Source organism: Oryx dammah, unplaced genomic scaffold, assembly GCF_014754425.2.
Source record: "Oryx dammah isolate SB20612 unplaced genomic scaffold, SCBI_Odam_1.1 HiC_scaffold_2, whole genome shotgun sequence".
In the NCBI taxonomy this organism is placed as follows: Eukaryota; Metazoa; Chordata; class Mammalia; order Artiodactyla; family Bovidae; genus Oryx; species Oryx dammah.
The window spans coordinates 176,901,176-177,032,522 of record NW_024070186.1 but is presented as its reverse complement, the minus strand read 5'-3'; the positions used below and the strand labels follow the sequence as shown (position 1 = coordinate 177,032,522).

At 46.9% G+C, this 131,347-nt stretch overlaps 3 protein-coding genes and 1 non-coding gene across 14 annotated transcripts in view; 1 reads left to right on the top strand and 3 right to left on the bottom strand.

The window, feature by feature from the left end:
* Positions 1-9,802: 9,802 nt before the first annotated feature.
* EEF2K (eukaryotic elongation factor 2 kinase) lies at positions 9,803-76,410 on the bottom strand. Of its 3 annotated transcripts, none has more exons than XM_040257680.1 (18): positions 76,087-76,410; positions 59,119-59,434; positions 44,138-44,238; positions 41,226-41,286; positions 40,295-40,332; positions 39,804-39,975; positions 35,289-35,438; positions 34,930-35,062; positions 34,577-34,704; positions 33,683-33,884; positions 31,647-31,714; positions 26,800-26,877; positions 25,909-25,971; positions 24,420-24,554; positions 24,120-24,308; positions 18,436-18,560; positions 14,353-14,531; positions 9,803-13,122 (listed from the first exon to the last, which is right to left on the bottom strand). In XM_040257680.1, exons 2-18 carry the CDS (start codon positions 59,356-59,358, stop codon positions 13,013-13,015), a joined length of 2,172 nt encoding a protein of 723 aa, XP_040113614.1. In that variant the 5' UTR covers positions 59,359-59,434; positions 76,087-76,410; the 3' UTR covers positions 9,803-13,012. The 3 variants fall into 3 exon arrangements, with proteins under 3 accessions (XP_040113614.1, XP_040113623.1, XP_040113619.1); XM_040257689.1 differs by having other exon boundaries at positions 33,683-33,881; XM_040257685.1 differs by lacking the exon at positions 76,087-76,410 and having other exon boundaries at positions 59,119-60,015.
* A 13,113-nt stretch (positions 76,411-89,523) lies between these two features.
* Positions 89,524-89,605, top strand: TRNAL-UAG. The gene has a single exon. It is a non-coding gene; the product is annotated as a tRNA-Leu (tRNA).
* A 4,319-nt stretch (positions 89,606-93,924) lies between these two features.
* Positions 93,925-114,362, bottom strand: SDR42E2 (short chain dehydrogenase/reductase family 42E, member 2). The gene is made up of 11 exons (XM_040257673.1): positions 113,697-114,362; positions 113,120-113,215; positions 111,855-111,912; positions 111,069-111,187; positions 110,325-110,400; positions 106,579-106,661; positions 104,644-104,781; positions 104,039-104,104; positions 102,395-102,458; positions 99,924-99,997; positions 93,925-95,428 (listed from the first exon to the last, which is right to left on the bottom strand). The coding sequence occupies exons 1-11, from the start codon at positions 114,360-114,362 to the stop codon at positions 95,189-95,191; spliced, it is 1,680 nt and encodes a 559-aa protein (XP_040113607.1). The 3' UTR covers positions 93,925-95,188.
* A 6,744-nt stretch (positions 114,363-121,106) lies between these two features.
* The window catches only part of VWA3A (von Willebrand factor A domain containing 3A), a 57,097-nt gene continuing 46,856 nt past the window's right edge, over positions 121,107-131,347 (bottom strand). For 5 of the 9 annotated variants that reach the window (XM_040257625.1, XM_040257661.1, XM_040257666.1 and 2 more), the window contains 9 exons: positions 131,288-131,347; positions 130,364-130,501; positions 129,327-129,435; positions 126,405-126,549; positions 125,306-125,450; positions 124,754-124,905; positions 123,881-124,004; positions 122,535-122,632; positions 121,107-122,382 (listed from right to left, as the gene is read on the bottom strand). The exon at positions 131,288-131,347 is cut by the window's right edge and continues 38 nt beyond it. In XM_040257625.1, coding sequence (XP_040113559.1) covers positions 122,331-122,382; positions 122,535-122,632; positions 123,881-124,004; positions 124,754-124,905; positions 125,306-125,450; positions 126,405-126,549; positions 129,327-129,435; positions 130,364-130,501; positions 131,288-131,347 — 1,023 coding nt within the window. In that variant the 3' untranslated portion in view covers positions 121,107-122,330. The remainder of the gene's footprint in view (positions 122,383-122,534; positions 122,633-123,880; positions 124,005-124,753; positions 124,906-125,305; positions 125,451-126,404; positions 126,550-129,326; positions 129,436-130,363; positions 130,502-131,287) is intronic. The other 4 variants (XM_040257630.1, XM_040257642.1, XM_040257649.1 and 1 more) reach the window with 4 other exon arrangements.

Sequence of the window (131,347 nt, the reverse complement as noted above, 5' to 3'; positions counted from 1 at the left end):
AGGGCAAGCACCACAGACGAAACATTGCCTCTGGCCCCCACCCCCAGTCTAGAAACTGTCAAGTAAAGGGTGCCTGTGTCTAGATCATAGCCACTTCGGCTGGGGGCAGCGGGGATGGACATGAGGGCTTAGTCCTGGATCTCCTGCAGTCTTCACTCCCTTGCCCCTGCAAAAGGAAATTCATCCTAAACCCGGTCTGAGACCAAACCGTACTCCATGAACCTCCTTCTGGAAAGAAATTAACATTCCCAATAAAATACTTAACCATTTTTTAAATGAAATTTACTAGCATTAAAATTTGTACTGGGTAACTAGTTTTCTACCCATCCACCAGTTGACTGTTTGCCAGTCAAGACAGTAGTGAACTTGAATAAAACATCCCTGCCCCGTCCTCCGGAATCTGACAATGATTATGTAACCATTCTCTTGTCCTATAAAATGTCTCTAACCAGAATAGAAGTCAGAAGAATGGTCACCCTTGTGTGAGTTGGGGTGGGATGTAATGCCAGGGGGGGGGGGGGGCGTGTCTCTGAGGGAGCTTTCTAGAGTGCTGCAAATGTTCTAAAATTCACCGAGCTCTACACTTAAGATTGTACATTTTACTCTGTGTAGGTGGTACTGTAATAAAAGGTAAATTTTAAAAAAATGTTCCTACCAAATATGGATCTTTGAACTAGCCTCCTGGAGGATTTACAGTCTTCCAGGAAGATCGTAATAAAATTTTAGCATAGGCTTGCAACAGAACCATCTGAAAAGGTTTTTGTTTTTTTGTTTTTTTTTAACATTTCCCCCTACTCTTCAGGGCCCCTTTCTTCTTCCTCCCTGAAGGGAATATCTCTGGGTGGAAATGTGTTGTTTTTGCCTTCCCAGAATCCTTCCCCCTCTCTTCTGTTTCCAATAGTGATTTTCCTTTGAGGAAACACTCCTCCCTGTGGCCTTTTTTTCCAGTTAATTTTTACTGGAGTATAGTTGATTTACAATGTTGTGTTACTTTCTGCTGTACAGCACAGTGAATCAGTGATACATATATTCACTCCTTTTTAGATTCTTTTCCCTTATAGGTCATTACAGAGTGTTGAGTAGGGTTCCCTGTGCCATACAATAGGTTCTTATTAGTTACCTATTTTATATATGGTAGTGTGTATATGTCAGTCTTGAGCTCCCAATGTATCCCTCCCCAGCACCTCCCTGTGGTCTTGAAGGAACTGTCAATCAAAGCACCAGGATCCAAATTAGGCCAATCAGACGCTTCATCCTGGAAATCTGAATCTGGATACTAGAGCCAATTTAGCTCACTAGTGGCCCAGAGAAGGAAACTTTTTGACTGTTTCCTTCTGCTAGATCCCCACACTTGCCCTGGGACCTCCTTTCTGAGGCCTGATTAATTCCCTTTTACCTTCCAAAGTGTAAGTTACCTCCTTCTCAAAAAAAAAAAAAGCTTTGCTAATGTTGGTTGGTGTTAACTTCTATCACCTGCAACTAAGGATCCCCCAGTCACCTAGGCCTCCCCAAGAGGAACCCTGTTTTTGCAGAGGAGACACTTTAGTTGCGTGCAGGGTGATCAGAGCATTTCTGTCTAGAACAAATGCTTAATTAGAAGGAAAACTGGGACACAGGCATGAACTAGGACTCTCCTTGGCAGACTGGGACAGGCAGTCATCTTACACCCTGACCACTGAAATGTCCACCCAAACTGAGAGACCTGGGGGAGGTTTCCTGTATTGAGTCAAGTTAAGCTGAGGACTCCACTACTGCTGACACCCTCCTTCCAATACCTTTAAATTTCAGCTTTACAAACGCACTCCTGTGTCCCATGCTGGAGGTCATAGGAATAAGGCGGCGGCAGCAGCTGCAGGTGACATCATTTCTGCTGGAACTATGATGATATTTGAGCTTCAAACCTCCAGCTTTCCTTCCTGATGAATGGAAACATTCTTATCAAATGTTTTTGCTGTCATACCTTTAAGCCTCATTTTTCTCATCTGTAAAATGTTCACAGTAATACTGAAGTTGGTTGCAGGGTTAGAGGTGACTGTGTATGTCCAGCCCAATGTCTGACAGGCCATGTATCATTATTTCTAAGACATGTTTTTATTTCACATTTTAATATCTCTAAAATTGGCCTGCATCTTATGATCCATGGCATACAGTTTATTTTCAGTGTTATTTTTTTCTTATTAATACAGAAAATAATGGTGGGTCTTAAGATCAATGGTGTCTTAAGATTCAGCAAAACATAGTAGTGGATGTTCAATACATAACTTATCATGATGAATTTTTAACTTAGAAAATTTAATTTAGCATTTTTAGCTTAGTTAGTAAACATTTTAAATTCTTACTTTGAACTCTGCATGCCATCAGTCTCCAGAGAGGAAACAGGGCTAATGCCTCCTGCAAATTTCTCTTGTGGTTTCTCTTCACTGACATGGTGGGAAGGGAGTTTTGGAAAGTGCAGTTTAGTTTAGCCCAGTTGACATCTAGTAACCACCATAGGCCATTACTGAAAGCCTATTGAATGCTGGCTCTGTGTGTCTGTGTGTTAGTTGCTTAGTCGTGTCCAACTCTTTGCAACCCCATAGACTGTAGTCCACCAGGCCCCTCTGTCCATGAGATTCTCCAGGCAGGAACACTGGAGTGGGTTGCCATTTCCTTCTCCAAAAGGAACTACAGAAAAAAAGAAAGTGAAGTCGCTCAGTTGTGTCCGACTCTTTGCGACCCCATGGACTGTAGCCTACCAGGCTCCTCCATCCGTGGAATTTTCCAGGCAAGAGTATTGGAGTGGGTTGCCATTTCCTTCTCCGTGGGGGCTCTAACCTATGTGATCAGGTATTAGAGATGGAAGTCAACATAACTGATAGATTGTATCAATTTTCTAACAGCCTAGGAAGAAGAAGAGACATAAAATGCAACAGGAAGCTGTGTCACTCTATAAATATCACAGCATCAGAACACCTGAAAACCTTCATGGAATTTTAGACTATACACCATTCACATCTGGACAAGCTGCAATGAAGCATACATCAAATTTACTAAAGGAAAGATAGCTTGCTTGATGCTATGTAAGACTCAAGGTAGTATAAAACATGGCCTTTCTCATGACTGATCTTACCATTTCATTGAGGAGCTAAGACACATGCTAGTGAAAATTAAATGCCAAAAAATAAATTTAAAGAAATTTTAAATTCTTCAGTTCAGTTCAGTTCAGTCACTCAGTTGTGTCCAACTCTTTGCGACCCCATGAATCTCAGCACACCAGGCCTCCCTGTCCATCAGCAACTCCTGGAGTTTACTCAAACTCATGGCCATTGAGTCAGTGATGCCATCCAACCATCTCATCCTCTGTCGTCCCCTTCTCCTCCTGCCCTCAATCTTTCCCAGCATCAGGGTCTTTTCAAATGAGTCAAAACTTTGCATCAGGTGGCCAAAGTATTGGAATTTCAGGTTCAACATCAGTCCTTCCAATGAACACTCAGGACTGATCTCCTTTAGGATGGACTGGTTGGATCTCCTTGAAGTCCAAGGGACTCTCAAGAGTCTTCTCCAACACCACAGTTCAAAAGCATCAATTCTTCGGCGCTCAGCTTTCATTATAGTCCAACTTTCACACCCATACATGACTACTGGAAAAACCATAGCTTTGACTAGACGGACCTTTGTTGGCAAAGTAATGTCTCTCCTTTTTAATATGCTGTCTAAGTTGGTCATAACTTTCCTTCCAAGGAGCAAGTGTCTTTTAATTTCATGGCGTAAATTCTTACTTTGATTATTTTATCACTTTGATGATTTTATCAAAGTTGTACTTGTATATGATATTAATTCTATAAAGCATGTTATCAAAATGAATAGTATGCCTACCCCTTCCACTCCAGGCCACCACTTTCAACTTTTAGCTGATTCTTGTGGTGTTTATCTCCATATGTCTAAATGACGTACTTGTATTGCTGCTTTCTTTAGACATTTCCTATTGACTTCCTACTAAGGAAGATAAGAATTTAACCTTAATCACCCGACTTCTGCCATCACAAACACCTCAACCCTCCTGAAAGAATCATACTACACTTTCATTTGAACAATAATCAGCACATGCTATTCACTAAGCTTAAGCTTAACTATGTTCTCAACTATGATTATTTTTCCTCTTCTGGAAAATATTGTTTATCTTATTCTTTACTTAATAACTGCCTTTCAAAAAATTTACCTTTCTATGAATTCATTCATAACTCAACTTCAAACTGTCCATCCTTGACACACAGAATCAAGAGGTGCTCTATTGCTTCAAATTTTTGAAGACATTTCTCCCACAGCCCCCTGACAGATGCCCTAAACTCTGGCTCTTCACCCTCATGTAGGGACTGACTTTGCCTCATTCTTAGTCTGGAACCCATGCCTTCCTCATTTCCCCCACAGTGGCTCTCTTTTGATAGAACAACTCTTTCAGTGTCTTCTGGAGAAAGAGTACTCAAGAGATTACTTTTTTGCGGATTTACACATCTGAAATATCTTTATTTGACCTTTATCCTTGCTTAATAGTTTGGGCGTATGATTCTCCATTAAAGAATATTTTCCCCACAATTTAAAAGGCATCAGCTTCCAACTTCCAGTGTTACTATTGCATTGTCTGATATTATTCTGATTCTCAGTCATTTGTATGAAACTTTTTCTTTCCCTTTGGAAATTTCCAGTGTCTTTTCCTTGCCCTCAGTGTTCTGAAATTTCAGGAAGATGAATCTTGGCATAGGTCTAATTTTATCCATTGTGTTAGATGCTTAACGGGGCCTCTTGTTCTGGAGACACATCCTTCAGTCCCAAGGCATGTTCTCAACATTTAAAAAAGGTTCTCTCAGGGATTTAATTCCCTGGTGGTCCTGTGGTTAAGACTCTGCACTTCCACTGCAGAGGCAAGGGTTTGCTCTCTGGTCCGGGAACTAAGAGCCCACAGGCTGTGTGGCTGAACTGTGGTGCTGGAGAAGACTCTTGAGAGTCCCTTGGACTGCAAGGAGATCAAACCAGTCAATCCTAAAGGAAATCAGTCCTGAATATTCTTTGGAAAGACTGATGCTGAAGCTGAAGTCCAATACTTTGGCCATCTGGTGTGAAGAACTGACTCATTAGAAAAGACCTTGATGCTGGGAAAGACTGAAGGCAGGAGGAGAAGGGGATGACAGAGGATGAGATGGTTGGCTGGCATCACCAACTCAATGGACATGAGTTTGAGTAAACTCCAGGAGTTGGTGATGGACAGGGAGGCCTGGCGTGCTGCAGTGCAGAGGTCAGACACGACTGAGCCACTGACCTGAACTGAACTTGTCACGCGAGTGTATGTTCCTCGATTCTTTGTCTCATCACAACAAAGATTTGGAGTGACGGACATTAAAGCCCCGTTCGGTGAGTCACAGCTCTCAGGTCTTGGATAGACCATGTTATAGCTCTCAGGTCTCGAATGGACCGTGTTATAGCGCTTAGACAAATCAGTGTTACACCTCAGTGTTACAGCTCTATTTTATTTAGAAGATAGCAGGGAAATCCAACTTTGAGGCATGAGGGTACGCGCAGGAGAGCGCGAGAGAGCTGGCTCTGGCTCCTCTATTTATATGTTTATCTCTCCCTGGGCCTGTCCTATGTAAATTGGGCCAGCCTGGAGTGTTGTTTGTTTTACCTGAGGTCCTCACTCCGGTCCTCGGTCCTCGGACCTTCTTTTGTTTCATTTTCACAGGCTTTTCCCTTCCTTGTCTGTAGCCACCGCCATTTTGGACTCCTTTTCCCTATTCTACCTACCTAACAAACTGATGCTACATGGTGTAGCCCAGAAAGATTCCTCTCTACTGTCTCTGCTCTAACTTGGGCTCCTAAAATATCTTCTTTTTTTTTTTTTTTTTTTTAAGCCAGGCCACGTGGGAGCTTAATTCCCTGACCAGGGATCAAACCTCTGTCCCCTGCTTTAGAAGCTCAGAGTCTTAAACACTGGATTGCCAGGGAACTCCTATATTTTGTTTTATTTTAATTAAGACTACATTTATTTTTCCCAATAGATACTACTAGTATTACTCTTTAGAATTAATTTCATTTATAACTGAGAAAACTAAAATTGTGATGAAGTCAGAAAGAAAGACAAGTATATAGGGAGAAAAAGAGATGGATTCCTCAGATGACTCATAAAAGCGTGGCGGGGAGAGACACACCCGGTCATAACCAGACTTTTGAGTTCCTTTCAGTGATACTTTCTTTTTTTGGTGATCTTAAATATTAACAAGTATGTCTGTTGCTGAGTCCAAGCTCGCCAATGAGTTGGAGATGAGGTGTTGAGGCAAGGAACACAACTTTATTCAGGAAGCCAGCAGACTGAGAAGATGGCAAACTATTGTCTCAAAATAACCATCTTGTTGGGGTCTGGATGCCAGGTGATTTTATAGAACAGAGATGGGGGAGGTGAGGAAGAAAAGTAAAAGGCCATTAATCTTGCAAATATCTCCTGGAATAGCAAGCCTTGGGGAGGAAATGTGTTCATTTCTTCCTTCTTGTAGCCATCCACAGATGGACAGTGTCCTGAACAGAGGCACTTTGGTTCAATATTCAGGCAGAGGAGCAGGGGTCCCAGAGGCAGGCTATTTCATAAAAACAGCATCCTTTTAGTGAACAAAAGCAATGGGAAGCAAAGGTTAAAGTAAAAGAAACAAATCCAACATGGAGTCAGTTCTTTCCAGTAACATGTCAAGATAGAAGAGAAACCAAATCTTTTTGGAAACTTCATTGTATTACAGTGAAAGCAATTTCTCACTTCTAAATGATTTGCATATTGGTAGGACCGAGTTAAACTTCTTTACATTTTAATCTACATGCTGAACATAATTCAGTAAAAATGATATTTATATCTACACGTATGCTTAATTTCTATTAAAAGCTATATGAAATTTTTAGCTATGAAACTAGGATCCTAGAATCTTGTCCCCAGATTTTAAAAAGCCAAGGAGAAATCCTTAAAAGGTTACACATACATAATCTCAGGCTGTTCTCAGCTGATTTATCCACAAAGCAAAAATGGTTAACAATTATAACTGTTTCACTGAGGAATAGTTGTGCAGCCCAGCATGCCTGTTCCTCTGGCTTCTAGAATTTCCTCTCCTATTCTTCAGCATTTTTATTCTTTTGTTTCACTTCCTGGGAAATTTCCTCTACTTCATTTTCCAGACCTTCTATTAAGTTATTCATTTCTGTACGTTATATTCAGTTTACAAGAACTCTTTTACTGTGTGAGTTCTTAGAATCCCATCTTGTTCTTTTTGCATGGATGCAACATTTTATCTAAGGATATTGATAGTTTTTTATTAAAGTTTTCTTCTCTAGGCATATTGTTTCCTCAGAGATGCTGTTTTCTGTTGGTTCTGTTTGTTGTATGAAATACCTTCTGTATATATGGATCTTTGGGTGGCTGTTCAAGTTTAAGAATGGGGTTCTAATATGTTGTCTGGGAATTTCTGTCTGTCTGGTTGTGGGTGGGACTTGATGAGTGAGACTTTTTTTGTGAGGTGCTCTGGCCAGCCTGTTTTGTTAGAGGGAAGTACTTTAAGTCTTTTATCTTAGGCTGCTAAGATTTACAGGAAATTTTTCCAGTTGTCTGCCCTCCAAGAGGAGGGACAGGGTCAGCTGGCAGTGTGCCTGGGAGCACAGGGGCAAAGAAGGCTGATGGACACTCTACAACAATACAGAAACTTCCACAACCCTCCTTTCAGGACAGCAGCGTTGATAGGGCCAGAGTAAATGGACAAAGTAGGTAATTAAATAGTTAATCCCACTAGAAAATTGTACGTAAAGAAAAAGTATGGGGAGACCCCTGTAAGTTGATGATTACTCAAGAAAGGTGTGCTTAACCACAAAACCAAGCAGGCTTGCTTAGCAACAGAATCATGCAGAAGTATGAGACACGCCCCAAAACAATGAAACAATGGGTGCATGGGACCAACATCCTGCCCACTGGAGCTCGGACATGCTCTCTACACACATAAAAAATGTTTGGGCCTTCCCTCGTGGTCTAGTGGTTGAGAGTGCCTGCCAGTGCAGGGTACACAGGTTTGATCCCTGGTCAGGGAAGATACCATATGCCATGGAGCAACCAAGCCCAAACACCACAACTACTGAGCCAACGGTCTAGAGCCCATAAGCCGAGCCCATATGCCCCAACTACTGAAGGCTGCGTACCTATGCTCTGCAACAAAAGAAGTCAGGACAATGAGAAGCCGGCGTACCACAAAGAAGAGTAGCTCCTGCTCATTACAACTAGAGAAAGCCCGTGTGAAGCAACAAAAACCCAGCATAGTTAAAAAGAAATAAATCTTTTTTTTTAAAAAAGCCAATAATTTATGGAAAGGTGACATTTCAAAGTAAAGACCCTCATTGTGCTAAGAACTGAAATAACTTTTCCATAATGCTATGATAGTGAGTCTGAGTGAACTCCGGGAGTTGGTGATGGACAGGGAGGCCTGGTGTGCTGCGATTCATGGGGTCGCAAAGTTGGACATGACTGAGCGACTGAACTGAACTGAACTGAACTGAACTGAATGATAGTCCCAGCTTGACCTCGTAGGGATAAGAAAACTCCTCTGCCCAACCTGGGAGGGGCTGATGATGGAAGAATGAGGAAGAAGGTGGACTTTTTCCCTTCCCCGCTTTTTCTTTTGATTATAAACTGTAGCCCACTAAGTTCTCAGGGTGGCACTCTCTTGCCTGCCTGCTTATCAGCCTCACAGGCATCCTATTTTAATGTCACTTTCTATCACTTTGCCTCTCACTGAATTCTTTCTGTGCTGAGACACAAAGGACTGGAGCTCCTTGGAGCCCCCTCAAAGTGCCACCTAGCAGTTCAGCCTCACTCTCTACTCTAGCTGGTGTCCTAGGCTTCTGCAGGGTGATGAAGGAGCAGCTGACTGGCCACATAGGGGAGATGAGAGGGTCTAGAGTTCTGATGCTTTAAGTCTTTCAACTGAACCTACATTTTTAGCACCATTTCCCTCCCACCTTCCAGAGGCTCCTGGTGCCTATTGCTTATCGTTTTAGGGGTGTCTTCAGTGATGAAAATGTAGTTCTCAGATTTCTCTACAGCTGACCTAGGATCCAGCTTTCTTGGGTCTGCAAATTCACAGTCCATCTCCCTTCCAGCATCCAGTATTTTGTTTGTTGACATCTCCTCTTCATCCTCATGGGCTTACGCCATTAAGAAAATTTCTTTCCTGTCATTTTAGTTGGGACTTAAGACCAAATGGACCAAAACATGTGTGCTCAATATACCATGTAGAGTTATGCTAATGTTCAAATTTCTTAATATTCTTAAAATTTTTAAAGAAATTCTCATTGAATTTCTTAAAAAGCAATTAGCTTGAAACCAAATGATCATGCAAATAAGCAACATTTTTTTTTCAAGTTTTAGATCACAAAACATCTATCACATGCATTTTCTTTGAAACTGATGACAACTCTATTGGTAAAAATTATTGTTTTCTAAGTCAGAAAAATAAAAAGAAGAGAGGGGTACATCCTTTATATTAAGCAAATGGAAAACATATGTGCCAAATCTGGAAGGTTTTTGGTAAGAATTTATTAGAAGTATTAAAAATTGAGAAAACTTGCATTTAAAAATCCAATTATCAGCAACTTGAAAACCTGGAAAACGGGCCAACATTGAGCCCACAATCCCCATGGAGACAACCATCCGGAGCTGAATCTGAGCTGCTTCTTTCAGGTGGGACTAAGGCCTCCAATCCACTGTCTCCACTCAGCTCCTTCACTCACCTGTTACCAGAAGACACTTGAATTTGAGACCAGAAAGAAATCACTTTATTTGGAACAGCAAAATTGAACTTAATACATATGCAAAAATAGATCTATAATACAAGCCACTTCTCTGGGTCCCACCCAGTGTCCGCCTTGTCTAGGTTAAATGGTTACCTCAGAGATTAGAAAAAATGAGTAACAGGCACAATTGCAGAGAATATGCATATTTTGTCTCCTTCCCCCTGCCCCAAGCTGCACATACTTGTGTAAACATTTTGTTGATTTGTAAAACATGTCTAGTACTGCAGACAAATGTGCTGGGTTGAAAGGAAAGGAAGTCATTAAAATAGCAACAGCAGGAAGTTACCTGGCTTGATTCATCGAGGTTGCATTTGATGATAAATTCCCACAGGGCCTCAGGTGAGGAGGGAATAAGCACATCCAGCTGCACTGGGGCTTAGGGATTTTTTTTTTTTCCTACTGCCATCCATAAAGCCTGCTTTTTTTTTCTTTTTAAACCTATAGCAAAACTGAGAGACATTACACTCCAGTTCATTCCAGTTTAATTTTAAATTTTATTCCCAGGATCCTCTAACTAAGAGTAGCTCTCAGATCCTGGCTTCAGCTTAGCCTCTACCCAGCAGGATATTTGGAAAGAGTCTACCTTTCAGAACCTTGGATTTTCCATCTGTGATTGAAGATAGTGATTATATCCTTGACTCTCCTAATCTCCTGGACCTCCACCTGCTTCTTGTACTTGAAGATAGTTTCTGATGTCTTCCCAGTTGGGCTGGAATGTCCTGAGGTTTTTTTTTGCTTTTTGGATGCCCAGCATTTGTGGAAAAAGAAGATGCCCTAGCCAATTTTAGAAGGCACAGAACTATCTTTTGAAGGTGGAGTAAGTTCTGTTGGTTCAGAAGAATTTGTGTCTTGCAGATCACTTCGCTCTCACTAGTCCTTAAAGAAGCATTTGATTAGCTGTAGTACTTCCAGGCCACTCCAGTCTCCTACAGGAGAAGGGGACCACCTGCTGACATTGAAGCCATATGGATGGGTGGGACTGCACAGGTGACCAAGCCATTCCAGACAGGCTGGAGGAACCAGAGCCACAAACACTCCATTTCTTATGAATTTACTAAGTGCTTACTTGGTGCCAAGGCACTGTGTTTTTAAGCATTAGAGACGGAAGAAAAACTGAGGTGAAGCTCAGCTTCAGGGTTTAATATAGTAACTTAGTCAGGATTAGAGCAGGGACTGGCAAACTATAGCCCAGGCAGGCTGTTTTTGTCCATAAAGTTTTATCGGAACACCAGCTGCACTCATTCCTTTAGGTATCATTCACCAATGTTTCTGCACTACAACGGCAAGGCTGCGTAGTTGCAACAGAGACCATAAGGCCCACAAAGCCTAAAATATTTACTATCTGGCCCTTTAGAAAAAAGTTGCCAATCCCTGTGTTACAGAAAAGCACTGACATGTAACTAAGAAATGAGACAGGTGGTCAGGGAACATTAGTGATTTGCATAATAAAATCTCAGAGAGCGAGGAGACTGGTGGAACTAACAACAGCAACAACAAAAGCATCAGTTAATGAGGTTTGATAACTTTGAAAAGTCAAAATAAAGTTGCTTCTAGCTTACATTTAACAAATGCAAATTAACTATATGCACTGGTTTAAAACACACAAACAACTTAAGGCAAGCCAACTACTTGATTTGTGCAAACGGCAAAAGGGTAATTAGTTCCAGCTTTTGGAGGAAACTGGTTATGGTGAGTCCAAATACAAAAACAGGGGTACCCGTCATTTATAGGTGATCCAAAGGGCTTTTCAAGGGTAATTTTGACTCTGCTTGATTTTTCCTGTAGGGCACACTCTTAACTTTGGAACCAAATACATGGAGAGGGTCATGACTCCACAGTACTTAACACTAACATGCTGAAGGACCTGTCTTAATGAACTAGTTTGTACGTTTCGCTCTGTTTTTTTTTTTTTTATGTTTTGATTTTTAAACAAAGAGATGTTGCTTTAGCACTTGGAGTTGATCAAAGCAGTCTGTTTTCTTTGCTATTTGAAACATCAGTTGAAATCACACTGACGTTAAATCTGCAATCCTTCTAAAGAGAACACTCATTAAATACAGATAGCCATAGCCTGGCCCTGGGGAAACCACTGGAATTAATGAGTGTTTATAGTTCTTGCCCTCTCATTCTCCAACAGCTTAAACAAATCTCAAGGGACTGCTGCTGAAAGCATCCTACTGCAAATGACAGGAAAATCAGCCAAGCTTCGAGCAGAAAATGCCGAGGATGGGGGTTGGGAGTAGATTCTTCGTAAGAACGTCAGATGCTAAGAAAATACAGAGGAACACTGTACAAGGGGTACTTCAGTCATATTGTGGATGCTGCCACTGAGATGCAGAGTACATGTCTGCTTGGAGGAAAGGCTTCAACCTTCCAAGCCGCAGCCCTTACACGTAAAAGCTTTGAGGTGCACCCACTTCCACAAGAGCTGAGGCAGGAATTAAGAGGTAGTAAAAGTGTGCATATAGAAATCAAACCTGTTTTGTAAAGCCCATTGTGGAAAACACACTTCAGAATGTAATTTGGCTGTATTCCACAAAATCAGTTGCATTTCAGGAAGGAAATTAAAAGACAAGAGGACAGTGTGTGGGCCCTCCCCCATGGCAGGAGGGGGCCTGGGAGATGTACAGTCTCACACACACCAAAAAATGCCACACACATTCTTCCAAATGCTCTCAGAAAGACGGCTTTGCTCTAAGACATGACAATACACACCTCATGGAAAGTTAACACACAGCTCTGCTCTTTCCTACCTCATCCTGACTCAGGAAACACAGGCTCTGTGGGCCTGAGATTTCAGCCCAGCCTGAAAAGGCTTGACGAGCAAAGCTTTAATATTTTCCATCCCGGGCAGAAAAGATACATTTTCTTACATCTCATGACAAACAACAACAACAATAACCACAACAAAACACAGAAAAAGAACCTCAGAAAGATACATTGGTTCATTAGGCTGCTTTTTCAATCCCCAGTGCCCTAGGGGACAGCTGCAGTGTCTCCACTGGTAGCAAAGACATTTTCAAGAGTTAAAAAACAACATACAAAAGTTGATTTACTAAAAACATCTGCCCGCTCCAGCCCCCAAACAACCCTAAATAGAAATCTTTCTCTTTCCCCCTCTCCTAGCCCTGTAACTTGGGGCTGGCTGGCAGTGGCTTTTTCCAGCAAGTTATTCTTCCATCTGGGCCCAGGCCTCCTCCGCTTTCTCGTAGTACTGGTTGGCCAGCCGGCCCTTCATGGCTTCCATCGCTGCCTCGGCTGCCTGGGTGTACAAGTCACCTGAAAGAAAGCAAAGGAGAGCACAGAGAGGTGAAGAGCCTGTTGTTTTTGCTGCCCGGTATCCCCGACCCCTCTCCAGGAAGATCACACTGAGGTTACTCCTTCTGGCCTATCCCTGCACATAACTTGGGTGGGGCTCTCAGTGTGCACGTGATCCAAGCCGGGTCAATCAAAGTACCTTCCCTGTTCTTCACCAGGCCACAGGGATTGGTCGGGACTTAGGCACAGCCACCTAGAGAGAGCCACCCAGTAAGCACAGTGATTGGTGTGATTCCAACTGAGTCACTGAGAATCAGGCTGAGGACTTCTATTGGACAAACTGGGGCTATATGAAAGTGGAAGGGATAAAGTATCTAGATGGGTTTGGCCATCAAATGAATTTGTGGAGAACATATAAAAACACTTGGTTTTCAGTGCTTTTGGATTTAGAAGTTTCAAATAAAAGATTATAGAATTACAGTATTAGTTGCTTGATTTTGTTATACTACTTTAAAAAAAACTTTTAAACCTAGCCTCATCCCTATACCTGCGAAACCAGGAGTTCAGTATGTCTATCATGTTATTTAATATATGTAATGTGCATTAACTGATGAGTGAATGGACAAAATGTAGTATCTACAAAATGGAATATTATTCAGCAATAACAAGGGATGAAGTACTGACGCATGCTACAACATGAACGAACCCTGAAAGAAGGAAGACACAAAAGGCCACATACTGTGATCCCAGTTATATGAAATGACCAGAACAAGTAAATCAATACTTTAGGTTAGTGGTCGCCAGGGACAGCAGGAAGGGGAAGTAGGGAGTCACTGCTAATAGGTACCAGGTTTCTTTCTGGCATGATGGAAATGTTCTGGAATTAGGTAGTGGTGATGATGGCTTAACACTGTGAACATACTAAAAACCACAGAACTATACACTTTAAAATGGTGAATTTTATGAAAATGTCAGCTCAACTTTTGCATTGCAAACAAACCTCCCAAACTTCTAACATGTGACTATCAAAAAGGTTCATCTGCATACCAACTTCATAAAGAAACCCTTTCTAAGCATCATATGGGTATCCAGCCTTGCACAATACAGGACCAGTATGAATCTTTCTCCCAACCAGAATGGAAAGAAGAGACTCAGTCTTGCATCTTGTTGTGATTCCCAGTGAGAGAGGAATTATGTCTCTTTCAGTATCCAGCCCTGTCCCACCCCAGGGGCAGGTCTGCCAGGCCCTACCTGATCTCTGTGGGTCCTTCTCCAGCCCGCAGCCACCTGTGAACAGCATCTCCGCCTCCCTGGCCAGCAGCATGTACCGGGGTTCGTCTTGCATCCCATCATACTCGCCACCCTCATCACAGTCAGTTGTCTCCAGGGCAGTGTTGTACCAGTGGAGAGCCTCTGGCCAGCTCTGGGACCTTGCCAGGAGATACAGAGGAAAAGAGGACGTTACCATGGCAACAGGGCAGGAAGGAGGAGGCCCATCAGCAGGAGAGGCAAGTCAGGTATCACAGTGCCGCCACCACCTATGCTTCAGGACCCATAGTATCCAACGCCACCACATCTAAGGGCTGTCATTCACACTGTAGATCTGTATATTTATTACAACAGCAGTCAAGTAGTTTTCCCTAACAAAAGTGGTATAGTACAATAAGTTTCCAACAGATGGAAGTCGAGCATCTTGAGGAAGGGGAACATTTTTCTAGTCTGCATAAAATCACCCTGCAGGAATTCCCTGGCAGTCCCAGTTAGGACTTGGTGCTTTCACTGCCATGGCCTAGGTTCAGTCCCTGATTGGGGAACTAAGATCCCACAAGCTGCACAGGGTGGCCAAAAAACCCCCCAAAAAACCCCCCCAAAACAAAAAAACTACCCTATGGGTTTGCATTAGCAGTGGGTGGTATCCCAACCAATTTGCCCTATAACTCATGCAGGAGAAGATGTGGGTGGGGTACCCTTCACCAAAGCCCCCAGAACCTTCTGACAGCAGTCATTCAGCTCTTTCTCTGCCTCTGTTGGCCAGCTCTGGCTTTCCTCCAGAAAATGGAGGGCTTATTCCAGAACAGCTGACTTCCCCCATCTGACTCTGCCCTTCACCCTCAATTATTTCTCCTACAGTACAGCCGCACAGTGGCCTAACCCCCAAGGGCAGACACAAGTTTGAACCCAATCTGAGCAAAACAAAATAAAGAGTAAACAGGGCAGTAGGCTCTTCTCCTTGGGGTGTACTAATGCATATTGCCAAACACGTGAGTAACTATAGGACATCAGGAAAGAGCAAAGAGACACAGATAAGGTCTATATACCCCATGAAATTCCTGGAGCTACAGCTGTATATATATACACATATACACGGACCCGGCTTCACCCTCCAGTCTTAGCTCCTGTTAGCCATGCCAGAATCGCTGGGTCACTTTTCCCTTCCCGAACGTGCCAGCTCCTGTCCGCCCTTTGGCTTTTGTACCTGCCGCTCCCTTTGCTTAGAACATCCTTCCTTTAACTCTTCCCATACCTGGCTCCTCATCTCTCCAACCCAGCTGAGCTTCTTCAGAGACGCTGGCCCCAAATACTCGATTTCTTACCATTACCTCAAACTGTAATTCTCCTGTTTACTTATTCACTTGTTTATTATGTTTTCAGGTAGAATATAAGCTCCAGGAAGGCAGGGACCATATCTGTTTTATTCACTGCTGCATTCCCAGGGCCTGGCAAATAGCACAGACTCTATAATGTCTGCTGAAGTGGCTGGCTGGGATGGTATCAGGAGATAATCTTGACTCCATTTTATTTTATAAAGAAAGGAAGTTATTTGAAAATTATTTGTGGCACATCCAGAAGACTGGGGTTTGAACAGTGGATTGGAAACCACTAAACTAGTTGATCTCAGTTCTTTCAGCTTTGGCCCTCTCTGGTCTTGAAAGGCAAGGCAGAACTGCTCCCAACACATTAAATGTAAAAGAAGGGAAAGGGCCTACTCTCTCCCCACGCCCCCACCCAACTCCACACCCAGTGGTTAGTATGTCCATCCTGCCTTGAAATTTCCAATGACTTTTCCTTCTGCTATGAGATAGTAACTTCTAAGGGGGTCAAAACCCCTAAAATGCAAATAGCTGACTCTCATTTACGCTCCCTGAATGGAAGAGGCTGGGATTGCTTGGAACAAGGAAGAAGAGTAAGAGAATGACTTTGGAAGATGTTACGGAAGAAAATCTTGATTGATTTAACTACACAGATATTAAAAACCAGCAAGTCCCCAGACCCTATAGTCAGTGGGCACTGTGTGGCACCCGTTCTCGCTGCTGCCCCAAATCTATGGAAGCCATCTCTGAAAAAAGGTTTTAAGTCAACTCATTTACCAAAGAGCTAATAGCCTTAAAAAATTTTTTTTTTTTTTACAGGGAATTCCCTGATGGTTCAATGGGTAGGACTTTATGCTTCCACTGCAAAGGGCATGGGTTCAATCCCTGATTGGGGAACTAAGATCCCACATTCCACAAGGCCAAAATATATCTATGTGCTGTGCTTAGTCCTCAGTTGTGTCCAACTCTTTGTGACCCTATGGACTGTAGCCCTGAAGGGTTCCTCTTTCCCTGGGGATTCTCCAGGCAAGAATACTAGAGTGGGTTGCCATGCCCTTCTCCAGAGGATATTCCAGACCCAGGAACTGAACCCTGGTCTCTTGCATTGCAGGCAGATTCCTGACCATCTGAGCTACAGGGAAGTCTCAGTGGGCATCACAGATGTTGGCATTTGATTCTGGACAAAATCATTTCATGTTTGTTTTGTTAACCTCCCCTCCATGCCAGTGACTCTGAGCCCCGAAGAAGCAGGCTAATGTACAGTCCACTGGAGAAGAGACAAGAAGACCTAAGTTTTGGCCCTGCTACTTACTGGCTACTTAACTGCAGACAAGGCCCTTCACTTCTTAGAACCACACACCCATAAAATAAGCCCCTAAATGCTGCCCAGTCTGTGTCAAAGAGATGTGTTGATTCTTTCATTCAAACAACTACTGAGCCAGGCCCTGTGCTAAGCACTGGCACTGAAGAGATGCAGGAAACCCAATTCTAGTTCTCAGTGAAATAAAATCACAGATATGAAAGTGCACCCAAATATAAGGAGTATTACAGTTACGCAGCAGGTAGCTGACACACGTTTGCAGGATATGTAATTCAGACATTTTAGACCCTGAGAGCTTGACATGACAGAGCCACAGTCTTGACTTTGCTTCTAAACTCAATGAGGGAGATGAAAACAAGACCCACATAGGAGGCAAGTGCCACGCTGCCCCAATCCTGGAGGTTTGGACACTGTCCCTTCCAGAAAGCCACAGGTGCCTGAGAAGAAATGGGGAAGCTGAGATCCACTGGGAGCCAGTGAGCAACAGGTCCCACTAAAGAGTTGAATTCCTTCAACCTTTCTCTGCTTCTGGACTTCTGGGACCTCCCACCAGCCAAGCCGAAGACCCAAGATGAAGCTGCCACTCTCCTCTCTTGCCACCAGAGAATCCAATCCTGGCATCTCTGCCAGAAGCATAAGGGAAAAGCTGTTAACACCTGTAGGGTTGTAGCTGTCAGAGATTTCAAAAAAGTGAGAAAAAAAAAAAAGAGTGAAAGTGTTAGTTGCCCAGTCTTGTCTGACTCTTTGCGACCCCATGGACTGCAGTCTGCCAGGCTTCTCTGTCCATGGAATTCTCCAGGCAAGGATACTGGAGTGGGTAGCCATTCCCTTCTCCAGGGGATTTTCCTGACCCAGGGACCGAACCTGGGTCTCCTGCATTGCAGGCAGATTCTTTACCATCTGAGCCACCAGGGAAGCCCAAATCACTCTGGAAAACTCACACCAGGACTGAACTCCCTTGGAGCTCATTTCCTTCCCTCCACTCCCTCTTAGAAGTGAAAACAGTAAAAACAAAAATAGGAGGAGTCAATTAAAATCACCCCTAATCCCATCATCTAGAGACTACTGGCTCTGGACCTGATGCTACATATCCCTTCAGACTCTTTCTCAGACAAATCTTTACATAAAATGGCTAAGATGCCATTTCTCTCTCTCTTTAGGTGCCAGTGAAATTACAGGCATCATCTCATTTAACCCTGACACAACCACACACTACCGCCCTAGGGTGCAGGTTCTATGGGTATTCTGGTTTGACACGATGAAGAAACTGAGGTCAGGGAGGTAGACCTACTTGCCCAGGGTCACAGGGCTGGTACTCGGGGGAGGCACACCTGGAACCCGGGTCTGTTCTGATTCCAGAGGGGAGGCTCCCACCTGCACCCCAGGTTCCCACCAGCTGCACCTGAGCCACGGCCACAGTACCTGTCAGGGCTGAGGTTCTGGCCAGTGTCAAAGGCTCGCGCCACCAGAATCATGCACTGTCTGTCACCGGCTTCGGCTGCCTTCAGTAAGTAATCAAATCCTTTGGTTTTGTTCGCTTCTGTCTCCTGGTAATACAAACCAAAGAGGGGGAGAGAGAAAAGTGAGCTGTGAGGGGCTGCCAGAATCTCGTATGTCAGTCTTTTCTCTGTTTCTTGAATTGAGAGCTTCAGGTTGGGGCTGCTGTAGAACTGCACATTGTGAGAAAGAGAACAGGGCTTATCCTGCTGCAAAGAGCTCTCTGGGGGTTCCCATCAGGCAGGGAGAAATGGAAGCTTACTCCACTCCCACCTCTATCTGATGTGATTCTGCCAGAGACCACATCATCTATCCACTTCCAACAGGGGCTCCCGGCTTCCAATTCTTTTAAATTTTTTAGCAATTTTATCGAGATATAATTCATATAACAACTCATTCATTTAAAGTGTACAACCCTTGTAGCTCAGACGGTAAAGCATCTGCCTACAATGCAGAAGACCCGGGTTCAATCCCTGGGTCGGGAAGATCCTCTGGAGAAGGAAATGGCAACCCACTCCAGTACTCTTGCCTGGAAAATCCCATGGACGGAGGAGCGTGGTAGGCTACAGTCCATGGGGTCGCGAAGAGTGAAACATGACTGAGCAACTCAGCACACACACCAAGGAGTGGGGAAGCCCAGGTGGCACAGAAGTAAAGAATCTGCCTGCCAATGTAGGAGGCACAAGGGATGCAGGTTTGATTCAGAGATCGGGAAGATCCCCTGGGGTAGGAAATGGCATCTGACTCCAGTATTCTTGCCTAGAAAATGCCATTAAACAGAGAAGCCTGGCAGGCTACAGACCAGAGGGTTGCAAAGAGTTGGACACAACTGAGCAAGTGAGCATGCATACACAAACCTAGGGGCAGAACTTCCGGGTCACATGTGACTCTATGCTCAGCCTTTTGAGGAGCTGACCGTTTCTCACAGTGGCTACACCAGTGTATATTCCCATCTGCTTTTATTATGCATCTCCAAGATCTATCAGAGAGAGATTTTAAGCTCAAGTCAGTCATATTACGCTATCAAAGCTGCTCTAGGACTTGAGACAAATACAAAGCTCTCGTATCAGTCTATGAGGCCCTTCTCAACCTTCAGGCTTCACGAAGTGTGGCAGGGACTACCAGTTGTCCTCCATATCCATTAGCCCCTGCCATATTTTTGCTGGCACATGGCTGACCAGCTAAAAACTACATTTCCCAGCCTCCTTTGCACCTGGAATCAGTCTCTTAATAACAAGAGGCCTATCCATAGGGACTTCCCTGGCAGTCTGGTGGTTAATACTCTGCGCTTTCACTGCAGGTGGGACAGGTTCAATCAGGGAGTCAGTCAGTTCAGTTGCTCAGTCGTGTCCCCATGGACTTCAGCATGTCAGGCTTTCCTGTCCATCACCAGCTCCCAGAGCTTGCTCAAACTCATGTCCATAGAGTCAGTGATGCCAGGATGTTCAGTCAGGGAACTAACATCCAAGAAAGGAGGCCTATCCACTTACTCATTCCCTGTCATATTATCCCATCTCTCACTTAAGAACAATGCTTGGCACAGGAAGTACTCAATAAAGGTCAGTTATTTTTACTTCTGTTGGAAATATTTTCATTTGTTAATTATGACCTGTATTTACATTCTTTTCCATCTGAAAGGTTGGCTGTTGTCAAAAATAACCTAGGACATTGCCCAGAGTGTAGGAGCGCTCAAAAGTATGTGCTGGATGAGCGGGCTTTCCAGGTGGTGCTAGTGGTAAAGAACCCTCCCGCCACCACAGGTAGACATAAGAGTCGAGGGTTCGATCACTGGGTCGGGAAGATCCCCTGGAGGAGGGAATGGTAACCCACTCCGGTATTCTTGCCTGGAGAATCCTATGGACAGAGGAGCCTGGCAGGCTGCAGTACATAAAGTCACACAGAGACGGACATGACTGAAGCAACTTAGCATGGATGAGTGAATGTCTTAGCGAGATAATATGAAAAGGTCCAACAGGGGCTGTGGGGAAAGTGGGAGATGGGCCAGCAGCTTTTCAGGGCACTTGCACTTGCTGCCAGAGCCGGTCGTAGAGAGAAAGGCCTTTGAGATGACTTCAGATAAGAAAACTGAAATAGCTTCTACATCCCTTTACAAAGGGGCTTGGGTGTGACTGGTGTAAATAGCTTGAGATCATAAGAGTTACCAGGGAGTCTTAGAGAGAAGGTCTCCCCAGTCTTGGCCCCTCACCACTCATTCTGGGCCTCGGCAATCCTTTCTTTAGGCCTCAGACACTTCTAAGTGTCCTCTCTGTGCCAGATGCTGGGAGAACAAGTGACTGGAGCTGGCTCTAAAAGCTCGTGAAAAATGATGTGAAAGCAAACCAGTCATAAAACACAGGGGTTTCTGCTGCTGCTAAGTCGCTTCAGTCATGTCCGACTCTGTGCAACCCCATAGAAGGCAGCTCACCAGGCTCCGCCGCCCCTTGGATTCTCCAGGCAAGAACATTGGAGTGGGTTGCCATTTCCTTCTCCAATGCATGAAAGTGAAAAGTGAAAGTGAAGTCACTCAGTCGTGTCCGACTCTTTGCGACCCTATGGACTGCAGCCCACCAGGCTCCTCTGTCCATGGGATTTTCCAGGCAAGGGTACTGGAGTGGGTTCATAAAACACAGACTTTATTAAAAATTAAATTATGTTAACTTACAGTTAAATGAAAGGTAACAAACACCCAAAGCTCATCACTTCCTAATTATTTTACTCTGCTTTACTGTTACCTATGCTCTTGAGGTTATTAATATCCACTGCAGGGCTTCCCAAACTCAGCACTAACGACATTTTAGACGGGATAATTCTGTTGTGTGAGGACTGGCCTGTGTGCTGTAGATATTTGGTGGCATCCCTGGTCTCCGTCCACTAGAAGCCAGCTGAACTTCCAGAGCTGTGATGACCAAAGGTATCTCCTGAAACTGCTAAGCATTCTATGGAAAAGCAGGAAGCAAAGATGCCTGATTGACAGCCACTGGCCTATGGAATCTGCATAGTGGAAACACTATATAATGGTGTGCTGCTATGCATTCCTTCCAACTCTGTGCTCAGTAATGTCATGTTAGTACCTGGACATTGGCCACAGTGGGAGCATTTACACCAAGAGATGGCAAAAATATTAATAGTGCAATTCATTTAAAAGTATGCTGGGTCTGTAGCCATTACATTGTGATGAGCACAAGAAACTGGAGTCTCTTCGGTATTTAAACTATCATCTGATTCAGCAAAGGAGTCTTGCTCATGCCAGCAGCAAATAAATGAAACTCCCACTCTGAACTTGCTTATTTCACTTCCATTTTACTCACTAAAGTAAGTGAAATTATCAACCAGTATCCACGTCACAACTTTACTCCTTCATCAACTACAACCAGAGGGAGGCTACAGATATGAGCACCACAAAAATTAGCGAAAGAATTCCGTGAGGATAAATTGACCATATGGAATTCACAATAGAATATTTTTATTATTGTTTGTAAACTGTATGCTCCACTTTCTTTTATCACTAACTGTCTAATAAGCTTACATACATATATGAACAAACATTCCCTCCCCACCTGCAAGAACCAGTCATTAAGCATTTGCCAGCATACCACTGGCTAAATGAGATGTTCAATCCAGCCCTCAGGGAGCATGGAGACTAGAGAATGAGGGACAGTTCATCTACCTGTCAAAACCTCCTCCCCTCAACCAAACTTGCTCTTTCACCATCTAAAACAGGAAATAAAAATGGGTGTAGGGGCTTCCCTGGTGGTCCAGTAGTTAAGAATCTGCCTTGCAATGGAAGGGACACTCGTTCGATCTCTGGTCAAGGAAGATTCCACATGCCGCAGAGCAACTAAGCCTGCAGCCCACAAGTACTGAGCCCGTGTGCCGTAACTACTGCAGCCTGCACGCCCTAGAGCCTGTGCTCCACAACAAGAGAAGCCACCACAATGAGAAGCCTGCACACCCCAAAGAAGAGTAGCCCCTGCTCACCGCAGGTAGAGAAAGCCTGTGTGCAGCAACGAAGACCCACCACAGCCAGAAAATAAAACAAATAAATAAATAAATGTATCTTTTAAAAAGGCTTTGAGTTATCCCTGTGCATGCATGCTCAGTTGCTTAGTTGTGACCAACTCTTTGCAACTCTCTGGACTGCAGCATGCAGGGTCTTTCCAAATAGACAGATTTAATTAGTTAAGATGAGGTCATACTGGAGGAGGGTGGGCCCTAAACTCCACAGGACTGTCGTCTTCCTAAGAAAAGAGACACAGACACACAGACACACAGACAAAAGGCCATGTGAAGATGGAAACAGACTGCAGTGATGCGCCCACAGACCAAGGAAGACCCCAGATCGCCTCTCCCCACCAGAAGCTAGAAAATCATGGGTCTCTTGACACCTGATTTTGGACTTTGGCATCTAGAACCGTGAGAGAATGAATTTTTGCTATTTTAGGCCACCCAGTCGGTGGTTATCCCTTATGAGAGTTCTAGGAAATGAATACCGTCTTGGAATTACATGTGAGGATGAGAAGATGGAGGAAAAGGTAGGAGGGGGCTTTTTCACTGTAAACTTTTCTATATTAAAAACCAATCTTAGCCACAGGGCTGTCTTCCCATACCCTCTTCCAGTTTGAGACCCACGACCCTCTGGGCCATGGCCAGGCCCACAGAGAGAGCCTGGTACCCTGTGCCCATGACAAACCCAGCCTCATCCAGCCACAAGCCTGCCCTACAAGACCGAGAGGACGGGGACAGATAGCTGGGAGCACACGTACACCGAGGGCCTCTCACCTTCTCCAAGGACAGAATCACACTCCCTAGGCCTGGTCAGGCCCTGTCCACTGTGCTCACAGAGCAGGGGGGCCAAGAGGGAGAAGACGCCCTCTCGATTCCTATGACACCTGTCCTGTTTGGGCCCCCTCTCCGGGCTCATCTCCTCACCTCCTCCTCACACCCCATGCTCCAGCTACACTGACGGGCTCCCGTCCTCCACACCCCACCCTGGCTGTCTCCCCAGGACCTAGACCCACGCTGCTCCCTCTGCACACTCTGCTCCTGCTGCCCTGTGCCTGGCTGACTCCACTGGGTCTTCAGGTCTGCCTTAGGGGTCACTTCTTTCATTCGTTCCACAAATGATGCTGAATGTGCAGTCTGTGCCAGGTCTGTTCTAGCCACTAGGGAATGACAGTCAGGAAACCCCAGCTAAGGCCCTTCCCTCATTTGTCTGCAGCAGCATCTTCTGCTTCTCCCGTCGCACCAGGCTGTAACTGCCTGGAACATGTCTGTCATCTGTACTCAGTCCCCAAGGCCAGAGACCAATTCTATTGGTGTCAGCTAACTTGGAAGTGCCCGGCCCCAGAGTGATGCTCAGTAAATTTCCTGGGCATAAACCCAGGGAGGGAAGCGTGATGGGTTGACTTGAGCTCCTCTGTCCATGGGATTCTCCAGGGAAGAATACTGGAGTGGGTTGCCATTTCCTTCTCCAGTGGATCTTCCTGACTCGGGGATCGAACCTGGATCTCCTGCACTGCAGGCAGATTCTTTATCAGCTGAGCCACCAGGGAAGCTCACAAACCCAGAGAAGGAAGGGTGATGGGTTGACTGAGCCCCCACCCGCTCACCTTCAGAGAGACATCTGCCAGGATGTGGTGGGGCAGCTGTGAGTACATGAGTCCCAGGCCCACGATGGCCTCCAGCTCGCCCAGGTCGGCTGCATGCTCCAGGTGGAAGACTGCCGACTCCCGGTCCCACTCCTCATCCTTCTCGCAGAAGCGGCCGGCCTCGTGGTAGCGCACCATGGCCAGATGGACCTGCCATACAGATGGCGGGTGGGCCTGGCTGCCTCCAGGTCGCAGCCACAGTCCAGGGCCCCCTGCCAGCTGGGGAAGCTCCGGGTTAGTGCAGAGAGAGCATCACCATACCTTCCCCAAAATGGACTTCCCGATTTTCTTCTCGAGGTCCAGAGCGTTGAGTCTCTGCACTTCCAGGGCCACAGCCGAAGGTCTCGGCAGGTGGAGGCGGGAGGAGTTGAAGAGATTCCACTTCTCCACACAGACCTGGGGAGGACCGGGCACTTATAGGCCAGAGAAGTGAGGGGCTGGGGATGGACGCACCCTCCCAGCGATGAAAGCCGGCCTGGCAAGTTAGGGGGCGTGGACCCATGTGGTATCAAGTTTTCTTGGACAAACGGGGCTTATTTCCACTCTCCTGAATGATGCCAGCTCGCGGGCACAGAGGCAAAGCTGAAGCAATAGGACGCAGAGGCTAGCACCACACACTGGCAGTTTGGAGAAGGGTCCCCTCACTTAACCATCTGAGTCGGTCGGGGAGGTTCGACCCCGAGCTGCTCCCCACACAAGGCTCCAGAAGAGCCTGACTACAGAGCCGGCAGCAAATCCACTGTGCTTTCTCTGCACAAGCCCAGGGTGCCTCTGCTGTTGGGCTGAGAAAACACGCCATGTCTCCCAGCTAAAGACACCCTTGTCCCAAGTTCTCACAGGACAGAGCCAGGCTGCCTGATATGTGCATACATGAGTGTGTGTGCACGCATGTGCTAAATATCATACAGTGCCCAGGGCAGCCCCTACAACAAAGAATTACCTAGCCCAGAGTTATCAGTGGTGCTGTGGTTGAACAACCCTGACTCCACACCATGCTGTGGCCTTGACCTGATTGACAGGTACCTCGTGGTAAGTAAATATTGCATGTACTGCATGGTAAGTAAATGCTGCGTGATAAACAATCTGTGTTCTGGAAGCAGCAAGAGTCAAGCCTGCCCCAGTTATCAGGGAAGGCTTCTAGGGGAGGTGCCACGAGGGTCCAGCCTGGGAGAGCAGACAGGCTTTGAGGAGATATAACCACAGAGGAGGAAGGACCTTGCAGGCGGAAGAGACTTGCCTTAGCAAAGGCTGGAGGGCCAGAGGTTCAAAGTGTGGCGCAGAGTCAGCTAGAGAAGAGGGTTCCCAAAGCTGGTCTTTCCCACACTTGCCTGACGATAATCTCCTGAGCTGCTGCTTAGAACTATTAGCCGGGTAACCTGGGGAGAGTTGCTTAAGACCCTCGTTTTCTCATATGTCAAAAGGGGATGAATAGGGTTAGCCTGTCTCACTGGGTGGCTGCAAGAAGTGTTCATAAATTAATGTACACTGGAAGGAGCGGAGGGGCGTGGCCTCCAGGACGGGCCATCCTAATCTCCTTTAATCCTCCCTGCAGATCCCTCCGCCCCCCACCCAGGGCAGGAGCTCGAAAAGTATTTGCCAAAGGGATTGGCTCCTTTGCAAAATCTTCTTTTAGGAGATGTATGAATTGCCCGGGCAGGCAGAAATGATGCGACATGAAGGGGGAGAAACAGAAAGAGAGCCTAGAAAAGATAAGCAGCAGCCATGACGAGGATTCCTGGGTGTGCATTACCCGTCCGGAGCTGCCCAGGCTGTCTTCATCCGACTCGTACCTCCGGTTACCGTTTGAGTGGCCCTGATGGAGAGAGAGATTAGAGTGATCCAAAGAGGGGCCCTTCCTTCGAAGAGCTGCTTCCTGGGGAACTGGCCCAGCCCTCCCAGGGGGCCCTCCTCAAGGAACTGGCTCGGCTTCCCCCCAAGGAAGCTGGCACATTTGCCAAGCAGACAGGATGCTGGGAGACAGGCGGGACTGATGCGCTGGTCTCACCTGTGCATAGATGGAATGGATTCAAAGGCACAGGATCCTGGTAGGCAGGCACTGAAAAAACTGGGCCAAGTGCTTCCTCCCTTAGCCAAAGCTCCCATCACCAGTCTATATTCACAGTATCAAAGCTGAGACCAGAGGCTCCCAGCAAGGCTGCCTTGATGCCCATGTTCCATTCTGGCACTGGGCAAAACCTAAGCAGCTGATACTACCTAAAATTGCCCTCACCTGAATGCTGCTGGAAAGACAGTTTAGGGCAATCTCCATTCTCCATTCTCCCGAGCCCTTCAGAGGGACTGCCGGGATCCTGTGCCTTTGAGCTGGGCCTGCCCACCTATACCAGCACCATTCTGGCCCACTGCCCAGCATCCTCTCTGCTTAGCAACCAGAGGTCCCAGCTTCACCGTGCGATGTGTCCACCATTTTCAACCTTGTGTCTAATCCCCCATGCCTATTCCCTTACTAAACTTACTAGTTCCCATTACCTGTTTTATCTTCTGCCCTGCATTTATCTGAAATGATTTATATATTAATTTACTTTATGGTCTTAAGACCCACTCACATTCCCCCCTAGTTCTCTATCCTTCTAGACAACTAGGCAACAGGGGACTCTGTTCTTATTTCCTGGGAGTTCCTTACATGTTCTCTGGGCTCTGGGTCATCCAGGTCACCCCGCTTCTCACTGGGATATCCACTGTCCCCACTGTTCTCAGAGTCCTGTGGAGAGAAGATGGTCCTATGGTCTCAGAGGTCCTCTGAATATCTGGTGTTGATACCTGGAATCTCATCCATTTGCTCCCTCTCCTTTGCCCCATCTCCTCACTTAACATTCTCTTCCTCCTACTTGTGTTGGCTGGTAACAAGGGAGCAGTAAGAAATAGTGGCGAAGAATGTGGGCTCGAGACGCAGACTGCCTAGGCTCAAATCCAAGCTTTGTCACTTGCCAGTTGTGACCCTGGACAGTTGCTCAGCCTCTCTTGAGCTTGGTTTCCTGAGCTGTGGGAATTCATGATAGCACCTATATCAAGGGGCTCTGAGGATGAAATGAGGTGTCACACTCACAGTGTGGATCATATTAAGTGCTATTATTAAGTGACTCACCTATTTCACAGGCAGAAAAACAAAGGCTGGTTTAAAGGATAAGATTTATCCAAGGATAAATCCAAAGAATGCTCAAACTACCACACAATTGTACTCATCTCACACGCTAGTAAAGTAATGCTTAAAATTCTCCAAGCCAGGCTTCAGCAATATGTGAACCGTGAACTTCCAGATGTTCAAGCTGGTTTTAGAAAAGGCAGAGGAACCAGAGATCAAATTGCCAACATCCGCTGGATCGTCGAAAAAGCAAGGGAGTTCCAGAAAAACATCTATTTCTGCTTTATTGACTATGCCAAAGCCTTTGACTGTGTGGTTCACAATAAACTGTGGAAAATTCTGAAAGAGATGAGAATATCAGACAACCTGACCTGCCTCTTGAGAAACCTATATGCAGGTCAGGAGCAACAGTTAGAACTGGACATGGAACAACAGACTGGTTCCAAATAGGAAAAGGAGTACGTCAAGGCTGTATATTGTCACCCTGCTTATTTAACTTATATGCAGAGTACATCATGAGAAACGCTGGGCTGGAGGAAGCACAAGTTGGAATCAAGATCACCAGGAGAAATATCAATAACCTCAGCTATGCAGATGACACCATCCTTATGGCAGAAAGTGAAGAAGAACTAAAGAGCCTCTTGATGAAAGTGAAAGAGGAGAGTGAAAAAGTTGGCTTAAAGCTCAATATTCAGAAAACGAAGATCATGGCATCTGGTCCCATCACTTTATGGCAAATAGATGGGGAAACAGTGGAAAACAGTGGCTGACTTTGTTTTCAGGGGCTCCAAAATCACTGCTGGAGAAGGAAACAGTAACCCACTCCAGTACTCTTGCCTAGAAAATCCCATGGATGTAGGAGCTTGGTGCAGGCTACTGTCCATGGGGTGGCAAAGAGTCGGGCACAACTGAGCGACTTCACTTCACTAAAATCACTGCAGATGGTGATTACAGCTATGAAATTAAAAGACGCTTACTCCTTGGAAGGGAAGTTGTGACCAACCTAGACAGCATATTAAAAAGCAGAGACATTACTTTGTCAACAAAGGTCCATCTTGTCAAGGATATGGTTTTTCCAGTGGTCATGTATGGATGTGAGAGTTGGACTATAAAGAAAGCTGAGTGCTGAAGAATTGATGCTTTTGAACTGTGGTGCTGGAGAAGACTCTTGAGAGTCCCTTGGACAGTAAGGAGATCCAACCAGTTCATCCTAAAGGAGATCAGTCCTGGGTGTTCATTGGAAGGACTGATGTTGAGGCTGAAACTCCAATACTTTGGCCACCTGATGTGAAGAGCTGACTCATCTGAAAAGACCCTAATGCTGGGAAAGATTGAGGGCAGAAGGAGAAGCAGGTGACAGAGGATGAGATGGTTGGATGGCATCACCGACTCAATGGACATGGGTTTGGGTGGACTCCGGGAGTTGGTGGACAGGGAGGCCTGGCGTGCTGCAGTTCATGGGTTCATAAAGAGTCAGACACGACCGAGCAACTGAACTGAAAGCCCTCTGCCAAAACTGCACAGGTCAGTTCGGCATATTTTTTATTCTTCTAGATCTGAATTCTGTTGTAAAAAGGAATCTGGTATAATTTAGAATTTCTAAAACTTCAGTCATTTGTCTATCAGTGTTGAGTTGTGGTCATATCTGCATGTCACCTGCATCACTGTTCAGGTAAAACTTTTATTTTTTTTTCCTTCTTTATTCCACTTAGAGACATTTCAAATGCACCTATAAGAATAGACAATTCTAAAATGAACTCCTGTGCCCCTGTTGCTAAGTTCCAACAGCTCTTAACACTAGGCCTTAGTTACTTTAGATCTTTTATTTCTAAAAGGAATTGAAACATTTCTGTTAAAATGTAGACTTCTTATGAGTCTCCTCCTGACTCCGTTCTCTTCTTCCTTGAAATAATAAAACTCCTCTCACGAATTCATACTTCTCTTTTATCATTTTTCCTTAAATAAACCATTTTATTTTACTTAATATATTTTTAAAAGCAGCTTGGTATCACTACCATGAATGTAAAACTTGGATCAGTCTCCTAGACAGATGGGAGCCATGGGACACACACAATGGAATCCTTGGCCTCTGGTCTGGCCAGGAATCTGCTCTACCCCAAGGAGCTGTGTTACCCTAAAAAGGCCTCTGCTCTGGTTTCCAAGCACACCCCAGGCTTCCCACTGCCCTCCCCCAGGCCTTGCTCTCTGTGAGTCAAATAGCTATTCTATTTTTTTTTAACTATTTCAATTTTTAAAATTGAGATGTAACTTACAGACAGCTAAACTGAAGTGTTCAGTGTGCTGAATGAAAGGCTATTTTTGAAATCAGATCACAGGCTATACTCAAAAGCTGCAGGCAGCCCCCTCCTCGCACCTACTCTCTGCAAGACCTTGGGCTATGTGTCCCATCTTTGGTAACCACCCCTAAGCCAGGCAACAGAGTGCCTTACTCAAACCCCAGCTCTGCACTTGCCAGCTCTGGGACCCTGGGCAAGGCAGCCAACCTCTCCAAAACACAGTGTTCTCATCTGAGAAATGGTGGAGAATAACATGAGGGACAGCAGTATGCAGAGGGTTCAAGGCCAGATGGCCTGGGTCTGAATGCTAGCTCCATCACTGATTGACCAGGAGCAAGGAGCTTACTTTTCTGTGCCCCGGTTTCCCCATCACTAAATCAGGGATAATAAGAGCACTGCCCAAGCAGAGCTGGGGACAGGCAAGTGGCTGAGGCAACAGGTGGGAGGGAGACTTTTCACCTTACTAATCTTCTGAACCTTTTCGTTTTCAACCTACTCTGAATTTCTAAAATTCATCCTGATTCTAGAAAGAAAAGTGAAAGTCGCTCAGTCGTGTCTGACTCTTTGCGATCCCATGGACTATACAGTCCCTGGAATTCTCCAGGCCAGAATACTGGAGTGGGTAGCTGTTCCCTTCTCCAGGGGATCTTCCCAACCCAGCGATCAAATCCGGGTCTTCCACATTGCAGGTGGATTCTTTACCAGCTGAGCCCCAAGGGAAGCCCTAATCCTAATTTTAATTCTAGAGTAAAACATAAAAGCCATTCTGAGAGGAGCAGAAACTATTATCTACCTCACAAGTTATGTGAGAATTAAATGAGAATTATCTACCAGACTCTTAAAACTGTCTGCCTATAGTGACAATCCCATACGTGCAGCTCTTCCTACTTTCTTCTGTCACTCAAGAACTCTGCAAAGCAGTCAGGAGTGAAGCTGAACCTTTGGAGCTCAGAGGGCAGCTTAAGGTGCTACTGGCCTGTGCAAGTGTGACATTTCTGTGAAGTCTGTTTTAAAAATTCTGATGAACTTCTTTTTTCACATAACTTCTTTTTTTCTTATGTCACATAACAATAGACGTATGTGAATCTACTCTTTCAACTGTAAATTCTATGAACTCCAAATGCAGAATAATTATTTCTGATGAAAATAAAGGGTTTAGATTGAGATATGCTGCTGCTGCTGCTGCTAAGTCGCTTCAATCATGTCCAACTCTGTGCGACTCCATAGACGGCAGCCCACCAGGCTCCCCCATCCCCGGGATTCTCCAGGCAAGAACACTGGAGTGGGTTGCCATTTCCTTCTCCAATGCAGGAAACTGAAAAGTGAAAGTGAAGTCGCTCAGTCGTGTCCGACTCTTTGCAACCCCATGGACTGCAGCCCACCAGGCTCCTCCGTCCATGGGATTTTCCAGGCAAGAGTACTGGAGTGGGGTGCCACTGCCTTCTTCGTGAGATATGCTAGTAAGTGTAAATTATTCACTGGATTTCAAAGACTTAAAAAAAAAAAAAACACTATTTCTTTATTTTGGCCTCATCATGCAACACATGGGGTCTTAGTTTCCCAACCAGGTATGGAACCCATGTCCCCTACGGTAGGGGTATGGAGTCTTAACCACTGGACTGCCAGGGAAGTCCTTCTAATGAATTTTTAATTTGACACTATAACATATGTTCCTCTGAATGCAAATATGTCATCTACAGTGTCTTACAGCTGAATCACGAAGAGGCTGTAGGAAACCTGTTCTGCTCATCTGACCTGGGAGCATCACAGCTGCCTGTGCTGTGCGTTACACACCGGACCCCCAACATAGCTCCTTCTCCCCCAAGGCACACACACATAGCAAATCAAACCCAGGCTCAAGCCCCGCGTGTACCAGAAGGTCACACTGTGGCTGATTTGGATTCTCTGCTCTAACCACCTCCGGAAACTGAAATGGACCCTGCTCTTCCCAGAGGCTTCTGCCTGTGCCCTCCTGCCAGTGCCCCCAAGCAGACCTGGGCTGCCCACCTCTGAATCTGCCGACTCACCCTCAGTTCCCAGAGGAGGGCATCCACTCCTACCCAGCCCCGCTCCCCCAGCCCCTCCACTCACCCGGTGGTTGTCCAGAGGGTCCTGGTCTCGAGGTGCCATGTTATCGAGGTCGCTGAACACAGGCCAATCTGGGCAGGGAGAAGACAGAGCAAGGCAGCAGTTGCACGGCTGCAACAGTTCACAGGGTCCATCTAAGCCGTCTACAGCGGCCACCAAACCTTTCTTAGTTTAAATTTATATTTATTTTTGGGGCCACACCACATGGCTTGCAAGATCTTAGTTCCCTGCCCGGAGATGAAGCCCAGGCCCTTGGCAGTGAAAGCACAGAACCCTACAGAAAGCACCATTGAAAGCACCACTGGACCCCTAGGGAGTTTCCAAGCCTTTTTTATTTGATATTTATAAAGTACAAAAACGGGAGAAGAATGTTGTTGGCACCTGAGAGGCCACAGTTCTTCTCTGAGAATTTACCCAGACTCTCTACTTGCCAGCTGCCTGGACTTGTCCTGAGCAAGTAGCTTAGCTGCTGCGCTGCCTTGGGGTTTCCATAAAGCAAACAGTGATACAACTGTGTAACGTACTGATCAGCATCATGTGCTTGACCTATGGTTAGCTGTCAATGAGGTGCAGTTGTGAATGAAAAAAGAGGCATTTGTCCATTTGGGGTACAAATGGGAGAAGCCTTAGATGGTTTAAAACCCAACGATTTCCTGGCAGATCCCAGTCTTTATCTCTTGCCCCAAACTCCCACTAACCAAATCCGGCTTGTCTGCTGTTTTTATGCTTTTTTTAAATAATCTTTTTTTTTTTAATGTATTTATTTATGTTTGGCTGTGCTGGGTCTGTGGCCGTATGCGGGCTCTTTCTCTAGTTGCTACAAGCGGGGGCTACTCTCTGGTTGTAGAGGGAGGGCTTCTCCCTGCAGTGGTTTCTCTTGCTGTGGAGCATGACCTGTAGGGCAATCGGGCTTTGGTCGTTGTGGTGTGTAGGGCTCAGCAGTGGCGGCTAGCAGGCCCCCAGAGCACAGGCTCAGTAGCTGTGATGCACAGGCTCAGCTGCCCCGGGGCATGTGGGATCTTCCTAGACAGGGATCACACCGGCTTCCCCGGCATTGCAAGGTGGGCTCTCAACCACGGGACCACCAGGGAAGCCCTCTTAGATAGTTTTTAAGAAAGTTTTTCATATTTTTAAATGGTTGAAAAAAATCAAACCTACTTTGTAACATGTGAAAATTACTTGAAATTTAAAATTCAGCAACCATATAGTTTTTTGGAACACAGCCACACTGATTTGTTTTAAATATTGTCAATGGTCGTGTTTATGTTGCCCACATAGAATAAAATATTTACTCTCTGGCCTTTTAAGAAGGAGTCTGTCAACTCCTGCTCCAGACTATTCCCAAGGCCCTTTGTTGGTGATGTACAGGCTTCTTTAAAAGTTCGTCCTCTCCTGCTCCCCTGGGGCTTCTTTCAGCTGAATAACTGACCAGAGTCCTGCCAGTTCTTCAGCTCAGAACCGTGGAGTCAGTCTTGCCTCTCCTCTTTCCTGCTGTTGCCACATCCATATCATAAGTAAAGTCTGTCCATAACATGAGTAAACTCTGTCACTTCAGCTTCAGAAATAACGATTGCTGTTTTTCTCCTGTGACCTAATCACATGATACTAATTGGTTTCTGAACCCTGAACAACCTTCAGATTCCTGCAAAAGCCCTCTTTGGCTGTGACAGACTTTAAGATACTAGTATTTATTTGCTAATATTTTATTTAGAATTTTTTGCCTTGCATATTTATAAGTGAAGTTGGGATAAAACTTTTCTTTTTTGCTGTTTTGTCAAATTTTGGTGTAAAACTTTTTGCAAATTTCAATCACTGAAAAATGTTACCTTGTTTTCTACAATACAGGTGGTTTTTACGGCATTTGGATGGCTGCATCTTGAAAGTTTATTAAAAGAACTTATCTATAAAGCCATCTGGGCCATCAGTCTCTTTGGTTGGCATGTCTGATTTTCTAACAGAAGTGGAAGCCAGTTTAGCCCTGTTCTACCTGGTGCTTGCCCCCTCCAATCACAACGACCAGGGGCCAAACCATCACTTACGGAGGTGGTCCAGTTTCTGGCTCTGTGGCGTGGCTGAAGACGGTGAGGAAGGGAGAGAGTCAAAGGTCACGTCACTCATGTTGTCATCTCCGGAGTTCTCTGAGAGGCGAAGGAGCAGTGGGGGCCGGCTCCCTGAGAGGGTCCTCACCCGTGGGCTCCCGCACTTTTCCTCTGTCCCCCTTAAGATGGTCTTGGCTGACTGCTGGAGAATTAACAGGGACATGCACATCACACAGGCACCTTTTGGGAACAAGGGGTTCTTCCTGTTGCCTGTTGGTCCCTCAAAACCTGAGGCCCTTTCAGCCATAGAGACCTTAAGGACTGGCAGAAAATCTAAAAATAATCAGTGGGGGATTAATCCGAAGGCCTCTAAGAAGGGGCATCTGGAACAGGAGCGCAGAGGGCCAGCACTCCCAAAGCGATGGCCACCGTTCATGGCCCTGAGCTGGGGGATGTCCTGCAGAATCCCAAGTTGGTCTTTGCCAACATGGTCTTATATCTGGTCCACATACTGGGGGTAGTAATGGGGGTACAACAGGGACACAGAGAGGTGCTCAGTGAGCCAAGTTCAAGCCTCATTTGTCAACACATCAGACAAACCACATACCACACACCCCACTCACTATCTGTACACACCTGGTCCCCTCAGTGTGGGCAAAAATCGGCCTGAATCAAGCAGACCCCAATTCCTCTATTAGTGGGGACACTCAGGAGGGCTGTGTACACTGGTTCAAAAGGGGTGAGGGACACAGATGGGACTAAGATTCTTCCAGCCACAATACTCTTCAATTAAGCACCACAGGGCCTGGGCCACCAGTGCACAGGAAGCACAGTTTTCTGGTCCTGCAGCAGAAGGGCCCTGCCAGTCCACACATGCTCATACTGGGTACCTACCAGCAGCTTGGTGTTCTGATTCACTGCATCCCTCTCTCTTGGGGACAGGTCAAAGGGAGCGAGGCCCATGCTCTTGCAAATCCGGTTGCAGGCATGCGAGTGGAAGAAGAGAGCCATCCCGCGGACACCTGAAGACAGAGTGGGGAATCTGGAGCATTGCTGTGTTTTGGGATGGGGGCAGGACAGCGCTGAGCACCCTAAATATGGCAGGGGCCAGACATCCCAGGCTCCCATCTCCACAGTCTAGGGCAGGCCCATATACCACCTTGGCCTGCTTGCCTAGGTGAACAAAAAGCCTGGAAATTTTGCAGGGAAGCGTGGTCTCTGGGGCCATGCTGGCTTTCCCAGCCTACCTAGATTTCCATCTCCAAAGTCAGTGCCCCTCTCAGTGTGGATCTGTGGGTCGGTGTAGAGGTCACCCACACCCTGGATGTCCACCACAATCAGCTGGTGGCCGGAACGCTCAAAGGTGAAGTGGCTGAAGGCCTGTGGGGTGAGAAGGAAAAGGTGACTGCAGAGACCAGGCTGTGGGCTGCGTGGACACTGACAGGCACTGCTCTGATGGGCTGCCGTACCCCAGTTCTGCCCACGTTGGGGGCCTTTCCCTGCAGGGAGGAACGTACAGAGGCAAGGACAAAAAAGGAAGCCCTATTGTAACTCGGAGGGGCCCACGGTCTGCTGAGATGGGACACGGGGCTCTGCAGGGGCCTACCTGCGGCGTCAGGCGCACGTTGTCATCACGGACGAAGCCTGAGTTGGAGTTGTACTTGATGTACTTGCCCTCGATGTAGTGCTCCAGGTGGAACAGCGGCCGGCCCGGTCTCTCCTTCAGCTCTAGGACGCACATCTGCATGATGTCCACCTGGCGGGAGGGCGGGAGGAGTCGGGGGAAGGGCAGGCCCAGGGGGCACCCTCCTCTCATAAGAGGCTGGAGCAGAAAGGCTGAAACTGCTGACTGTCCCCAGAATCCATTCCCCTTTTTCTTCAGAATGAAAACCCCTGCTATGGAGTGAATGGATCCCTCCAAATTTCATCTGTTGAAATCTCAAGGCTCACAGGTGATGGTATTAAGGAGGTGGGGCCTTTGGGAGGTGATAAGGTCAGGAGAGAAAAGCTCTTGTGAATGGGATTAGTGCCCTGAAAAAAGAGACCTCAGAGAGCTCCCTCACTCCATGCAGACTGTGACAGCAAGAAGGTGCCGGCATGAACCTGTAAACCCATTCTCCTGTATTTTGTTACAGCAGCCCAAATGGACTAAGACAACCTGAGTTGTAACACGATGCACAGCCAGCCAGCAGCGATGGCATGGCTTGGCTTCCCTTGCAGCTAGATGTGGCCATGTGACTAAGCCCAGCCAATAGGAAGCAAGCACCAGGGATGATGTAACTCCAGCCTGCCCTCTCCTTCTCTGGCCTTCCTGAGGCTGTAAGGTAGACATCTGCCAGTGAGCCAGAACTGACCATGAAGTCCAGGGCAACTCCTGGCAGATGGCAAACAACAACACAGAAGGAACCAGGCCTCTGGATGACAAGGAGGTGAAGCAGCAGCCCACCCTGAGCCCCATCTAAGTGAGGCTATTCGATGAGATGGAAGGAAAGCATTTTGAGTTAGCACACAGCTGTGAGTCTGCCTGCTAAGCAACTTAGCCTGCACCTTGTGCTAATACAGAGAACTTGGGCAAGTTATTTCCCCAGTTTGTGCCTCAGTTTCCTCGCCTGTGGAATAGGTATAAGGATGAAATCTGTTGGTACAGGAAAGTGAAAGTGAAAGTGAAGTCGCTCAGTTGTGTCTGACTCTTTGCGACCCCATGGACTGTAGCCTATCAGGCTCCTCCGTTCATGGGATTTTCCAGGCAAGAGTGCTGGAGTGGATTGTGATTTTAGTCTGCCAGTGTTTTCTGATGTCATTATCATCAGCAGACACAATTCTAGAGTGATACATGCCAAACCATAACAATGGTTCTTTCCCTATAAAGGGGAATCACTGGGAACTCAGACATTCTCTGCTAAATTTTGCACCAAGAGTATGTTTAATTTTGTACTCAGATGAAACTGTGTAAGTACTGTGTATGTTTGTAACGTAGGATAGGGAAGAGCTGGGACTCTAACTTTGACCTGTTACACAAGGTCACACCCATGGTACCCTGTCCCCATCGAAGCCACCCACAACAGGAGCCACGTCTGGGTTTCCCAAGGAAATGACCACCCAGGAAACAATTTGGCTGGGTCAAGGAAGACAACAGCTGCAGAGGCCAAAGGGGTCCAGAGCTGGGAGCTTAGAACCTCCCCAAACGTGGCCTCAGTTCTGAGAACTAGCCAGAGGGGAAGGAGCAGCTGGTTCCCAGCGGATTCCTGTCGCCAAAACTGGCTCTATCCCTACAAGGAAGCGTGCAGCAGGGCCACTGGCTTGGCCAGGAGGCAACTGGGAGAGGGTCAGTGGCAGAGACACATCCTCAAGGCGACGGCCAGTTCCTCCTCAAACAACCACATTACTCTCCCTTCATCAATTCAACCACCTTATTATTCGCTGAGCACCTAGGCACTGGGATAGAGCAAATAAGACAGATAAAATCCTTGTCCTCAGGGGAGAGAGGCAACTGAAGTATACATGAATAAATACATGAATAAGACTCTTTCAGATACTGCCAACTGCTCTGAAAAAAAGAAACCAAAACAAACAAAATGACATGTCAGAGGGTGCAGCAGTGGAATGGTTACTTCATCTTCATTTAGGATGGTCTAGCATAGCCTCATAGCTCAGTCGGTAAAGCATCTGCCTGCAATGCAGGAGACCCGGGTTCGAAATCATAAGTCGGGAAGATACCCTGGAGAAGGAAACGGCAATCCACTCCAGTATTCTTACCTGGAAAATTCCACGGACAGAGGAGCCTGGTGGGCTACGGTCCATGGGGTCGCAAGAGTCGGACATGACTTAGCAACTAAACCACCACCACCAGCACAGCCTAGCTGTGGAGGTGACATGAGCTGAAACCTGAAATGTAAGGACTGAAGGGATCCAATGATGCAGCCTTGGGGCACAGCCAGTTCAAAGGTCCTGAGGCACAAACAAGCTTAGGGAAGAAGGGAAAAGGGGCCAGGCCTGAGTGCATGGAGTCACAGCCCCTGAGGGTGGGAATGTGACTTCCTGTGTTCACACCAAGTATGCTTAATCAAGGGCTCTGCAAACACTAGGCACTCAATAAATTCTGCTGGTTGCCTGGAAATACGGCTCTCCTGAGGCACTCAGAAGATGGTACCTTATAGCTAGCATGAACACCAACAGTAGGAGAGCTGAACTGTGAATTTAGGCAGAGCAAAGGCCTAGCTCTATTTTCTAGCTATTTCCTCAAATGCATGCAGGCAACAGGAAATTCTGCTTGGCCTCAGGTCACCAATACCCTGGGGGCTCAAGTGAAGAAGCCAAGAGCAGGGGCTTGGAAAGTCTGAGCTTTCCAGGAATAAGCCCTGGCTCCATCCCTGCCTGTTTGAGCAAGAAACTTTAACCCTTTGTGCCCCAGGTTCCCCAGGGACAGATAAGGAATCCATTCCCCATGCCCTCTCCTGCTTTTTCTTGGCAGACACCAATCTCAGCCCACCTAATCTAAGAGGAAAGGAACCATAACCCTGGCTCTAAGGGTGGGTACAAGGCTCAGGCCTGCCCAATCTGCATATTCCCGCCTCCTGGCCATCATGATTGGCTCAGTGATAGGCATCTAACCTAATCAAGCCAATGAAATCCAGTTCTGAGACTTTCATAGAAACTTATGGGAAAACATGTCATTCCATCAAGGTTGCTAAGAAACAGAAAGGGAGCCTGCAGCTACTGGGGTCAACATGTCACTGCAAGCTGAAAAGCTGCCTAAGTGATGGCAACACAGAAGAACATTGAGGCTAGAGTTGGAGGAAGACTCCCAACAACCTCAATTTGGTCCTGGATCCAGCTGTGTCTGTGTATATGCATACTAAGTCACTTCAGTTCAGTTCAGTCGCTCAGTTGTGTCCAACTGTTTGCGAACCCATGAACCGCAGCACTCCAGGCCTCCCTGTCCATCACTAACTCCCGGAGTCCACCCAAACCCATGTCCATTGAGTCAGTGATGCCATTCAACCATCTTATCCTCTGTCATCCCGTTCTCCTCCTGCCCTCAATCTTTCCCAGCATTAGGGTCTTTTCAGATGAGTCAGCTCTTCACATCAGGTGGCCAAAGTATTGGAGTTTCAGCTTCAACATCAGTCCTTCCCATGAACACCCAGGACTGATCTCCTTTAGGATGGACTGGTTGGATCTCCTTGCAGTCCAAGGGACTCTCAAGAGTCTTCTCCAACATCACAGTTCAAAAGCATCAATTCCTTGGTGCTCAGCCTTCTTTATGGTCCAACTCTCACATCCGTGCATGACTACTGGAAAAACCATAGCCTTGACTAGATGGACCTTTGTTGACAAAGTAATGTCTCTGCTTTTTAATATATTATCTAGGTTGGTCATAACTTTCCTTCCAAGGAGTAAGTCACTTCAGTCATATCCCGTTCTTTGCAACCCCATGGACTGTAGCCCACCAGGCTCCTCTGCCCATGGGATTCTCCAGGCAAGAGTATTAGAGTGGGACGCCATGTCCTCCTCCAGGGGATCTTCCCAAACCAGGGATTGAAGCTGGGTCTCTTATGTCTCCCGAATTGGGAGGTAGGTTCTTTACAACTAGTGCCACCTGGGAAGCCCCAGCTGTGCCTGCAGTCAGCCCTATTTCTCAGTTATAGGAAGCAATCCATTCCCCTTTTGGATTAAGCCTGTTTGAATGGATTTCTGTCATTTGCAAACAAAATTCCTGACGAATAGACCCCATGTGTAAATGAAATAAAAACATTCCAACTTCCACCAACCTCAGAGCTCTGGATTTTTAAAATTTTCTTTTTCTCCTATTTTTTGGCCATACTGTGCAAGCATCCAGGATCTTAGTTCCCCAACCAGGGTTTGAACCCATGACCACTGAAGTGGAAGCATGGTGTTTTAACCACTGGACCACCAGGGAAGTTCCAGAGTTCTGTTTTTAAGAATAAATAACTTTTGGCATACAGAGCACTTGACTTGTCAGGCTCCATAAACAATGGGTTTTATTAGCTGCTGCTAACACAGAAAAGAAGGGGGCTTGCTGACCAGCACCTCCATCGCCCTCAGCTCCAGATCTGGGCTGCACTGGTGTGGGAATGTGAAAGTAAGGGCTGCCACACACCTGCTTGGGAGGCTTGTGCCGATTATACTCCTCTCCCCAGAGCTTGGCCTCCATCTGTAGACGCACGTCCTCGAAGTACACATCCCTGTCCACGGACTCAATGTAGCGCTTTGCCACGTAGTTGGAGGCCCCCTTCCACTGCTGGGTGTGCAGGAAGTTGGAGAGCTTCTTCCTGAGGGGAGAGGCATCAGGGAGCCTGCCTGATGGGGCTCACTGGGACCCCAGTCCTAGTCCTCAGGATGGGGAGACCCTGCCTGATCTGGCAGACAGAGTCAGGAATAAAATGCAGGAGGCGGGAGGGGCTTCCCCACCCCGCAGCATCCTTCAGAGATCTGGGAAGGGGGTCAAGGGACAGACTCCCTGTTCTGCCCACACCCATCCCTACAGCCAGGCCCAGTGTGTGGCCCAAGAAGAGAATGTCACAGAGCCCCTGCTCTCAGGAGCCTGAGGGCATCTGGGCAGGGCCCCCAGAGTCAGGCTGAGTCACTTACGTCCTGAAGCACTCCCTCATTGCTCCCCGGCCGAAGGGCTGAAAGACATGACACAGATATGTACAAACCTCATGGACAAAACAGTGAGCTATACAGGCACTGTATGTGTACGGAGCTGCATTTAAATGGAGTACAAAAATAGGGACACCAACCTCAGGCAATAGAATTCAGAGCAGTGCTTACCCTTGGGAATAAAAGATAAGTAACTGGGGCTGAGAGGGTCTTCTAGGGGGTGCCAGTGATTTTCAGTGTCTTGATATGGGTACTGGTTACACGTGTGTTCACTTGGTGAAATTCATCAAGCCATACACTTTTCTGAGTGTGCAACACACTACAAAATGCTTCACAAATCGACCCTGCTGCTTCCTATGCAGGAACTTGTCTATTTTCTAGTTGATTCTTTTTTTTTTGCAACCTACTGAGTTCATCTTGTTAGATGAACAGTATTAAATGGTGACTCACAATTTTTGAAAACTGATATACATGTTCACAGTTCATTGATTTTCAACAAGAGTGTCAAGAAGAATCTTTTAATATATATGATCAATATATGAAATGTCCAGAATAGGTAAATAAACACAGACAGAGGTTAAATTAGTGGTTGCCCAGGGCTGGGGAAGAGAGGGAATTGGAGCCTGATTGCTAATGGGTATGTATGACGTTTCTTCTAGAGATGGTGAAAATGTTCTGGGACTGATCGGGGTGATGGTTGCACAACTCTTGATTATACTAAAAACCACTGAGCTGTACACTTTAAATAGGTATGTGACATGGTGTGTGAATTATATTCAATAAGGCTGTCATAAAAGATAAAATAAATACACAACAGAGAGTTCCCTAATGCTTAAAAAAAAGAAAAGGATGTGGAGGAGAGGGAGCGGGCACTGCAGCTGGTCAGCCTGGACCGCACTGGGCTCGAGGCTCTGCTCACCTGAGACGCCATCTTGATTAGGACTTCATCCTCCACCCACTCGCCGGTGACAGCATTGTACCTGCAGAGACCAGAACCCAGCCCAGGGCGCAGTGTCCATCACCTGATCTGGTCACTCACTGGCTAAAAGCAGACTTTTCTGGGCTTCCTACTGCTCTCAGGATCAAGTCCACTCTCTACCCACAGGCCCAGCTGACCTCCTGGGTTCAGTCTGTGGACATGCTCCCTCCTTCCCAGGCTCCCACCACACTGGCCTCCTTCCCTTTCCTCAAAGGCAGCTGTTCCTTCACCATGCCCCCCCCCCACCCCCAAGCTACTGCTGGGCTGTGGGTAGGCTACGGCTCCCCCACTGGACTGTAACTCCACAAAGACAAGCCACGTCTGTGCTGTGTACTGTAGGGCCTGGTACTGGGGTTGCTTAATAAATGCATGCTGGATGAACAACTGAATAAATAAATTTCTTTATTATAACTGGTCTAGATAATGAATGATGTAGCCTAGGAAGGAAGGCGGCAGCACCCTCGGTCTTGCCAGTGTGAGGCCCAGCCCAGGTTGCTAGGCCAGTCTCCTGAAGCCTGTCCCAGTGTAGACAGCAGTGGTGGAGGGTCCTACCTCTGAGTCCAGCCAGGAAAGGGGCTGCTGGCTACACACCCAAGACAGAGAGGCATGGAGAGGGTTCCAGTACATTTCCATCTCTCTCTTTCCCAGGGATCCTCTTTCCCAGAGCAAATCTCCCGCTAGGCCTGGCTGGGCCTTAACAGGTTTGTCTGGTAGAAAGCTCTTCAGTTCAGTAAATCCCCAAAAATCTAAAACCTCCCCAGGGCTGAGGCGTTCTCAGCTCTAGCAGATGCCTCCCTGGTGCACCCTTGGTGGGGACAGACTCCAGAACCTCCCAGCTCCTGAGAACAGCCTCCTCAGAGCCTGAAACCTCTACCAGGAGAAACAAGCAGAGGCTTGGCAGGTAAGCTGCCCCAGGCCTGGGGGGTGGGGTGGAGGAGGAAGGCTTGTCAGAGCCGCATACCTGCTGGCAACAAGCTCATGGCAAGTATTGTCTTCAATAAATAATGGCCATCATTATTATTAATTTTATTACCATGTAGGTGCCAAGGTAAGGGAAACAGTCTTTCCTCACTTCCAAGTAGACTGAAAGCTGAGAGGCACCCAGAAGGTGGGAGAGGGTGGAGACATGCAACACGGGAAGGATCTTAGCTGTCCTTCACAACCACTGACCTCATAGAGGACAGAGGCGCTCTAAGTTCACTGAGCATTCACTGTATGCTGAGTGCTTACGCGGAACTCCTCAAGAACCACCACTCAGCCCAATGAGAGCCATACAAATACTGTGTTCACTTTCCAGATGGAAGAACTGAGGTTCAGAAAGGTGAAATAACCTTCCTGAGAGGCAAGATTCAAACCCAGATCAGTTTCAATTTGACCTTTACACTTAACCAGTCTGGGGACAACTCACGTGAATAGGAAATCTGTCCCAATAAAGGGCCAGCTTGCAGCAGAGCTCTCTAAAGACCAGGAGTGGAGGAGGAAGCCTCCGATCTAGAAATCTCTGGTCATTCTGGGCATCAGTGTCTGACCTCCCTCTGCTGGTAGTCAGAGCAGTTGAAATCAGCAAGTTTAGTTAGGAAATCAACACAGTTTGGTGTGGCCTCTGGTCCCTGTTCCTGGGGAGCTCTGGGATACACAGAACTAGCCCAGCATGTGAGTCCTGCTTCCCAGGGGCCTCCCTGTTGGCCTGGTGTCCTCAGCCTGGAAGCCACAGGTCACCAACCAGCCACCACACTGCCCTTATAGGCAGGAAGAAACAGAGTTCCCATCCTGGCCTTCTGGGGCACCCACAATACTCAGCTGCTGGAATAGACCCCAGAGCTTGCTAGGTCACCCTCCAAAATGGGGAAGGGGTGCACGCCAGGCTCTGAGCCATCTCCTCACAAGGTGTGAGCAGGAATATGTTGCGGAAAGGTGGAAAGGGCTCCACTGTTTCTGCCTGCCCAGCATCCACTCTTCTTTCTTCTGGTAACAGCACCCCAGTTTTCCTTTGGGGAACCACCATCCACCATTCTCAGAACATATGGACTGGGGGGAGCTGATTCCCCAGCACTTTCTGGTGTGTGGTATGTGATCTAGACTTGGCTAATCAAAGCAAAGCTCCTAGCACAATGACTGGTTTAGTGTTATAACCAAAGCCAAGCCAATGAGATTCAAATGTTAAAAACTGAGTAAGATTCTTTTCCATTTGGTGAGATGAAACATGGGGCTCCCAGGGGCCATCAGTACCATTAATGCAAGAGCGTCTATCTGGTGTCAAAGCCAAAAGCATCCTTGGAGCACCTGGAATAAGCTATACCTGAAGTCCACATAGATAAGTCAACCATTCCTCTTTGCTTAAGCCACTGTGAACTGGGTTTCTGTCACTTGCATTTGGGCTATTTGTTACTGCAGCGCGGCTCACCCTAGCCTGTTGAATACTGTCTTATAGGAACACTGTGAGGATTAAATGAGATAATGCACAGTGATTATCTGTGTATGTGTGTTAGTCGCTCAGTTATGGCCCGACTCCGCGACCCCACGGACTGTAGGCCACCAGGCTCCTCTCTCCAGGCAAGAATACCAGAGTTGGTTGCCATTTCCTCCTCCAGAGGATCTTCCCAACCCAGGGACTGAACTCAGATCTGCTGCATTGCAAGTGGGTTCTTTACCGTTTGAGCCTCCAGGGAAGCCCTGCATGGTGCCTAAACATGTGTAAACTCTCAAATATTGACCAATATTATTATTATATTCCCTTTTCCTTGATCTCCAGGGGTACCTAAGCCTCACTGATTACAAGCAGAAAAAGGACCCAACCCCCAAGGACCCCTAGAGAACTGGGGTCATACAGCACCTGCAGACAAGGAGCTGACCTGTGCCGTGTGGCGCATTCTGTAGCAACGTCTTCCAGGTGGAACTCAGCCCAGGGGTCAGGCATGTGCTTGGCTTTCTCGATTGCATGCTTCCAAGCTTCCTGCAGAAGCAATCGGGAACGTTAGGCTTCTGGGACAGTGCAGGCCAATTCCTCCCGCCATGCGATTTCCCAAGTGTCTCCAGCCTCTTGGGAGGCAGACAGTATTACTCAGTCAGAATTATAATCACCTATTATCCTTGTAGGAACACAGTTCCCAAAAGACCTCACAGGGGCATAGCCTTCCCATGGCCAGAAGTGACCTGCCTCAACTATAAAACTGGAGAAGAAAATGTAATACGCATAGAAAACACATACTGCTTTGGTTGTTACCAAAGAGTTGAGAATGAAAATATTATTCCCTACCCCTTTGTTCAGACTGGAAGACATTTTAACAGCTGGTAACCAGGAGTCTGACCAGGATGTGGGAAAATGAGTTCTCAGATACCATCAGTGGGTATAAATCTCTTCTAAAGGTGGCCTGGCAATGTACTAAAATGGGGAAAAAATGAATTCCTTCATTTTTTTAATTAATTAATTTTTGCTTTTGGCTGTGCTGGGTCTTTGTTGCTGCAAGCAGGGGCTACTCTCTAGTTGTAGTGCATGGGTTTCTCATTGCAGTGAGTTTTCTTGTTGTAGAGCACATGCTCAGTACTTATGGGGCTCAGGCTTAGTTGCCCTGCAGCATGTGGGATCTTCCCGGACCAGGGATCGAACCCCTGTCCCCTGCATTGGCACACAGATGCTTAACCACTGGGCCACCAGGAGAAGTCCCTATATTCCTTTATTTCAATCCAGCAACCCTACATCTAGGAATGTACCACATAGGAAAACAAACATAGGGACTTCTCTGGTGGCCCAGTGGTTAAGAATCGAATCTGCCTTCCAACGCAAGGGATCAGTTGGGGAACTAAGATTCTACATGCCACAGGGCAACTAAGCCTGCACATCACAACTAGAGAAAGCCTACGCACCACAAGGAAGAGTGCATATGCTGCAACAAAGACCCAGAGAATACAAAAAAACAGAAAAGAAATACAAACATAAGTGTGCACACTTGTGTATGAGGGATATTGTGATTGTACCAAACTGAATTAAACCCAAATGTCTGTCCGTGGAGATTGATTAATATACTTTGACTATATTCATATAAAATGTTAAATAGCCCTGTGGTGAGAATTCTGGACTCTTACCTGGTCCAATGTCACTTTTTCATAAATATTCTATAAATCACAAATACACCCCATTTTACCACCCCCCAGGAAATTTATAGACAATATAAGCTTCTCAATCTCAAGAGTGTATCAAACTATGCAAAATATACATTGCCTTTTACATTAACAAAAGGGTAAATTTTCAGTTAACTATGAACAGATTCCCAGGAGACGTTCCAAGGTCCTGGGGTGCAGGACCACTTCTTGTGCAGATCTGCTCTGCTGTTCCAGGGTTTAGCATCCCTGCCCTCCACCCATCTGGTGCCTCAGTGCCCGCCACTGTTGCACTGCCCAAAAACACGTGTCCCCAAATATTCAAACCCTGTTGAGAACTGGGCCTCTTGAGCACTAACTGGGAAAGATGACCAAGGCACATGATGGAGAGAACACACTGAGTATCAAAAGCATCACAGTATGGCTCCACGTTTTTTTGTTTTAAAAAGCTCATTTTACTGCTTTTATAATCCCAAGGCAGAATCCTTTCCTTTCCCCTCCAAACAAATACTCTGACACTCAAACTGATAGTTATCCCCTCTCCATCTTTTCCTAGAGCTTGAACTTCTGCCTGACAGCCTCTACAGAATCCATGAGACCAAAACTCCCTTCCACGCCACAGGTCTGAGCCACAGGAAGGGGCTGGATACTGTCTGGGCCAGGCAGATTCTAGACCTCCTTTTCCCACAACAGCCTCCCTCAGCCTCCTGGGCCAGCTCTCAGGAGCTCTTCCATGGATTTGGGTTCAAACAGGACAGCTCCCCAGCCATGGCCCCGCCTAAGTTCCACCCCTGGGAGCTGCTCAGAGGATGGGAGGTAGAGGGGCTGAGCTCATCAAGAAAATCATACAGAGGGACTTTCCTGGGGGTCCAGTGGCTAAGAACCCGCCTTGCGATGCAGGGGACATGGTTCAATCCCTGGTAGGGGAAGTAAGATCCAACATGCCCCAGAGCAACTAAGCACGTGAGCCCTAACAAAGATCTCACATTAAGATCCAACACAGCCAAATAAATAAATATTTAAAAAAAAAAGAAACTCGCACACATACAAGTACATACATACACATAGCCCAGGGCCCCCTTACTGTGGCTTTCTAATCTCTGCAAAGTCTAAAAACTTGGAAGCTAATAATTCACACTTAATGAAAACTCTTGGGAAATACAGAAGACCAACAAAATTCAAATTTGCCACAGGCCATCCACTCAGAGCAACTGTTAACATCATCAATGCTCTGGAAATTAGTTCTTTTCCAGATCCCTTACGTGCATTTTAAAATAAAATTGGAATCACACTGCAGATATAATTTACAGCCTTTCAGGAGAGTGTTCTGCATCTTCCTTTTTTCTCCACTTTACACCGGATCTTGGATCCAGTCTTTCCATGTCATACGTGCAGACAGGCTGGGGTGACCTCATTTCCCTTCCTTGGTTGTAGGATATAATATAATTGCATAAATGTACCTTAAGGTAGGGCTTCCCTTGTGGCTCAGCTGGTAAAGAATTCGCCTGCAATGCAGGAGACCTTAGGTATTTCTCAGACCTCAGTTGATGGCTCAGAGAAGGCAATGGCACCCCACTCCAGTACTCTTGCCTGGAAAATGCCATGGATGGAGGAGCCTGGTAGGCTGCTGTCTATGGGGTCACTAAGAGTCGGACACGACTGAAGCGACTTAGCAGCAGCAGCAGTTGATGGCTATTTGGATTCTCTCCAACGATCTCTAGTGTAAACAGTGCTGAAGGGAACATTCACTTCTCTAAATCTCTGTGCACTTGTGCAAGAGCTCAGTAGGACATATTTCATGGGAATGCAATTGAGAGATCACATTTAAAATTTAGAAGTTTGGAGTTCTCTTCCAGAAAGATTCTCCTAGGTTATACTCCAAGAAGTGGAGAACAAACCACTCAAATTTTTTGACACAAACATTACATCATGAATTTACAAGTTAGCTGTTAACAGCTGCATAGTAATCCACTGCATGGGTTTATCATTATTGACTTAACTGTTCATTCACTTGTGGTTCTCCACAGTGAGACTTTGAGCTGGCCACTGATTTTTCGCTATTATACATAACCTTGCAGCAGACATGTTTACAAGGAAAGCAGTTTCTGGATTTCTGTAATTTAAAAATGTGCCACAGTCCCCTCTTGTATTCCAGCCGCTGTGAATGGCAGGAATGGCCTTCTGATCCCCGCAGCTGCCAAGAAGCCCGCAGAGTTCTGTGTAGTCTGCAGGCTACCCTTCTGGGCATGTCAGGTGCCCTGTCCTCTGCCTGAGACACACAACTTTCCAAATGTACTTCTCTCAACCGGTGACTAAGACATGCCCTAAGCCACCTAAGACAGGCCCCTCAAACAACGAGGATTATCAACAGAAATCACGTGCTGGCTGGGTGCTGTGGCATGAACCAAAAAAAGTCAAAGAAAAAAGTATTTCAGAATTAGAGGGCATGATATGTCACAAGGTCAAAATCACCCTTTAAAAAAAAAAAATCCAGAAAAGAGTCAAGCCACAACTTACTGGCAACAGGTATGTTTAATGTAACTGACTTTTTTTTTAAGCACAATATAAAAAGTCCTGTACTAAGACTCAGTTCCCTGAGTTCTGGTTCCGGCCCACTGCTGACCCACTGGGGGAACTTCCATCTCCTCATTTACAAAAGACAGGGAAGAATGTTTTGACTACTAGTGGTCAACCTCTTTCCTGTCCCCACCCCGGGGACAGACATGTTCCAACTATAAATAGTGTCTCACTGAGCCCCAAGTGACCTTTACAGGTGAACAAACTCAGCTGAGCTGAAATCACTGGTCCTGCTTAATCCCATCATGTTAGGAAAAACAGGTGGTAAATGTGGCCTGGGAAGTGAGTGCTCTTAGACACTGTGAGTGGAAGCAGGTATCGCCACCTTTGAGGGCCATCTGCTTATGCTAGATGGTTGGCCAGCAATAATGAACCTTCTTCACTGACTTCTGACCCACCCGTTCTGATCACCTAGCAGGTGTGCCCAGCTGAGCCGCCCAAAGATGGCTGGTGCTCATAATGCTATGTAACAGGCAAACACTGCGAACACCCTGCTCGTCCACAGTGGGATGATCACACACACTTGGCAAAATCCTATGCAGCGTTAAAAAGACGATGGCACTGATAGGGGCAATCTCTAAAAGCTATTGTTTGGGTGGAAAAAAACAAAGTGCTGAATAAAGCAAGCAGTATGACACCCATTTACTGGTGGAGGAAACCACTAATCAATACCATAGCTTTCTTAGACTCACAGACAGAGATCAGACTTGTGGCTGCCTAGAGGGAGGAGGCGGAGAAGGCAATGGCGGCCCACTCCAGTACTCTTGCCTGGAAAATCCTATGGACGGGGGGGCCTGGTAGGCTGCAGTCCACGGGGTCGTGAAGAGTCGGACACGACTGAGCGACTTCACTTTCACTTTTCACATTCATGCATTGGAGAAGGAAATGGCAACCACTCCAGTGTTCTTGCCTGGAGAATCCCAGGGACGGGGGAGCCTGGTGGGCTGCCATCTATGGGGTCGCACAGAGTCGGACACGACTGAAGTGACTTAGCAGCAGCAGAGGGAGGAGGGGAGGAGAAGGATGATATGGGACTTTGGGGTTGGCAGATGCAAACTATTACATTTAGAATGGATGAATGACAAGGTCCTACTGTATAGCACAGGGAATTATAGCCAATCTCCCAGGATAAACCATAACAGAAAAGAATATATATAAAAAAGAATGTATATATATGTATAACTGAGTCATTTTCCTGTACAGAACTGATTAGCACAACATTGTAAATCAACTGTATTTCAATAAAATATATATGTGTGTGTATGTGTGTATGCTGCTGCTGCTAAGTCACTTCAGTTGTGTCCGACTCTTAGTGACCCCGTGGACTGCAGCCCACCAGGCTCCTCCATCCATGGGATTCTCCAGGCAACAGTACTGGAGTGGGGTGCCAGTATGTGTGTATATATATATATAAATAAATAAATATATGGGCTTCCTTCATAGCTTAGTTGGTAAAGAATCTGCCTGCAATGTAGGAGACCTGGGTCAGGAAGATGCTGTGGAGAAGAAAATGGCAACCCACTGCAGTATTCTTGCCTGGAGAATCCCATGGACAGAGGAGCCTGGCAGGCTACAGTCCATGGGGTCACAAGAGTTGGACACGACTAAACCACCACCACCGTGTGTGTGTGTATATATATAATACTATCAGATTTCTAAGGATGTGTATGTCTGTAGACATAAGCAAAACTGTACATTTATATATAAATGTATTTTAAAAGGTCTGAAAATTGTACAGCACAGGGAATATGGCCAATATTTATAATGACTTTCAGTGGAGTATAATCTACAAAAATACTGACTCACATGTTGTACACCTGAAATACAATATTGTAAATAAACAATACTTGAATAAATGTTTAAAATTTTTAAAAAATTTAAAGGTCTGAAAAATTATTTACACTAAGTTGAACAACGGCTGTCTCTGGGAATAGAACAGGAATAAGAGGTTGAACAAGGTGATTTCAGCTTCATCTACATTGTTTGCATTTTTTACCATGAGAATGTCTTCAGGCATTGCAGGTGTAAGTCAACATTAATAAACCAAGATCACTGGATTAGATGATCTTAAGGTCCTGACAGCTCTAACATTCTCTAGTTGCAAAGATCCTAAAACTCAGTTGAGTGGACTAATTACTCTTCTATAAAACAGAGGCCTAGGGGTTTTCATAAGGAGGAAAACAGTCCTGGAAAGAGAACAAAATGACTTTGGTTCCTCAAAGCCTACGAGTACAAAGTAAAAATAAATAAATACAAATATAATGATAATTAAAAAAAACTTCCTGCTGTGTGGGTAATGTGTTTGTACAAGCGATGTTATCAGCTACTGCTGCTAGTTTTTTTTTTTTTTTAGTATTTACTGACTGTGCCAGATCTTAGTTGTGGCGCTCAGAATCTTTGCCTTACCCATATTCACATAGGTTTTTCTCTATCTTTATTTTTAAATTTTATTTTACTGAAGTATAAATGAAACTGTAAATAAGCTGACTTACAATTTGTGTTAATTTCTGCTATACAGTTCAGTGATTCAGTTATACACACATACATTCTCTTTCATATTCTTTTCCATTGTGACTTAGTATAGGAGATTGAATAGAGTTCCCTGTGTGAAGCTTTGTTCTTGAAACAACTGCTACATTCACCAAATATTAGTCCATCAGTCATGTCCGACTATATGCAGCCTCATGGACTGCAGCCCACCAGGCTCCTCTGTCCATGGGATTCTCTAGGCAAGAATACTGGAGTGGGTAGCCATTTTCTTCTCCAGTGGATCTTCCTGACCCGGGGTTGAACCCAGGTCTCCTACACTGTAAGGCAGATTTTTTACCGTCTGAGCCATCAGAGTGAGCATTAAAAGAATGTTATAAAATGTTTTTTTTCCCCATCATCACTTCTGTAGACTTTAAGCCTATAGGCCTTAAGTCAGCCTTACTTGCCTCTCCTGACTAATAGTAAAAAAAAAAACTTAAACCACAGCCAAGGGCAAATAAAAGAAGCAGGAAGAAGTGGGGATGCACAGTCACACTCCATGATGGGAAGAGGCCTCTGTGCTATGTGGCTGCCCCACTCTGGGCCACACGCATTTAGAGGTTTCGTGCAATTTCCATGGAACCCAGCATTGACTATAACAGCAAAGACTTGGAAACTGCCTCCAGGTCCTACAAAAGAAAATGCTTAAAGAAACAATGGGTTGCCATGGGGCCACTAAAAAAAATAATGGACTAGATCCACACTTACTGATGTGGAAAAATATGCATCATTTCTTGTTTGCTGAGGAAAAACTGTTATTAGAAAGCATACACAGCATAATCCTGTTATTGTAAGAAAATGTCCCTGTTTATTTAGTTGTGTCTATATATTGGAATACACACTAAGACCGTAATAGCAACTGCACTTTCATTGTTTTCTGTAAGGAACGTTCATTACTTTTATAAGTAACCAAACAAATAAGTATAAAAGAAACAAAGTTAAAAATCCTCAAGGAATCTTTGTTGAAAACAGTAGCTTTAGTTCATCTCCCCTGACCAGTGGGATTCAGAGAGGACAGGATGAGAAGGGTGGGAACAATAACCAGCAAAGTCATAACACTCCCTATGATTACGAAATGCCCTATTCTCCTGGAAATCTTTCCTTAGACAGGCATCCTGGCCGGCACCTCCTGACAACCTTGCCAAGGACAGACTGACGGGTAAGTTAGTTTTCTGATCCACTGATGAGGTACCCAAGGCTCAGAGAAGATAGAAGAAACTCACCTATGGACCTGCAGCAACCACGAAATGGCAAACCCAGGACTCAAATCCAAGCCTGTCAGGCCGCGGTTGCAAGAAGGTTGACTAAACATAGAGTTAGCATATGCCAGCCACTCCATTCCCAAGTACCTACTTGACGGAAATGAAAACATGCCCACACAAAGACTTGTGTAGTATTATTCTAAGAGCCAAAAGGGAGAAACAACCAAAACGTCCATCAGCTGACAAACGGATAAACAAAACTGGTATATCTATCATCAATAAACAGGAATGCAGTATTGACACACACTGCAACACTGATGAGCCTAGAAAACATATGCTGGAGCCTCCCTGGTGGCCCAGTGGTTAAGCCTCCATGCTTCCAAAGCAGAGAGTGTGAGTTCAATCCCTGGTCTGGGGACAAAGATCCCACGTGCCATGTAGTACAGCCAATAAATTAATTAATTAACAGATTTTAAAAAACACACAACCATAAAACTATGCTAAGTGAAAGAAGCCAGACACAAAAGGCCACATATCACATAATTCTATTTACATGAACTATCCGAAGTGGCAAGTGTACGGAGACTGAGAATATACTAGTGGATACTGGGGTCTATGTGGAATAAGACGTATGGGGTTTCTTTTAGGGTAATGAAAATGAGCTAAAACTGGTTGTGGTAATGTGGATGCATAATTTTATAAATACACTAAAAGCTACTGAATTGAACATTTTAAAATGGTAAATTGCATGGTATGTGAACTGTATTTCAGTAAACCTTCTAAAAAATTACAAAATTAAGTTAAAGAAGGGGGACCCCCACTAATGAATATCTAGAGTATTTCCATAAAGGGTCATGTGCTTCTGAAAGATGAGTCCCTCTGGCCAGTTTTGACTCTCCTCAGCCTCTTCCCATCTTCCAGACACCAGGTAACCGATTGCCAGAAGCAATCTCTTTTTGCTTCCACCACCCAGCAGGCCCTTGTTTTGCTGGAAGTCCAAATCTTTGTGGACCCAGGACACACCTAAGTTTCCCCTTCCAATTCTGTATTCCCAGAGCAGTGGGCGGAGCACCTAAATGGTCACCAGCTCTTTGTATGCACAGAGCTTCCTGCAGTCAGTGGCCAAAAGCTGCCAGGCGAGGGCCTTCCAGGGCTCAGGTGAGCAGGGACATCTCTCTTCCCAGTGAGTCGTCGGTCGTTCATCTACCTCCTTCTGGGGTGATCAGTGTACTTTGACCAAGCTGCCAGGGCCACCCTGGGTGGGTTGAAAGTATCAGTTTAATCAGAAGGGCGTGGGAAGAGGCGTGCCCATGTATCATGAGAGCACCAATGCCAGTGTAACCTCTTTGAAGGGCAATGGCCAACACTCAGCCAAGTTCAAACCCACGAAGCGTTTTCTCCAGCCATTCCATCTCTGGGGATTATACCTGGCAGGTGCACCCTGTGTAGGCACCAGGACACACACACACACATAAGAGACACAAATAAGAGATGCTTATGGAAGCACTGTTTGTGGTAGCAAAAGCTTAGAAATGACCTTCACACCTACCCACGAGGGACAGGCTAAATATATGACAGTGCTTGCAGATAATGTCAAGATATTCAGCCATTAGAAAATTAAAACAAAATAAGCAAGACAACACACTGCCCTCAGGAAGGGCACCAAGCAACTAAGATCTGAGAACCTCGGGTTTACTATATGTCAAAACATCAATCATAGGACTGCTGCACAGATTCATGAGTTGATATGAGTAACCGCATACAGAGCAGGTCTGCTCGACCCGCAGAGCCGGTTATGTAAGTTCTAGCTGATGTCAGCTCATATGTGCCAATATGGGAAGACGGCACAGGAGTGCAAAACAGGTAAAATAACATTTCTGAGAAAAAGACAAGGAAGAGATTCACATACGTACATATGCTTATATTCACAAGAACATTTCTGGAAGGACATTCCCCAGGGAGACAGGGTCAGAGGTGGGAGGATTGCTTTTCACTGTTTATCATTTGTCCAAGTTGAATTATTTCTACAGAGTAGGTATATTATTTACATATTATAAAATATATGTATTTCAAAGTTTGCTCAGATATACATATAGGAGATTTATTATAACACTGTAACAGAAAAAAAGGGGAACAACCCAAGTGTCCCCTAAGAGGAAAGGCTTCCCTGGTGGCTCAGACTGCAATGCAGAAGACCTGGGTTTGATCCCTGGGTTGGGAAGATCCCTTGGAAGAGGGAACAGCTACCCACTCAAGTGTTCAGGCCTGGAGAATTCCATGGACAGAGGAGTCTGGCAGTGCATGGGGTTGCAAAGAGTCGGACATGACTGAGTGACGGGCTGGCTAAATAAACCCCTGTACATCAAGTGATGGAATCCAACTTAATTCACTAAAAAAAAAAAAAAACAGGTGATCTCTATGTTTTGATAGGAATAATCTCCAAGATATTCTCAGACCAGGAAAACAATTCTTTTAAATACAAATTTCCACTTCATTAAAAAACTGAAAACATAGTATATGCTGAATAGGTTAATGCTAGAAAATGCAGACATTGTGAAACAGAAGCAGAAAAGGAAAATCCCATCCAAAGACAATCTCTGTTGGCATCTTGATGTACTTTCTTTTTCTTTTTCTCTTCTACAAACTTTATTAGAGTAATTGAAGGGAAGTTAGAAAAAAACTCCGTCTCTTCCAAACAAAAATGTCACATAGAAATGATTTTGAATTATTGGTAAAATATTTGGAATATATTTTAGAACAAATGTTTTATATTATATGAGTAAATCTGATTCGTAAAAGGGTCATTCAGAGTTATGAAAAAAAATTAAATGAGAACTATGAATAACAAACATAAACATTCAACAAAACAAGATTACAAAAACAAGTCTATATGCAAGTACCTGTGAGAGCACATATATTACCACATGCATATATACACAAGCATACATCTATGCATGTGAAAAACAGCATATATACACATACTGTGAGCAAAAATTGGAAGAAAAAATACATCCATGTAAAAGTACTTATATAATATTGTACGCAGAGACCTGATGTACCTTTTAGGGTTTTGCTGTGTGTGTGTGTTTACAGAGGTATAATCATACTCTATACCCTGGTCTTTAAAATTAACTCCAGAATGGAAGCACTTTCCCATGTTATGACAGCATCTTCTATAAACATCCTTTTGTTGGCTGTTGGATATTCTATCCAAGGAAGGGCCCCCTGAGTGAGTCTGCTACCATCCCCCTGGGGATTCAGGCAACATCCCCTGGCCTTGACACCAACAGACTCAACAGTTCACAATACACGCCTGGTACCTGCCAGGGTGGTGCCACCTTGGAGGAAGGCCAGGTGGTCATTTTGATTCAACAACCCAAGTTGCCATGTCGACAGTAAATGAAAAACCACATTCGGTTTGTTGAGTGCCAGGGAGAGTGAGGTTTGGAAAACTGAGCTGCTACCTCCCTCTGAAGTCATCACTGGCAACAAGAAGCCCATAGAGCCTGCCTTCTATCACCTAGGACAGTGGGCAGCCAAGAGCTACATCTTGTCCTTAAATGGCCCTTCCGCTGAGTACAGGGATGCAATGGGACTCAGGCCCTCGCCTTGCAGTCAAGGGCTGACTCATAAACAGACCAACATTCAAGAATGACAGATGTACAGAAAGGTCTGCTATGAGCCTCAGAGAATGTGGAGGAGATAGCCAGGGTAGGATGCCACGGGAGCCGGACCAGGAGCCCGGTCATTTTAAAAGACCCATAGCTGAAAGAGGTTTCAGGCAGAGGTGAGAAAAGCAATGCTTGTTGCAGGAGCAAGGAACGGTGCAGGGTCCCTGGAGGTCATGAGCTCCCATCCTCAGTGAGGATTTTGACTTGCACAATCTCAGTTTTGTGCTCACTCGGTTGTGTCCAACTCTTCTGTGACCCTGTGGACTATAGCCTGCCAGGCTCCTCTGTCCATGGGATTTTTCAGGCAAGAATACTGGAGTGGGTTGCCATTTCCTCCTCCAGACGATTTTCCTGACCCAGCCAGGGATCAAGCCTGAGTCTCCTGCATTGCGGGCCAATATTTTTTACTGCTGAACCATCCGGGAAGCCCATGAGTTTTAAGAACAGCCAATTACTGATGTTTCTTCGGGGGAGGAGTGGTTACCTGGCTGTGTTGTTCTCTTTATTTTTCTTCTCCTAAAACATCCTTTTGGGTACACAAGTAATACATACATGTAGTTTTATAAGTTTCAAATGTTTTAAAAGGTATACAATGTAGGGACTTCCCCTGTGGTCCAGTGGTTAAGAAACAGGTTTGATTCTTGGTCGGGAAAGATGCCACATGCCATGGAGCAACTAAGCCCACACACCATAACTACTGAGCCTGTGCTCTAGACCCCAGGAGCCATAACTACGGAAACCCACATGCCCTAGAGCCTGGGCTGTGCAACGAGAGAAGCCACCCCAAGAAGCTGGTCCATCACAACCAGAGTAGCTCCTGCTGATCGTAACTAGAGAAAGCCTGTGTGTGGCAATGAAGACCCAGTGCAGCTAAAAATAAATTTAAAAAATTTAAGTAGCATCTGTTTAAAAGATATATATACAAAATATTTATATGCAATGTATTATAATAATCACAGTCCCCCTCAAGATCACTCTCTCCCCCAGAGAGAATCACCACTGATTCTCTGTTGGATACAAATTCCCTCTTCTCATTAGTAATTTTTAAATTTGTTTACAACATAAGTGTTTGCTAAGAAAATACTGATATATGTGTATTAATGTTTTCTGATACAATAGGAATCATATTATATATTTCAACTTGCTTTTTTACTTCTCAGCACATAAAAATAAAAATAGCTAACATTTTGTTCTTATTATGGACCATCACTATCCCAAGAGCTTTTCATGGATTTTGGTTTCACCCCACAAAAAAATATATCTTGTGTATATCTTGGCACTGTTTCAAGTCAATTCACATCTTTGGTTTAATGTAAATAAAGCATTCTGCTAAGACCATGGTCTATAATTAAACAGGCCCCTCCTCAATGGAATATTTTAGTGGTTTCCATTCTTCCTTTATTACAAACAATATTGCAAAACACATCTTTGAATATGTAAACCTCAACACTTGCACAAATGTTTCATTGCTTGTTCTCAACTGAGGGTGGTATTCTCTCATGTGGCCTTAGCAAATGTACAGTGGGGCACATTCTGGGTCGTCATAATAAATAGGGAGGAATATAACATAATGAGTAGGCAGGAATCTGACGTTTAGTGAGCTGGGATGAGACATGCTGAAAGTCCTACAATATAAGGGACAGTCCCACCAAACAAACAATTGTCCCCACCTGAAACTAATAGTCTCTGTTTACTATAACTCTGACATAGAAATACTTTTTACTTTAATAATGATTGTCAAATGGCCCACAGAGGTTTCTGTTTTATGTAAATACCATCTATCTGTCCTCTGATGAGAGAGCACCCAGAGTAAAGTGAGTTTAGCACTCATCCATCTCTTCACTGATTCCAAATGAAGCACCTACTAAGTGCACGGCACTAGGGATGAGTGATGAGCAGGCCACAGGATCCTGCCCTCATGAAGCTCCCTTCCTAAGCCAGACCTATAGACAAATAGGTCTGGATTTGCTGGATCACTCACCTGTGTTTCCTTTAAAGGATTCACCAGACTGCGTTTTGGGGTCACACTGTCTGAGACCCTCCAGCTCTTGGGCCCACAGGCAGCTGCTGAGGGCAGAGCCCTTCTGAGGGGTCTGCCCCACTAGGAGGCCACCAGGATCCTGCTTCTCTGGAAGCAGCCCCCTGTTCTGCGATCCCCACCCTGTGCCCTGGGCCAGAGGTGAATGGACCAGAGACAGTGGAAGCCTGACTCAGGCCGGACCGAACAGGTTTCCTCCTCTCGCAGCTGGGATGGAAGAGGGTCAAATCTATCTTTGCATGTGGCTCTGTCTGTAATAAAGGGACCCTTGGGGATCCATTTTCCCACCATGTAGACTGAGGGGCAGAGAAGAATCAAGAATAGACAAGGAGATGGAGGAAGGAGCCAGAGGCAGTCCTGTGGCCTTCCAGGCTCCTGGGTCTGTCCTCAGAGACCAGACATCACTTCTGCCCCTCGGTCTCAAGAAACACTCCTTGACTGTTAGAACAGATCTCCTCTTTTTCCCCCTTGAGCTAGCATGAGCTGGTTTCTACTTCACAAGCCCTGACCCCTCTAGGCCCCTCTGGCACCTGGATTCCCTTGCAGAGGGTACAGGAGCTGCAGGGATCAGGGTTTCCGCGTGCCTCCCTGACTCACGCGAACAGACCGGGGGCCAGGCGGCTCTCCCGTCTTCCCACGCAGCCCTCTGCGGGTGGAGTGTGTGTTTCAGAAGCTGCCTTAGGACAGGAAGGCAGGGCAAGCCGCAACCTGACCCTTCAGGGGCCCCCCAACCTCAGAGGGGACCCACAGGCCTATTTCTGGAGCTGCCTGCTCCTGAGAGACTTAAGCTAGAACTCTGGCCTGAAAGGAAAAAGTATCCGACTGTCTGAGAACTAAGACCATTAATTTTCTAAAAACAGATTAATTCTGCAATTAGAGAAGAATGACTCCAATTTCAAATCCCAAAGTGGTAATAGGCCTTCTGCTCACAGTACAAACTGATACCTATTGTTTGTGAGGATTAAAAAAGGATAACAGTATTGTATTTTTAACTTTTTCACCACTGGTTATTATACAAAAGTCCAATAATGTTTGCCTTTCTCCTTCATCTCTATAACCAGCTTTGCCAGGGTATGAACACAAATTCCTAATAAAATAAGCACCCTATTCCTCAATCCAACCTATGGATCCAATCCATCCTCTGCTTAGGATGTCCAACCCTAAGCAGAGGCTCTTTTGACCACAACCAACATAAAAAACTACATGTTACCCCCTATCTCTGGACCCACATACACACACACAGGGAGGAAATAAAAATACTTAACATCCCTTACGTCATGAGAACCTGGTTATCAACAACCAATTTGGTCACGGCACATGTGTGTGTAAAGGCATGTGTACATGTCCCTAAAATATTCTCACGACTGTCAGAGCTGATATTTTTTCCCCTCCCTCTTCCCTCTCCAATATTTTCTACTCTGTTCTATTCTGGGTCTTAAAAAAACTGGCCAAGGTTCCCACAACCCACACTAGTGGGCCCAATGCAGATACTGGTAAAACACTGCTTGCTGGAAAGGAATGAAACTCGTATTGAAACAATGATTCAACGATTGAAACAAACAAAAAACTTGTATTGAAATCTTCCCACTTAACAGACACTGCCTCAGATCTAGAACTTAGAGCACTGGCAAGAGTCTGGAAATGACCGCAGCCAGCAACCCCAACTCCCCATTCCTTACTCAGCTGGGGTGGAGAGGGTGGCACCAGGGACCACTCACCTTGAAATGGAAGGAGCCGGCCGGAGACGCACTGGAGCTGTAGCGTTCGCTTTTTGCTAGGTTGCTGTGGCAGTTATTAACCTTGAAGTTGACATTCTGGTGTGCCCCGGGGTCATCGGTGATGGAGCAGATGAAGTAACCCTCCTCATCATCATCGCTGTCTGTGTCTGAATCACCAGCCCGGGAGGCTGGGCCGCCATCCACGCCTTCCAGGCAGAAGATGAGGTCTTCCTCGGCCATGGTCCTGGGGTGCCCGTCTTACCCGAGGGCCGGGCGGCACAGCCAGAGTTACGGGGCAGATGCAGAGGAGAGAGTCCTGCGAGAGAGGCAAGAGAAAGGGGGGTGCTGGGGCCCAGGGGCTGAGAGGTGGCCGGGCACCTCAACCCAAATACCAGTGGCACAAAAGGAGCTGTCACCCTCAGACAGAAAACGACAGCTAGCAGGGGAGACACTTGGCAGGCAGCAGCGAGGAACATGTTAAAGGTACACACACCCCTCCACCCAGTAATTCCACTCTGAAGCGCTCAGAGCTTCAAACAGAAAATAAATGTTTCTTAAGTCACAAGGCTGATCTTTTCAGAACATAAATTACATCAAACCATTTTTCTGCCTAACACCCTGCGGCAGCTTCTCTTCACATTCTTAACAAAACCCAAATGCCTTTTAAGGCTACAACGCCTGTGTTAGGCTGGCCCCTGTCCACTTCCCCTCTGGCCTTGGCGGCTCTCCCAGCCCACGGGCTTTTACTTTGTGTTCTGTGAGTACTGGGCACCCATTCCCACCTCAGGGCCTGGGTACTTGCTGTCCCCTGTGCCTGGAAAACCTTCCCGATCTCCCCACAGTGGGTCTTTCTCATCATTTGGATCTCAGTTCAAAAGTCACCTTTCCAGAGAAATCTTCTCTGAATGTACATCCAGTCACTCCTTAGCACGTCACCCTGTTCTGTTTTCTTCACAGAGACTTCCCCAAGCTGAAATCTTCTCATTTACTTCTTTATCATCTGTAGCCCTGGTGCCTTAAATAGTGCCTGGCGGAGAGCAGGCCCTCAGCACACGTCCCTGGAATGGATGAGTGGTCTGAAAAAGTGTTCTCTGTAGCATAATCAGTAACAGCAAAAAGAGGGAAGAGCCCACAGTGACCATCCATGGAGGCCTGTTACATAAACTACATTTTTTCTACATCATGGAATACTATGTGACTGATACCAAGAAAAAGGAATCTAGATATACAAAGACATCCAAAGACTGTCAAGAAAGAGTTCAGCAACACTGAAGGATACAAAGATCAACAGTATTTCTATGCACTAGCAATAAAAACTCAAAAATGAAATTAAGAAAACAATTTCACCTATAATAGCATCAAAAAGAATAAAAAGCTTGGCTAGGGAATTCCCTGGCAGTCCAGTGGTTAGGACCCCATGCTTCCATGGCAGGGGGTACGGTTTGTTTTGATCCCTGGTCAAGAAACTAAGATTCCAGAAGGCACTCAGCCAAAAAATTAAACCAAAAAACCTGACAAACAGAAGTACAGGACTTGAACAGTGAAAAACAAAACATGTCAGAAGAAATGAAAAAAAAAAAGACTGAAGTAAGTGTAAAGATATCCTGTGTTCACAGATCAGAAAATTTAACATAGCTAAGTTTGAAATACTCCCCAAACTGATCTACAAATTCAACCCAATCACTATCAAAATTCCAGTGCCTTTATTGAATAATTTAACAGACTGGTCTTAAAGTTCATACGGAAATTCATGGGGCCCAGAATAATCAAAAGAATCTTATAAAAGTTGCAAGAATCATACTTTCTGAATTCAAAGCTAAAGCTAAAGTAATTAAGACAGTAGTGGCAAGAGGACGGACACAGATCAATGGAATAGAATTTAGAATCTGGAAATGAACACTTACAGCCGATTGATTTTTGAAAGGGGTGCTAAGACAATTCAATGGGGAAAGAATTATCTATCCATTAGGACTTTTTTTCATTTTCGCTATACCATGTGGCATGTGGGATCTTAGTTTCCCAATCAGCAGTGGAACCCAAATCCCCTAGGTTGTAAGCAGAGTCTTGACAACCAGACCATCAGGGAAGTCCCAAGAATAATCTTTTCAACAAATGGCAACAGACCAAGTGAATAGACACATGCGAAAGGATGAAGCTGGACTCCTTCCTTACATTATACAGATTAACTCAAAATGGATCAAAGGCTTAAATACAAGAGCCAAAACTCTGGAGAAAATCTTTGCAAAGCTGAGTTAGGCAAAGCCTTAGGATACTAAAATTACAAGCAACAGAAGAATAGATACATTGGACATCATCAAAATTAAAAACGTTTGTGCTTCAAAGGACAGCACCAAGAAAGCGGAGGGACAACTCACATATTGGAAAAAAAATTTTTGGAAATCGTATGTCTGATATGGGACTGTGACTCATACTATTGTTGTTGAGTTGCTAAGTCCTGTCCAACTCCTTTGCAACAGCACAGACTGTAGCCTGCCAGGCTCCTCTGCCCATGGAATTTTCCAGACAAGAATACTGGTGAAGGTTGCCACTTCCTTCTCTAGGGGATCTTCCCGACTCAGGTATCAAACCCATGTCTCCTGCAAGGCAGACGGATTCTTTACCACTGAGCCACCTGGGAAGCACCAGGACTTATACTACTTAACAATAAAAAGAAAAATAACCCAAATAAAAATGGGCAAAAGATCTGAATGCACATTTCTCTAAAGAAAATACACATGGCTAATAAACACATGAAAAGATGCTCAACATCATTAGCCATTAGGGAAACACAAATAAAAGTCACACGCAGTAGGACAGTCCAGTGGTTAGGCCTCCACACTTACACTGGAGGGGGCAAGCATTCAATTGTTGGTCAAGGAACTGAGATCTCACAAACTGTAGGGTGCGGTCAAAAAAAAAAAATTTTTTTTTAATGGAAAGTGACAAGTTTTGGTGAGGATGTAGAGAAACTGGAAACCCTCATACACTGTTAATGGGAATGTAAAATGTTGCAGTCACTTTAGAAAACAGTCTGGCAATTTCTCAAAAAGTTAAAACACAGAATTACCACTTGTTCCAGCAACTATGTCTGTGTGCTAAGTTGTTCATGCTCCTGTACGACTCTTTGCAACCTTATGGATCACAGCTGGCCAGGCTCCTCTGTCCATGGGGTTTTCCAGGCAGGAATACTGGAGTGGGTTGCCATCCCCTGCTCCAGGGGATCTTCCTGACCCAGGGATCAAACTCAGGTCTCCTGCATCGGCAGGAAGGTTCTTTACCACTAGCACCACCCGGGAAGCCCTCCAGCAACTATACTCCAAGGTATAATATACATAAGAGAAATGAAAACAGGTCCACAACAAAAACTTGTGACATGTGTTTTACAGCAGTATTATACAAAATAGCCAAAAGGGAAAACACCCATTAACTGATGAACAGATAAATAAAATGTGGTCTAGCTATACAACAGAACCCTATTCAGCCAGGAAAAGGAATGAAGCACTGATGATACTAAGTGAAAGAAGACCGTTCAAAAAAAGACGATAAACTGAATGATTCCATTTACAGAAACATTCCAGAAAAGGCAAATCTATAAGAAAGTATATGAGTGGTTGCCCAAGGATAGGAGAGAGGAGAGTTGGGAGGAAATGAGGAACAATCTCAAAAGGGTTTCTTTTGAATTGATGGAAATGTTCTAAAATCGATTGTGTTGGTTGCATCACTCTAAATAGATTTAAAACCCCTGAACTGTACACTGTAAATAGGTGGGCTGGAAGGTTTGTGAATTATATTTCAATAAAACTAAAAGTTAAAAAAAGGAAAAAAAATAAGATAGACAAGAAAAACCATTAAATTTAAAAAGCAAGTTGCAGAAGAGCAGTTACATTATGGTGACCCTATCTGTGCTAAAAGAAAAGGTACACTTGTAGCTCTGATAAAACTTCCCTGAAGGGCCCGTAAGAGCATTACCAGCACTGGGATGGCCAGTGGGACTGGGAGCTGGGGGTGGAGGAAAGTTTGGAACATTTTGTACACCTCTATACTGTTTTAACTTTTTATAAAGCTGGGTTGCTGTCAATATAAAACAATAAATAAGTGAAAGACAAAAAAATTTTTTTAGATCAAGTCAGTAATTCCAGTTCTTAACAGCTCTTTTCCATTAGCAGGCAGGCTTACTGACCTGAGGCTTCAGCACTTTTTCTTTTTTTAGAAAAAAAAAAAAGAGGCTTACTTAAATATACTTTTATTCATTTATTTTTTAGCTCCACTGCACTGCACCCTGTGATCTCAGTTCCCTGAGGAGGGATCAGACCTGTGCCCCCTGCCATGGAAGCACAGATTTTTAACTACTGGATCACCAGGGAAGTTCCCTTCCTCACTGTCTTGACAGTCATCAAGAAAGAAATATATTTATATTCTAACCCAGTGCATACCTACAAAATGTAAGTTAAAATGTCAGGAAACTGTACTTAGCTTTACTCTGTACAATGCACTCTGCTATTTTCTATTCTTCTTGTTTTGCTTTTTTCTTTCTTTTTTACTCTTTATCCTTAACGCACCACCCACACTGATTTCTCAACTCGGTTTGAAAATCGCTGCTCTGGGTGTCAACGGCCGAGTTTGTCTCTGACCCTCTGGGCAAGACAGTCACCGCCTGGATCCGATGCCAGAGCCACCTGATCCTGCTTGTTACCAAAATCGTCCCCAGGCCCTGTGCCCGCTTCTCTCTACCCTCGGCCACTCCCAGTCCCAAGGCCTACCCTGCCCTGGTCAGCCCTTGGCCACGGTCCCTGCTGACCAAGACAGATGGTTGCCTGGGGCTGTACCCAGGCAGGGCACTGGCCTCTAGGGCCGCACCCGCGCCAGGGGAGGGGCCGAAACCACAGCTTCAGCTTCAGACCGCCAGGCAGTGTAGCCCAGCAGTTAAGAGCCCGGGCTCAGAAGCCAGGCTGCCAAGGGTGCAAATTCCAGCTGTGCTGCTGGCGACCCGAAGTATGTTAGGTCATCTCACTAACTCCCCCATCCGTGAGGGCAGCTGAGTGGGAAAACGGCCAGACTGAGGTTCCACGGTGGTTCACAGGGGAATTCGGACCAGCACCCCAGCCCTCGGCCACGTCCCACCGCCGATCTGACCTTTTCCTGGGAAACAAAATGAGCTGCAGACAAGCAGCTGTGACCCTGGCTGGCACAGTGCCTTGTACTCGGCAGGCACTTGATAATGGATTCCAGAACTGAGTGAGGGGACCTGCTTTAAAAGGCTGTTCGGTGATCATAAATTTGCTCTTAAGGCAGCTGTGGCAACGCCTGCTAACTGCCCCCTAACAGCTCTTCTCTCCTTCTTAATAACAGAACCATGGCTTTTCAGCCAAGCAAGTGGCCACTCAAAGCAAAGTCTACATTTACCAGATTCCTTTGCAATTAGGGGTGACCATGTCACCAAGTTCTGGCCAAGGGGGTATAAGCAGAAGGGCGGTATGCAACTTTAGGGAAGGGTTTTTAAATTTTATTTTATTCAAGTACAGTTGATTTACAATGTTGTGTTAATTTCTGCTGTACAGCAAAGTGATTCAGTTATATATACAAATTCTTTTTCATATTCTTGTCACAGGGTATTGAATATAGTTCCCTGTGCTACACAGTAAGACTTGCCTGGTGGTCAGGGGGGTTAAGACTCTGCATTCCCAATGCAGAGGGCCTAGATCAGGGAACCAGATCACATATGCCACAACTAAGACCCAGCACAGCCAGATAAATAAATAAATATTTTTTAAAAAAATTAAGAGAAACTATCACAACACTGTTAATTGGCTATACCCCAACACAAAATAAAAAGTTAAAAATAAATAAACAAATAAAAAATTTAAGAGAGGAAGTATACCTTTCTGCTCTCTCTCCTTCCTGCTGGCTGGAATGCAGGTATGATGGCTGGAGCCCAAGCAACTAAATTTATCCATGAGAAGGAAGCCATGTGCTGAGGATGGCAGAGTCATGAAACAGGGAGAGCCTGGAACAGCATAATCTTACATCATGGGGAGCATAATTATCCTGGACTCACAATCTTCAGAGTTTGCTATCTAAACTTACATAACATATTATAGTTTTCTCTCTTTCCTACAAGTTGCTAATTCTATCTGGTCCAGGAGCCCCTTCTCTTCCCTGTCATAAAAAGTCACATCATATCTTTTATGACAAACTGATGCCTGGGGAGGTCAGCCTGGGAAAACCGTGGTCTCAGTCCAGAGTCCTAACGTGGTAGCTGCTTCCACATCTGCCCATAAAGACTGAGCCCCTGGAGGATGTTGGATTCCCGTAAACAGGCAAGGAGCCCTCACGGGCCCACAACTTGGCCCCACGATGCCTGTTTCAACACCTACCCTCCTAGGAATCTCCATCAAACCTGGGCTTTGTTTGGCCCACAAAGGGCTTCTGTATGAGCAGAGAGACAGAGACCAGGAGCAGAACCTCGGTTCCCAAGACGTCAGGATTCTCAAGAAGCTCTCCTCTGCCCTCACTCAGACATCCACATCTTTCCTTCCTAGTCCGTGACACATCCTGGGAAAATACTTCTATGGCGAGGCAGCTGAGCAGAGCTCTGAGTCATGCCTGAGTTCAAGTCCCAGCTCTGCCAGTTCCCAGCTGTGTGACCTTACCTCTTAGCCTCAGGTTTCTTACTCTAACCTGGGATGCAGAGCTGCACTCACCCCTCTAACTAGACAGGGCTGGCACAGAGCAAGCATTAAGACTATAATTACCATCATCATTTTTATTACCATCACTAATCAGGGCCGAGTCCTGGGTCCCAGCCGGACTGGTGACCTGGATGCCTGGTTAGCAGCCAAGCCAAGCTTCTTCAGGGGTCCTCAGGGAGCAGGCTATCTTAGGCTCTGACCGCCGAACCACTGCTCACTGTGTCCTGCCATAAAGGGCTTCTCTGGCAGCCACAGGGGAGGAAATGATGACTGCAATGCCTAGGTCAAGTCCTGTGGGCCAGGCCACAGTGACACCGCCCCGCCCTGGGGCTCCCCTCACCCCCTGGAGCTGACTTCCTGCCATAGAAATGAGCTGGAATCTTCCACCTACCACTCCTGGGAGCCAGCACCCCAGAGCCAACATGGGCCATGCTGAGCTGCCAGGATACCCACTAGTATGTGCCCAACACAGCAGAACTCACCAGTCCTTAACTGAACCACAGTGGGCCCGGTGACCTGTGGGTCACCTCATGTCATACAACTGTTTCTGTTTGGGGATCTCCTTGTCCCCAGCTCTCAGGTCATGTGGTTGGGGCTGGGGATTCAGGCCCAGGTAACGGAGTATGTCACATGACCCTGCTAAGCCCGTCACAGCATGCATGTACTATTCAAAGTGACTGACTCAGGGACAGGCATGTGGCTCAAGCCAAACCACTATGGCTCAATCCCAGGGAAGCCTGGGGCTTTCGCTCGAGCAACTAGAAGAGAGGATCACTCGTTTCCTGCAGCATGTTAATCTGAGACAAGGGCTGAGGTCCTCAGAGAACACCTGGTTGACATTTGGTGAAGAGCAGAACAAGACATGCAGAGAAAAATGAATAGTGATGATACCATTTGAGATCCTGAATCCAAACATGCTTGAAGCCAAACTGCCTGCCTGGACTTCTGAATTATATGACACAATAAACCCTTGCTCTTTGGGGCACGTGGGGGCCAATCTGGCTGAGTACACATAGATTTTGTGTCATCTGCAATCAGAAAAGTCCAAAACCCAACCAGGACTTAGGGTCACTGTATGTTATTAACACATAATTTTAAAAAATCTTTCATTAAAACACTGGAGAAGGAAATGGCAACCCAATCCAGTATTCTTGCCTGGAAAATTTCATGGAAAGAGGAACCTGAAAGGCTACCGTCCACGGAGTTGAAAAGAATCGGACATAACCGAGCACACACACGCACCTTAAAGCACAGGGTTAAAAACAACACCCCTTTCCTATGAGGGCCACCGTGTGTGAGCACACAGGTTAGGTATGCTCAACTCAAGTGAACAACCTGTGCAGCAGTACATGGGCAGCTCTGCTTTCCACCTCCAGGGGCAGCCGCTTCCAATTTTCTAGACGTGACTCTTGGTAGATAACGCCATATCTCTAAGTAACATGCTTTGTCTGTTATTTCTTTTCTTAATTTTAATTACTTATTTTTGGCTTCACTGGGTCTTCATTGCTGTGCACGGGCTTTCTCCAGTTGCAGCATGTGGCTTTCTCATTGCGGTGGCTTCCCTGGGAGCAGAGCACAGGTTCTACGGCACATGGACTTCAGTGGTTGCGGTGCACAGGATTAGTCACCCTGTGGCATGTGGGATCTTCCCCGACCAGGGATCAAACCCGTGTGCCCTGCCTGAGCAGGCAGATTCTTGACCACTGGATCACTAGGGAAGTCCTCTCTGTTATTTGTTATCTATCGATTTTCTGATATGATAAATGAAACCGTAGTTCCACTTCCCCTCATTACTGCCCCCCACCACTCCACCACTCCCAGACTGGCAGATCTTCTGCTGCTTCCTTTAGAGACCATGCCAAGAACTCTCTCTTTTAAAATTATTATGAGTATAGTTGATTTACAATATCGTGTTAGTTTCAGGTACATAGCAAAGTGATTCAGTTGTACCTATATATTCTTTTTCAGATTCCTTTCCATTATAGGTTATCACAAGAAACTGAATGTGGTTTCCTGTGCTACACACTAAATCCCTGTTGTTTAGCTAGTTTATATACAGTAGTGTGTATCTGTTAATCCTAAATCCCTAATTTATCCCTTCCTTCCCTTTCCTCTTTGGTAAGTGTGTTTTCTATGTGAGCTTATTTCTGTTTGGTAAACAAGTTCATTTGTATCTATATTTTAGATTCTACCTATAAGTGATTTCATATCATATTTGTCTTGCTCTCTCTGACTTACTTCACTTAGTATGATGACCTCTAGTTCTATCCAGGAACTCTCTGTCTTATCCTACCAACCAGAAGGAGCGATGGGTTTCTCATGAGTTCATCTTACCCGAGACAGATTTGGTTTTTATGCTGCAAATGAGTGATAAGAAAGCAGAAGAGGCCTTTGCTCCCACTGGCCACAAAAATGCACAATGTTTACTGAACTAAGACAAGTAACACATGTGGACAGCTTACAGTGTCCAAGGCACCAGGCTATGCTCGCAATGTGGACTCTCCCTTCTGGCAATGACAGGTGACACTGGGCAGAGAAATGACTGCCCATCTCCGACAGGGCCACTCCAGGGAAGGAAACTGAGCAGACCCAGGCTGCCCTGGACTGCTCCTGGCTTGCTCCAAGGATGTCCTGGGCTCTAGCTTGAGTTCTCAGTTCCCTTCAAACAAGAAACACAAACTTACCTTGGTGCATTCCCGGGTTCACTCCAGCATTACTCACAATAACCCAGATATGGAAACAACCTCAGTGTCTGACACATGAATGGATAAAGAAAATGTGGTATATCTATTTGTTGTTGTTGTTTAGTCACTAAGTCGTATCTGGCTCTTTGCAACCCCACGGACTGCAGCATGTCAGGCCTCCCTGTCCCTCACTAGCTCCTGGAGTTTGCCTAAGTTCATATATTATGTACACAATGGGATATTATTCAGTCTTAAAAAAGAAGGAAATCCTGTCATTTGCAATAACATGGATAACCAGGAGGACATTATGTTAAGTGAAACAAGCCAGTCACACAAAAATATTATATGATCTCACTTACACGTGGAGTCTGTAAAAGCCGAACTCAGAGAAACAGAGAGTAGAATGGTGGTTGCCAGGGGCTAGGGGTGGGGAGGGGGAGATGGAGAGAGAATGTCAGAGTGTACAAAGTTTCAGTTATAAGACGAATTAAGGCCTGGAGATCTAGGGTACAGCCTGGTGACTATAGTTAATAATACTGAATTGTGTACTTGAAATTTGCTTAAGAGAGTAAATCTTAACTGTTCTCACACACACACACACACACACAATCAAAATAAAACAAATGCTAACCATATGAGATTATGGATGCATTAATTAGGTTGATTGTGGTAACCATTTCACAAATATATGTATATCAATTCATCACATTTTATACCCTATGTATAATTGTTATTTGTTAATTATACCTCATAAAGCTGGTGAAAAGACACACAGGATGCTCAACATCACTAATTGTTGGCGTGTGTGTTCTTAGTCACTCAGTCGTGTCCAACCCTTTGCAACCCACTGGACTGTAGCCCACCAGGCTCCTCTGTCCATGGGATTCTCCAGGCAAGAATACTGGAGTGCGTTGCTATACCCTCCTCCAAGGGATGTTCTCAACCCAGGGATCGATCTCGCGTCTGCCAGGTCTCCTGCACTGCAGGTGGATTCTTTACCCACTGAGCTACCTGAGAAGCCCAATCATTGGAGAAACGCAAATAAAAACAACAATGAAGGACTCTTCCAGTGGTCCAGTGGATAAGAATCCACCTCCAATGCAGCGAACGTGGGTTTGATCCCTGGTCAGAGAACTAAGATCCCACATCCCACTGGGCAACACAGCTCACCAGCCACAACTAAGACCCAACACAGAAAAATAAATAAATAAATATTTTTTTAAAAACCCACAATGAGATACCACCTCACACCTGTCAGGATGGCTATCATCAAGAAGCCTACAAATAAAAATGTTGGCAAGGATGTGGAGAAAAGGTACACTTTTGTGTGGGAATGTAAAATTAGCAATTTGTAAATATGTAATACAGTATAGACTATAAATATGGAATACAGTATAGACTTCCTCAAAAAGCTTAAAAGGGATCTAGCAATTCCACTCCTGGGTATATATCCAAAAAAAAGAAAACAATTCAAAAAGATACAAGGACCCAATGTTCAACATTCATAGTAACAATGTTTACAACATTTACAACAGTCAAGATATGGAAGCAACCTGTGTCCATCAACAGGTGAACTGATAAATAAGATGTAGTGTGTATGTGTGTGTGTGTGTGTGTGTGTGTGTGTGTAGTGGTGCTGGTTTAGTTTCTAAGTCAAGTCCAGTTCTCGTGATCCCATGGACTGTAGCCCACCAGGCTCCTCTGTGGAGAGGATTTTCCAGGCAAGCATACCGGAATGGGTTGCCACTTCCTTCTCCGGGGCATCTTTTCCACTCAGAGATCAAACCCAGGTCTCCTGCATTGCAGGTGGATTCTTTACTACTGAGCTATCAAGGAAGCCTATATAAATATATAGAAACATACACATGTATACATACATATTACACAATGGAATATTACCCAGCCACAAAAAAAGTGACGAAATTCTGCCATTTGCAGTAATCTGGATGGACCTAGATATTATTATGCTTAGTGAACAAGTCAGAGAATACTGTATGTTAGCACTTATTTGTGGAATCTAAATATAACAAATGAATGCTTATAGCAAAACAGAAACAGACTCACAGACACAGAAAACATAGTGGGGACAGGGAAAAACGGAGAGGCACGTTAAAAGATCCAGACTGCTATGTATAAACTAGACAAACAACAAGGAAACATTTACAGCACAGGGAATTATAGCCATTGTCTTGTAACAACTTTCAATAGAGTATAATCTATAAAAGAAACATTCAATTACTACGCTGTTCACTTGAAACTAATATAATACTGTAAATCAACTATACTTCAATTTTAAAATAGTTGGAAAAAAACCAAAACTCAGTGTTGTACCCAAGACCCTGCATTCTGCGGTCACAGGACCCAGCTTGAATCCTGGCTCCCCAGCTAGGAGCCTGAAGTGCTCATCAAATGCCTTTCCAGGCTGCGTTTCATTTATTTGCTGGGGGAGGGGATGGTAACAAACGTGTCGTATCAGGAGTTACCAAGTCAAGCCTCCAGCTAAAAATTCAGGTCAGTGTCTACCGTATCCCCGGCATACGGTAGGTGTTCATAAATAAACATTTATTAAAGCTATCTCAAGAAATAATACAATTCATGTCAAAATGTCAGAGTAAAAGGATTTACAGATGTCCCCACCCAAGAACCACTCACTATTCACGACCAAGTCCTCATGTCTCTGTCCCTGCACCTGAAGGACCCTCTTTCCGGCATGCCTCTCCCAACTGCTGCCAAATCCTTTTGTTCCCTTCAAAATCCAGCTCAAATTTTTATCCCCTCCAGAAAGACTTCTCTGGGTTTCCATTATAGCCAGAAACCCAAAAGTCTATGTTGTGGGCAGACTAATGCCCCCCTCAACAAAGATGTCCACACCCTAATTTCCAAAGCCTGCAAATATACTCCCTTATGTGGCAAAATCAACTGGGGAGGTATGACTAAATGAAGGGTCTTGAGATGAAGGATTATGCAGGATTATCCAGTGAGTCTTTATAAAAAGGAGGCAGGAGTCAGAGCAAGAGACGTGACAATGAAACAGGAGTCATAGAGAAAGATTTGAAGATGCTATGCAGCTGGCCTGGAAGACAGGGGAAGTTATGCTGGAGGCCTGTAGAAGCTGGAAAAGGCAGAGCAACAGATTTTCCCTGCAGCCTCCAGACAGAACATAGCCCTGCTTTTGAACTTGGCTACCTTGGCTTTTGAATTTCTCACCTCCAGAACCATAAGGAAAGAAATCTGTTGTTTTAAGCCACTAAATCTGTGGCAATTTGTTACAGTAGCAACAGGAAACAAATACAGTCTAGACAGTAGGGCAGGGGACACTTGGCAATGATTGGGGACACCTCTGGCTGTCACAAGATAGCTCCCACAACAAAGAACTGTCCTGCCAAGCTGTCAATTGTCCTGAGGCTGAGAAACTGTGCTTTAGAATGACTCTGGTGGTATTCCAAGGAGATCGTCCCCATCCTCCTTCCCTCCTCTTCTCTTTTAAAAACACGTTTCCACGCATACCAGAAAGAGACAGAGAAATCAGCTTACTCACTGATGAGAGCAGCAACCCACAGCTGAACCCAGGAAGACAAGTCAACATTCACTCTGCTAAGGCTCATAAAAACACCATTGCAGTTCACTGTGCTTCGTTCATATGAAGCCATTATGATTCAAAGGTGATTGTTTTAAAAACCAAAAATATACCTTTTAGAATACAAAGCACAATATTGTAGGTATAGCTTCAATGAACAAAATGCACAAGAGGGCCTGAATTTTCATTTTTAATTATTTGCACCCTTCTCATGTTCCCAGGACACTCTGTACTCTTGGTGGGTCAGACCAGAGAGACAGCGTGTCTCACTTCTCAGGGCAACTCTGTGTTTACACAGCCTCTCAGTGCCCAGACCATGTGAGTGTCTGGAACAAAAGGGGCCGTGTCTTAGTCCTTCTAGCTCCTAGCCCGGAGTACAATGTCTGGCACACACAAGGTTCCCTAGAAATGCAGGGTGTATGAACGAATGATTAACTGGAGAAAAGTGGGCCATTTCTGCAGATACAATGGGCACTGTAGGCATGGAGGAATAGAGGGACTATCAGGTTACAATTACAAGGCATCTAGGGGTTACTTAGCCAGGAGACACAGCTGAGTATGTGGGAAAACCTGAGTGGGAAAGCCTGGATCATGCGGAGGCCCTCAAAAAGCAGCCAAGACCAGGATTGGGCCCAACAAGCTTTGGAGATGAACAGATCTGGGTTCAAGTCCGGGCTCTGCCACTACTAGCTGAGTGCTGTTGGGCAAGTTAGCTAACCTCTCTGAAACTTGGCTTCCTCCTGTGCATAATTCACCCATCTACCAAGTGGAGCAGTGTGAGCAAGGTGGAGAAGAGGTGAGAGAGCTGGTCTGTGGCGCAGAAGCCAGCTGTCCACTGTGTTTTGCGTACCCCTGCCCAAATCCTTTTGCATCTAGGTGAGGCCAGGGGGCTACATGCGAGCCAGTGGAATGTGGACAGAAGGAACTTGCGCTGCTATCAGGCCCATCCCAACCCTGAGGCCCGTTTTCGGCACCCTGGTCAGCCTCCCCTGCACTGCAATCCTGTCCTGAGACACGTAGCTCAGAACAGAGTCACAGCTTTCCAGCACCACTCACAAAGCTCCTGCTCAGCCCCCTGGAGAACAAGGGTTCCCCGCTCCCTGGGCTCACCCACACGGTGCCATCTGCTTGGCACACGCCCTAACCTGCTCTCCCTACCCATCCCCTAGCCAGTTCTGCTCATCCCTCAGGTCTCAGGTTAGATAGATGTCACCTCCTCCAGGAAGCCTCGCTGGAGCCCCAGGAGTTCAGCACCATTAGCCTCATCCTACAGATGAGGAAACTGAGGAACAGAGAGGTGAAGTGACTTGCCCCAAATCACGCGGCTAGAAGGCAGGGGAGATGGGTTTGCAGCCAGTGCAGATCCATCCAGGGTTTCGCTCAGCCCTGACTTCCTGAACCACTTTTAAACCGTGATTCCTAGGACCACTAGCAGGTCCCACTTTTACTTGTCACATGTGCAAATTCTGGGGCCCCGTGCCAGTCCTGCTCAAGTAACCTCTGGGGGTGGGCCCGGCAGGCCGTGTTTAAACAATTCCTCCAGGTGGTGTAGATATGCACCGAAATTCAAGAACCACTGGCCCAGAGACATGTTCTCAGTTGAGCCTCCTGCCTTTTGGTCACTCCCTGTGGAATCCTTGCAAGGTCTAGAGAGTGTCCCAGCTGGAGAACTAAACTGTCTGCCCTCTAATTTTCTAGCCATCTGAAATGCTTCTCTGGGTGTTCCACGGCCCTGGGTCTTTGGGGAACAAGACACTGTCTTCTACTTTATCATCAAGCCTGTTAGTGACTCACTTCTTCCTTTGTTTGAAGCCTGCTTCTTGTGCCCATCAGCCTTGGTGGCAGGAGTATAATTCAGCAACACTTGAAGGGCCAAGCCACTTTTATCCTGCGGTGAGCAGTATAGCCACTTTCTTACAGAACATTCTCAGTTCACTGGGGTTACATCTGCAGCTTCTTATTCAGCAGAACAGATCTCCCCAGCACAAAAATGTTTATTTTTAAATCAGTCCAGCAAGCCACTATTACATTGAATGCGGTCCTGGTCATCAACACTTCCTGTATCAGCTTTAAGAATCAGACCAGGAAGAGTAAATCTTAAGAGAATGAGCCTGAAGAAATCCAAGTTTCTGCTGGTGACCCTCAGCTTTCTTCCACACTGCTCTCTGTGTCCTGGCACCTGGATGTCAACCCTGCCAAAGACTGGACCAGACTTCTTTGGGGACTCATCAGTGTGAGAAAAAGGGCCTAAAGACACCCTCCCCTGCGGAACACCAGATCACCCCAAGGGGAAAGCCGCAACCAAGAAGCCCCTCTCATACCCACAGATGTTTCATAGGGCTTCCTGGAGCCCCAGTTTCTTCAGCAGATAGTCACAGACCACCAGAGAGGTGGAAAGGAGAGCTCCCGTCTAGCAGGGGCCCAGCCTCCTTCCAGGGTGTGGCTCTGCCCTCTGCCAGGCCCTCACAGTCCTCTCAACTCTGCTGGCAAATGGGAGAACGGGGGTCGTTTTTAGGGTCCAGCCTTGGGGGAGACACACACTATTTCTGCTCACATTCCAACAAGGCAAAACTTAATCATGTGGCCCAACAAATTATAAGGGAGCCCACGAAACGCAACCAGGATGATATCCCAGGAAGAGGAGGACATGGTGACCAACAGCCATCTCTGCCACATAATACACTAAAAATGTTTAAAGATCATATCAGTGATACATCCTTAGTCAGCCAGAAAGTACTGTCCTGTCACCCAAAGCACGCACACACACACACATGCACACACACACACATGCACACACACACACACCCTGCTGCAAATCACAGAATGTACACAAGTGACCATATGTAAACAGATCATTTCAAGGGATCCTCAGACCCTGACTTCCTCTCTCCCCACCCGCTACAAAAGATAATTTGGGACAGCAGCCCACATCCCTTCTTGAAGAAGAATAGGAGAGGAGGGGGGATGGCAATCCTAACCATCATGTTACACCTGAAATCCCAGCAGCTTTATTGTATTTGTCGAATAAATGCCTGGAGTAAAAAATGAAAGGTGCTGTGGAGGCCAGGGAGAAGGACACCTAGGAAACTCTAAATCCCACTTCCTCCCACAGGCATCCTTTCCATCACCACCTCCAGGGAGCCTTCACCAATGACCCCCCACAAGACCCACCCCCCGCTCGCCAACGCCACACACAGGGCATTATCAACTCCCACCTGCTTGCTCTGTATTCCTTCACTTAGCCCACATTGCTCATTAGTACCTGCTGTTAGATTACTCTGGGCCTCAGTTTCCTTCTCTGTAAAATCAGAGGGGTAGACAATTTCCTGTTTGAGCGGGCCCCCAGGCAGCAGCTTCCAGGGCCGAGGACCCAGAAGTCAGGCTCCCACAGAACTTCCCCTCCTGCAGACTAGCCACCCTCCTCCCAGCAGCCCATGTGTCTCACCGGGGCGCAGCTGGGCGGGTTCCCCGCAACCCCCGAGGCCCGCGCAGCGGATCTAGGCCAGGACTCACCCGGGGAGGCCCCCGCCCCGCCACTCCGCATACTGATGCCCGGCCCATTGGCGCACTTGCCCACGGGGCCTACCAACACCCGAAACTCTCGCAGTCAGTGCAGCAAGGGTGCGTCGACACTGTCCTTGAGGTTCCTGGAACTGGGGCCTCTTGTTCGGGGGCCCAGGTGGGGGATGTGGCTTCGGGCCCCCGCGGGGAAAGGAAGGCAGCCCTCCCCCACCTCTGCGAGCCCCGAGGCGCCCCAGGCGGAGGCCCCAAAGCTGCCTCTCCCACACCATCGAGGGCCAAGTATTTTCCCAATAGGCTCTGCCGTTAATCGGCACGACGCTCCCATTTTACAGAAGCAAACAGTGAAAGCCGAAGAGCTGAACCCTCACATTCTCCTTCCGCCTCGAGCCCCGCTTTAAGCACCGGACCCTGAGCGCTCCGGACGCCGGCAGCACCGGGGCGCGCCGGCTTGCAGCGCCGGATCCCGGCCCCCTTGGCCAACCGCGGCCCCACCTACCTGCCTCGCGCGGCCCGGCGCGGCAGCCGCTGCTCACGGCCGCGAGGATCCAGAGGAGCTGGCAGAGGCTCGTGGCCCGGTGCTCCAGGGTGCAGGGCGGGCGGGCCCCCCGAAAATGCCGGGGAGCGGCGAGCCGGGCGCGCGGGCCGGCGCTCCGGGGAGGCGGCGGCGGCCGCAGGAACGGTCCCGGGGCGCGAGGGGTGCGCGGAGCCGCTGGAATGATCCCGGGGCGCTAGGGGAGCGTTCCGAGGGCGACCGTCAGCGGGGCTGGGGCAGCTGCAGCGGCAGCGCGACTTGCGGGCGGCGGATCCCTACACTGGCAGAGCTGGGGCTGGGGCCGGAGGCGGCGGGCCGGGGCGGGGCCGCGGCGCTCACGTGGCCGCCCCCAGTGGCCGCCCGGGCTCCTTCTGCCGCCGCGTGGACCTCCCGGCGCTGCGTCTGCGGCTCACTAGCCAGCTGAATACAGAGCTTCCGGATCCAATGACTGGGGCGAGCCTGGCCACCTACTGGCAAAGGGGGCGCCCGCCCAGCGGGTAATTTGAGAGGGGACAGCTAACCCCTTGCTCTCGTACCGCACCCTCCCATTCCATCCGCTGCCTGTCTAGTTCCTGTATTCGAATCCTTTCCAAAATCAGTAATGATCCGATCTCATTGTACGTTTCAAATCGCTTTTTTTTCTGATCTCTGCTTTGCAAAAGCTTAGGTATGTATGACTATGGCAATTATTTGTGTAATTATTTGTATAGTACGTTGCTGTAGTCCTCTTAGCGCACGGCTTGGCATCTGCGTGCGTGCTAAGTTGCTTCAGTTGTGTCTGTGACTGTGTGACGCTATGGACTGTAGCCCGCCATGCTCCTCTGTCCATGGGATTCTCCAGGCAAGAATACAGGAGTGGGTTGTCATGCCCTGCACCAGGGGATCCTTCCCGGCCTGGCACCTAGCAAGTGCTGGGAAATGAACGAATAAATATGGAAAAGTATAACGAAGAAAAGGAAATAAAACTAATGATATCCACTGTGAACAAGTTCATATTATATCTTCCTATTTTCCTAGTGAAATTTTAGAATTTCATAACTCTTAAATTTAGAAATAAGACTTCGCTGGTTGTCCAGTGGTTCAGTCTCTGGGCTTCCACTGCACGGGGCACAGAAAAAAAGAAATAACAGTGATATGTATCCAGCGTTTTTTCTCATACTATCTTCATGTCAACCTTTGTAGCTGTACTATACAGATCATAAAACTGAGGCTTATAGAGATACACTTGCCCAGAAGATTTCCAAGGTAGGGGCCCCAGGCAAACACAGAGAAACAAGTGCATGCAGGCAGGCCAGAAACAGAGAGACAGGGTTACCTAGGTATGATTGTGGGAGTGTTTACATTTTTCCTAAGAAGAGTGGACTCTTACCTATTTCTCCTATCCACTCAACAGTAGGTTGTAAACATGTTTCTGTGGTCAAGGGCTACCTGTCATTTGCAATGCCTTCTTTGATGAGCCTTTTTGGAGTTGTGATAAGAACTGATATTTACAGGACATTCACTTTGTATCAGGCACTTCGGTAACTGCTTTATAGACATTATCTTTTTTAATTCTGGTCATAATCCTCTTATTGTCCCCACTTCATACACAGGGAGACTAAGGCAGGTTAAGTGACTCTCCCAAGTTTACATAGGAAGTTGCAGATTTTGACCCAGGTCTCAGTATATATTGACCAACCCCTAAAGTGTCCTGTCCATTAGTCTTGACTCTTCAGTTTTGTGTGCTTGTGCTCAGTTGCTTGACGTGTCCAACTCTTTGCAACCCTATGGACAGTAGCCCACCAGGCTCCTCCTTCCATGGGATTTCCCAGGCAAGAATACTGGAGTTGGTTGCCATTTCCTATTTTGGGGCATATTCCCAACCCAGGGATCAAACCCGTGTCTCTTGTGTCTCCTGCACTGGCATGAGGATTCGTTATCATTGCACCACCTGGGAGGGCCACTTCAGGTTTTGTGGCCCCTGAAAATTCAGATTCTGTTGGGAGAGTGAAGTGCTTCAGTTTACCAGCTGCAGTGGTCTCTGTAGGGAGTAGGTATAAGTTTATGAGGCTTGGGGAGAGGGTGACATTCAGGCAGCACCTCATAAGGTGGTGAAGGGAATGAAAAGAAAAAGAAATGGTCCTGAAACCATCGGTCTTCGAGTGTTTTACCCTTTGGCCTAAATACTACAAGTTTCAGAAAATGCAAGATCTAGAAGATATATATCATTTTTGTTTAAAATATTGGTTCCATTCAGTTCAATTCAGTTCAGTTCAGTCACTCAGTCATGTCCGACTCTTTGCGACCCCATGAATCGCAGCACGCCAGGCCTCCCTGTCCATCACCAACTCCCGGAGTTCACTCAGACTCACGTCCATCGAGTCAGTGATGCCATCCAGCCATCTCATCCTCGGTCGTCCCCTTCTCCTCCTGCCCCCAATCCCTCCCAGCATCAGAGTCTTTTCCAATGAGTCAACTCTTTGCATGAGGTGGCCAAAGTACTGGAGTTTCAGCTTTAGCATCATTCCTTCCAAAGAAATCCCAGGGCTGATCTCCTTCAGAATGGACTAGTTGGATCTCCTTGCAGTCCAAGGGACTCTCAAGAGTCTTCTCCAACACCACAGTTCAAAAGCATCAATTCTTCGGCGCTCAGCTTTCTTCACAGTCCAACTCTCACATCCATACATGACCACTGGGAAAATCATAGCCTTGACTAGACAGACCTTAGTCGGCAAAGTAATGTCTCTGCTTTTGAATATACTGTCTAGGTTGGTCATAACTTTCCTTCCAAGGAGTAAGCGTCTTTTAATTTCATGGCTGCAGTCACCATCTGCAGTGATTTGGGAGCCCCAAAAAATAAAGTCTGACACTGTTTCCACTGTTTCCCCATCTATTTCCCATGAAGTGATGGGACCAGATGCCATGATCTTCATTTTCTGAATGTTGAGCTTTAAGCCAAATTTTTCACTCTCCTCTTTCACTTTCATCAAGAGGCTTTTTAGCTCCTCTTCACTTTCTGCCATAAGGGTGATGTCATCTGCATATCTGAGGTTATTGATATTTCTCCCAGCAATCTTGATTCCAGCTTGTGTTTCTTCCAGTCCAGTGTTTCTCATGATGTACTCTGCACAGAAGTTAAATAAGCAGGGTGACAATATATAGCCTTGACGTACTCCTTTTCCTATTTGGAACCAGTCTGTTGTTCCATGTCCAATTCTAACTGTTGCTTCCTGACCTGCATACAGATTTCTCAAAAGGCAGGTCAGGTGGTCTGGTAGTCCCATCTCTTTCAGAATTTTCCACAGCTTATTGTGATCCACACAGTCGAAGGCTTTGACATAGTCAATAAAGCAGAAGTCACCTTCAAAAAACTTTGGCTTTCAGCATAAAACAAAATTATACCTGGAAATTTTAACCATGGCAAGCTGGACAAGAACAGAGTCTGAGCTAGTCTGTTCAAGCCCAAAGAAAGGCCAAAAAAAAGAAAAAAAAGACTGCTCTACTTATAGCTCTGTGGCTCTAGACAAGTTATTTGGTTTCTTTTTTCCTCTTTTTGGTTTATGAGCATCTTTTGTCTTTAAGGAACCAGTACAGCCTATTCTCAATTCATGAGAACAGCCCTCTCCACTCTCCTGGCTCTAAGACTGGACACAGGACTAGACCTGGTCAGTCAGTATATTCCAACCCTTCTGCCCCATTCACTGGTTCTGGGAAGAGCATGTGACCCAAGTCAAGCCAATGAGATACTAATTTGGGTCTTTTATAGCAGCCATTTTAAAAGAGAATCTCTTTGAAGTGATCTAAATGTCCATCAGCAGATGAATGGATAAAGAAGACGTGGTGTGTGTACACACACACATATGGGCTTTCCTGGTGGTGCAGATGGTAAAGAATCTGCCTGCAATGCCAGAGACCTGGGTTCGATCCGCAGGTCTTGCCAGGGATACCCTCTGAAGAAGGGAATGGCTACCTACTCCAGTGTACTTGTCTGGAGAATTCCATGGACGAAGGAGCCTGGTGGGCTACAGTCCATGGGGTCACAAAGAGTTGAACAAGACTGAGTAACAATTTCACTTTTCATATATGTATATACGTAATGGATTATTACTCAGCCATAATAAAGAATGAAATAATGCCATTTGAAACAACATGGACGGATCTGGAGATTATCATACTAAGTAAGTCAGAGAAAGACAAACATGATATCATCACTTATATGTGGAATCTAAAAAAAAAAAATTGTAGAAACGAACTTATTTACAAAACAGAAATAGACACACAAACATAGAAAACATACCTAAGGTTCAGTTCAGTTCAGTCACTCAGTCGTGTCCGACTCTTTGCAACCCCCCGAATCACAGCACACCAGGCCTCCCTGTCCATCACCAACTCCCGGAGTTTACCCAAATTCATGTCCATCGAGTCAGTGATGCCATCCAGCGATCTCATCCTCTGTCATCCCCTTCTCCTCCTGCCCCCAATCTCTCCCAGCATCAGGCTATTTTCCAATGAGTCAGCTCTTCACATCAGGTGGCCAAAGTATTGCAGTTTCAGCCTTAGCATCAGTCCTCCAATGAACACCCTGGACTGATCTCCTTTAGGATGGACTGGTTGGATCTCCTTGCAGTCCAAGGGACTCTCAAGAGTCTTTTGAACACCACAGTTCAAAAGCATCAATTCTTTGGCACTCAGCTTTCCTCACAGTCCAACTCTCACATCCATACATGACCACCGGGAAAACCATAGCCTTGACTAGATGGACCTTAGTCGGCAAAGTAATGCCTCTGCTTTTGAATATGCTATCTAGGTTGGTCATAACTTTTTTTCCAAGGAGTAAGTGTCTTTTAATTTCATGGCTGCAGTCACCATCTGCAGTGATTTGGGAGCCCCCCAAAATAAAGTCTGACACTGTTTCCACTGTTTCCCCATCTATTTCCCATGAAGTGATGGGACCAGATGCCATGATCTTCGTTTTCTGAAAGTTGAGCTTGAAGCCAACTTTTTCACTCTCCTCTTTCACTTTCATCAAGAGGCTTTTGAGTTCCTCTTCACTTTCTGCCATAAGAATGGTGTCATCTGCATATCTGAGGTTATTGATATTTCTCCCAGCAATCTTGATTCCAGCTTGTGTTTCTTCCAGCCCAGCGTTTCTCATGATGTACTCTGCATAGAAGTTAAATAAGCAGGGTGACAATATATAGCCTTGACGTACTCCTTTTCCTATTTGGAACCAGTCTGTTGTTCCATGTCCAGTTCTAACTGTTGCTTCCTGACCTACATACAGATTTCTCAAGAGGCAGGTTAGGTGGTCTGGTAGTCCCATCTCTTCCAGAATTTTCCACAGTTTATTGTGATCCACACAGTCAAAGGCTTTGGCGTAGTCAATAAAGCAGAAATAGATGTTTTTCTGGAACTCTCTTGCTTTTTCCATGATCCAGCGGATGTTGGCCATTTGATCTCTGGTTCCTCTGCCCTTTCTAAAACCAGCTTGAACATCAGGAATTTCATGGTTCACGTATTGCTGAAGCCTGGCTTGGAGAATTTTAAGCGTTACTTTACTAGCGTGTGAGATGAGTGCAATTGTGTGGTAGTTTGAGCATTCTTTGGCATTGCCTTTCTTTGAAATTGGAATGAAAACTGACCTTTTCCAGTCCTTGGCCACTGCTGAGTTTTCCAAATTTGCTGGCATATTGAGTGCAGCACTTGAACAGCATCATCTTTCAGGATTTGAAATAGCTCCACTGGAATTCCATCACCTCCACTAGCTTTGTTCGTAGTGATGCTTTCTAAGGCCCACTTGACTTCACATTCCAGGATGTCTAGCTCTAGGTGAGTGATCACACCATCGTGATTATCTGGGTCATGAAGCTCTTTTTTGTGCAGTTCTTCTGTGTATTCTTGCCACCTCTTCTTAATATCTTCTGCTTCTGTTAGGTCCATATTATTTCTGTCCTTTATCGAGCCTATCTTTGCATGAAATGTTCCCTTGGTATCTCTAATTTTCTTGAAGAGATCTCTAGTCTTTCCATTCTGTTGTTTTCCTCTATTTCTTTGCATTGATCGCTGAGGAAGACTTTTTTATCGCTCCTTGCTATTCTTTGCAACTCTGCATTCAGATGCTTATATCTTTCCTTTTCTCCTCTGCTTTTTGCTTCTCTTCATTTGTAAGGCCTCCCCAGACAGCCATTTTGCTTTTTTGCATTTCTTTTCTATGGGGATGGTCTTGATCCCTGTCTCCTGTACAATGTCACGAACCTCATTCCATAGTTCATCAGGCACTCTGTCTATCAGATCTAGTCTCTTAAATCTATTTCTCACTTCCACTGTATAATCATAAGGGATTAGAGTTAGGTCATACCTGAATCCTGAATGGTCTAGCGGTTTTCCCTACTTTCTTCAATTTAAGTCTGAATTTGGCAATAAGGAGTTCATGATCTGAGCCACAGTCACCTCCAGTCTTGTTTTTGCTGACTGTATAGAGCTTCTCCATCTTTGGCTGCAAAGAATATAATCAATCTGATTTCAGTGTTGACCATCTGGTGATGTCCATGTGTAGAGTCTTCTCTTGTGTTGTTGGAAGAGGGTGTTTTCTATGACCAGTGCGTTCATTTGGCAAAACTCTATTTGCCTTTGCCCTTCTTCATTCCGTACTCCAAGGCCAAATTTGCCTGTTACTCCAGGTGTTTCTTGACTTCCTACTTTTGCATTCCAGTCCCCTATAATGAGAAGGACATCTTTTTTGGGTGTTAGTTCTAAAAGGTCTTGTAGGTCTTCATAGAACCGTTCAACTTCAGCTTCTTCAGTGTTACTGGTTGGGGCATAGACTTGGATTACCATGATATTGAATGGTTTGCCTTGGAAATGAACAGAGATCATTCTGTCGTTTTTGAGATTGTATCCAACTACTGCATTTCAGACTCTTTTGTTGACCATGATGGCTACTCCATTTCTTCTGAGGGATTCCTGCCCGCAGTAGTAGATATAATGGTCATCTGAGTTAAATTCACCCATTCTAGTCCATTTTAGTTTGCTGATTCCTAGAATGTTGACATTCACTCTTGCCATCTCCTGTTTGACAACTTCCAATTTGCCTTGATTCATGGACCTAATATTCCAGGTTCCTATGCAATATTGCTCTTCAGAGCATCAGACCTTGCTTCTATCACCAGTCACATCCACAGCTGGGTATTGTTTTTGCTTTGGCTCCATCCCTACATTCTTTCTGGAGTTATTTCTCCACTGATCTCCAGTAGCATATTGGGCACTTACCGACCTGGGGAGTTCCTCTTTCAGTATCCTATCATTTTGCCTTTTCATAAAGGTTATCAAAGAGGAAAGGGATAAATTAGGAATTTACAGATATACACTGCTATATATAAAATAGAGAATCAATCTGAAAAATAATATATGTATAATGGAATCACTTTGTGTAACAATTGTGTTAGTTTCAGGTATACAGCAAAGTGATATATATATATATATATTCTTTTTCACATTCTTTTCTATTATCAGTTATTATAAAATATTGAATATAGTTCCTTGTGCTATCCTTGTTATTTATCTATGGGTATTTGTTCTTAAAGCAATCAAGCAGTCATGATTCCCAATACAAACTGCAGGGTGTGCTATGAGAGAGAATTGTAAGGGACAATAAGAGATTATAAAGGCAATGCAGTCAGAAAGGATTCTCTGATGAGATGACATTTGAGTTGCACTCTGAAAGCTTCCCAGGTGGCTCCAGCAGTGGAGACTCCACCTTCCAGTGCAGAGAGGCGAGTTTGATCCCTTGGAGTAGGAAGATCCCCTGGAGTAGGAAATGGCAACCCACTCCAGTATTCTTGCTTGGAGAATCCCATGGACAGAGGAGCCCTGGCGGGCTATAGTCCATGGGGTCGGAGAGTCAGCACTGAAAGTATCACATCCAGGAGCTTCCGGTGCCCGGGAACCAGAAGCAAGGAGATGTGGACCAGATTATTCTTGGTTTTAACTTGATCCTTAATCACCCCACTTCACCACCACATACAGCTGTTCGGACTTTACTGAAGAGTGTGGAATAACAAAGAGAATTAAACATAGGAAGAGAAAAATGAAACTGTACCCTCGTTTTGATAGTATCCAAGAGGAAAAATAAACCATTCACAGTGTTTCTTGGCGCACTCTAGTTCCAAGCCTTACTCCACGTGCTGAAGCCCGCCCTTTCTTCTCTCATATGGACAAACATGTCCTCTCCAAGCACTGAAGAACAAAATCCCCACTTGTATTAGAAAAGCCCCTCTCCCTGCCCACAGGATATTTTTCCCTCTCTTTCTCTCCAGCAGAGTAATCACGGGACTCACTAACCCACAGGATGCAAAAAATATCAAGAAAGTGAAAAAACAATTCAGAGAATGGGAGAAAATATTTGTAAATCATATATCTGATGAGAGATTTATAGCTAGAATATATAAAGAATAACTCAAATAATAAAAATATAACTCAATTTCAAAATGGGTTAAAAATTTGAACAGACAGTTCTACAAAGAAAATACGCAAATGGCTAATAAGCACATGAAAAGACCCTCAACATCATTAGTCATTGGAAAAATGCAACTCAAACGTGAATCCACTAGGATGGCTATAATCAAAAGTCAGATAACATCCTTGCTGGCAAGGATGTGAAGAAACTGGAAAACTCATTCACTGCAAGCAGGAAAATGGAAAGCCACTTGACAGTTTCTCAAACAAATTAAACATGGGGTTACCATATAACCTAGGAATTCCACTCTCCAGTATATATCCAAGAGAAATGAAAACATATGTCTGCACAAAAACATCTGTAAAAATGTTCATAGCAGCATTATTCATAATAGGAGAAAGGTGAGAACAACCCAATCTCCATCAACCAATGAATGGATAATTAAAATGGGGTATATTATTCAGCAATAAAAAGGAGTGAAGTACTGATAAATGCTAAAACATGGATAAAACTTAAAAAACAATATGCTAAGTGAAAGGAGCCAGACATAAAAGGCAACAGATATATGATTTCATTTATACAAAATGGCCAGAGTAAGGAAATCCTTTGAGATGGAAGGCACACTAGTGGTTGCCTGGGGAGCTGGGAAGGGAATTTGTGGGGAGAGGAGAGTGACTACTAAGAGGTGTTCCTTTTTAGATGAAAATATCTTAAAATCGTGGGGATGGTTGCATAATTATGTGACTATACTTAACAATAAGCTATACACTTCAAAGAAGGATCTTGTATGGTATGTAAATTATATCATAATAAAATTGTTACCCTCAAAAAAGGGTTCACGATATCTTCACGGTGCTTCAGGTTGTGACTCAGAAGAGGGCTCTAGTCCAGTCTAGGTACATGGCTGCTCCTCACTTCAAAGGATGGGAGTAATCCGCCCACAGGCTCAGGGAGGGTTGGAGAACCGCTCTAGCCACAAATGCTATGGGAACAAAATGCTTCTAAGTGCAGGCTGCTCTGATTCCCTGTCCACAGGCGGCTGTAGGAGTTATAGAGCAGTTTTAGGTTCACAGTGGAACTGAATGGAAGTTATGGGAGATTTCCTGTGTCCATCCTGCCCCCACACAAGACAAGAATAGCCTCCCCCATTATCAACATCCCCCACCACGTGTTACAATTAACGAACCTACACTGGCACATCGCAATCAGGTAGAGTCCACAGTTTATATTAGAATTCACTCTTGGTTGTATACAGTCTATGTGCACGTGTGCGCAGTCATGTCTGACTCTGTGCAAGTTGCAACCCCATGGACTGGAGCCTGCTGGGACTAGCCCATCAGGCACCTCTGTCCATGGGATTTTCCAGGCAAGAATAGTGGAGTGGGTTGCCATCTCCTACTCCAGGGGATCTTCCCCACCCAGGGATGGAATCACATCTCTTGCATCTCCTGCGCTGGCAGGTGGATTCTTTACCACTGTGCCACTTGGGAAGTCCCGTACATTCTATGAGCTTGGTCTAATTTACAGCGACATGCATCGAGTGTTATGTTTAGTATCATACAGAGCAGCTTCACTGTCTTAAAAACCCTTTATCTATTCATCCCCTGCATCCCCCTTACCCCCCAGAACCACAATGGGATGCTTTTAAGCAGAAGCTTTAAAAGAAATCCTTGGAAGTCCTCCTTGGCTCGGGAGGTCTAGGGCCTCTTGTGTACAAAGCCATCATAGGGCCATTCAGTGACATACCTGTACCTACAGAAAGACTACCAGAAGCTATGAAATGACCACTCTTCTATCTTTTGGATAGTGTCTTTCTCTCTTTCCCTTGCACAAGGTAAATTCTAGGATTAGGATGGGGCTTGTGTGGACCTTTAGATACGTTTGCTCCTGTACTGTTATAGGCTTTCTTGATGGTTCAGGCTATAAAGAGTCTGCCTGCAATGCAGGAGACTCAGGTTCAATCCCTGGGTTGGTCCCCTGAAGAAGGGACTGGTTACCCCCTCCAGTATTCTTGCCTGGAGAATTCCATGGACAGAGAATCCTGGTGGGCCATATATAGTCCATGGGATCACAGAAGTTGGACATGTCTAACACTTTTACTTTTTTCACTGCATAGGAAAAGATCTAGCAGGATACAGCTAAATTGTTACTCATTACAATGAGTTGTGGGATTTGGTTTCGAAGGAGGGAAGAGGTGAAGAAGAGAACTTCCCTTTAATTTTAAATAGATTTGACATTTGAAAAAAATTTACAATGAGCATGCATCACATTATATTTCACATTTAAAAAGACAAAAAAACACCTTTCTTTACTGAAGTGTTGGCAGAGTTTAACTGTGTAGAGAAATTAAAGATGATTTTATTCTTTTATTTGTGCTTTTCTTTTTTAGCTTGGAGTTTCGATAAGAAACACATATTTATTACTTTAGCAAAAGTTATTTTTAACTGTCACTTAAAAAAAAAAAGCAAAAGATAAAGAGTCCAGTTGCCCTGGTTTCCATGGCCTCCCCACACTTGCCTGCCTGGGCCTGGGTTTTGCATAGGAACTGTCCTCCCAGACTCACCCTTAAGGCAGAACTCACCAGGGAAGCTGAGTCAGCACTTCTGCAGAGGCCTGCAGGGAGTCAGGCCTGCTCACTGGAGCAGATAAGCTCGTGGGAGCTCATGGCCTTGCTCCCACTGGATTTCTGTTCTGTTGAAGCAACTGGCATGAGGGTTCTGAGGCAGCTCTGGAAACAGCTTTTCTCCCAGAAGACCTGATTTTTGCCTTATCTGGTCTAGGAGGTGCTGGATAAATGCTCACTTGAATTATGAGAGAGAGAGAGTGGGAAGGGCTAGGGTTGTGTTATGGAGTCCAAGTTCATACTGCTCACACACAAAACAGGCCAATAAATCGAGAGGGGAGGTTCTGGGCCAAGGAACAGCAACTTTATTTCAAAAGCCTGCAGGCAGAGAAGACAGTGGACGAGTGTTCCAAAGAACCACCTTACTTGAGTTAGAATTCAGGTTTCTTTTATACTAATAGAGGAGGTGGAGGGGGGGGGGGGCGGCGCGGGGTATGGCTGGTTGTTGCAAACTTCTTGGCGCCAGAATCCTTTGTTCTTGCAACTGTTCATGTGGGTCAGGTCACAAAGTTCCCATAAACCTCCAACAGGACAAATGTTATTCTCTGTTCTGCAACTTTCTCTTGCCTTATGAATGGAAGCATGTTATACCTTTAAAGATCAGAGCCTTGAGAAGGGGATATCCTGTATATTTCAGGTTGTAGGCAACAACCTTTTACAAAAGATACAGAGCCATTGTGACTAAGCACAGGACAGAACACAAAGGTTAGAGCTAAAGGAATAGATTCAATATGGAGTCAGGTTTGTTCTTCACTGTTACAGTTGCTGCTAGCAAATGGTCCAGCTACAGGAGAAGGCTTTGTCATTTGTTGGGGGATTACTCAAAGAGGGGCTTCCCTGGTGGCTCAGATGGTAAAGAATCTGCCTGCAAGGCAGGTAGACCTAGGTTGGGTTCCTAGGTTGGGAAGATCCCCTGGAGAAAGGAATGTCTACCCACTCTAGTATTCTTGCCTGGAGAATTCCATGCATGGACAGAGGAGCCTGGTGGGCCACAGTCTATGGGGTCCCAAAGAGTGGGATACAACTGAGCAACTAACACCTTCACTAACTTTACCCAAAGAGATCTCTGCTTCCTCCTTGTGGCCACACCGGGTGATCTTTCAGAAGAGTTGAACAAAATGAATTCTGGGTGGCAGGAACTGGAAGTTGATGTGTTATGTATTTGCTCTGAATTTACTGCATTTTATTTTTATAAGGAAACCCACCATTTTGGTTCCCAATATTTATTCAAGATCTTACACAAAATATTTCAGATGATTGAGTTTTGGTCCTCATCTTTCTCCTCTTCCTTTTTGATTAATCTGTACGTAGCAATTTGTAACTTTGCTGTTAGCAACTAGACATAACCAAGCACGTAGATTATTCTTCAAATATTTTTTGGTGAGATATTTCAAATACCTTTTGGAAAAAGGCACAATTACAATAATCTACAATAATTGTTACCACTCCTCCGCCAGGATTCCCAGCTTTCCCATTCACTTTGATTCTCTCCTGAAAAAAACTACTCAAAATTGGCAGCATTCGTGATTCCATCTTCTCCGGGGTTGGTACAGTCTAAGGTAAACTTAGGACAGGACCTGCTGCTTTTTTTGTTGACGCGCTTCCCCACAGGATTTTTCACCGGCTCCATGGCGGCAGTAGAGGCAGAAAAGGCTACTGTTTAAAAAATCTCACTGAAAATAGTCTTCTACGTGGAGAACACTGGATCTCGGAAGCGTCAGGAATGCTGGCTCTACCTGGGGCAGCTAACGCAGATTTTTTAGCCTCTCTGAGCCTCAGTTCCTCGCTCTGTAAAACAGTGGATACTCGTGATGACCGAGGGAGCCTACACAAGTCAATGGTCTGTAAAAGCGTTCAGTGATATTCCTTCCTGGAATCACAGTGGCAAGTGCCAGGCCAGGGGGCCGCCCACGGCTGCAGAAGGACTAGAGAGTCCACAGGATGGGGACCCTTAGTTCCCCGAAAACCGGGTTCCGTGCGGAGCAGCAGCTCGGCCCTGAGCAAGCGCCGGTGCAGCACTGCCCCCACGTGGTCGTAGGCAGTATGTCGCCCTCACGGAAAACCAAACGCAAACATAGATGACGATTGAGTATTAACATTTTGGAACTCCTTTTTTTCCTTTTTAATGCTGCGTCCCGACTGTATTTACTACTGCGGATAACGAGAGCACTCCGATTCCGAAGCCCGGGAGGAAGCCACGAGGTCAGTACGTGGAAACTGGCGCCAGAGACGCCAGGCTAATATCTGGCAAACATAGAACAATGGAGGGAGGCAGGGTTTGCGGAGAGCGAGGCGCCGCGTCATGAGACTAATATAGTACGTGTGGAAGACGTTGCAAGCGGGAGGTAGCGTGGCCGAGTGGTCTAAGGCGCTGGATTTAGGCTCCAGTCATTTCGATGGCGTGGGTTCGAATCCCACCGCTGCCACACCTTGCTGGTTTCACTTTTTCAACTTCTGAATCATCCTCTCCCAGTTACTCTTAGCATTTTTTGGTGTGTGTTTGTTTTTCAACCTTCTGACGCTTTCTTTTTTAAAAATGGAATGAGGAAGAGAGGGGGAAAGGAGGAAACTGCAGCTCGGGGCCCCCTCACTCCTTTAGCCTAATATACAAACCCACCAATCCTGCCACCTAAAAATACGAAAACGTCTCCCTATTTGCTGAGGCTGACTCCATAAATCCCTGTTGGTAGAAACTGTGTCAGGGGACCTTATGGAGGGTCTGGGGGCTCGAGATCCCCGCCCTAGGCGGGCTTATCAGCCTAGAGGTCCCAGCTTACTGATCCACCTCTTACCTGGGTTTTGTGCTTGTTTATTTACTCATTCAACAACAATTTATGAAGGGCCTACTATTAATATTTAGTCCTGGATTGGGCTTTCCAGGTGGCTCAGTGGTAAAGAATCTGCCTGCCAATGCAGGAGATGAAAGAGACGGGTTCAATCCCTGAGTCGGGAAGATCCCCTGGAGAAGGAAATGGCAATCTGCTCTAGTATTCGTGCTTGGGACACTCCATGGACAGAGCAGCCTGGCTGGGCTACAGTTCATGGGGTTGCAAAGAGTCGGACACGAAACAGGAAGATCAACCTGAGGCTAAAGAGGAACAGGGCAGGTCTTGACAGGCACGCAGTTCACAGCCCCTGAACTTTCTTCCATTATACCTGTGAGCATTATTGAACAGCATGAGGAAGCTGACCCCTCTGAGGAGATTACATTTAGGCATTATATCTCCTTAGATTTCTGTTGGCTGGGACAGCTTCTTAAACTTTCCTTGTTTTTGATGACCCCCGAGTTCTGAGTAAGGCATTTTGTAGAAAGTTTCTCAATTACTTTGATTTCTTTTCATAATTAGGATTTGGGGACTTAGAACCTTAAGGGATTTTGAAAGGAAGACCACAGAGGTAAAGCGCCATTCTCTTCCACATCAAGAGTACACGCTATCAGGACTTCTCTGGAGGTCCAGTGGTTAGGACTCTGCCCTTCCAATGCAGGGGGTGGCAGGCTCTATCCTTGGTGGGGAACTAATATCCCCCAAGTATGGCTAAAGAAAAAAAAAAGTACACATTATCAACATGATTTGTTGCTGTTGATGTTAAATTAATCTTGATCACCTGGCTGAGGTCTTATTTGCAGTTATTCCACTGGAAAGTCACACCCCCTCCTCAGTGCTGGAATCTTTGGAATGAAGTCACTGTATACACTTAAATAAAAATTTTTTTATTGGAGTCTAATTGATTTACAACGTTGTGTTAGTGTTTGCTGTGGGGCAGGTGAATCAGTTATACATACACATATATCCACTCTTTTTCAGACTCTATTCCCATATAGGTCATTGCAGAGTACTGAGTCGAGTTCCCTGTGCTATTACAGTAGGTTCTTATTAGTTATCTATTTTATATATAGTAATGTGGAGTTGTGATATTCTTAAGGGTGAAATGTTTACATCAGTTCATTGAAATACTATACAAAGAAATTGGTCTCTTCCCGCATTTATTAAATTTATTTATTCCACACGACTGAGCGACTTCACATTCACTTTTCACTTTCCTGCATTGGAGAAGGAAATGGCAGCCCACTCCAGTGTTCTTGCCCGGAGAATCCCAGGGACGGGGGAGCCTGGTGGGCTGCCATCTCTGGGGTCGCACAGAGTCGGACACGACTGAAGCGACTTAGCAGCAGCAGCAGGACTCCTGGATATTCATTTTGGGACATAATCCAGTAATAATTTGTTCAAAGCGTTGTATCTTTAGCCACTGGGAGCTCTTACAGCTGGCTCAGGTGTCCTTTCAAATACCTCCATCATTGCGTGGTTGTCGTTATTAAACATTCTCACTTTGTGGCACCAAAAGATGGTCCAGGTTCATCTTACATGTTTCCTGTTCCAGAGTTTGCTGTTTATCTTAGGCATCATGGGCCCTTTTTTGGAGAATGGTATAAGGAAACAAGATCTGGGTACCAGATGTAGTCTAGATACTGAGGTATTATTACTTCTAGGCCCTGTCACCTGATGAAACAATGAAATTTCCCAGGTGGCTCAGGGGTAAAGAATCTGCCCTCAACGTAGGAGACATGGGTTGGATCCCTGGGTTAGGAAGATCCCCTGGAGAAGGAAATGGCAACTTATTCCAGTATGCTTGCCTGGGAAATTCCATGGACAGAGGAGCCTGCAGGCCTACAGTCCACGGGGTCTCAAAAAGAGCTGGTCACAATTTAGCCACTAAATAACAACAACAAGTGCTTTAAAAAATAAAAGGAATAGAGTCACAGATGTAGAAAACAAACTTATGGTTATTAGAGGGGAAGGGGGGAGAGATAAATTGGGAGACTGAGATTGACATATGCATGCTACTACATATAAAATAGATAATAAGGACCTACTGTATAGTGCAGGAAACTCAATACTCTAACAACTGACACAGGAAAAGAATCTTAAAAGGGTGGATATATGTATATGGATAACTAATTCACTTTGCTGTACACCTGAAACTAACACAACATTGTAAAACAACTATTCCCCAATAAAAATTTAAAATGAAATAAAATATGAAACGTATTTAAAAAAAAAAAACAAACTCATGAAGGGTGGGTTATCTGGGAAGCCTCTGAAACCCTCATGGGGACTTGGTTTCTCTGCTGGGTGGAGGTGCCACCTCCTTTCCCATTGGTTAAAGACACTTGAGAGGAAGGAAGCTTTCTGATATAGTGACCCATACTGCCCCCATCCCAGGGTTTAGACATTCTACTACCAGGGAAAGAGATGATTTAGAGAAATTCAAAAAACAAAGAAATTGATTTTGCTTTTGAGTTTCACAAGCTGAGGTTTGTCCGTAGAGAAAAGATTTAGATTATGTCAACAGTAAAAGCCTATTTTCCTTCTGCTCAGAACAGATTTCTCAGAGAAAGTCAGGGGGAAGGTGAATTTAAATGCAAGCATGTTACTGAGAAGAAAGAAATCCCAAGGGCTGCCAGTCCCAACTAGCCTAAGGTTTGTGGATCTGAGACTGAGATATGTCCCAGAGCTCAACCCAAGCCGTGGTCAAGGAAGAGGAAAACAGAAATAACTCATGGGTCATGCTTAGGTCAGTGGGCCTGGGGCATCTCATCCACCTGCAGAGCAGTAAGCCCCACCTTCCTCCACTCTTTCAAGTTAGACAACCCCAGTTTCCTCATTTAAAAATGAGAATAATAATAAGCCCTATGTAAGAGTGGTCCTGAGAATTCAGTATTAGAGCATGTAGATGAAAGCTCTTTCACACTGTCAAGCATTAAATAGAAAGGATGAAGCATACACAGAACATAAAGGATTATTGTTTTTAAAAATTATATACATACATGCAATTCAACATAGTAAATAGGAGCACACAGTTTTGAGCTGCTTCACAAATTTTCTTAATTGTTCAGCAGAGGACACGCCATTGATACTCATACTGGGGCCACGTTGGCCCTAACTAACATATTTACTCCTCCCCATCACAGGTTTCTTTAGGTTTGTGATGGTTTCCTTCTCTGCTAGGACCCACAGTTTTATCAGCCAGTTCCACCCGGGTATATTAGGATATATACACAGGTGTATATTATGATATATACACAGGTGTATTTACACACTAATATTTTGGTATCCACAATTGAAACCAAGATAATAGGGAGGCACTGCGTCTGTGGAGAGCAGGGCTGGATTAAGAAATATTATGGTTTAAACATTAAAGACTATGGTGATCAATACTGGCCCCCTCAGGAACAAATAGAAGCAATACTAAATTAAAAAAAAAAGTATGACCAATTAATTTCTAAAAATTCCCATTATAACTTACTTCTATTTTCCCCAGAGATTCGATTCATTAAAATTTTTTTTTAATTAATTTATTTTTAATTGGAGAATAATTGCTTTACAATATTGCCTTGGTTTCTGCCATACAACAGATTCAGTTCTTTTAAACGGGTGGGTTTTTTTTTTTTTGAGATTTGACATGTAACATTATATTAGTTTCTGGTGTACAATATAATTATTTGCTATATGTATAAATTGTGAAATGGTCACAATGTTTAGTTAACTTCCATCACCACAGTTACAATTTTTTTTGTGATAAAAACTTAAGATCTACTCTCAGAAACATTCATATACACAATATAGCATTATTAACTATAGTAACCATGCTGTATATTACACCCTCAGGATTTATTTACTTTTAACTGGACGGTTTTATCTTTTTATCACCCTAAAAAATATATATTTTTTCTTTTCTGATGTCCCTTCTGGTACCGAAATCTGTGCTTACTAAGCTGAATCATCCCCAGACTTATACCCTGGAAACCCAAAAAGGCCAAGTAGGTTTATGCAGAAGCCCGGGTCTCAGGTTTCCTTCCAGCCCTGGCTATCAACACACAGGAGATCTGATGAGTGAGAGAACCCAAAACGTAAGCGTAGCAGAGGATGAAACACAATGCTCCTAGAATGGGTCTAATCCAAGATCCCAATCTGAGGACAAGCCCAGGGAAGTTAGAGCAGCAAGGAAGGTCTGTGTCCCTAGAGAGGTAGCAACAGACAGCGAAAACTTGCAAACGTATGCCCAGCTTGCACAAGTGGCTGAAGTTCAGTTCAGTTGCTCAGGCCTTAAGGACGCCTATGAGATGTGACTGGAGGGGTGGAACCAGACGGAAGGGGGCGGGGCTAGGGCCGAATCTCAAGCAGAAGAGGCGAAGGACCCGACCCAGAGGGGTAGGGCGTGCCTGCTTGCTCAGTCGTGTCGGACTTTTCGCGACGCTATGGACTGTAGTCCGCCAGGCTCCTCTGTCCATGGGATTCTTCAGGCAAGAATGCTGGAGTGGGTTGCCATTTCCTTCTCCAGGGGATCTTCTCGACCCGGGAATCAAACCCAGTCTCTGCATTGGCAGACGGGTTCTTTACCACTAGCGCCACCTGGGAAGACCCTACCCAAAGGACTAAGGCTAATTCCCTGGGGAGAAACCAGGGGGCGGGCTCAAGCTTACAGGTAGGAAGAGAGCGGAACTAGAGCAGGAGAGAACCCTGGGGCGGGTCAGACCTGGGTAGGGACGGGGAGAAGGCCTGGAAGGCGGAGCAGGCTGCGAGGCTAGGACCTTCCCCTGGCATCCTCTCCAGGCCAGCCAGAGGGAGCTCCAGACCCGAAGGGAGGAGCAGGGGCGTGGTCATGACTCAAGAGGCTCAAGAGGCGGGGCAGGGGCGTGTCTAAACCCAGGGGGCGGGGAATGGGCGGGGTCAGAACGCTGGGCCCAGATGATGATGATTTAGTAGTTAAGTCATGTCCAACTCTTGCGATTCCATGGACTGTGGCCCACCGGGCTCCTCTGTCCATGGAATTCTCCAGGCAAGAATACTGGAGTGGGTTGCCATTTGAGCCCCGGGCAGACCCAAGCCCAGAGGGCGTGGCAGGGACAAGTCCAGGACTCCAGGGTGCGCCCAAGTCCGGAGGGCGGAGCAGGGTCTGGTCCGAGTCCTGAAGGCGAAGCGGGAGCAGGGATGGGCCGGCGACGACGGTCAGATGACGGACGGCTGCAGGCCTAGGAAGCGCAGGGCCAGGACTAGCAGGCCAAGGAACAGCAACAGCCCGAGCAGCAGCCGCAGGAGCGTCCTCGCGGTGGAGCTGCGGGTCCGCCCGGCTGTTGACTGCACATATCGCTCCACGGCGTCCGCGAAGCTGAACTTGTCCGGCACGTAGCCAAGCTGAGCGCGGGCCTTGGTGATCTGGAAGGTGTGTGTCACGGCCACACTGCGCACCTGCGGGGAGAGGCGGGACAGCCGCAGAGCGGGACTAGTGGGCGTGGGAGGCAACCTTGTTTCACTGGGACGGGAGATGGTAGGGATTCCCCTTGCATCGCACAGCGATTTAAAAGGACCTCCCAAAGTGCTGGATCTTGCGCCTTTGATGTCCTCATGGGGAGGACTTCATTTCCCTCTTCTGCTCCCATTTTCTTTGAGGGTGTCGCCTCCTCGATGTCTTTTCGGCATCTCCTCACCCTACTGAATTTCTCAATGCCCCCAAAGTAAAGGCCCCACCTCTGCACTCCCTTCCCTGGCCTAGAAGATGCTGGGGCTCAGGAGGACCTTGATATATTCTACCTGTAGCCTGGGTGCAGCTCTCCGGAAACAAGTGTCTCCAGGGAACACCCTGAGCTTTTCAGCCCACAGCCCCAGATCGACTCTGGGCAGGCAGGTCCCAGGGCACAGCTTTCACTCCCTTGCTGATTAACTAAGCTTCCCTAAGACAGGAATTCAATTATGCAGAAGTGATGACTCTCCAGGGTCTGAGCAACCTTCCCTGTGGGCAGAAGTCCTGGGGCCCACAGGCTTCAAAGGTAGTACTGACAGCTAACAACTGCTGAACTAGCACCCTGTGCCCGTTGGACTAAATTCTTTCTGGGCCTCGTCTCATTTAATCTTCTGAAATGCTAATACCACAGTCTCCTCTTGAAAATTAATCAGAGAGGTAAGTGACTTGCCCAGGGTCACACAAGGGAGCCAAATTCTAGCCCATGCCTTTCCCTGCTATGTTAGGACTGGGAGGATACGGTCCCACTTGATTAATTTCTTCTGCTTTAGTTCCTCAGCTGAACACTGGGAAGGAGTCCACTAGCTGCTTGATTCTTCTGTGGCCCTGTAACAGCCCTTGGGGTCAAGCCCCTGATCTTGGATGCTAGTGTGGGGAGAGAGGGAGAGAGGCCAGTTCTTGTCTCTTTTTGCCTCAGTTAGCAAGTTCAGGGGTTTGGGGGATACAGCTGTGAACTAGATAAACAGTGGTCCCAGATCTCAGGCTTGGATATCACCTCCTTTGGGAAACCCTCCCTAACTTCCTCAGAGTTGGTTTATGTGCCTCTTCTGTGTACTCTGAAGTTTCTCATCACTTCCCCCGATATAATCCTTATCACAGTATGTTGAGTTGCCTGGTTGTTGGGCGGTCTTCCTCTTTGGATGGACTGTGAGCTCGCCATTAAATGAGATTATAATCTTTTTGCCCTTTCTAACTTACCAGAGCATCAAGGACAGTCAAATCAGAGAGTGGACTGGAAGGATTTTGCAAATAATCACTTGTTGCTTTACTCTTTATGAAAGTGAAAGTTAGTCACTTAGTCGTGTCCAACTCTTTGTGGACTGTAGCCCACCAGGCTCCTCTGTCCATGGAATTCTCCAGGCAAGAATACTGGAGTGGGTTGCCATTTCCTTCTCCAGGGGATCTTCCCGACCAAGGGATTGAACCCAGGATTACCTCATTGCAGGTGGACTCTACTGGCTGAGCCACCAGGGACTAACAGATTATTACTGTGTATAATCTGCATTAAAACATCCTCTCTTAATAAACAACAAGGGCCTGTATAGCACAGAGAATTATATTCAATATTCTATGATATGGACATCCCTGGTGGTACAGTGGATAAGAATCCACCTGCCAATGCAGGGGACATGGGTTTGATCCCTGGTCCAGGAAGATTCCATGTGCCAAAGAGCAGCTAAAGCCCGTGGGCTCCAACTACTGAGCCCGCACTCTAGGGCCCACAAGCTGCAACTACTGAGCTCCTCTGCTGCAGCTACTGAAGCCTATATACCTAGAGCCTGTGCTCCACAGCAAGAGAAGTCACTCCAGTGAGAAGCCTTGGCATCAGAAAGAAGAGTAGTCCCCGCTCATTGCAACTAGAGAAAGCCTGCATGCAGCAACAAAGACCCAACACAACTCCCCCCAGACTATATATATTTGAAAGTCACTCAGTCGTGTCCAACTCTTTGCAACCCCATGGATTTATACAGTCCATGGAATTCTCCAGGCCAGAATACTGGAGTGGGTAGCCGTTCCCTTCTCCAGGGGATCTTCCCAACCCAGGGATCAAACCCAGGTCTCCTGCATTGCAGGCAGATTCTTTACTAGCTGAGCCACAAGGGAAGCCCCAAACCATAATGGAAAAGAATATTTAAAAAAGAAAGTAAGGATATATAACTGAATCACTTTGCTGTATAGCAGTAATTAAGATATTGTAAATCAACTATTCTTCAACAACAACAAAAAATCCTCTTTTTTAAACGGTATATGCGAATAGGAAGTAAGGTCAGTCCTACCTTCATTCCTTAGAACAATGCCTGAAATGAATGAAAAAAGGCTATGAAGTCAACTAGAAGGCTGGTTAGTATGTTATAGACTGGCCAGCAGAGGGCGCCAGAGCCACGGTGCTCAGAAACTTCACAACTAACTAGTGTCCTTTACTCCAAAATTGAACAAGGAAACCTCAAGTAAGGGGAGAGAAAAAGGAGCCAGCTCCCAGCCCGACCACAATTCAGCAGTACCTGGGCAGCTATTTTATGTGAATATGATTCCTGACATTTCACAAGCTAATGGTTAAGCTTGGAATCTTTTAGGTCTGGTCTGGGTTCGAATCTCAGTGCTGCTACACAAGCAAATGGTGATGGGCAGTTTATTTTACCCTCTCCCCCTACCCTAGCCGTATGTTTCATTTCCTCTCTGTACATGGAAGTGATAACAGAATCCACAGTGCATAGTGGTTGTCAAGATTAAATGAGAAACACAGTGCCTGGTATTTCATCATCACAAAATGCTGCTGCTAAGTCGCTTCAGTCGTGTCTGACTCTGTGCGACCCCATAGACGGCAGCCCACCAGGCTCCTCCATCCCTGGGATTCTCCAGGCAAGAACACTGGAGTGGGTTGCCATTTCCTTCTCCAATTCATGAAAGTGAAAAGTGAAAGTGAAGTCACAAAAGTGAAGTCGCTCAGTTGTGTCCGACTCTTAGTGACCTCATGGACTGCAGCCTACCAGGCTTCTCCATCCATGGGATCTTCCAGGCAAGAGTACTGGAGTGGGGTGCCATTGCCTTCTCCGCATCACACAATAGATGGTCCCTATTTTTATTTTTCTCTTTTCTCTGCTAGTCCAGATGGTTAAAAGCAGAAACCATAGGGAACTGCTTCTTTCCATGGCCCATTCTTGATTCTCTGAGGTGGGGAGCACTAAGCTTTGAGTGTGAAGTCAATTCTAGGTGGGACCTTGGTGCGTGTATGCGTACTCAGTTCTGTCCAACTCTTTGGGACCCTACAGATGGTAGCCTACCAGGTTCCTCTGGCCATGGGATTTTCCAGCCAAAAATACAGTGTGGTTTGCCATTTCCTCCTCCAGGGGATCTTCTCAGCCCGGGGATCAAACCCATGTCTTCTGTGTCTCCTGCACTGGCAGGCGGATTCTTTACCACTGAGCCACCTGGGAAGCCTTGAACCAGTGACTGGTTCACTCTCATGCTCACAGTTTTTCCCCATTAAATACGATACTAATCTGTTTGGCCTTCCTAACTTAGCAGTGCATCAGGGGCAGTCAAGGGAGAAAGGAAGGATTTTGCAAGTAACATCAAACACCAGTGTTGCTTTACTATTTACAATCTGCATTAAAACATCCTCTCTTTTAGGACTTCCCTGCTGGTACAGTGGATAAGCATCTGCCTGCTAATGCAGGGGACATGGGTTCAATCCCTGGCCTGGGAATGTTCCACATGCCTCAGAGCAACTAAAGCCCATGTTCCCTAGGGTCCATGAGCCACAGCTGCTGAGCCTGTGTGTTGTAACTACCGAACCTCGAGCCGGTGCTCCTCAGGAGGAGTAGCCCCTGCTCATCACAACTAGAGAAAGCCTGCATATGTCGACAAAGACCTAGTGCACCTCAGAATAAAGAAAGAAAGAAATGAAAAAGTAATGTTTAAATAAAAACAAAACATTTCTTTTAAACTCTATATGCAAATAGAAAATGCATCATCATTATTTGAGAACAGTGTCCTTAACACAGTAGGTCCTTAATTAATATATACTTATTCAGTGAGCAGGGATTGTGAGCCTCAAACAGTGAGCCTTGAATCAACAGGCTGTGTGTGCACAGTGACAGCTGTTGGGGAGTAGAGACGTTCCAGAAGGTGAATGTCATGGAACCTGCCTTCGGGAACCTCCAGTCTGTCTGGGAAGGCAAGCTGCTTATGAGTGAAATGACAGTGATGAAGAAAGGGCTTGGAGCTGTCACCCTTCAGATCAAGAGAGCACAGCCTAAGCCAAAGGCCAGAGATATGATATGACATGATAAAGGAGATGGTCCTAGATTTGGGCGCACACAGGAGATTCTGAGACCTTAGACAAGCATCCAGTTATGGTGTCAGAGTGGGAGTGGACAAGGGGCAGGAAGGCAAGTGAGGGGCACCAGGGTATAGGGGCTACCCTCACAGTAGCCCACTTACCTCACTCCGGGTGAGCAGCGGCGGGAGGCTGCAGATGGGCCTCAGGGCCAGATGCAAATACTCCATCACCATGGCTGTGAGGGGAGAGAGGGGCCAGTGAACAGGTGCCTGCTCTTCACAAACTCCAGGGAGGCTCTCAGGGGCAAGTCATCTGGGGGGCATTGTTTGCTTTGCTAGGGGTAATCTACCAGAGAAGGCAATGACACCCCACTCCAGTACTCTTGCCTGGAAAATCCCATGGACGGAAGAGCCTCGTGGGCTGCAGTCCATGGGGTCGCTAAGAGTTGGACACAACTGAGCGACTTCACTTTTGTGACTTCACTTTCACTTTTCACTTTCATGCATTGGAGAAGGAAATGGCAACCCACTCCAGTGTTCTTGCCTGGAGAATTCCAGGGACGGGGAAGCCTGGTGGGCTGCCGTCTATGGGGTCGCACAGAGTCGGACACGACTGAAGCGACTTAGCAGCAGCAGCAGGGGTAATCTTCACTTTGCCAACATTTTCCTGTTCTTGGGATTCCTTTATATCAGTTTCTCAGCACAGCCTGGGGCACCTTGCTTGGTGATGAAATATGTCACAAGTAAGTTGTTGTTAATATTAAAAGCCTGACATCTTAAAATAAATCTGAGCGGATTCAAAGTGATATCTACAATCATGTCTCTCTCACTCACTTCTATTCCGGTATGCTCTCCTGAGTCAGAGAGAAAGAAGTTGGGGCAGTGATTGAACTCAACATGCGCTTTTTACTGGATCACTTTTAAAAAAATGTTCCAGCTTCCCCCACCCTCTTGTACCTGCAGAATACTGAGATAATAGGTCTGGGATGTGGCTGAGGCATTTCTAGATTTTAAAAGCTGCCAGGTGATTCTACTGTGCAGCCAAGGGTAAGAAGCACTGAGTTACAGTTAGCTCACTGGGAACTGGGAATTTATAGATAATTCACTAAAACTGCCAGAACCTGCAGTTGAACTTTTCTCAGCTGGGGGTCAGTAGTGTCACTCTTGGTGGCGATGCTGTGCAGGGGAAGCCATTCTGTGCTGGTGCCCTGGGGGACAGAAGTCTTTCAATGGCAAGCATCCCAGTGCTCTTAAAGAGCAACAGATCCAGCTGAGATTTTCCAGGAACTCAGTTATCTGTGACTGGAGGGCCACTTATCCCCTGGGGCTGATCACTGCATGCCTGACACACGCTCAGCATTCCAGCTGGAAGGAGGCCAGCAGAGAGACACTGGGGCGTGAGAGCAGAGACTGACCGTCAGGGTGAGGAGGAGAAAGTGAAAGTGTTAGTCGCTCAGTCGTGTCTGACTGTTTGCAATCCTATGGACTGTAGCCCGCCAGGATCCTCTGTCCATGGAATTCTCCAAGCAAGAATACTGGAGTGGGTTGTCATTCCCTTCTCCAGGGGATCTTCCCCACCCAGGGATCAAGCCTGGGTCTCCTGCACTGCAGGCAGATTCTTTACTGTTGAGCCACCAGGAAAGGGCCAGGGTCAAAACTGAACCTCCACATGTCCCAAAGCAGCTTTAACTCCAGGCTGACCTTGGTGGATGGGGCAGCCTCTCCTCCGCTGGCTTAGCACCTTCCAGCACAGCAGAGGGGCTGGGAGTGGGCTATGGAGTCAGCTGAGCCCAGTGTGAATTCTGCCTCTCCTGCTTTCTCAGCATGGCACTGTGGGCAGGCTGCTAAACTCTCAGGGCCTCAGGTGCCTCATCTTTACAATGGGCCTAATCACACCTACCTGGCAAGTGCGATAGAGTTTAAACAGGGCCAGGACTAGGGTGAGGGGAGTAAGGTGCCTCGAGGGCAAATTTAAGGAGGCACTTGCTCTCAGGGCTGGGCAAGTGCAGATCAGGCTTGGAGCATTTGACTCCTGAGAGTGCGAGTTTCCTTAAATTTTGCGCTCTCATGGCCCCTCTCATCTCAGCTAGGTCCTGGCTCTGGGTTTAAAATGAGGTAATGCACTGATGCTTTCTGAACTGTGGTGTTGGAGAAGATTCTTGAGAGTCCCTTGGACAGCAAGGAGATCAAACCAGTCAATCCTAAAGGAAATCAATCCTGATTATTCATTGGAAAGACTGATGCTGAAGCTGAAACTCCAATACTTTGGCCACCTGATGTGAAGAGATGACTCATTAGAAAAGACCCTGATGCTGGGAAAGATTGAAGGCAGGAGGAGAAGGGGATGACAGAGGATAAGATGGTTGGATGGCCTCACCAACTCGATGGACATGAGTTTGAGCAAGCTCTGGGAGATAGTGAAGGACAGGGAAGCCTGGCGTGCTGCAGTCCATGGGGTCACAAAGAGTCTGACACAACTGAGTGACTGAACACGGGGACAACAATGCATGTACATCTGGGACATGGAGGGTTTTCTCTCACACACACACACACACACACACACACGTGTGCGCACACACACACGCACACACACGCACACACACACACACACACTCTCTCTCTCTCTTCCTTACCTGACAGGTAAACCCAGGAAGTAGGAACCTGGATCCAGGGCTGGCTGTACCCCAGCTTCTCAAACTGCAAGGAAACATGGCTTGAGGCAAGAAAACAGAACCTGAAGGCTAGCGTGCAGAGGCCACATACTGCCTTTACCCCAGAGTCATCAGAGCACCTCCTGGCCCCTCAGCCGCCCACCAGAGCGGGCAGACCCCACAGCCAGCCCTACGTTTACACCAGTCAGTAAATGAAATCCATGCTATGACCTGGAAAACTAAGTGGGAACTGGCTGCAGAGTGGGTTTTTTAACTTGGGCTCATTCCCATCATTTAGTTTTTTACATCTGCTTCACCCAAACACACTCTAAGGCACTTATATAGAATTCATGGTAGCCTGCCAGGCTCCTCTGTCCTTGGGGAGTCTCCAGGCAAGAATACTGGATGGGTTGCCATGCCCTCCTTCAGGGGAATCTTCCTGCCCCAGGGATCAAACCCACATCTCTAGCACTGGCAGGCAGATTCTTTACCACTAGCACCTCCTGGGAATGTATGACCCAGGAATTCCACTGCCAGGTGTAGACCCAAGAGAAGTGAGAACGTATCTCCACACAACTATTTGTACACAAATGTTCATAATAGTAATAGTGATAACAGCCCGCAAACGGAAAACTGAAATTGCTATCCACTGATGAATGGATTAACAACATTTGGCATATCCCCTGAATGGAAATTTTTTTTTTTTTGTAATAAAAAAGAATGCAGCACTGATATGACACATCCACAACATGGATGACCTTGAAAACATTATGCTAAATGAAAGAAACTTAGCACAGAGCCCAAATGTTGTATGACTCTGTTCACAGGAAATGTCCAGAACAGGCAAGTCTATAGAAGCAGGGAGGAGGAGGTTAGTGATTGCCTGTGGCTAGGGGTGGGGTGGGATGGGACAGAAACAGAAATGACAGCCAAAGAGTTTGGTTTTTGGAAGGGTGCTTTTTGGGGAAGGTGATGAAATGTTCTAAAATGTGTTTCGATGATGGTCATACAACTCTTAAAATACTAAAAACCGTTGGCTTGTATGCTTTCAATAGGTGAACTGTATGGTCTATACATTATATCTCAATAAAGTTGTTAAAAGTTGACATGCAAAGAGCCTGAATGTCCCCAAAGATATATATATATCCTCCAGTGTGGGGTTTCTGGTCGACCCCTTCAAGGAGTCTGTAGGCTGCTGGGAGAGGAGGCCGGGATTCTCGGGCGGGGGGGGGGGCAGCGCCTCCCTTTGTGCTTTCTCCACCTTCTACTTACCTCTTTCAGTTCAGTTCAGTTCAGTCGCTCAGTCGTGTCCGACTCTGAGACCCCATGAATTGCAGGCCTCCCTACGTAGTACGGAGGTGGGAGGCCCACAAGGCAAACTTCACAAGACGTCAACAGAAATCTGGACGCAGGCTGAGAGGGACTGTGGCAAACTCGGGGAGCTCCTGGCCTCCTAAAGGGCTGGTCATGACCCAGTTCCAGTGCCTCCCAAGTGGACACTGTTGCCAGAGCTGGCCTTTAATGTGAAACCTTCTGAGCTTTTGGAAGGAGGAAAAGTGAGAGGGAAAGAAGACGTGGGGATCCTGGAATTCTCACTTGGGTTGGTGGCGTTGTCTGGGCACCTACCAGTGGAGCCATCCACTCGAAGAGGTTGACGCTCTCGCCATCATTGATGTAGTACGCCTGCCCACTCTGAGGGGACATGAGGGGAGGGGGATGTCAGGCACAGGGCCATCACCCGACCCCGTCCTCTCTGATGGCTCCTAGCAGCTGCCCCAACTCCCCATTCTCCCGAGCAGCCCTGGAGAAAGATCTGAACAAGTCCCTTTGCATTCCGGGGCTGCCAACTGACTAGCTGTATGACCTCGACGGAGTCACTTAAACTCTCTGTGCCTCAGTTTCTTCATCTGAGAAATGGGAGCATAATAATGGGATCTCCTTCTCGGGCTGTTCTAAAGGTGAACTATAACAATATATGTAAGATGCTTAGCATTTGGTGACTGTCACTCTGGTGACTTAGCATTTGGTGACTGTCAACAACACTTGCCTCCCAGGGTCATTTCAAGGAGCTAACGATGCTCTAAAAAGTATCCAGCTTTCCTGGGCTGACAAGCCCATGAGGCAACTTGACTGGGGAGATCTGTTGTGTGTGAGCCAGGAATCCCCTAGGGATGGGGGGCGCCTAACTGCAGCCTGGGGGATAAGGAGGGGGAGCCCTGCGGGAGACTCACGGCCACGTGGCCCTTGGCGGCAGTGAGGGCTTCGGCGGCCAGCACGTGTGCCTGCACCAGATTGCGAACGTGGACCCAGTTCATCCGCGTCCGTCGGTCCCCAAATCGGAACATGAACAACCTCTTCTTAATGTAGCTCTGGTGGAGTGGGGACAGGGTAAGAAACACAGATGAAGCCTGGAATGGCTTTTAATTCCATCTCCATGCAGACAGCTCCCAAATTTCTAGCTTCAGGCCAGACCTCTCCCAGCCCCACTAAACCTTCCTGACAGACATCTCCACTTGGTGGCCCATTTGGTTGCCAGATAGACAAGGCAGACTTGCCCTGTCCTCTGAGTGCCCGACCCCAACTGGCATCCCTGCTTCCCCTCGGCCCACAGCACCCAAGGCTAAGGCCAAGGTTCTGCAGCCCCCTCTGGCTGTCGCCTCCCTCCGTCTCTGCACCCAACCCATCTGCAAACCCAGTTGTCTCAGCTGTTACAATCAGTCCAGCATCTAGCCACTCCTCCCTGCCTTGACTGCCACCCCCATCTCTCACCTGGACACTGAAATAGCCTAACTGGTCCCCCGCTTCCCTCAGCCCCTGTGGGTTTTCTCCATGCAGCTGGGGATCTTTTTGAATCCGAAGTCAAACCACGTCTCCCCTGCTCAGAACCTTCAGGACGCCTTTCTGGCAGGTCAGATGGCTAAGGAGACCCCTCTGCTCTGGACCCAGCTACTCTCTGACCTGTCTCCCACCGAACCCCATGGTCTCACTCAGCTCCAGCCCTCGGCCTCCTGCCTGGAACATGCCAGCAGGTTCACGCCTCAGGGTTTGGACCTCCCGTGCCCTCTGCCTGGAAGGTTCTGCCTACCTGTGTGATACACCGGGTCACCTCAAGGTGCTCAATGTCCCTGCTTGAAGAGGCTCCCTGACTGTTGGCACCCTAGCTTTCCCCCACCCCACTGCACTTTTCCTCCTTCTCCACAGTCCCCAGCACCTTTGAATATTCCTTGTCATGTAAGGTGTTTATTCTGTCTCTCTTCCTGTGAGAATATAAATCCCACAGGAAGAGGGGCAGAACTGTCTATTTTGTTCACTGTTAGTCACTCAATTGTGTCCAACTCTTTCTGACTCCATGGACTGTGGTCCACCAGGCTCCTCTGTCCATGGGATTTCCCAGGCAAGAATACTGGAATGGGTAGCCATTCCCTTCTCCAGGCATCTTCCCGACCCAGAGATCGAACCTGGGTCTCCTGCACTGCAGGCAGCTTCTTTACCGTCTGAGCCACCAGGGAAGTACCTCTGCAAACCTGGAACTGGTTTTCATTTCCAGCATTGTGCCCAAACTCTCTCGTCTACTTGGATCACCTTCTCTTCACTACCCCCTTTGCTTGGTTAGCTCATTCCCTATTCAAACAGCACAGGTGTCACTTCCTCCAGGAAGCCCTCCTGGACCTCCCCTGCCAGGCCCTCTCTGCTATCCTCCCATCGTCTCCCTCTCACCTCAGCCCTTACCACCCTGACTCTGTGACTGTGGCACCTGTCTCCCTGACTAGGCTGTGAGAAATCTGAGGACAGGATCCAGAGCCCCTTGCAGCCATATCCCTGGCACCCAGCCTTGTTTGGAGAGAGGCTTTCTGTGTGAAGACCCTGGTGCCAGCAGCATGAGATGAGCCCTCTGGCCCTCAGGGAGCCCTCATCTGAGCAGGGCAACAGTTTCCTCTGCCTCTCTGGGGTTGTAACTCCATGTCTTCTCTATGGGTACCAGGCCTAGCTGGAGTACCCTAAGAGCTCTGTTCCTGGTGGGCCTGGTGGGGGCAGGAGCGCTCCCAGAACTGAGTGCCCCCTGCTGGGGCACTGAGCCAAGACTGACACGGGGACCATGGGTCCTCATTCACACAATTTCAGCCGGGCTCCCCCCGTGCCTCCGGCCTCTGGTTGGAACAACGTACCGCCACACGGGGCAGGTGCCTCTGCTCTTCAGGGCCGTAGATCCCTGGGGGTCGGAGCACGCATGTCCTCAGAGAGCCTCCTCCTATGACACAGGGGAGTGTGGTCAGGGGCCTAGGAAGGGGTGGAGGAGCAGGAAGGGGGATAGAAAGGCTCTCCACATCTCCTGGTCCTTACCTGGACAGGTTAGTGGGATAGGCAGGTCCTTGGAGTTTTCTCATTCAATTAATTATTCTCTCAGTAGATCAGCTAGTCATTCAACAAACACTATTGAGACTCATCCCCCTCCCCACCTGCTCTGCACTGGCTCCTGGGATGGATGCTGTGAAGAATTTCAGGAGGACCAAGAAATGGTCCCTGAACTCACAAAACTCACAGGCCAGTAACATAGGCAACACCTGTGTGCGTGGCCCATGAGAGTTTAACCAGCTCTGATAGATGTGATCGCCTTTGACTCCCATGAGAATCTACTGTACCCATTTTACAGATGTGCACAGACCCACATGCCCTCATGCCAGTAGCTGTAGCTCTTTCTTTCTTCTAGTCACAGCTAAGGTCCATAGGGCTCTCAGAGAGGTTTTACTATGTGTCTGGTGCCTTCATCTGATGCTCTGGTAAGCTTGGAATTTTCCCCTCCAGGCAGCCCTATGAGGTGGGAGCTGTTATTATCCTTGTTTTATGGATAAAGGAGCCAAGGCTCAGAGAAGAGATGTGATTTGCCTAAGGGCACAGAGCTCAACCTAGTGGAGCTGACATGGAGATCCAGGTTCAAGCTCTTTCCACCAACACCTCTGGTGACACAATATTAACAACTCAGCTCCCTGATCCCCAGCTCTCTCAGCCTTGGTCTCTTCACCTGGAAAATGGATGCTTTGTAGCTAGTGGTTGCAGTTACCTTTTCCAGACAACCGGAAAGGAAAAGACTAGAGCCACCAGCATGAAAGCTGGAGGTATGTTCCCCCTCTCTGCTGTATCAGCAGGGTCTCCAGACTAAGATGGGCTTGGTCCAGGGCTCCCCAAATTCTCTGTTGAGGGGTCCCCATTGGTGGAAGTGGGAGCCTGTCACCCTGTGGGGGGAGGTCTAAGGGTATATAACCTGAAGAGCTGTCCCAAACATATTCAAGTCTTAAGAAAGTCTACAAAATTTTCAATTTATCCTAATTCATTAAACAAATCTTTTCAGTTACTATTTGTAAATTATTTGACTCCCAACCCCATCTCCTTAACTGAGACAGTGCCTCCTGGTAGATGTCCCACTACCCCAAGGCTCAGGTTCCCCAAGGAGTCTGTTCCCAGTTTGGGGAGCTGAGTGTATGCCATCCTCTGGGACCAGAAGCCCACGTTTCTTTGGGAGCTCCTTCACCTTTGCACCAGGTTGGGGGCAGGGGGGAATGTCACTCTAGATACATTTCTCTTCTCTGAGGTGGCATTCCAGGACCCAGGCTGAGTCAATGCCATCTTCTCACCCAGGAACATAACTCTGTGCATCCCACTAACATGGGATCTAAAATCCTAAGAGTGGGCTCACCCTGAGAGACTGATCACCAGCTCCTGCCTCCCAGGTCCCTGGAATCACCCCAACCCTGTCATTTCTAAACCCTGGTGGTCATTTTTCTGGATGATATTTTCCAGAAGCTATCACAGATCCTTCCAGTATAAATTCCCTTTTCTTCATAAATTAGCCAGGGACGGTATCACCAGGTCATAGCCTGCTCCTGACTGCTCCATAGCCACCCTGACTGTTCCTTCTCCAACACCCTCACTTAACAATGAAGCCCTGTATAGTGGGTTGAATGGCGGGCCCCGAAAAGTTATGTCTGTGTCCTGGAACCCATGGATGCTACCCTACTTGGAAAAGGGGTCTTTGCTGATGTAATTAAGAATCTAAACATGAAACTATCCTGGATTATCCTGTTGAGCCTTAAATCCCTAAGAGACTCACAGAGGGAGAAGAGGAGAGGCCACATGAAGACAGAGGCAGAGATCAACGCCAAGTGACGCGGCCACACACCAGAGAAGGACCCCAAGCTCCTGGAGCCACCAGAAGCCAGAAGAGTCAAGGAAGGATCCTCCCACACGCTTCTGGAGGGAGCGCAGCCCAAATGACACTTGGCTTTCAGACATCTGACTGCGAACTATGGGAACCGTGAGAGAAGAAATTTCTGCTGTTTCGAGCCACCAGGTTAGTGGTGATTTGTGCTGGTGGCCCCAGGACACTCACACACCCAGAGACATGAAGACACAGGGCCTTCACATGGAGCTGGGGTCTGCAAGCCTCAAGACTCTGTTACAGGGCCCAGGCTGCTCCATGCCAGGCTAGAGGCAGAGTCTCTCAGGGACCAGCTTGGTGAGCAGGGACTGGAAATCACCCAGGGAGACTGTGGCAGGCCTCCTGCGAGGCAGGTATCAAGTGAGCTTTTCTGTAGACAGCCTGGAGCTAATTTTAAACTCTGGGTCACCTGGGCATGGGATGGGGGTTGGGGGAAAGCTGGTCGGGCTGCAGCTGGCATTGACCAGTGGGGCACTGGGCGGCTACGTCACAGAGGGGTGGGGCCCAGGGTATCCATGACTGTCCTGACCATGGAAAGCTGGGGATGCTTGTATAAATAATTCTCAGCTGGAGGATTAGGTGTCTGACTTGTAGGAGCACTGGTCCAGCCCTGATAGAATTCTACTGCACAGGCCCAAACTCCTGGGAAACCAGCTGGATGTTCCCACTGGGATAAATAACTGCAGCCTGACAGGCCCAGGGTGAGGGGGTGAGGGGGTGAGGTGGGGAGGATTTTAGGGGAAAGTGTTCATGCTCAGAGACCACTCAGCCGCAGCTAAGTGGAGCGCAGTGGTTAAGCCCCAGTCTCTAGTGTTAAACTCCCCTGGGGGGACAGGGGTTTTTTCAAACCCTACCTCTGCCACCTAAGAGCTGTGTGACCTTGATCTAGGTCAGTTAATCTCTTAGCCTCAGTTTTCTCTCCTGTAAATTTGGGGATTATGATATCGAGCAACCTTCACCCTCTAAATCCACTTGGCTCCTGAGTTTAGACAGTGAGAGAAACCAGCTTTTCTGATTCTTTTTAGTTTCTGAATTTCAGAAAGCAAAATAATTTGGATAGCAAGGACTTTATCTGAATATATTTGACTCCCGAGTTTGGAAAGAAACTGGGTCTCTTATACAAATGCTGTCAAGAGATAGGAGACTTTTGCTGAAAGGTGGTGGAGCTGGGATTTGAACTCAGTTCAGTCTGATGCCAGTATGTGGGTGTTTAGCCACTGTGCCATGCTGCCACCTGTCCTTATTCTATTATTATTTCTTTATGACAATATGATAAGAAGAGGCAATCCAGTTGGGCAGCTGAGGCCAATTTTTCTGGGAGTTCCTGATGTGTCCCTCACTTGTACAGCCCTTCCAAAGCGCCACACCTCACTGCATATTCATAAATTTGTACTCTTTTTGTCTTAGAAGAGGATTCTCCCAAACTGGATGCCCTCCTGGCTAACCCAAATGTCTCCCCACCAGACCATGAGCAATATGAGGGCAGAGACTGGGTCTGATGTTTCCTAGGCTGTATCCCTGTTGGGTGTGGGTGCTCAGAATTTGTTGGATGATAAATGTCCAAGGCCCTGGGGAAGTGTCCTTTAGAAGGAAGCTGGGCCTCAGAAACATACCAGCTAAAAGCGAGAATCGCTGATGTGCTTCAGGGAGGCAGTAGGGGACACGCATGTTGGCTGTGAGCAGGCCCCCAGTACGTACCTGGGAGAGGCGTCCCATTGGCCATGAGGATCAACTGGTCAGCGATGGCTTTGGTTCGGGAGTAGTGGTCTGTGTGCTGTTCAAGGACAAGGAAAATAGAGCCACCAGATAGGGTCAGGGACACTGCTGATCACACTGCCCAGCCCTCCTGGCCCCAGGGCTGCACTTTTGCTTCTGACCATACGGGAGTTCACTTCTGGGACCCCCACCGGGAAATGGCCAAGCCCTGAGCCCTACCGCCGCTCCTCTCCCTCCAGGTGGGAACCACGAACAGAGGAGAGAGTTCAGAGCAGTAACAATGGAGCTTCCCGTCAGCCACATCGCCTGCCCTGGGACATCAGCTGCATTGGGATGTGGATGCTGGATGCGCGTCAGATGCACTGTTTACATGGAATTCTCACGCTCACGTGGCATTTTCACATAATCATCTCATTTCCAGCTCTCCACATCCCCACACAGTGGTGTTATCATGCCCAGGTGAAGAAGGAGAGCCTCCAAGTGAAGTGATTTTCTCAGGGTCCCACAGTAGAAAGTCGCTTTGCTGGTTCAAGGCCAGGTCGGTGTGATTTCAAAGCCCTTGCAGGCATGACTGAAGTAGGAGAGGGCTTGAACCGTGTTGTTTGGGGACTCTTTGCTCCTGGGTCTCACCCTGAGTTGTGAAGTTGACCCTGGCTCTGCCCATCCCTGCCCTTTGAACTGTGGGTCCCAGGTCCACCCTGCCCACCTCTCCCAGAAGCCAGATACCTTCTCCAGTGGGAAATATGGCACAGAGTCCTCATCGCCTTGTTCTATAGGCTTCCCGCCGAATGCAACATTGACGGTGCTGGTGTAGACAAGCCTTGGAACCCGCTGGCGGACACAAACTGCAGCGACAGGTCACACAGCAACACACACACACACACACACACACAGTGCTGATGTGAGCAGGGAGTTGTCTGAGGGGTGCCCCTGGGACCTCCTTGGATGAGGCCTCCACCCACCCTCCAGCACACATCTTGCCTCAGGAGGGAAGGGCCTCCTTCCCTTAACTTGGGGAGGGGTCAAGCCCCTGCTCTGAGAGTCCCTGGGGGCCAGGCTGCCTCACTCTTCCTTCTCAGTGTGGCTGCCTTGCCAGGGACAGGTCAGAAGAAAGTCTCACTCAGTGGGGACAAAAGGAAAACACACTCTGGAATCAGAGAGAAAAACAGGATGGAGGACAAGGCAGGACATGCCCAGAGAGCCCAGAGGTGGGTCTTCTCATTTGGAACTTCAGCAACTTTTCTTGCTCCAACCGCTAAGCCCTCTGCACAAACTCCACTCCTATGTTCCCAGACACACAGGTCACACTGAGCCCCATGCCAGGGCCTGGGCATGCCTGCAGAACAGGAAGGATGTGCTGCCCACAGACCCTCCACGGGGGAGGGCAGGGGGTGGGAGGAGGTTCCCACCTTTGTCCCCCTGCTCTGTCCCCCAGAGCTGGGCCTGCGGCAGCCCAGGTGAAGAAAGAAGCGGCAAACACACAGCAGGTCACACTCTGCTCTGAGCGCCTACCATCGATCACTAGTTTGGTGCCTCCAACGTTTATAGACTCAATCTGCTCTTTTTGCAGCTAAAAGGCAAGACGGAGGTGCGAGGGTCGAGGTGCTGTCTCAGCCCTGTAGCTGAGGCTATGTGGCTGGGCTTGGGTGGGGCAGGGTGGGGGGCTGCAGCTCAGAGGCAGGGGTTCCAAGGGGCCCCTGGTAGTGTGGGGGCCCTGGGCTCTAGTACCCCTCTCTGCTTCCATTTGCCTGGGCTACTGGGGAGTCTCCACCCCCCATCTGGCAGTCAGCTCCCTCACCTATAAAGTGAGGCAAGAGTCCCGTGGATGGCTGGCAGGATTTAATAGGCCTCATGAGAGGACCTGGTGCAGGGCTCCACACAGAAAAGAGCCTCAAAGATGTTGGATTGCTTCCTGGCTCTAGAAGTTTCAGCTTCCTTATCCGTAAGACAGACAGTAATACAGCCGTCTACCCAAGTGAGAGGGTGGAGGTGTGAAAAATTAAAGCACCTGGGCCACAGTCAGAGTTGCTTGTGTGTCAGGGACACAGCGAAGCCTTTACATCTCATTTAATCCCTACAACCACACAGGGAAGTGGGTTCCATACTGATTTTCAAGCTATATTTATTCTTGCTGCAGTTATTTTCAATAGGTAATACAATCACAAGGTTAAAACTACTCAAACAGTAAAACTAGTATGCAACGAAAAAGAAATTTCTGTCCCGTTTCTAATACAAATGTGAGTATATGCCTTTTATTTAAAAAAAAAAAAGTGTCAAATGCTGTTTTCGTACCTTGGAAATTGTTGTTATCAGCACATATTGAGTTACCTCATTCTTTCGCCTTCTTTTGAATGGCTGCATAGAAGCTCATTGTTAGGCTATATCACAATTTATTTAAATAGTCCCCAGTAGTTGGGCATTTTGGTTAGTTCCTGTTTGGTTATTGAAACCAATGCTGCAAATACATAAGTAAGTGTAGTTTCTGAGTCAAAGGCTGTTGTGTGCTTTGACAGATACTATTACACTGCTCTCTGGGGAGGTTGTGACATTAGCTCTAGCTGTGTCTTCACTTAACAGATGAAGAAACAGAGGCTCAGAGAGGTTAACTTAACTTTCCTAGTCACACAGCTAGACAATGGCAGAACTGGCACTTGGTCTCATGGGCCAGATGTAGCCTAGACCCTCCCGGGAATATGTGAAGAGGATAATGAATGCCCAGGGATTAGGGGGGTGGGCAGAGCCAGGACCTAAGCCCTCTGTGTGTGGGGGGGTCTCACCTGCTCAGCACCAGACATTCCGTAGGAGGCCACGTGGAAGACACAGTCCACCCCTTCGAAGGTACGGTGCAGGGCTTCTGCATTGCGGACATCAGCCTGAAACAGCAGAAAGACACGGAGGTAGGAGGTCTGGGCCCAAGGTAATCAGATGTTACAGCTGTGGCGGGTCCCAGAGCCAGCCCCCTGACCCCACCCAGGCCCAGCATCTGCAGAGCCCAGACAAGCCGTGGGGCAGGATTTACTAGATGATTCCACTGGGCGTCCGTCTTCATCATCATCAGCCCCCTCTATGGAGCTAAGTCACAGAGAACGTGCTCAGAGTTTTACACGCACTGTCTCCTCAACTCCCCACAAGTCTCTAGTGAAGCAGATACTGTTGGTGTCCCCTTTCTGTGGATGAAGACGTGAGGCTCAGAGGTGTGGGGCCCTGTGGCTGTGGCAGCCCATCTGGGAGCTGGAGTCTGACTCTGGAGCCTGTGATCTCCACTACCAGCCACTGGTTACACATCCGACACCAACCCCTGACCTCCACCACCAGCCTGCTCCCCGCCTGTCCCCCAAGACCTCATCACTGCACCTGGATGAACTCGGTCCCTGGGCACAGCTCCCACTGGGGTCTGCGGAGGTCAAGCAGGATGACGGAAGTGCCGCTCTTGGCCAGGCTGGAACCCAGGCTAAAGCCCAGGTAGCCTGCTCCTCCAGTGACCACAACCTTCTGCCTTGAGGCCTGCCCAGGGGTGGCCTGAGTCTTCTGCTGTTGAGCTGGTGTTGGGATTGTTATTGGCTCACTGGGTCTTTGCCCAGCCCCTGATCCCCGCCTGGGTCCAGGCCCTACCTCTTGGCCAGGGGAAGGTGAAGCTCCTAAATTAGGCACTGACCCAACTCCTGAAGCAGCAGTAGGCCGCTGCCCAGGACCCGACACTGCTCCAGACCCTTGTCTGGGTCCCAGAACATCACTAGGCCCCTGTCCAGGGCCCGACACTGCTCCAGACCCTTGTCTGGGTCCCAGAACATCACTAGGCCCCTGCCCAGGGCCTGACACTGCTCCAGTCCCTGGCCCATGTTCTGTAGCAGCACCAGGCCTTGATCCAGGTTCTAGAACTACACCAGACCCCAGCCCAGGTCCAGACACATTCCCCAGGCCTGAGACCCCGCCCCAGGCCTGGCAGACAGGGCAGCTCTGCTGGCCCCGTCCTACAGCTTTGCAGGCCTCTGGAGAGGAGCCTGCCGGGTTGGGCTTCATCTTCTACTGAGCCATGTGGTCTCGGGATCTATCCACCTGTAGGGAAAAACAGAGCATATGCTCTAGAGTTGTCTTGAGTCATGTGGATTATCAGACTCCTGGGGGCTTAGGGGACTTGCTGGTGGGAATTAGAGACCCTCTGAGTTCCCAAATCTATCCCTGTTGGAATCTTGAGAACTTCCAAGGTGGCTGCTGCCTTCCTCAGAGAGTCAGAGACAAAGCACCCAAGGTCTTGGGATTCACAGCTCAGGAACCCAAAGCCCAAAGCCACACCACATGGCTGAGATTTACACCAAGCATTCCCGGCTTCTCTACCAGCTCCTTAAAAGCCCAGTTCCCATGCAGTATTAGAGGGAGATGGATCAAATCGTGCCACCTGACTGGGTGGGGGGAGGTGGCGCGGTGGTCACTGCTTTCTGATGGGGAAATGGGGAGGGCTTCCTGGAGGAGGAAAGAAAGGAGGAGCCACATGGGATCCAAAGGGCCTTGGTAACTTGTACAAGGGCTGGACCACCTCTGCCCTGGAAACTGCTGCTTCTGGTTCTCTCAGGTCCCCAGTAGTGCAGCTGGCTGACACCACAAGGCTTGCCTAACCCCCTGCGGGCTTCAGGATAAGGTCTGCGGTTCTTAGGGTCCAGCTCTGAGGATCCTGTCCTCCTCACTCAAGACTTAAAGCAAGCCAGGCTGTCAATCACTGTCACCATCATCTCACCCCCTACCTCCTGCTCCACCTGAGGATAAGGCTAGACCACAGGCCAGATCACCATTATCATCATTAATAACAGCAGCAATGTGTACTGTGTACTCTGGGTCTACCAGAGTGTGCCAGACCCTGTGGATACAGAGAGAGGTAAACTCTGCTCCGCGTGGCACATAATGGCTATAAAAAAAGAACAGGTGCGAGGGAGGGGACATATGTACACCTATGGCTGATACATGCTGCTGTATGGCAGAAACCAACACAATATTGTAAAGTAATTATCCTTCAATTTAAGATAAATTAAAAAAAAAGAACAGGTGCAAATGTGTGACTGAGCAATGGGCCCACAGGTGCTGCTGCTGGTGGTCACAGGGCAGAGTCTGGGACCGCTGTATGGTATCTTCTAGTCTCCTCTGTCACTGTCCTGCTGGCCATAGTTCTGAGTGAGGGATATAGTCAGGCCCCATACAAGCCCTGGCACTCACGGCTGTAACAGGGAGGGGAGACACCTCAGATCTCAGTCGTCACAGAGTATGAGTCCAGTTCCCCCAGCAGGCAGGGGAATAGAACCACAGAGTGGAACCCTTCTCTACCAGGCCATGGCACTCTGCTGGGAAAGAGTCTGTGGCACCAGAGTATTTTTCTATCCTATGCGGATGCTTTCTGTGACAAAGGTTGGGACCCTGCTGCAGGTCGAATTTCCCAGATGCGCCCTTGGGCAAGGTCCTTCTAACCTTACTGCATCTCAGCATCCACACCTGCTCGATGAACCCACATAACGCTGGCTGCCCTGTCCACCTCACCGGTGGCAAGGCCCTCACAGGCCACCGGCACACATGCGCCAGGAGGGCTTGGATCAAGTAGTGTCCGTGGCCTCCACCCAGTCCTGTGCCTGGGACAAAGCAGGCTGTCACTAAGCAGCCGTTGAATGAATGAAACCCCTGGGAGCTGTTCTGCCTCTGGGAGCTTAGGGCTAAGCGCCGAGCTAGTCCGGCACTGCAGCATTTAATCCTCCCCGCAGCCTTGTGCAGCGGAGGTTACCGCCCCCATCAGCGGGGAGGGAAACTGAGGCTCAGAGAACATTTGCGAACTCTGATAGAGTCTCAGTGAATGGCTGGCTCTGGATCCAGGTCGCTGGGGACCCAAAGCGGGGTCGGGTGAAAGGCAACAGGGAGACGGTCGGGGACCACTCCAGACCCATCACCCCCGCTGGCTGGGTAGGAGAGGGGCAACCCATCCCATGTTGAAAGCCTCCTGCTGGGCAGCTCCGGGCGGGTCCTGCCTGCTGCGGCTACTGCGCGCGCACCCTCCCCGCGCCCCGCGCCCGGCGCCCCAGCGGCGCTCACCCGGCCAGGCTCCCGCGGCGCTGAGTGATCTCGGCAGCGCCCGCGCTTCGGTTGGTCTAGACGCTGAGCCGGGTGCTGCGGCGCCTCCGCCTCCACGGGGTCTCCGCCTCCACGGGGCGGGGCCAGCTGCGGCTTCGGGGACCGCCCCGCGCCCGCCCCTCGCCTGTTTCCCCTGATCCTGCTGCCTACTCCACAAGCTTGGTCTCTAAGGCGGCGACACGCAGGCTCTCCCAGAGGGGAAACCGAGGCCGGTCGAAGGGTGAAGTGGGCCACGATGCGGGTGGGGAGAGGACAGGAACGTCCTGCGTGCTGGGCCGGGTCCTGCCAGCATAGACGTCTTGAACCCCAAGAAAGGGTGTTTTTTTCTTCCACCCACCTATCCATCCATGTCCTCTCCCACGCGGTCCCTTCTGTTCAGCCTGCCTCCTGCTCCTTTCCTCCTGCCCTCCTTCCTTCCCTCCCCGCTTCCTCTCTTTCCATCTATTCATTTTCTCACCTGCTCTTCCATCCATCTGTCTATTCATCCAGCCTTCTACCAATTTAAAACTGTTTTTTGTCCGTTCATCTGTTCACCGACATTCTGTCTTTCCACTTAATCCATCCAGCTTTTCATCCATCCAGTTCATTCTGTATCTTTCTTTCCTCCCTTCCACCCCTCTATCTACCCTTCATTTCTTGCATCCTCCACCCACCTCTGGGTTATCCATTCTCCAATGCCATTGTTCCACATTTAATAGGTTATTCTTCAGTGCTGTTCTTTCCCTTGCACTGGGGACCCAGATGGATCACACCATCCCTGGAAAACTCATTCACAAGTGGCAGTGGCAGAGAGGCAAGAATGTGCCCGGGAGTGGGCACAGCTGATGAAGTGGAGCTAGGGGCAGGGCTGTGCTCCAAGGCTGACCCAGACCACCAAGGGCTGCTTATTTTGGAGAGGGCTACTGCAGAGGCTTCACCTGTATGAACCCCCTTTGTGTGCATGGGTAGGAACGGGGAAGAGAAAAAACCGCAGCCTGCACATGCTATGTGGCAAGTGGTAAGGTGTCTTGTTCAATTCTCACAACTCTATCTTAGCGCTGCTTGCTTCATTAATCAGATTCAGAGAGATGAAAAGGGGTGTAGTGGGGCAAGGCCATGGGGTCGGGTCAGTTCAGTTCAGTCACTCAGTCGTGTCCGACTCTTTGTGACCCCATGGCCACAGCATGCCAGGCCTCCCTGTCCATTGGGTAAACTCATGTCCATTGAGTCGGTGATGCCATCCAACCATCTCATCCTCTGTCGTCCCCTTCTCCTCCTGCCCTCAATCTTTCCCAGCATCAGGGTCTTTTCAAATGAGTCACCTCTTTGCATCACGTGGCCAAAGTATTGGAGTTTCAGCTTCAACATCAGTCCTTCCAATGAGCACTTAGGACTGATCTCCTTTAGGATGGACTGGTTGGATCTCCTTGCAGTCCAAGGGACTCTTGAGAGTCTTCTCCAACACCACAGTTCAAAAGCATCAGTTATTTGGCACTCAGCTTTCTTTATAATCCAGCTCTCACATCCATACATGACTACTGGAAAAACCATAGCTTTGACTAGATGGACCTTTGTCGGCAAAGTAATGTCTCTCCTTTTTAATATGCTGTCTAGGTTGGTCATAACTTTCCTTCCAAGGAGCAAGCGTCTTTTAATTTCATGGCTGCAATTACCATCTGCAGTGATTTTGGAGCCCAAAATAATAAAGCCAGCCACTGTTTCCACTGTTTCCCCATCTATTTCCCATGAAGTGATGGGACCAGATGCCATGATCTTAGTTTTCTGAATGTTGAGTTTTAAGCTAACTTTTCACTCTCCTCTTTCGCTTTCATCAAGAGGCTCTTTAGTTCTTCTTCACTTTCTGCCATAAGGTGGTGTCATCTGCATATCTGAGGTTATTGATATTTCTCCCAGCAATCTTGATTCCAGCTTGTGCTTCATCCAGCCCAGCGTTTCTCATGATGTACTCTGCATATAAGTTAAATAAGCAGGGTAACAATATACAGCCTTGATGTACTCCTTTCCTGATTTGGAAACAGCCTGTTGTTCCATATCCAGTACTAACTGTTGCTTCCTGACCTGCATACAGATTTCTGAAGAGGCAGGTCAGATGGTCTGGTAGTCCCACTTCTTTCAGAATTTTCCACAGTTGATTGTGACCCACACAGTCAAAGGCTTTGGCATAGTCAATAAAGCAGAAATAGATGTTTTTCTGGAACTCTCTTGCTTTTTCGATGACCCAGCAGATGTTGGCAATTTGATCTCTGGTTCCTCTGCCTTTTCTAAAGCAGCTTGAACATCTGGGGTCAGTCCTGGGTTTAAATCCTGGCTCTGTCACTTTCTCGTGTGTGTTTGGGCAGCTACAGGGCTCAGTTTCCTCATCCATAAACCAGAACTGGTGTGTATTTTACAGCTGTGGTGTTGTGAGACTTGTGGATAACAAGGTACCATAACAGAATGCCGAGTATGGTATCTGCCCAGTCAGCACTCAACCAGTGGTAGCTGTTATCATTGTTATATGAGAGGTTGGGATTCAGTCCCAAGACCTGTGATTTGCTGCTTTGCAAACCATGCATCCGGTCTGGCCTTCCATTCGCAAAGACCAGCCTTTCCTCTCCCACCAGCAGGGCCAGAGGACTCTTGTTCTCCAGGCCCACGTGTAGTCTCATTAGGAAAAGCATAGTTTGCAACTGTTAACAGGTGTCACAGTTGAGTTGTACCACGCTCAAGTTCATCAGTTGAACACCCTCAAGTTCAATTGTGCCACCCTTGAAGTCCTAAGCCCCAGTACCTCAGCATGCGACCCTAGTTGGGAAGAGTCATTGCAGATGTAATTAAATATGAGGTCATACGGAGTAAGGCCCTAACCCAGTATGACTGGCATCCTTATAAAAAGGGGAAATCTGGACACAGACAAGTGCACAAGGAGAGCATCAGGGGAAGATTGGAAGCACGCTGCCAGAAGCAAGGAACTGGTAGAAGCCAGGAGAGAGGCTTGTTCCAGGCCTTTCCCAGTGCCTTCGGAGGGAGCACTGTACCTTGATTTCGGACTTCCAGCCTCCAGGGCTGGAGACAACACTTCAGCCACTCAATCTGTGGTACTTTGTCTCGACAGCCTGAGTGACATAACACAGTGACCATGGGTTGTTTTCTCCGCACGGATGGGGATGACATGGAGGGCAGCTGTCCAAGACAGAGACCAGACTGATATTCACTGTGGCAGGGACTCTAGTCACTGCTGTCTCCCTGGGCCGGTACAGAGCCTGGCCAAAGGCATGGCTTGTCAACCTTTAGTAAACTGTGTTTTTAAACAATTTGATGAATTTTTACTTATCAGTGTAACCACCACCAGATTGAGATACAGCCTTGTGGCTCCAACACACACAGGGTAATCACTTCTGACTTCTATCACCAACAATAGTTATGCCTATTCTTTTTTTTTTTGGTACATCTCACACTTTGTGGGATCCTAGCTCCCCAGTCAGGGATTGAACCCAGGCCCATGGCAGTGAAAGCACCGAGTCTTAACCCCTGGACCACCAGGGAAGTCCCCAGTTTTGACTATTCTTGAACTTCATATAAATGGGATTACAGTGTATGTGCTCTTTTGTGTCTTCTTTTGCCCAATTTGTTCATAAAAGCTTGCTGAATATAGCTGTTCATTCTTTTTAAATTGATGTGTAGTATTCTCCTGCAAATATGTATCACAATCTATTTGTCCATTCTACCACTGATGGGCATTTAATTAGTTTCCACATTCTGACTCTTATGAATAAAGATGTTATACACATTCTTATATATGTCTTTTGTCAAACGTGGGCACTTGTTTCTCTTGGAGTGGAATTGCTGGCAGAGAGGAAGCATACTTTTTAAAAACTTTATTTAATTAATTAATTTAGTTTTGGCTGCACTGGGCGTTTGTTGCTACCTGCAGGACTTCTCTAGTTGCCAAGAGCAGGGGCTACTCCCTAGTTGGGTGTGGATACTCTCTCACTGCGGTGGCCTTCTCTTGCTGTGTGGCATGGGCTCTAGGGCATGGGTTTCAGCAGTGGCGGTGCATGGACTTAGTTGCCCTGTGGCACGTGGAATCTTCCTGGACCAGGGATTGAACCTGTGTCCCCTCCATTGGCAGGAGGATTTTTAACCGTTGGCTCACCAGAGAAGTCCATATGTTTTACTTTAGTAAAATTTACTTTCGTCCATATATTTTACTTTAGCAAAAATTACCAAGCAGTTTTCCAGACTGGTTGGATCAATTTACACTGCCCTACTTCCACCCCAGCAATGTGTGAGAGTTCCAGTTGCTCCCTATCTTGATATTGTCAGTCTTTATTTTTAACCATTCTAGTGGATGTTGTGGTGGTTCTCACTGTAGTTTTCTTTTGCATTTCACTGATGGATAAGGCTGTTGAGCACCTACATATACATATAGGTGTACATATACACCTATATTCATAAAGTTCATTTATATCTGTTTGAAACTTTTGTCCATTAAAAAAAGTTAAGATGTTTATCTTATTGATTTGGAGTTCATATATCTAGAAATGAGTCTGCTTTTTAAGTGTGATTTTAATTTTATAGGAAAAAATTGCACACAATTTGAATATGTAAGTTTGCAATATCTAAAATAAGTTAGCTGTTACATGATATAAGAGCTAAAAGTATAAAAAATACTAGAAAGACCATGATCACAGTTTTTTTAAAGATGCAAATAAAATAAACATAGCTACATAGAAAAGCTCATATACCACTTTCTCATAAAAAAAGTTAAAACATAGATGAGTCTTTTAATAAAGTTTATCTCACCAAAAATTTACACACAGACACACGCTGCAATGATCACAACAGTTTAAAAGTACCTTTGATCCTATTAATTATATAAAAGCAATTTTTTGTGTCTTAGAAATGACCCCCGATGATATAATACATGACACATTCATTTCGTGTGTCTACAGTGGGGCTGGCCCAGCAGATCCAGCCCAGGTTTCACAGGCTTGAGCCAAGCATTTGCTCTGGATTGGGCTCCAGAGCAGACTGCAGTCCAGTTTGGTTGAGCAGGGGTAGGGGGTGGCGGTGAGACTCATTTATTTCTTCTTCCTCCAGGATGGTCTGACGCTGAGTCTGTGTTGCACCCGTGGACTAAGGTGGTGGGAAAGCACAAAGCAAGAGGATCGGGGCCAAAACAATCCCATCTGGCCGGTCTCTAGAGCGGGGCTCTCATAACTAAGCTGCAAGCTCACAGTTTACTACATGTCTGCCACATGGCAGGTTCTGCGGACCCAGAGATGGTTAGGACACCAGCCTCATCCTGGGGGAGCTCATGGTCAGGGAGAAGAGACAAAGAAGCCAGGTAGCATGATGTGGCGTGCTAAGTGTAATAAGTGTCACCACTATAAAGAAAGATGAGTGGTCAGAATGCTATGGGGGGAAGGCTGGGGTCTCCCAGCTCTTGATGGATCCCAGAGGCATCTTCACAGAGAACCTGATGCCATTTGCACTGTGCCTTGATGCATGAGAAGGCGTCACCAGGCAGAGGGTGGCAGAAGGGTGCCCCAAACAGGGGGCTTGGAGTCCCTGCAGGACTTCCAGCGAGGCACGGTCTTGTGACTGAAGTGCAGGGTGTGTTGGGGACAAGGCAGGAACATTAGGGTTGACCCAGGGATAGACAGCTTTCCTCTTGCAGCTTCCAGGGAGTCCTGGTGCCTGATCATGCTGATCTGGGGGTTACAGCTTTCCAGAGCACCTTGTGCTCACGGCAAGTATGTGGTTCTTTGTAGGATGGCCTTTCTATGTAGAGGAATCCTTGTTTCTGATCCCTCCCCATGGTTTCTGCTGTCCACAAAGCAGAGCATGCTGCCTGGCTTGCACAGGGTTTGTCCCCTCCCCTTACCTGAGAACGCTTCTCTAAAAAAGAGTGACCTTCGGTTCTGGGTTGTTTTTCTTCTGGAGTTGGGACCTAGTGAACAGGAGATGAAGGAAGATGCCCAGATTTCTGGACCTAGCAGGCAGGAGCTCTTGAGGCAAGGGTGTCATGACTGGGATGGGGCCCAGGGTCTGGGTGGGCTAGAGCTATGAGGCAGTGGGGAGGGCCTTGCTTGAAGGGTATACCTGATGGATTGGGCCTGCCAGAGGAAGCCTCTGGCCTTGGTGATCTCCTGCGCCAATCTCCTTAAATCATCTCCTTCAAATAGTGGCAGCGCAGGATCCTTGAAAGAGGGAAATGAGTCTGAAGTTAGATCCATTAAATGACTGGGTGGGACATGAAAATTCAAAATCTCAGGAGAAGAATTTTAGAGTGAACTCAGTGCAGCCTTCCTCCCAGTGCAGGAAATCTTGTGGGCCTCAGATTGCATGTTTCCAGGGACAGAGAGCTTACTATTTGTTAAGGCAGTCATTCTGTAAAGGGGACACTTTGCAATAAGATGTCTGAGAGTCAGTGGAAACTGAGATGGGCCCTGGACTTCACTGAAGTCAGCACTGCTCTGCCCTGTAGAACAGAAGTGGCATATACACCTTATCTCACTGTCAACCAGTAAAACCTATCCAGCCCCTTCTCTATTTCTTCTAGTAAAACAGCTCCACAGACATACCTTTTTCTTATGTCAACTAATGAAATTCCAGAGCTTAGCCTTAAAAATACAAATTCTCACAATTAGCAAGAGAATCTAAGAGAGATGAAAGTGTTCCTTCTCTCTGGAAACAGTAGTGGCAAAGGTCCCACTCTGCACCCAGAAACTATTCAAAGAATCTGATTTGATAAGGCATTAAACAGAGAACCTTCCCAATATCATCAAGTGTGTTTTCCTTGTGTGTAGGATATGGATGAATATTTATTACTTTTACTTGTTCTGACCTCTATATCATTAGTAATATTTGCCCCCAAACTGTTACTCAAAGAAATCATGCAAAGCACTCAACTTCAAAAATTTTGCCATGTCCTGTGACAGCAAACTTTAATTAAAAAAAAAATCTAGAATTTTCATTGATTGTTCTACTGGATGATTTGTTGGCCTAGAAATGTTGTAATTCACAGCAGCACAACCCTAGAAAGTATGAATAGATACATAATCTTTCTAGCAGGTTGTAAAAACTTATTCCATATGTGTGATAAAATCTATAACTTTACTATATTTATTTTTAACAGATCACACATTTGCATATCTGTACTTTAATGAATTTATGGTGAGAAGACAGAAGCATGCAGGATTTAAAGCATAGAACTTAGGAGCATGGATGTCTGGACTCCAGCTTTACCATTTACTCTGACTTTAGGTGTATTCCTAAACCTGGCTGAGCCTGTTTGTTCATCTGTTAAATGGGTACAATAATGGTTGGTAGGATTAAAAGAGGTAATTTACGAAGAGCTAATTGTTAGTTAGGAAGGAAAAAACCACATCTGTTGACATCGTATTGCACCGTTTCAACAGAACTCACCCCGCGGCTCTACAACCTACCCTTTGGTGGATGAAGCCCCTGGTCAGCAGGCCCTGCATTTCGAGAAGCGAGTCCTCACCAACAGGGCAGTGATAGCGTCCCCCGGTGAGGGCGGCCAGGTCTCTCAAGAAGCTAGCAGCAGTCCTGTGGGGAGAAACAGGGGGCTGGGGCCAGGCCCATTGCGCTCTGTGAGCCCCCAGCCCCTGGAGAAGTCACGTCAGTGGGGTAATGGGTCTTGGACCCTGAGGCTGTGTGTCACTGGGACCGTGTCAGGATCACAAGCCCGCTCTCCCAGATGGTTTTTGGGTGGCAGTGGTGCTGCTGTGTGAATCGTATTCACCATATCAGGGTCGCCCTCTGAGCACATGGCCCCATTCCTTAATCTATCCAGGGCCGACTATGTGTCTGGCCTGGCAGGGAGACATTGCCTTTTATGGAGCTCATGGTTTGGACAGAGAGATTAAATACGAATGTAAGTAATCACAGCTTTGCCAATTACATTAAATTTTTTTTTCAGAAGGAGCTGAATCTCTCTTGTTTAATACATGTTCTTTGTTCTACGGTGATTGTTTATGGAAATAGCCATAGCTACTTTAAACTTTTCCCCCTGAATATTTACAAATGTGCCCCCAAGAAAGACAAAGTGGGAGAATACAGCGTGTGACTGGGAACCGGTGCAAGTCTGTTTCCACACTGGAGAAAGTCGGGGTGCCCTGCTGATGGGTAGGCAGTGTTTCAGTGGCATTCCTTCTCTGGTGCAATGCCTGCCCAGGGGCCTCCTAGCGGCTGACCCACGGGACTTGGGCCCAGGACGGCTCAGCTCAGGGCCATGTGCCCCTCAGACACGTGGCGGTAGGTAAGTGGTGCAACTCGGCCGCCTCCTCACTGCCCACCTGCAAGAGCAGTCCAGGGAGATGGTGTGCACTTTGATGTCTCTCTTCTCCTTGAGTCTCTGGACTTCACTGAGAATAAGGCTGCAGCTTGTGTCCGGCTTCCCGTCAGTCAGGAGGTATAGTCCTTCTACATCAGGAAAACTGAAAGCTTTCTGAAAGAGCACATAGGCTGTCTGGCTCAGAGAAGGGGCCAACCGGGATGCAGAAACCACTGACCTGCTATCCCCAAGTCTGCTTGGATCCCCCCAACTTGTCATTAAGACTGTGAGCCTCCCCTTTCACCAGACAGCTGTTGAAGTTTAGGAAAAAGAGTGCAGCTCACTCCAGAGCTGGTTAACCCCAAGCAAGTCACTCAACCTCTCTGAGCCTCTGTGTCGTCATTTATAAAGTCAGAAATTCAAGAAACTCATTCTCACTGGATTGTTGGGAAGATGCAGTGATTGAACACTTAGTAAATTCCAAAGTGCTCTCTGTAAACTCTAAAGCATCATGCAATGTCAGGACTAGGGGTTAGGACAGTATTTCTGGGTTGGGCTTGGTGGTGGAACTTGCCAGCAGTGCTTGCAAGACTGAGGTGCTCCCCTGAGCGTGCAGGCAGGTCACCCACTGCATGGCCTTGTGACAAGCTGCGTCTGTGGTCTCCACCAGAGTGTCCTGCCACGGCTGTAGGCCCTCTGCAAAGCTGAGCAGGTTAAAACTGGGAAGCAGGGAGAAGTGGGGGGTGGAGAGAGGAAAAAGAGATTTTTTAGCATGTGCCAGTCTATACTGAGGGCTTCACTGATGGCTCAGTGGTAAAAAATCCACCTGCAACGCAGGAGACGTGGGTTTGATCCCTGGGTCAAGAAGATTCTCTGGAGGAGGAAATGGCAACACATTTCAGTATTCTTGCTTGAAAAACTCCATAGACAGAGGAGCCTGGCGGGCTACAGTGCACAGGGTCACAAAGAGTCAGACATGACTGAGCATGCGCGCAGTCTATTTTGATCTTGGGGGGGTAACCTCCATGAGGACACATGCTTATCCCTGAAGACCCTACAGCCAGCCCTGGGCCCCCTGCAGACCAACCAAGTTTGAGAAGGTACATGGTGAAAATTCTAGATGCAGACAGATTTAAATCTGCACTCAGTAATTGCTACTTACTAGTTACACGACCTTGGGCAAATGACTTAATCTCTAAGCCCTTGTTTCCTTTTCTGAAGAATGGGGATAACAGGATCACTGTGCAGGCTGAATGACCTCATGCATGTAAAGTGCTTGGCACAAGCAAAGAGCTCTATAAATGCCTGCTCATTTTAATATTAAGGCAAGAACGAGTCCCAGCCTGGGGTCTGAGTTTCCAGCTGTCCCTTTGGGGTCAACCCTTCTGGGTAGAGAGAAGAAACCACACCAAACCCCCTCTTGAAAAATCCACAGTTCAAGGCGGCCTGGTGGTTCCTCTGATCTACTTGCAATTGTCACTGGACCTGAGATGGATTTCTAAAAACCACTTCTGCAGTAGAAGGCAGTGTTCCTTCCCACTATTCAGCTGAACAGTTCGGAACCCTCCAGGGCCTTTGGAAGCATGAGGAGGGAGTGGTCTTGGCCAGGGAAGCATCCAGAACTATCCCTTGGATCTTCTTGCCCCCACCCACCTGCAACCCCTGCCTCTTACCTATCACAGTGCTTCCGCAGCTGTTCCCATATCAGCAGGGTAAGCTCCATCTTCACCTGCTGCAGGTAGGGGCCCATGGATCCCGACGTGTCCAGCAGGATGCACACTTTGCTCTCCAAAATGACACCGAACAGTCGGCGGCTGCCTGCTCCAGGGTGGGTGGGGGCAGAAGCCAGGAAGGAGTGAGGGTGGTTTTTCCCACTGCAGCTATCAAATACACCATACCCAGCGCCTGATCGTTTGTGGATCAGATGTGAACCCGCCGGGAGATAGCCTCTGTGGTGTTGTTAGAGTGGTCACCGTTCAAAAGCAGAGCAGGTCGGTGGCCTGGGCTTTGGGAGGTCAAGGTTTCCGCTGTGACTTTGCCGATTACCTGATTATAACCTCCCTGGGCTTGAGCTTCCTCACCCCTAACGTTATGTGATTGAGTTAAGTGATGTCACAGCACTGTTTGGGGCTGGAAGCAATGTTACAGAACAGAGTCTGTACATTGGTCAACAGAAATCAAGTGAGCATCCACTGTGTGCCCGGCGCTGAGCAAAGTGCAGTGGAGATGAGGGAGGCTCCCTGCCCTCACGGAGCTACAAGTCGGTAAAGGAAAATAGATGTTATACTAACAGCTACCACTCTGCTGACGGTTCCGACAAACTTACTGGCATGCACACTGGGGAGAGTCTGAAACTGATGGATGTGGGGTGGGGAGCAGACAATCTACGGCTGACGGATGAGGAGCAGTGGCCCAGGAGAGGAGGTATGTGCGGAGCAGACAGACTGAGAAAAGCTCTGAGTGGGAGAAGAGTGTGCCACGCTTGGGCAGAGATAAAGCTGGAGCGGCTGGTACAGGATTTGGGAATTATCCCAAGGGGAAACAGGGTCAGTGACTTGTCCATGGTCACACAGCTTGGCAGTGAAGCCGAGATTCACATCCAGGTCCTCTGATCCACATTTTAAGGCAACAGCTAGCCCCAGCCCTTCTGGCACCCCAAGGCTAAATGGAAGTAACACGGAGGAAGCCAAAGAGCAGAAGATGGCGTGTCAAGCGTTCCTGAATCACACCTCAGATCTCATTGCAGGCAGGAGTAGAAAAAATGGAAAGCTGCTGCAAAACGGGCTCACTGCTCTCCAGGAAAAGGCGGCCTGAGCTGGCTGGACCCACCGCCCAGGAATCTTCCAGGACTCACGTGGGCTATTCTCTGGCAATGCTCATGGCCACATGAGGACGGGAGGGGAGCCATCCTAAAGCGTGGGGGATGTTCTGTGAGGACAGCCAGCCAGCTGTCGAGGGGCCTCCCACACAAAAGGCCAGCCGATCCACCCTGGGAACCAGACAGTGGAAGGGAACACCCTGCAAGCCACCGAGCCCTGCGATTGTCTCCCTAATCTAACTCTGCTTTCTTCATCTGTCTCCATCATCACTAACCTTCCCAGTTATCCTATTCTTATCCCCTGGATTCCTACTAGGTTCCCCTGATTGCACTCCATCCCCTCAACAATTGCTGTCCACACAGCAACCAGAGAGATTGGTTGTAACTTGATCACATTTTCCCTATTTGAAACCTCAGTGTCTTCCCATTGCTCTTAAGATAAAATCTGGGCCATGGCTTCATCTTCTTGGGATGGATGCACCCTTTACTCTCAGCCAATCCGGCTTCCTTCCAGCCTTTGTACTCAGCCTAGTCCCCTGCTGAGCATCTCAGCCACATCCTGAGAGTCTTTTCTTCTCTTTGCTCAGATGATGTCTAGTCATTCTTCAGGTCACCTCCTCAGGGAAGCCCTTCATGATCTCCCTGTGCAGGCCCACTGTCCCTCTCCCTGCACCACGCCTGTCTCCACCTCATACCCGTCATCACTGTTCTTTCGGTAACATCCTTCTCCTCTGGACCGTATGCTCCGTGAGCTCAGGGACCACGTTGGGTGTTTCCTCTACCACCTCCCCAGCACGGAACGGGAGAACAACACTATTTGCTGAATAATGAATGAGTGAATCAGGGCCGCATCCTCTGGGCCTGTTTTGAGGTGTTAGATGGTGTTGGGTGTGTAGCTGTCTGTGATTTGGGGGTGCAACTCATACTACACCATGACAGCTGGCTGGCTGTCCTCACAGAACATCCCCCACGCTTTAGGAGTGACTGCACGGCTGGCCTTCTCACTCTCCCGGCAGGAAGTGTGTGTCGGAGTGGGGAGTGCACAGAATGTCACTGTTGCCCCACGTTCAGCCTCGGACTTGACAGCTGCATCTGGGACTTGCAGCCCCCTCCAGAGGCTTTGGAGAGCCGTGGCAGACCAGGGACTGTTTATACCAGGTTCTACTGCAGAGGACTGGACTTAATGAATCTGCACAGGAGCCCGAGTGACCCACACTGGGATGCTTCTTCCTATTGTCCCAGGAACTCTCCGGGCCCCAAAGCCTAAACACCTTCCCGTTCAGTTCTAGCCACCTGCCCGGCCTTTTGGACTTGATGCTGCAGACCATCCTGATTCCCCCCGAAGCTGCCTCTGGGATGTGAGTCTGGCTCCCAGCCAGCCCGGCCACTGGCCTCTCCAGAGGGTCCTCAGTGCTCTCTGTAAAGAACAGGAGCATCCTCTCTGCTGGAGACCCTCCTATCTCTACCTTCATGGACCACTTCTTTGGAGCCCCATCAATGCTAAATTGAGGCTCCCGAGGGCCAGCCCCTCAGTCACACCCAAAACGTGGGGTGTGGGACGCCTCCTGGACAGACCTGGTTCTCTCTGATGCTCTGGTCCATGCTCCTCGTCCTGTTATCTAGCACAATGCCTGACCTCTGAACCCAGAAGTCATGTTGCTGCTGAGTGACAGTTTGTGAGTGCTTAGTCTGGGAAGGAGTGCCCCTGGGGTCCCTGGGGTTGCCCTCCCCCTTCCCTTCATGCCCCCCCACCCTCCAGGACAGCGGGCAGTCTCACCAGACAGCAGCCACTGCAGCCTCTGGATGTAGCGGCGCATCAGCTTGTCCAGGTGTGTGGTGTACACCTCCATTTCCCTGGGGGTGCACTCAATGTGTCTCACTGTCCCCTGGATTAAAGCAAGCAAAGAAAAATACTCCCCTGCCAGCTCTTTCTTCATATCCCCATCACCCCCAAAACAGTTTAGTCTATTGTGGTTCACAATTTTTGCAACACTGTAAAAGCATACATTTTTGTTTATTTGTTTAAAAGCTTTTTTCTTTTATTGAACTATTAAGTGCAAGGGTTTAGGCAGGTATGGGGGAATTGGGATGATGGTTTTTGTGTCAAATGTGGTCACTGTCATAACTAAAAACTAAAATAGTCTCTCTAAATTTTAAATAGAAAACCCTTAAGGGCAGAATGGGAGGTCGATAAATTTCACATTAAAAGATGACCTCGGATGGAGGAGGCAGACAGCGTGATTAAACTCCCATGAAACTTGTATGGTGGATAATTTTTAGCTTTACAGTTGACAATGTCATATTAAAGGGCAAGGAGAGAAAATGGGTTTGTTTTTTTTTTTTAAAGCAGGATTAGATTTTAATTTTGTACTAAATTTACCTGTTCCAGTGTCAGATAAATTAAAAAACTACATCAAAACTAGGAAATAGAGAAGCTCCCCTGATCTCTTGCCATAACCCCTGTTTCTGGCCGTCTTAACAGAACCGCCATCAGAATCGGGGTAGAGTTCTTATTGGTGAGTATTCTAGCCATTGGTCTGTGATCTCAGCAACTGTTACTAATTCTCACCCCAGTGAGTCCCTAGAACCTTGACCATGGTCTCAGGCATTCTGAGGGGCTGGCTTTTCTTCCAACAGGGCTCTGTATCCTATTCCTTGAGGGAAGTCCCCCTTTGGGGGTTGGGGTTCTTAGCAGGAGGAATAAAAGCTGGGTGCTCATACATTCATGTGGACTTTCCCCTAACACACGCAGCCATCTGTGTCTGAGAAGAGACAGGAGCTGGGAGTGAAAAAACAAAACCAATCTCGACTTACATTGATCTCTATGCTGGGGAAGACACTGCAGTATTTGGCTGATGCCGACGTCTGTACTGATTTTTGATGAGTGCAGTTGGGACCAAGGTATCTGGAGACCTCCATCTTTAGTTTCTTTAGCCCATAATTTGCTACCCACTTTGGAATAAAGGAAAGAATCTTGGGTAATTTTGGCTTAATGGAATGATTGACTCATCTTTCAAAAACCTCATGTTTGAAATCTGTCTTGTATCTGAAATGTGGAGTTTCCCAGGTCCTCACCGAGACTACCTCACATGCACATTCCTGCCCTGGTGCACAAGAGAGATTCAAAGAAATATGGGAACCAGGGAACAACATTTACTGAGCACTTACTTACTCCCTGTCTGGTGAACCCTGTGGATTCTTCCATTTCCATTTCAGCCTCTTCCATGAAACTTGAATGGAAACCCTGATTGGTCTCAAGTTTAGATCAATTAAGATATCACAATAAGAGATACAAGAATGATCAGGTTTAAAGCAATCAGAGTATCGCATCCAGGACTGGACCAATCAGAACTAACTGATGGTTGCCAGAAGAAAAGATATTCTTATCTTTGGATCCGAACAAGAAGGGAGGTTTCTGGTACTTGCATCCAAAAGGATCTGATACCACTAAGGACTTTACACAAAATATACTTCAATTAATCAGCAATCCTATTAAGTATAAGAGTCTTCATTTTAATGAAGACACTGAGATTGAGTGACTAGCTCAAAGTCACCCAGCTAGGAAGTGGCAGAGACTCAGGTTCCCACTAGTTCTCTTTAATGCTTATCCTGACACTTGCCACAGTCATTCTAAGCAGATTTGGCCTCAGTTCCAAGTATGTCCACTTTCCCAGATATAACAGTTGGTGGAAGGAATGATTGCTTGGGAGGCATGTGCTGGTACGAACAGCATAATACCTCTTGGCTGGAGCAGACTGTATCCTTTCTGGGCAACTCAACAGACAATCTAGTCCTTCT

Bases quoted from the DNA above. Each gene is read 5' to 3' on its own strand.
- EEF2K (XM_040257680.1), bottom strand. From the start codon at position 59,358: ATGGCCGAGGAAGACCTCATCTTCTGCCTGGAAGGCGTGGATGGCGGC. The intron at 35,063-35,288 runs GTAGGCCCCTGC...CTCACCCCACAG, and splicing joins ACGTGCGCCTGACGCCGCAG to GCCTTCAGCCACTTCACCTT. The intron at 24,555-25,908 runs GTAATGCACACC...GGTCCTCCCCAG, and splicing joins GCCTGGGCAGCTCCGGACGG to GTCTGTGTGGAGAAGTGGAA.
- SDR42E2 (XM_040257673.1), bottom strand. From the start codon at position 114,362: ATGAAGCCCAACCCGGCAGGCTCCTCTCCAGAGGCCTGCAAAGCTGTA. The intron at 104,782-106,578 runs GTACGTTGTTCC...CCACTCCACCAG, and splicing joins GGCACCTGCCCCGTGTGGCG to AGCTACATTAAGAAGAGGTT. The intron at 102,459-104,038 runs GTAGGTGCCCAG...GTTTCCTTGCAG, and splicing joins TCGAGTGGATGGCTCCACTG to TTTGAGAAGCTGGGGTACAG.